Source organism: Diceros bicornis, chromosome 26 (assembly GCF_020826845.1).
Source record: "Diceros bicornis minor isolate mBicDic1 chromosome 26, mDicBic1.mat.cur, whole genome shotgun sequence".
Lineage (NCBI taxonomy): Eukaryota > Metazoa > Chordata > Mammalia > Perissodactyla > Rhinocerotidae > Diceros > Diceros bicornis.
In genome coordinates this window covers 2,094,378-2,209,420 of record NC_080765.1, presented here as the reverse complement: position 1 = coordinate 2,209,420, position 115,043 = coordinate 2,094,378, and the positions used below count along the sequence as shown (strand labels likewise).

At 46.5% G+C, this 115,043-nt stretch overlaps 3 protein-coding genes across 6 annotated transcripts; 2 read left to right on the top strand and 1 right to left on the bottom strand.

Moving 5' to 3' along the window:
* Nucleotides 1-46,504: 46,504 nt before the first annotated feature.
* Nucleotides 46,505-72,297, top strand: EIF4H (eukaryotic translation initiation factor 4H). 2 transcript variants are annotated; one of them, XM_058568961.1, is made up of 7 exons: nt 46,505-46,604; nt 62,474-62,661; nt 64,676-64,740; nt 64,828-64,924; nt 65,254-65,313; nt 69,885-70,022; nt 70,308-72,297. In XM_058568961.1, the coding sequence occupies exons 1-7, from the start codon at nt 46,546-46,548 to the stop codon at nt 70,445-70,447; spliced, it is 747 nt and encodes a 248-aa protein (XP_058424944.1). In that variant the 5' UTR covers nt 46,505-46,545; the 3' UTR covers nt 70,448-72,297. The 2 variants fall into 2 exon arrangements, with proteins under 2 accessions (XP_058424944.1, XP_058424945.1); XM_058568962.1 differs by lacking the exon at nt 65,254-65,313 and having other exon boundaries at nt 46,506-46,604.
* Nucleotides 72,298-79,963: 7,666 nt separating this feature from the next.
* LAT2 (linker for activation of T cells family member 2) lies at nt 79,964-93,675 on the top strand. Of its 3 annotated transcripts, none has more exons than XM_058568958.1 (13): nt 79,964-80,052; nt 84,242-84,364; nt 84,795-84,834; nt 87,374-87,417; nt 87,605-87,665; nt 87,915-87,952; nt 88,273-88,308; nt 88,391-88,421; nt 88,942-88,997; nt 90,106-90,165; nt 90,520-90,591; nt 91,010-91,131; nt 92,928-93,675. In XM_058568958.1, the coding sequence occupies exons 2-12, from the start codon at nt 84,271-84,273 to the stop codon at nt 91,111-91,113; spliced, it is 636 nt and encodes a 211-aa protein (XP_058424941.1). In that variant the 5' UTR covers nt 79,964-80,052; nt 84,242-84,270; the 3' UTR covers nt 91,114-91,131; nt 92,928-93,675. The 3 variants fall into 3 exon arrangements, with proteins under 3 accessions (XP_058424941.1, XP_058424942.1, XP_058424943.1); XM_058568959.1 differs by having other exon boundaries at nt 92,908-93,675; XM_058568960.1 differs by lacking the exon at nt 88,273-88,308.
* A 1,042-nt stretch (nt 93,676-94,717) lies between these two features.
* Nucleotides 94,718-114,219, bottom strand: RFC2 (replication factor C subunit 2). Its single transcript, XM_058568957.1, is given in 12 exon segments — nt 94,718-95,527; nt 97,069-97,182; nt 98,437-98,517; nt 100,182-100,247; nt 100,487-100,644; nt 104,195-104,295; nt 105,906-106,007; nt 109,147-109,253; nt 109,541-109,582; nt 111,500-111,569; nt 114,064-114,182; nt 114,184-114,219. Coding segments are annotated over 12 exon segments (1,107 nt in total). The 3' UTR covers nt 94,718-95,416.
* Nucleotides 114,220-115,043: the final 824 nt, after the last annotated feature.

The window sequence follows — 115,043 nt, the reverse complement described above, 5'->3', positions numbered from 1 at the left end:
GAGGCGGCTGCTACCCCTGGCTGGGCGTTGAGGGAGAGAGGAGTGACTGGAGTTATCTGGTGTCGTGTATCAAATCACCTCGTGAACTTGGGGCTTGAAATAACAGTGACGCTCATGGCACTATGGTCAGAAGACCACTCGTTCTTCTCTGTCAAGAATTTGGGAGCAGCGTGCCTAGGTGGTTTTGGTCTGGGGTCTTGTCTGAGGTTGCAGTCAGATATTGCCCGGGGCTGCAGTCCTTTGAGTGGTGCCAGAGACCAGAGGGTCCATTTCCAAGGACCCTTGTGCGTGGCTCACTCACGTGGCTGCAAGTTGATGCTGGCTGTTGATGAGGGGCCTCTCCACGGGGCTCCTTGAGTGTCCTCGCAGCGTCCTCTAGGGCGCGCGTCCCACGAGAGCAAAGCAGAAGCTCCACTGCCTTTTATGACCTAGTTTCGGAAGTCACACATCATCACTTCCACCATGTTCCACTGGTCACACGGGCCAACCCTGATTCCGTGTGGGAGGGGACTACACAAGGCCACAATTCCCAGGGCCGAGAGGGGTCACTGGGGCTCATCTTGGAAGCTGACGAGGAATTGGAGGGAGGAGCCCCGTGCTTGGGTTATTGACATGTGTTGGGGGAAGGACTGGATTCTAAGCAGTTGGTGCTGGAACTTCTAAGGTAGGTGCAAACGTGGCCAGTGCTGGAGCTAAATGCTACTGCTGACTACTAGGGAGTCCCCTCCCTCCCTTCATTGTCCGTCTCCCTCAGCTGGCCCCTGTTAACCTTAACAGGCAAAGAAGTCTGGGAAATGTAGTTTTCAGCAGTCCAGCAACAGCATCACAGAACAAAAGATGGAGTGGGCTTGGGGCTGAGATGCAATAAGCAACAGCACAGTCCTCCCTTTGGCTACTCGTCACCCCTGCACACCTTTCTACCATGCAACTAACAACTTCGTGCTTCCACCTAACAAAGGGCAAGTATCCTTTGTACACAGGTGCGTCATTCTCTCCCTAAAAGGGGGGACGGCAAAGTTCCAGGAGTCATATCCTTCACTCTGTTAACTCAGTCGGGATTCCACTTGAATATTCTGTAACTTAAAGTCTCAAATAGTAAAGGTCATCATCATCGTCAACACTTTTACATAAAATAAGGCAAGTAGAGGGAAAGAAAAATTAGTGGATAGGCATGTAAGCAAAGAAGAAAATATGCAGAGTCGTTACAGTTCTCTTCCCTACAACTGATTATGATGTCTTAATTGATTTTTAACACTTTATAATGAGATATAATTCACATGCAAGTCACCTATTTAAAAGGTAAAATACAATAGTTTCAAATGTATTCACAGTTGTGCAACCATCTCTGCAATTTAGTTGTAGAATATTGTCCTGACCCTGATAAGGCATCCCCATGCCCATTAGCAGTCACTCCCTATTTCTCCCCTCCCCCAGCCAGAGGCAACCACTAACCTACGTCGTCTCTATAGATCTAGATGTGTTTGGGCCATCCGATATGCAGTCTTCTGAGATTGGCATCTTTCAATTAACATATTTTTGAGGTTCGTCCATGTCATAGTGTGTATCAGTACTTCATTACTTTTTGTGTAGAATAATATTACACTATATGGATATACCCCTGTTATCCGTTCATCAGTTGAGACGTGATCAGTTTCCACTTTTTAGCTACTATGAATAATGCTACTGTGAATGTTGGGGTACAAGGTTTTGTGTAAATGTATGTTTTCATTTCACTTGGTTATATACCTGTGAGCAACAACTCGGTGCTTAACATTTTGAGGAACTTCCAAATACTTTTCCACATCAGCAGCACCATTTACATTCCTACTGGTGATGTATGAGGATTTCAGTTCACATCCTCACTAACACTTATTATTGTCTGTGATTTTTATTATAGCCATCCTTGTGGGTGTGGAGTGGTATCTCATGGTGGTTTTGATTTGTGTTTCCCTAATGACTAATGATGTTGAGCACCTTCTCACGTGTTTATTGGCCATTTGTGTATCTTCTTTGGAGAAATGTCCAAGTCTTTTGTCCATGTTTTAACTGGGTTATTTATCTTTTTGTTATTGAGTTGTAAGAGTTCTTTAAATATTCTGGATACAAGTCCCTTACCATATATATGATTTGCAAATATTTTCTTCCATTCTGTGGGTCGTCTTCTCACTTTCTTGATAGTGGTCTTTGATGCACAAAAGTTCTAAAGTTTGATGACATGGACTGATTACTTAAAAGACAAACAACCAAAAGTCACCAAAGAATAGAAAATGTGACTAATCATTTATTTACTCAATGAATGGAATTTGTAGCTTAAAACCCTCAGAAAAAGAAAACTTGTGGCCCAGACGGTGTCACTGGCAAAATTAAAGAAGGAAAAACACCAGTTCTACACAACCTTTTCCAGAAAATAGAAAAGAACACTTCTGAACTCATTTTATGAAGTCAGAATTACCCTCTTACCAAAATCAGAATCAATACAAGAAGAGAAAAATTACACTCTAATATCATTCAAGAATAAGAGCAAAAATCTTGATCTAAGTATTAACAAATAGAATCTAGCAATATCTAAAGAGGATAATGTACTGTGACCAAGTAGGGTTTATCCCAGGAATGCAATAGTGCTTCAATATTTTAAAAATCAGTCCATGGAAAACCATAGTAAGATACCACTTCACACTCACAAGGATGGCCATAATTTTAAAAAAGAAAGAAAGTGTTAGCAAAAATGTGGAGAAATTGGAGACCTTGTTCTCTGCTAACTAGAATATAAAATGGTGCAGCCACTGTGCAGAACAGTTTTGTATTTCCTCAAAATGTTAAACATTGAGTTACCATATGATCCAGCAAATCTACTCTCAGATATATACATAGAAGAAATGAAAACATATGTACACACAGAAACTGGTACATGAATGCTCATAGCAGCACTATTCATAATAGCCAAAAAGTTGGAAACAACCTAAATATCCATCAACTGCTGAATGAATAAACAAAATCTGGTATGTATCCATACAATGGAATATGATTCAGCCATAAAAAGGAATGAAGTACTGATACACGCTACAACATGGATGAACCTTGAAAACATTATGCCAAGTGAAAGAAGCCAGACATAAAAGGTCACAGTTGATGGTTCTATGTGTATGAAATGTCCAGAATAGGCAAATCTATAGAGACAGAAAGTGGATTAGTGAGGGGAAGGGAGGATGGGAGTGACTGCTAATGGGTATGGAGTTTATTTTTGGGGCAAAGAAAATGTCCTGGAATTAGATAGTGGTGATGGTTGCACAACTCTGCGAACACACTAAAAACCACTGAATTGCACACTTTAAAATAGTGAATTTTAGGGTATAAAGTTCTTAAAATCAGTCAATGTAATCCATCATATTACCAGATCATATCAAATGATGCTGAAAGCATCTGACAAAAATTCAACATCCATTCCTGGTTTTAATAAAAACAGCGGGAAGGGGCCGGCCCCATGGCTTGGCGGTTGAGTGCGTGTGCTCCACTGCTGGCGGCCCGGGTTTGGATCCCAGGTGCTCACTGGCGCGCTGCTTGTTGGGCCATGCTGAGGCCGCGTCCCACATACAGCAACTAGAAAAATGTGCAGCTATGACATACAACTATCTACTGGGGCTTTGGGGGGAAAAAATAAATAAATAAAATCTTTAAAAAAAAAAAAAAAACAGCAGGGCCGGCCCGGTGGCATAGTGGTTAAGTGCGCACGTTCCGCCTCGGCGGCCTCGGGTTTGCAGGTTCGGATCCCAGACGCGCACCGACACACCGCTTATCAAGCCATGCTGTGGCCGTGTCCCGTATAAAGTAGAGGAAGATGGGCACGGATGTTAGCTCAGGGCCAGTCTTCCTCAGCAAAAAGAGGAGTATTGGTGTCGGATGTTAGCTCAGGACTAATCTTCCTCACACACGCACAAAAAAAAACCTCAGCAAACTAAAAACAGAAGGTAACTTCCTTAAACTGATTAAAGGCAGCTACGAAAATCCCACTGCTAACATTATACTTAATGGTGAAATAATGCGTGCTTATTTCTAAGATAAGGAAAGAGGCAACGAGGCCCAGACTCACCACTTGCATTCACCACTGTACTGCAAGTCCTGGTCATTGCAGGAAGACAAGGAAACAGACAAGAAGCAAAATATGTACAGTTGGAAAGGAAGAAATAAAACTGTTCCTATTTCAGAAGACAATTGTCTATGTAGACAATCCTGATTAATCTACAAAAAAAAAAAAACCTAATAACTAAGTTTAGCAAACTTAGAAGATACAAAGTACCAAGTCAGCCTAAAAAATCAGTTGTGTTTCAGCATACTACCACTGAGCAATTGGAAACCAAAATATTTTTAAGTACCATTTACAATAGTTCCCCCCAAAAGAAAATAAACCTAACAAAATCTAAAAGTTATAAATCTAACAAAATATGTGTGAAATCTGTATGCTGAAAACTGTAAAATGCTGAGGAAAGAAAGAAGACCTAAATACATGAAGAGACGTATTCATGAATTGAATGACTCAACACAGTTAAGATGTTAATTCTCCCCAAAGTGATCTATTGACTTCACATAATTCCAATGAAAATCCCAAGAGTATTTTTTTGTAGAAATAAACAAGCTGATTTTAAAATTTATATGGAAAGGCAAAGGGACTAGAAAAGCTAAAATAATTTTGAAAAAAGAAAAAGTTGGAAGACATACTACTCAATTTTGAGACCTATAGACTATAGTAATGACAGTGAGGTATTGGTGAAGGGATAGACGCATATACCAATGGGACAGACTAGAACCCAGAAGTAGACCCATATTTATATGGCCAGTCGTTTTTTGAGGAAGATGCAAAGACAATTCAATAAAGAAAGGATGGTCTTTACAACAAATGGTGGTGTAACAATTGGACTTCCATATATCCTAAATAAACAAAATCTCAACCTTATAGAAAAATTAACTCAAAATGGATCATAGATCTAAATGTAAAATGTAAAAGTATAAAATGTTTATAAGAAAACACTGCATGTTTTCTGCATGACTTGAGTTAAGCAAAGAGTTCTTAGATATAACACCAAAAGCACTCCAAAAAGGAAAAAGAAAAATGTTGATAAATTAGACTTTGTCAAGATTAAAACTTTTCCTCTGTAAAATACACTATTAAGATAATGAGAAGACAATATACAGACTGCAAGAAAGCATTTTCAAACCCTATATCCAACAAAGGGCTTATATAAAGAACATATTAATAACTGCCAAAACTCAAAAATAAAGCATTCAATTTTTCAAAAGTAGGCAAAAGATTTTAACAATCACTTCATCTAGAAAGACATACAGATGCCAAATAAGCACATGAAAAGATGCTTCACATCACTGGTCATTAAAGACATGCAAATTAAAACCGTAATGAGATGCAACTCACACCTATTAGAATGGCTAACATTTTAAAAACTGACAATACCAAGTGTTGGTGAGTATGTGAAGCAACTGGAACTCACATATGTTGGTAGTGGGAATGTCAAATGATACAGTCACTCTGTGTTCCTACACAGTCAAACACACACTCAATCATACACTCACCAGATAACTTACCATATAACCCTGCAATGCTACTCCTAGTTATTTACCCTAGAGAAATTAAAACTTATGTTCACACACACACGCACACACACAAAACCCTATGAGTACATGGACGCTTCTAAAAGCTCTATTCATAATTGCCAAAATCTAGAAACAACCCAAATGTCCTTCAACAAGTGAATGAATAAACTGCAGGAAGTCCCTACAGTGGAATACTACTTAATAAAAAGGAATGGACCACTGATACAAGCAACAACATGGATAAATCTCAAAAGCACTATGCTGAGTGAAAGAAGTTAGTCTCTAAAGATTACATCCAGTATTATTCCCTTTCTATGACGTTCTAGAAAAGAAAGACCGCAGAGAGGGAGAACAGATCAATGGTGGCCAGGGGTTAGGAGTTGGGGAAAGATTTGACTACAGAGGGGCAGCACAAGGAAGTTTCTTGAGGGTGGTGGAACTGTTTTGTATCTTGGTTGTGGTGGTGGTTATATGAATCTATAAATGTATTAAAACACATAGAACTGTGAGTGAAAAAAGAAGTCAATTTTACTCCACGTAAATTTTTAAAATAATATTTTTAAATCTAACCAAAGCAGATGGCAAGTCAGGAGAAAATATTTGCAACGTATAGAAAATATTTGCAAGTCAAAGAATTCTATATTATATGAAGTGTTCCTACCAAAAAGAGAGATTATCAGGTTGTAAATGTAAATTATAAATGAAAAAACAATTTATATTCTGTTTACAAAAAACTAGCTTGAAATATAACGATATAAATAGGTTAAAAGTAAAAGGATGGAAAAGGATATACCACACAAACACTAATTTTTTTTAAAAGCTGGACTGGCTATGTTGAGATTCCACTCAATTTGATGCAATTTGATTAACATCAAACTAAGTCAACTTCAGACCTGGGAAAATGATTAGGGATAAAGAGGGAATTACAAAATGATGAAAGAGTCAACTGACCAAGAAGACGTAACTATCTAAAATGTGTGTGCACCTAAAAACATTGTTTTGAAATACACGAAGCCATAATTCCTAGAACTGAAAGGAAAAATAGACGTCGTACAAGCAACAACTTTTCAGCATTGTGAAGGGGCACCACTGGAGTGAATCCTTCAGCCCTAGTCAAGCTTTCAGCTGACTGTGGCCCCAGCCAATACCTTGACTGCAACCTTCTGAGAGACCCTGAGCCAGAACTGTCCAGATAAGCCACTCCTGAATTCCATACCCTCAGAAACTGTGAGATGAATGTTTATTATCATTTTAAGCCACTAAGTTCTAGAGTAATTTGTTACACAGCAATAAATAGCTGATACAGCCACCATAAAACCTCTCTGGTTCTTTGACCATGACTTGAGCTGAGAATTTAAAGCCCCGAGCTAATTCTTTTCTTTCTGTAACTCTGAAGTACAGTCACAATAGCCAGCCCACCTCACCATTCTTATAGTTTTCCTTAGCCATTTTTTTTCACATGGCATTGGGTTCAATAGGCACTTCATCTCAAACAAACTTGAGTGGTCATCAGATTACCCGAGATGCCTCTTAATGCCAGGGGATACCAGAATCCAATTTACATTGGCAAGGTGCTCAGCACTGAGTTCAAGGTCAAAGACAACAAAATCAATTTCACAGTCCCACCTTTGAAGGTCTATTTCTCTTGCCAGCTGGCTTCCTTCTAGCTTCTGGCAATGGGAAGCACTAAAGGGACCTTGGAAGATGGACAAAGGGGAGAAAGGCCTTCCTTCCAGTTTTCCAAGGATTATCTGTATTTCTCAAGTAGCAGCAAACATTTGGCTTCTTCTCCCAACTACTTGTAGCACACATACCCCAGCTGCCCACAGCTGTCTCTTCCGAGGTCTGAGCACCAGTCTCAGGGCACCACCTCCTCAGTAGTCTGGGCATCACCCGAGGGAAGCCTGTCCTCAGGTTTCCTCAGGGTTCTGAACACCAGCTGCATGGAGATACAACTTACAGCTCCTAGGCCCTGGTAAATTATAAATTTTGGTTTCCATTACCTGACTGGTCCCTGATTGATATAGTACTTGGTACCAGGAGTGGGGTTGAAATATTTTCTGGATAAATTAATGAATAAAATAATTCATAACTGAATTTACAAGATCTAGGACTCCCAGCTGCCATCTTACTCTCAAGGTGAGCAGCTAAATTAATTACTCAATAATTAAATCAGTCAACATTTATTCTGTCTATGTTAACCCCTTGACCACTCCATCAAACCAGTCCATCAACCCCTTTCTGTTTCAACCTCTTTCTGTTTCCGCTTAGCTGTATAGATTTAAATGAGACTCAGACTCTATAACCCTCTATTTGGATGAGAAATCCAATAGATTTGGAGTTTCATTTTTGCGGGCAGGGAAAGGAAAAAAGAGCCCATGATTCTTTCCTGGTTTAAGAAAAAGAATCTTAATTACTTATATCTTTCAGAAAACATATACATCAAATTAAACATTATTACAAGGGCAAAAAATTATTAAATAAGATAACCAGAATGCAGACTTTCAGGGACTACTGATTACAGTTCCAGGAATACAGTAAAACCCTGAAGTCTGGGTGTCTTAGAAGATTCATTTGAACAAATACCACTTCTAGACGAGGACTCTGCCTGTGCAAACCAGCATCAGACAGGTGTGCAGAACTGATACTTTTCTACTTTGTCAGAAGTAGCTTTATGATACTCCATGATGTCCACATTTCTGCAGCTTGCAGGACAAGAGTATATATTTTATACTTCTCTTTCTAAGATTTTCTTTGTTAGCATTTTCAAGCTGACTCCCCAGAATTCCATTAGTTAACATGAAAAAAGAAGAGACATAATGAGCCTAAAACATAAAATATGGAAAATGAACTGCCAAGACAATTTTTAGATAAAATTTACACAGAGTGAAATGCACAAATCTTAAATGCACAGTTTGAAGAATTGCAATAAATGTATACACCCATGTAACTACCATGCCAAACAAGATATAGAATATTCTCATATCCCCAGAAAGCTTCCTTGGTGCCCTTCCCATCAATCTCCACCACTACCGTCCCACAGTAGTGGGACAGTAATCTTAACATGTTGTTAAGATTTCTATCACCCTACAACACATTTTCCAGTTCTTAAACTTCAAATAAACGGAATCAAACAGCATATACTCTTTTTATGTCTGGCTTCTTTTGTCCAACCTAATCCTTTCCAGATGTGTCCATATTGTTGAGTATTCTTGTATTTTATTCTTGTTATTGCTCATTTGTATCCCATTGTATGAATATACCACAATTTGTTTATACGTTCTTCTGTTAATGGACATTTTGGCTATTCCTGGTTTGGAGCTATTACACATTCATATACAAATCATTATAAAAAAATATGCTTTCATTGCTATTGAATAAATACCCAGGAATGGAATTGCTAGTTCATATGGTAAGTGTATATTTAACTTTATAAGAAACTGACAAAGAGGCGGTCCCATTGTTCATTTCCACCAGCAATGTCTGAGGGTTCTAGTTTCTCTGCATCCTCAATAGCAGTAGGTATCATCAATCTTTTCAATTTTAGCCATTGGCATCTCATTGTGAATTAATATACATTTCTCTAGTGACCAATTATGTTAGGCATCTTCTCATTTGTTTATTGACCATCCATACATTTCCTTTGGTAAAGTATCTGTTCAAAACTTTTGCCATTTCTTATTGGTTTTGTTCTTCACGTTATTGAGTTGTAAGAGTTCTTTCTATACTCTGGGCTCAAGTCTTTTATCTGATGTGTTTTACAAATATTTTTCCCAGTTTGTCACATGTTTTTCAGTTTCTGAGCTGTATCTTTTGAAAACCAGAAGCTCTTAATTTTGATGAAGTCCAGTTTATCAGTGTTTTTCTTTTACAATTTGTTCTTTTTGTATCCTAAGAAATATTTGCTTATCCTAAGGTCAAAAAAGTTTTTTCTATATTTTCTTCTAGAACTTTTATAGTTTTAGCTCTTACATTTAGGCCTGTGATCCATTTTGGCCTAATTTTTTATTAGGGTGTGAGTCTAGTGATAAGGTTCATTTTTTTGGCATTTGTATAGAAAATTGTTCTAGCACCATTTGTTGAAAAAACTATCCTTGCTGCTTCTTGTATTTCAAAGCTCTATTATTAGGTACCTACATGTTTAGGATTGCTATATCTTCTTGATGAATTGACCCTTTTATCATCATGAAATGTCCTTCTTTATCTCTGATATTAATGTAGCCTTTCCACCTTTCTTATGGTTAGTGGTTGCCTGGTATATTTTTGTGCATCCTTTTTCCAACCTATCTGTGTCTTTTTATTTATTTATTTGTGTGAGTATGAGGAAGACTGGCCCTGGGCTAACATCCATGTCCATCTTCCTCCACTTTATATGGGACACCCCAGCAGCATGGCTTGACAAGCGGTGCGTCAGTGCAAGCCCGGGATCCGAACCTGTGAACCCCAGGCCACAGAAGCGGAGTGCGCACACTTAACTGCTGCGTCACCGGGCCGGCCCCTGTCTTTATATTTAAACTGCATCTCTTGATAGGAGCATATGATTTAGTCTTGTTTTGTTATTCAATCTTTTAAACTCTACCTTTAATAATATTTTGTCCATTTACATTTAATATAATTTTAATGTGGTAATTATTGTTTTTATTTTCTAACTATCCATCTTTGTTCCTGTGTCCTTTCTTTTCTGCCTTCTTTTGGATTAACTGAGTTCCTTGTTTTTTAGAATTCCATTTTATCTCCATCTTTAGCTTTTTATTTATACCTCTTTGTATGTTTTATTGATTCCTCTAGAAATTACAAAACTAACCCTTAACTTGGTTTGCCTTGAATTAGTGTTTACAGCTTCACACATAATATAGAACCTCTCAACAATGTAGTTCCATTTCCTTCTTCCCATGCTTTGTGCTGTTACTGTGATGTGTTTCACTCCTACATATGCTATACACCTCACATTGTGAGGTTTGTGTTGGGGTTTTTGCTTTAAACCACCAATTTTCTTAAATAAATTCATAAAAAATAGTCTTTATTTTTACCTACATAGTTACAATTTGTGGTGCTCTTTATTTCTTCCTTTAGATCTGAGTTTCCATTTGGTATCATTTCCCCTCTGACAAATATCCTATTGCAATTTCATAGTGCGTGTCTGCTAGAGACACATTTTCTCTACTTTTATTTATCAAAAAAGTCTTTATTTTACCTTCATTTTTGAAGGCTGTTTTCACTGGGTATAGCATTCTAGGCTGACAGGGTGTGTTTTCAGCCTTTACACATGTCTGTCTGTTGTCTTGTGGCTTTCAGTGTTTCTGGTTAGGTTTTAGCCATTAATCTTATTGTTCCCTTGTGTTTTGTGTCTTTTTTCTTTGTCTCCTTTTATGATTTTCTCTTTCCCTTTGGTTTTCAGCAGCCTGACTCGGGTTTGCTTAGGTGTGATCTTCTTTGTATCTATTCAGTTTGGGCTTCATGAAGTTTTTCGAATCTATGGGTTAATACTTTTCAGTGAAGTTGGAAAATTTGGTTTCACTTCCAGTATGGTCAAGTAAGCATCTAACAAACCTGACCCTCCCACAGATAACAAGTGTAAATTTTAGATAAATATTTGTAAATGGCATGCAGGCACTGGAAGGTGAACAAAGGCAGATTCTGAAGGGGAGTAGAAAATTAGAAGAAGGGACAGGCAGTGTGAGTCCCACTTTTACAGTTTTTAGCCTGAGGTCAAGACAAAGTCAGTGTCATATAGTAAGTACTCTGTCCAATCTAAAATTAATATTTCTGGCTTGGAGAACCAGAGGACAGTATTTGGGACAAGCATAGCTGATGGAAAGTAAAAGGGAATCGTGGAAAGGAGAGAGCCAGAGGAGTCACAGATTCTAGTACAAGTCTGTCCAAGTCTCTGGCTGCCCCCTACACCATGCATGCAAGGGCAAATTCAAGGCAGCTAAAAGAACTGAACAGAGATTTGAGCCACTGCCCAAAAGACAGAGTTTGCATTTGAATCCACCAAATTAATTGCGTGCTGAAAAAAAAATCAACACTGAGTTATATAAAAGAATCTAGAATCTCTCTAACATAATACGTATGAGGTCCAGGATAAAATTTAAAATCCTCAGCGTACAACAAACAGGAAAATGTGACCAATCTCAAAAGAAAAGAAAAAATCATCCAAAGCCAATCCTAAGATGACCCAAATGTTGACATTAACACTATAGTATTTTATTTTAAAGTGTCTATTATAATTATGCCAATGAGGTAGAGGAAAATATTTTCACAATGAATTAAAAGATAGGTAATCTTAAAACAGAAACTGAAAAAGAAGCAAATGGAAATTCTAGAACTTAAAAATAAAATATCTAGGGGCCAGCCCCATGGCTTAGCAGTTAAGTGCGCGCACTCCGCTACTGGCAGCCCGCGTTCGGATCCTGGGCATGCACCGATGCACCGCTTGTCTGGCCATGCTGAGGCCGCGTCCCACATACAGCAACTAGAAGGATGTGCAACTATGACATGCAACTATCTACTGGGGCTTTGGGGAGAAAAAGGGTAAAAAAAAGGAGGAGAATTGGCAATAGATGTTAGCTCAGGGCTGGTCTTCCTCTGCAATAAAAGAGGAGGATTGGCATGGATGTTAGCTCAGGGCTGATCTTCCTCACCAAAAAATAAAAATAAGTAAAATAAAAAATAAAATAAAATATCTAAAATAAAAATTCACCAGATGGGCTTAACAGCAGAATGGAGATGACAGAAGAAAATCAGTGAACTTGAAGATATATCAATAGAAATTACCCAATTTGAAAAACACTAAGTTAACACTTTTTTAAAAATGAGCAGAGCCTCAGAGACCTGTGGGACAATATCAAAAGAGCTTACATATATGTGAGACTCTTCAATATTGTCCCATGTTTCTGACATTCTGTCAGTGTTTTTTTTTTAATAATTTCCATTGACCTTCTTCAAGCTCAATGATTCTGTCCTTCTGTCCAATGATTCTGTTCAATGCTCTGTCCAATTTGTTTTTAAGCTCATCCAACAAATTTTTATCTCGAGCATTACAATTTTTACTTCTGGAATTTTCAGTTTTTAAAAAGAGATCATTTCTCTCCTGAAATTCTACATTTCCAGCCATTTTACTCATCTTTTCCTATAAAATTAAAAACATATTTATAATAGTTGTGTTTTCTTTTTTATTTATTTATTTATTTATTTATTTATTTTGGTGAGGAAGACTACCCCTGAGCCAACATCCAATGCCAATCCTCCTCTTTTTTTTTTTGCTGAGGAAGATTGGCCCTGGGCCAACATCCGTGCCCGTCCTCCTCTACTTTATATGGAATACCACCACAGCATGGCCTGACAAGCGGTGCTTCGGTGAGCACCCAGGATCCGAACCTGCAAACCCTAGGCTGCTGTAGCAGAGTGCGCGCACCTAACCGCTGCACCACCAGGCTGGCCCTATAATTGTTGTTTTTAATTTCTATTTGCTAATTCATCTGTGAGTCTACTTCTAGTGACTATTTTTTGTTTTGTTTTGTTTTCTCTTGAGTATAAGTAACATTTCCCTGCTTCTTTGTATGTATTTCTCATAATTTTTTATTTGTTCTGGACATTCTAAAGAAAAGCAGAGACTAATGTATAATATTTTTATTTTGTTCATTTGTTCTCAGAGGATGCAATCCCTTTCCTCTGTCAGGAGGTTAGGGTTGGGGTTTGATCATTGTAATTCCCCCAAATGATCTGAGGATGGTCTGCAGCTTTAACTGAGTTCATCTCTGGTTTCAAATGGGATTAAGGAGATGTGCCCTCTGCCCAAATCCTAATTTCCAGTGCCATCACAGAGAGGCTGATCTCTTCGATCTTGTCAGGATTTGAACTCAGAAGGGGTTGCAGTGTAGCCTGGGTTAGTTTTGCTTCACTTTTATATTTAACTCCAGTAGTGTCCTAGAATCTAAGCACTATGAGACTGTGCCAACGCTCTGCTTTGCAGCCTCAATTTCATTGCCACATACTCAGCAAAATTCCCAAAGGAAGTAGGGACTGTGAGATTGTCAGGTTACTCAACCTACTATTTGTTTTTAAGACGTATATAATCATTAGAACATACCACTTTTTTAAGAACTAATTTACCTTACACACATTCTACAAACCACATTTTTTTCAAATATAAATATTTACCCATATTTTGTTTAGTTGAGATGTTGTTTTGGTTGTAAAACCAATCTCCTGTTTCCAAAAAAGAAAAAATCAAATATTTAATGTATTTGAGCTGCTTTTACAAATAGACTAATAAGTCTTAAGCTAAACAATATTTTACACATGTATTTTTTATTATAATTGACATACCATAAAATTCATCCTTTTACAGACAATCCAGTGGTTTTTAATATATTTACAAGGTTATACAACCATCAGCACTATCTAATTACAGAACATTTTCATCACCCCTAAAAGAAACCCCATACGCTCTAGTAGACACTCCCCATTCCTCCTCTGCACAGCCTCTGGAAACCACTGATCTACTTTCTGTCTCTATAGATTTGCCTATCCTGGACACTCCGTACAAATGGAATCATGCAAAGTGTGGCTTTTTGTGTCTGGCTTCTTTCACTTAGTGTAATGTTTTCAAGGTTCATCCATGTTGTACCGTTTATCAGTACTTCATTCCTTTTTATGGCTGAATAATGTTCCATTGTATGTGTATACCGCATTTTGTGTATCCATTCATGAATTGATGGACATTTGGATTGTTTCCACCTTTTGGCTATTATGAATAATACTACTATGAACATTTGTTACCAGTTTTTTTATGAAGATATGTTTTCAATTCTCTTTGGCATATACCTAAGAGTGGAATTGCTGGGTCATATGGTAACTCTATGTTTAACTTTTTGAGGAACTGCCAAACTGTTTTCCGAAGTGGCTGAGCCATTTTACATTCCCACCAGCAATATATAAGGGATTTAACTTCTCCATATCTTCATGAACACTTGTTATTATCTGTCTTTTTTATTACAGACATCCTAGTAGGTGTGACATGGTATCTTATTATGGTTTTAATTTGCATTTCCTTAATGGCTAATGATGTTGAGCACCTTTTCATATGTTTATTGGCCATTTGTATATCTTCTCTGGAGAAACATATATTCAGATCCTTTGCCCATTTTTAATTGGGCTATTTGTCTTTTTATTGTTGAGTTGTAAGTTATTTATATATTCTGTTTATTACATCCTCCTCAGATATATGATTTGTACATATTTTCTTCCATTCTGTGGGTTGTCTTTTTACTGTCTTGATGGTGTCCTTTGAGGCACAATTTTTAATTTGGATGAAGTTCAATTTGTCTTTTTTTTTTTTTCTGCCTATGCTTCAGGTGTCATCTAAGAAGCCATTGCCCCATTTAAGGTCAAAAAGGCTTACACCTATGCACTCTTCTAAGACTTTGATGGTTTCAGATCTTACGTTTAGGTCTATGATTCATTTTGAGTTAATTTTTATATATAATGTGAGGGAGGGGTCCAGCTTCATTCTTTTGCATGTGGATGGTCAGTTGTCCCGGCACCATTTGTTGCAGAGACAATTCTTTCCCCATGGAATGATTTTGGCACGCTTGTCAAAAATCAGTTGACGATAAGTGTAGATGTTTCTTTCTGAACTTTCCATTCTATTCTATTGATTAATATGTTATCTTTATGCCATTACCAACAGTCTTGATTACCGTAGCTTTGTAGTAACCTTTGAAATCGGGAAGTGTGAGCTCTCCAACTTTGTTCTTCTTTTTCAAAATTGTTTTGGCTATTCGGGGTCTCTTGAATTTGCATATGAATTTTAGGAACAGCTTGTCCATTTCTGGAACAAAAAAAAAGCCAACTGGGGTTTTTGATAGCGATTGCTTTGAATCTGTAGGTCAACTGAAGAGTATGAGAGTGTTGATATCTTAATAATATTAACTCTTCCAATCCATGAACGTATCTTTCCATTTATTTAGGTCTTCTTAAATTACTTTCAATGACATTTTGTAGTTTTCAGTGTATAAATCTAGCACTTCTTTTTTTTAAACATCTTCCTAAGTATTTTATTCTTTTAATGAAATTGTTAATCTCTTTTTAGATCGTTCATTGCTAGTGAATACAAATACAATTGATTTTTGTATATTGATCTTGTATCCTTGCTCAACTCTTTTATTAGCTTTACTAATTTTTTGTAGATTTCTCAGGATTTTCTATATACAAGATCATGTCATCCACAAATAGAGATAGTTTTAATGTTTTCCATTCCAGTCTGGATGCCTTTATTTGCTTTTCTTCCCTAATTGCTCTGCCTAGACCTTCCAGTACCATGTTGAATAGAAGTGGTGAGAGCAGACATCTGTCTTGCTCCTGGTCTTAGAAAGCTCTCAGTTTTTCACCATTATGTCTGATGTTAAGCTGTGGGGTTTTCATAGATGCCCTTTAACATGTTGAAGAAGTTTCCTTCTATTCCTAGTTTGTTGAGTGTTTTTATCATGAAAGGCTGTTAAATTTTGTCAAATGCTTTTTCTGCATCTATTGAGATTATCACATGGGTTTTCTAGACAATCTTTTAAATAGAAAAAACACTGATTTTCAAATAGTTTGGTATACTATTTCTGTGGTTTACATGCATACATTAACTTTCTCTTTTACAGGAAGCCTGACAAGTTGGTCACTTACCTTAGCATTATAAAATAAAGGCAAAAGCAAATTGCTTTTTAACAAAATACTCTATATGCAACAATTGCCAGTATCAGAAATACTACATAGTAGTTGTCAACTCCATGCCCTGAAACATGAAACAAGTCATTTACTGTATTGTTTTTCAGATGGTAACTGACCTTCAGTAATCAGAAATAAAGATTTCCCATAAATGAAAACCACCGCAGGGGCCGGCCTGGTGGCACAAGTGGTTAAGTGCATGCGCTCCACTGCGGCAGCCCAGGGTTCCCCGGTTCGGATCCCGGGCATGCACCGACGCACCGCTTGGCAAGCCATGCTGTGGCAGCGTCCCATATAAAGTGGAGGAAGATGGGCACAGATGTTAGCCCAGGGCCAGTCTTCCTCAACACAAAAAGAGGAGGATTGGCAGATGTTAGCACAGGGCTGATCTTCCTCACAAAAAAAAAAAGAAAAGAAAACCACTGCAGTGCATTTAGTGGTTAACTTAGGTCAATTGTTCTTCCCCCACCGTGGCACTATATTAAATGCATTAACTGCCTGGGATTTATGCTGGAGTTGATTTATAAGTCAAATGATGCACAAGTCTCCTTTTAAAAAGAACGTTTTGAGATCACAATTACTTCAAAACATAATTCCATTCAAATAATCTGACATGTCATGCTTTAGCAATTATAGAAGTGTGATTTTTGACAAATGGCAATTTTATAAGTTAGGCAAATATAAAATGTTAAAAGATATGAACAACTGTTCCTCTGTTTAAGTTTGGAGTGCTGCAAAATGTAAGCCATAGTCTCCAGTGAACATAATCAGCCTATAATGCAGCATTCTAAATCATAAAGACGCTTGGAAATACAAATCTAAAGATGGTAATTCCTTTTCCAAATTTCAAATTTTGGCAAATCTATACAGTACTTTATAATATAATAAAGTTATGTTGTATTTGTTGGAATCATGTATCACTTTAATGATAATTTCCACTGCAAAAATACGATTTAAGTAGGAAATCAAATTACTAAGTCTTTTCATCAGAGTTTATAGCAGAGCCAGTTGTTTTATACAAATTAATATGGTTTTTTAAAATTATATCATTTCCTTCTTTTAGAGTGCATTCCTTCTTGTAAGCTGCTGAGTTAACATAGCAGAGCAATTGTGTGCATATAAAATGTGCTGTTTCCTTGTGAGGTTAGCCCCAAACCACTCATGAAAAATTTTTAAATTCTCTTTAAGAAGCTCAAACATACCAATAACAAATTAATTTTTCAAATATTAAGTCTTCCATAAATAGGGGAACCCTCAGTGATAGCTGATCACCTATACAGTTCTCTTTTTTTTTAATCGTGAGCCAACATGACCTATTCCAATTCAAATACTGTTTCTTTTTCTCGTTTTGCTGTACTGGCCAGTACGGCCTATACAATGTTGAACAGAAGTGGTGATAGTGGGCAAGATTTTCTTGTTCCTGATTTTAAAGGGGTGTTTTCAATATTTCTCCTTTGAAAATGATATTTATTACAGGTTTTTGTTAAATTCTCTGTATCAGGTTAAAGAAATTCCCTCCTACTCCTTATTTGCTAAGAGTTTGTAACTTGAATAGATTTTGAAAAGTATAGACGATTTCCTGTTCATCTATTGAAATTTTTCATCTATTGAGGTTTTTCTTTATTAAACTGATAATGTAGTGAATTACATTAATTATTTTAATGTTAAAACCCTTGCATTCTTGGAACAAACCCAATTTTGCTATACTGTATTCATTTTTGTATATACTGTTGGATTCTATTGGTTAAGATTTTTTATGACACTTACACCCGTAATTCAGAGGAAGATGGTCCTCTAACCTTCCTTCCTTCTGTCGTCCTTGCTTTGTTTTGAGCTTATACTAACCTCATAGATTGTGGATACTGTTCCTTCTATTTTTTTCTTTTTCTCTTCTCTGGAAGAGTACATACTACATTTTTGTGCAATTCCTTAAATGTGTGGCAGAAGCCGTCTGTACAGCTGCTGCGAATGTTGGTATTTCAGCAGATGTAAACGCCATTCAGTCTCTTTGCTGGTGTCCTACGTCGTCTTGAGTCAGTTTTGATCATTTGCGTTTTTCTAGGAAACTCACCACTCGGCGTGGGATGTTAAATAATGTTAGAAAATGATGGATAGTTTAAATCTCTCTGTCCTGTTTATCAGTTCTGTAAAGTGCCTATTTGTGCCTCTTTTTTCTTGATAATTTGCCCCAGGTTTCTTTTTGTAGATCTTTATTGTTTGTCTGGTAGTTCGTTAATTTCTGCTCTTATGTTTCTGCTCATGAGCTATTTCCTTCCTTCTATTTTCTTTGCATTCACTCTATTTTTCTTTTACTGAGTTTCTGAGATTCTTAGTTTACTGTTTCTTATTTTAATTATATCTTACTTTCAAATACATGTATTTATGACTGTACATTTTAAAAACACTCCTATAGCCACATCCCACAATTTTTATATTCAGTATTTATATTAGTTGCCTGTGGCTGCTGTAACAAATTACCACAGACTTGGTGGCTTAAAACAACAGGAATTTTTTCTCTCACAATTCCGGATGTCCAAAATCAGCATCAGTGAGCCCGAATCAGGATGTCAGTAGGGCCATGCTTCCTCCAGACTCTCTAGGGGAGAAATTGTTCCTGACCTTCCAGCTTCTGGTGGTCACTAGCATTCTTTGGCCTGTGGCTGCATCACTCTGCTCCCTGTGCCTCCTGGTCACACTGCCTGCTCTTCTGTCTCTCTGCCCTCCTCTCATGAGGATACATGTGACTGAATCAGGGCCCACCTGGATAATCCAGGATAATCTCCCCACGGCAAGATCCTTAACTTAATCACATTTTCAGAGAGCCTGTTTCCATAGGAGATAACATTTACTGGTGCCAAGGATTAGAACCTCATATCTTTGGGGGTCATTTTTCAGCCTAACATAACACCGTTTCTTCTACTTTAGAAGCGAGTTTAAAAAGGTCCAAATGCAGGGGGAGATTTTGGTTATCTGTCATTGATTTCTAATTTTATTACATGTAGACAAAGAATGTGGTATGTATCATATTTTTTTTAATATTCATTGAGATTTTCTTTGTTGTATAGCTTGTGGTAAATTTTTGTAAACGTTTTACACGTGCTTAAAAAGAATACATATTCTCTAATTTAGGGGGATGGCTTATACCCATTTGGAAATATATTCTAAAAGGAAAACTGTTTCTCTACACGCAACATTCCTGCCATCAAATATGTGGGTTTTCCACACCAAGCAATTCTCCAGCTCTCTGCAGACATCAGCTGGGTGTCCTACGATTTAATTCAATTCTGACACTAGTTACTTGGAGTTTGCACAGACCCACAATACTGCCTCCACTTCTAGATGCCAGCTGCAAGTAGCAGGTCCCTAGGTTACCCATATTTCTGTGTGACTTGGCTACAAATACAGGGTTGCCACAACTCCCTCCTCAGTTTTGATAAATTTGCTATAATGGCTTACAGAACTCAGGGAAACACTTTACTTACATTACTGGTTAATTAGAAAGGATATAAATGAACATACAGATGAAGAGGTCCATAGGGCGAGGTCTAGAAGGGTCCTGAGCACGGGAACTTCTCTCTCTCTGAGGTTGGGGTGCACCCGCCAGCACGTGGGCCAGCACGTGGATACATTCATCAGCCCAGAAGCTCTCCGAATCCCACAGTTTAGGGGTTTTATGGAGGCTTCATTAATGGGCACTATTGATTAAATCATTGGCCATTGGTGAGTAACTCAATCTCCAAACCCTCTCCCCTCCCCAGAGGCAGGGGGTGGGGCTGAAAGTTAAGAGGCAAACATCCAATCTTTCACTATGAAGCGTGATGTTAGCTGTGGGCTTTTCCTAGATGCCCTTTATCAGGTGTCCATGCAAATAATCAATAATCAGCCTATAATAGAAGAGAGTTTTTATCTGAGCTGAGGACTAGCCTAGAAGTGCAGTCTTCACCGAGGAAGAAAGCACTCTGGAGAAGCATGGTTTTCAACACAGTTTATACCATTTCAGAACAATGAATATACATCAAGCATGACAGGGGTGAGGTTTTTTCTCAAGGTTTCAGGGAGATATTTTGTTTACAGATTAGCACATACACAGCGGGTCAACACGACCCTGGAGCTGTGGGAAGGGAGACTCATCTGGCATTAATTTTTATCTTCATTCCTTCCTGTAGGGTAGTGGTTGAATGCATCCATTACTTTAATGGTTCAAGCAGACATACAATGGATGTTTGACAGGCCATAAGTCAGGCTTCTTTAGTTCACACACAGTTCAGGCTGAGTCAGGTATAAACCAGAATGTCTTCCCCATACACCTCAATGAGTGAAAATTTCTTATTACAGGTTAAGGCAGTTCTCTTCTGTTCCCAGTTTTTGGTGTGATTTATCATGAAGGAGTGTTGAATTTTGTCAAATGCTTTTTCTGTGTTTTTTGAGATGATCATGTGGTTTTGTCCCTTGCTGTATTGATGCGATATATTCCATTAATTGTTTTTTGAATATTAAACCAACCTTGGATTCCTGGGATAAATCCCCCTTGGTCATGATGTAGAATCCTTTTTATACATTGCTGGGTTTGATTTGCTAGTATTTTGTTGAGGATTTTTCCATCTATAATCCTAAAAGATATTGATCTGTAGTTTTCTTGGGATATCTTTGTCTGGTTTCGTATGCTCTATTTTTTACGATGACCCTTTTTAAAAGAGAAAAACATTTCAATTTTAATTTTTCATGATGAATTTTCTTCATTTTGAGGTAACGTTCAGGTTATTATTATTCTTTTTATCTGCTAACCATTAGTATGGTTTTTTATAATGTAAGTTTTAACTTGATATTTTGTGTTAAAATGTTTATATTTGAAATACAATAAATATTTAGTTTCATGGACTTTAGTTTACACATCCTAAACAATTTTTAGAGATAAATGTTGAAAAATAAATACCAAAACACCAGTATTGTCCACATTGTCATGTTCTACCTCCTGAGGTGTTATCGGGATTAAATGAGATCAGATGTAAATGCCCTTAGCATAATGCCAGATGTGGCAATAAAGTTATAAATATTTTCATGTATAATTTATTATTATTATTACATATATGAAAATATCCCTGTCTCTCCCGGGTGTGACCCCTCCCCCTTTTAGCACCCACACTGTGATCTCACAGTCCGGCAGGATTGTGGCAGCCAATCCTTTATGTTATTTGCCTCCTCCACCAGACAGTTGTCTCCTTCAGAACAGGGAGGATTTTAGCCTTTTGGGGGTTCCCTCTGGCCACCTGAGGTCTGGCTTCCCAAGGCTCTGGGACACAAGAGGGGAATGGGCTGGGGAGAAGAGGGAAGGGATGCTCAGGGCCATAACTGAGAGCCCCTTGGCTCAGAGGACCCTGGCCGTGGGACCTGTGTGGTAGCACAGCCTGGCACTGTGGGGCCTGAAGTCAGAAGGGTGGAGCTATCCATAGGGCAGAATCTAGGCTGCTTCCAGGGTGGCTGATCCAGCCCATCCCCAGAGCTCCTGCTCAAACCTAGACTTGACTTCAGTGGCCTGGGCAAAAGTCACAAACTGGGGGGCCAGAGACCAAATTTGACCCTCCTACAAAAGAGCCCCCTCCCTCAACTTCAGCCTTTCAAAGAGTTGGAACATAATTCACATGAATGTCTTGATTTCTTGTTCACCTTCAAAAGCTAGGACATTCTGGTGACCCTGGGCCTTCATTTCTTCGTGGCACCAGGCACGGGAGCTGAGAATCGACCCCCTCAGCTGGGCCCCGAGCTCTCCTGGCCTCGACAGCCATTACCACTCCCTCTAGACTTACATGCAACCCCTTCCATCTCTGAAGAATGGATACTACTATTGCGTCTGTATTTTATACAATGGTATCAGACTGTACAATTCCTTTTGTACATCTTTCCATTCCAAATTATGTTTCTCAGATTTATTCACAATGATATTTGTGGAACTAGTTCATTCTGTTGTTTTGTGTATGTGTGTGAGGAAGATTGGCCCTGAGCTAACATCTGTTGCCAATGTTCCTCTTTTTGCTTGAGGAAGATTGTCCTTTAGCTAACATCTGTGCCAGTCTTCCTCTATTTTATATGTGGGACACTGCCACAGCATGACTTGATGAGCGATGTGTACGTTCACACCTAGGATCCCAACCCACAAACCCCGGGCCATTGAAGTGGACCATGCCAATGTCACCACTACACCACTGAGCCGGCCCCTAGTTCGTTCTTTTTAACAGCCATGTTCATGATATGAAGAAACCACTATTTACTTATCCATTCCCCCACTAAGACCAGTTGGTGGTTCGGTATTAAACTACTCATTTAAAAAATGGTTCTAGGTTGGGCCGGCCCCGTGGCTTGGCAGTTAAGTGCGTGCGCTCTGCTGCTGGCGGCCCGGGTTCAGATCCCGGGCGCGCACCGACACACCGCTTCTCCGGCCATGCTGAGGCCGCGTCCCACATACAGCAACTAGAAGGATGTGCAGCTATGACATGCAACTATCTACTGGGGCTTTGGAGGGAAAAAATAAATAAATAAAATCTTTAAAAAAATGGTTCTAGGTTTATTTGGGTTTTCTATTTCTTCTTGAATACATTTTGGTAAGTTGTATTTTCAAGACAAATTATCTATTCCATCTAGCATTTCAAATTTAATATCATAAAGTGGTTCACAGTATAACCTCTACTGTATGGAAAATTGGCCTTTTTCCTTCTCAATAGTTTTATTTCTGCTATCTCTTTCTCTCTCTTTTTTTCTTTTGCCAGAGGCATTATCAGGCTTTTCAAAGAACCAATTTTGGGTTTGTGGACCCTCTCGTTTCTTTGTTCTTGGGATTTTTCTGTGGGTGTATGTTTTTTCCCTCCAACTTCGTGAAGCGGGTTCTCAGCTCACTGTTTTGATCTCTATTTCTAACGTACACATTTAAGGCCCATGTGAGGGGCTGCATCCTACCGGTGTTGTTCAAGAGCTTTTATTTCTTCTTTGGCCAGTAAATACTCAGAAGTGTCTCTTAAACTTTCAAATGTCTGGGGACTTGCTGATGTTTTCTCTCAGTGATTTCTCATTTGATTGTATTGTAATCAGAGAACACAGTATGTATGATATTAATGTTTTGGTAATTATTAAGGTTTGTTTCTGACTTAGCACATGGTCAATTTTTGAAAATGTTCCATGTGTATTCTCTAATTGTCGAACATGGAGTTTTATGAAGGTAGTTTAAATCTTCTATGTCCACACTAATTTTCGTCTGCTTGATCAACTAGTGGGAGAGATATATTAAAATCTCCCACTGCGATTGTGGATTTGTCAATTTATTCTTGTAATTCTGTAATTTTTGCATTGTATATTTGGAGACTGTTGTTATATGCATACAAATTTAAATTATTTTATTTTCTTGCTGATCCTTTTAACATTATATAGTCAACCTCTTTATTCCTACTACTGTTTTGTGTTTTTTTTGCCTGAAAGTCTATTTAAATATGTCCATACTAATAAATAGGACACACACATGCACACCAGCTTCCTTTTGCCTAGCATATTTTTTCCTCATCCTTACAGTTAGCCTTTCTGAATCTTTATATTTGTGTCAGCCTCTTGTAAATAGCGTATGGTTAAATATTATTAATAACATATAATTAGATAATGTCTACCCATAATCAGTACGTTGTCCATTTTCATTTATCGTGATTACTGATATATTTGGATTATTTATGTCATCCTATTTTGTGCTTTCCATATACTTTGCTTTTCTTTGATTGCCTTTCTTTGATTCTGTCTCCTATTAAATTGATCAAAAATTTTCAATGCTTCCCTCAACTTTTCTTTTCTTTTTTTTTGTTTTTTTGTGAGGAAGATCAGCCCTGAGCTAACATCCGTTGCCAATCCTCCTCTTTTTGCTGAGGAAGACTGGCCCTGGGCTAACATCCATGCCCATCTTCCTCCACTTTATATGGGACGTCGCCACAGCATGGCTTGACAAGCGGTGCATTGGTGCACACCCGGGATCCGAACCTGTGAACCCCGGGCCACTACAGCGCAGCGCGCGCAGTTAACCACTGCACCATCGGGCTGGCCCCCTCAACTTTCAAATATTTTAGAAGTTGTCATTCAATTTCCAGCACGCATATTTGATTGAACAAAGTGTAAATTAATCCCAAACAAAACGAAGACCCTAGCACTCTTGAATGACTCTCTTGCCATCTGTAGTGGGTTGAATGGTGGCCCCAGAAAAGATAAGTCCAAATCCTAACCACCTGACCCTGTGAATGTGCCCTTATTTGGAAAAGGGGTCTTTGCAGATGGAACTAAGTTCAGGATCTCGAGATGAGATCATCCTGGGTTTAGGGTGGGCCCTAAATCTAATGACAGGGATCCTTAGAAGAGAAAGGCAGGGGGAGATGTGAGACATCGAAACGCAAAGGGGAAGTCGTGTGAAGCTGGAGCAGGGACTGGAGTGATGCGGCTACAGGCCAGGGAGCGCCAGCAGCTACCAGAAGCTCAGAGAGACACACAGAACGGATTCCCCCTCAGAACCTCCAGAAGGAGCCCACCCTGCTGACACCCCGATTTCTGGCCCCCAGAACTGCGAGAGAACACACTTCTGCTGTTCTAGGCCACCCGGTTTGTGGCGGTGTGTTAGGGCAGACTTGAAAAAAAATACATCTTACAAGTTATTGATTTCCAGTATTTCATTTTCAACACCAAAATTAATTTTTTTTAAGTCTACGCTTATTTAGATGTACCCACATACTTACTAATGTCTTTGCTCCCATCACTTCTCACAACCTACCACTGCATTCTGAATTCCAGTTCTTTCTTCCTGGAGTACATCCTTTACAATTTTTTTAGAAAGGATTTAAGAGAGATAAATTTTCTCAGTCTTTTCTGAAAAAAAAAAATTAATTTTACTTTCATTATTGAAGGATGCTTAAGCCGGGTATAGATTCTATGGTTGAGAATTATTTTCCCATAGAATTTGATGATGCTATTCCATTGTCTTTTTTGTCTTCTGTTGTTGCTATTATCCTGTCTACTGTCAGACCTACATCATATAATCAGCATTATTTTTTCTGTTAGCTTTAAATATATTTTCTTTTTGCTTTTGTTCTGCACTTTCACTATGATGGCTTTAAATGTAAACTTACTGTTTGAGTAGGGTTTGTGCTTCTTGAATCTTTAAAATTATGTCTTTTGTCAATTCTGGAAATTTAGTAATCATGATCTCCTTAAATACTGTCTTTCCTCTATTTTTCTTTCTCATTATAGAATCCTATTTGACCTATACAGAATTTTGTTATTCTCTCTTCCATGTCTCCTAACTTCTCTTTTACATTTTCAATCATTTTAGCTTTCTGTGCATTCTGGGCACAGATAACCTGTTCCTCAGATCTGCTTCCCAGTTCCCTAATTTTCTTCTCAGTTACATTTAACCTGTTATGTAATTCATTTCCTTTTTAAAAACTTGTTTCATTGCATGTATTTTTCATTTTTAAAAGTCCTATTTGGGCCAGCCCTGGTGACCTAGTGGTTAAGTTTGGCATGCTCTGCCTCAGCGGCCCAAGTTCAGTTCCTGAGCACAGACCTACACCACTTGTCTGTCAGTGGCCATGCTGTGGCAGCAGCTCACATAAAAAAAGAAAAAAAGAGGGAAATTGACAGCAGATGTTAGCTCAGGGTGAATCTTCCTCAGCAGAAAAAAAAAATTAAAGTTCTATTTGGTTCTTCTACAAACCTGACTCCATAATGTCTTATTCTTTAGAGTTCTGATTTCTAATATTTTTCCTTGAATCATTTATTGAATCATTTTATTTAATTACAACATATATCCAGAAAAGTGTACAAATCATAGGTGTACACCTCACTAAATTTTCAAAAACTGAACAAATCCTTGTAACCAGCACCTGGGTCAGAACAGAGAACACTCCAGTACCCCCAGAACCTCCCGAATGCCCAGTCCTAGTTGCTTCTTCCCTGCAAAGGCAAACACTCTTTATCATCTTTTTTTTTTTTTGCAAGGAAGATTAGCCCTGAGCTAACATCCGATGCCAATCCTCCTCTTTTTGCTGAGGAAGACTGGCCCTCGGCTAACATCTGTGCCCATCTTCCTCCACTTTATACGTGGGACGCCTGCCACAGCATGGCTTGACAGGCAGTGCGTAGGTCTGCGCCCGGGATCCGAACCTGCAAACCGCCAGGCCACCAGAGCAGAGCACATTAACTTAACCACTATGCTACCAGGCCAGCCTCTTGGTCATCATTTTTAAGACTTATTTTGTGTTCTCTTTCAAAGTGTTGTGTATCCTGAAGATCTTGGGCCTCTCATCTTCTGTTTGGTGTGTCTTCTGAGTTTCAATCCTCGTGGGTTGTCCCCCCGGAGTTTGACATTTCTTACTGTGAGCTCCTCCTTAGGGTGGCTGGTTCTTAAGTTATTTTCTCCCTCCTTTAGGATCCATTGCACCTGGATCATGGGAGCAGGGCCTCAAAGCTTTTCCCCTTTTGCTTGTACCCCAGGAGTATCACCAGACTGGGCTCAGTATTTATGTCAGTGTTTCGGCTTGGAAGTTTCTGGACCATCCTTATCCAGTCAATTGACATCTCAAACCATGTGATGCTGGGTTGGGAGTTTTGGATTCTCAGGCTGAAACAGACAAGCTTGCTTGTCACCTTCTTGTAGATGGGCACATTTTCTCAAGTTCGCAGATAGTGTGGCTTTTCAGGAGTCCAGCTTTATGCAGAGATCTTACGTCCAGCTCTGACCTTAGGTGTGTCCCAAGGCTGTCTCCCGTCCCCATATGGGTGTTTAGCACAAGCCCTGCTGCTCACCCCATCCTCACCCCAAGGCAGAAGCAGGGTGAGCTCATTAGCTGTCATCTGTGGGGGTCAGTCCCCTCTTGTTTCTGGCGTCTGGGGATTTCTCTTTCTTACGTGGAAACTCAACTGTGCCTTTGAAATAATTTCTGTTCCGTTTCATTGACCATTTTAAGGAGTTTGGGAGGAGATAAATTTCAGGTTATTTTCGAATGCAAAGTCAGAAACACCTGAGGAGGTATTCACTGAGCTATTGAGCTCTTGAAAGGTACCTAATGCAGCTGTGGAACTGATTTTCACATTTCATTTAATTTTAATTAATTGACATTGAAATTTAAATAGCCACACGTGGACTGTGGCTCCCATATTGGACAGTGCAGCCTTAGACAGAAAGGAGGAGCTCACCACTGCCCCCGGCTTGGCAGTCTCAGGGCAGACTAATCCCAGGGTGTGGACAACCTGCATTCCAGCCTTGGTCCAGGTCTCTGACGACCTTGTTGGAGGTCAAGTGGGAAGCATTATGGGTTGGCCTAGATTCTATTCTGTGGATTTGGACCCATATGTGCTTGAAGAATGGGCCAGTCAGCCTGGAGGACAGGCCCTAGGGGGTGCCTCAGGGGTCTGAATTAGGCCCCAACTCTTTCTCTATTTAGGGTGTGACACAGACTCGAGAAGGATCAGAAACACCTTGAGTGACAGTCAGGACCTCAGATGGCCTCTTTTGCCCCTTAAAGCCTTGGCTTTCCTTCTCCATCCCCTTCCCTGACCCCATTCTGTCCTCAGCCCTTTCCTGACTCTCAGACTCTCCAGAGAGCTCCTCCTCCAGTGGGGACCGGCCCCAGGGGCTCCAGCTCAGACTCTCTCCAGGTCTCCAGCCTGTTGCGGGAACTCCCAAAGGCTCTTCAAATCCGTGTGCCCAGACACGGACTCCCCTCCCACAGCATCCTGCCCTCCTGTGATTCCATCTTCAGAATGTCATCCTTACCAATCAGTCGCCCACACTGGACACCCAGGAGTTGCCCTGGGCTCCACCCTTCCCCTTCTGAATCTGCTTACTCACCAAGTCTCCTGGATGGAGTCTGCCTCTGGGTATCTCTGTGATCAGGCCTCTGCCTGCCACCCTACCCGCTGTGGCCTGAGGTCAGGCACCAACGGCTCTCTGGATTAGCACACCTTCTGACTCACTCCAGCCTCCAGCCCAGAGGTGGTGGCCCCTGAGCCTGGTCAGGGCCTCAGACTTGCTTTGTCTGCCTCCAACAGTCTTGTTTAGCTTTTGTTTTTGGGTGTGTGTGTGAGGAAGATCAGCCCTGAGCTAACATCTGTTGCCAATCCTCCTCTTTTTGCTGAGGAAGACTGGCCCTGGGCTAACATCTGTGCCCATCTTCCTCCACTTTATATGGGATGCCACCACAGCATGGCCTGACAAGCGGTGCGTCGGTGCGCGCCGGGGATCCAAACCCCGGGCCGCCAGCAGCGGAGCTCACACATGGAGCTCATGCACTTAATCACTACACCACTGGACCGGCCCTGCTTTTGTTTTTAAGTGGGCCAACACTCTAAACTAGATTTCACATACAAAGAAAGAATTCTGGCTGCTCTTGGAAATTTGCTGGACCCACACCAGTTTCGTCCCCTTAGAGGGAATATCAGCTGTCTCAGTGGCAGCTGTTCCTTTCTCATGTCTCCCCTGATGATCGCAGACCGCAACCAGGCTGTCTTGCCCCCCAAGACTCCTCTCTCCAGTCCATCATCATCCTCATGGCTCCCAACTAAAATGCCAAAGTTGGGCTGGCCTGGTGGCATAGTGGTTAAGTGCACGAGGTCTGCTTTGGCGGTCTGGGGTTCGCGGGTTCAGATCAGCTCAGGGCTGATCTTCCTCACCCAAAAAAAAAAAAAAAATCCAAAGTTGACCCTGCCACTCAGCAGTGTGCCCAGGTCCCTGCAGAAGAAATCAGCCTCTTGAACATGGCATTCAAGGCCTTTCCCCACTCCACCCAGGCCACCTGTCCAGCCTCATTCCAGTCCTGCAGCCCTGGAGCTCCGCAGGCGACAGCCCGCCAGGCCTTCTGATGGTTCCCAAACATATCCGCTTTCCCAGGCCTTTCTGCATGTGAATCGAGCGTTTGGTCCTCCTGGGTTTACAGATAATTGTACAGGGCTATACACACAAAAGTGAGCACAACTAGAATAAAACAATGTCTTTGAGGAGAGATTTTTCCCAAACATGATAAATTTCAAACACTAAGAAAAGCTGAAATTATAGGTTAATGAGTTCCTTATGCCCACCACTTATAAATTGTCAACATTTGCCTGTGTGTGTATAGGGTTTGTTTGTTTTGCTGAACCATTTGAAATTAATTCAGACATCACAGACGTTGATACGCAGTGGGTGCTGACGGCCCTGCAGCGTGTGGGCTAGTCCCACGAAAAGAACTAGCTCACCCAAGATGCTGCTGAGAACTGGGTGAGAAGTTGGTTAGAAAAGGGGCTTTCACACTTTTTTGTGTGTGTGTATTTTTTAAAAACTTATTTAGTATTTATTTTTTTTCCTTCAATATATTTTTTAAATTGAGATATAATTGTTATACAACATATTAATTTTAGGTGTACACTATAATGATTCAATATTTGCATATTTGTGAAATGATCACCAAGATAAGTCTAGTTAACATCCGTCACCACATATAGTTACAAATTTCTTTTTCTTGTGATGAGAACTTTTGAGATTTACTCTTTTAGCAACTTACAACATACAATGCAGTACGGTTAACTACAGTCGCTACGCTGCACATTCCACCCCAGGGCTTCTTTATAACTGGAAGTTTGTACCTCTTGACCCGCGTCACCCATTTTGCCCACCCCCACCCACTCCCATCCCCGCAGCTCCCACCCTCACCCCGACCCTGCCAAGTTTCTTTTATCAACGAAAACTTTTTTCAAACAATAGTTTCATAAAACTGAGTATACAGAACAGAATCCTGGTGCTGACAGCTGGGGTGGCCCCCCCAGAATCCTAAGGCACCAAAGAACACGTGTGGAAACCACAGAGCTCGGGGCCTGAGATCCAGATGCTTCTGAAACTCGCTGACTCTATCACAGGAGCAGGACAGTCCATTCCAGGCCCACAGCCACCGTCACTCACGCCCTGGGTACCTGCAGGCAAGCACTGGCCCCCTCAGGCTCAGGTGAGGGGACAGCAGTGCCCCCCTGTTCTTACAAGGACTACAGGAACCACAGCCCAGCCAGTGCCGGGCTGATGGCAGGCGCCCGGTAATGCTCATTAGAGTCACATTCGAATTTCTTGTATTCTCTTGAATAGAAAATTCAACAAGTGCCAGTGATCACACTGCAGCTGCCCCAGCAGATGGAGCTGTGTGCTCCCCGGCACACACTTGTCTGTAAGGGACGCACACGCCTCTGTTCCTTGCTTCTTTCCGTCTCGTAATCTTGGAGAACACTGTGTTCCGATACGTGGAAAGGTTTCTCACTCCTTTTTTTGTAACTCTTTAAAAAGTATAATATACAGGGGCCGGCCCGTGACGTGGCAGTTTAAGTTCAGTGTGCTTTGTTTCAGCGGCCGGTTCGCAGGTTCGGATCCTGGCGGGGACCTACACCACTCATCAGCCATGCTGGGGCCCTGACACACATACAAAGTGGAGGAAGACTGGCCACAGGTGTTAGCTCAGGGCGAATCTTCCTCAAGCAAAAAAAGAGGAAGATTGGCAATAGATGTTAGCTCAGGGTGAATCTTCCTCACACACAAAAAAAAACAAATATACATATGTAAAAGTGCACATATCACAAGGCGAAAGCTCAATGAATTTTCACAAAGTGAACACATTCGTGTGACCAGCACCCAGATGAAGATGCAGCAGATTCCAGCCCCCACAGCCAGCACCGGGCTCCCTACAAGTAACCCCGATGCTGACTTCTAACACTAGAGTGTAGTTTGCCTGCTTTTGTACTTTGTATAAATAGACTCAGAGAATTTTCTCTTTGGCGCCTGGCTTCGTTCACCCGTTGTCTGTGAAATTTATCCACGTTGCGTGTGGGTGTGGCTGATTCATTCTCACTTCTGTGACCTACTCCACTGAATGCACACACAACTGTTTGTTTGTTCATTCTGCTGTTGGTGGGATCTGGGCAGGTTCCAAGGCTTAGTTCTAATTAGCAGTGCTGCTGTGAACATTCTGGTCCATGCCTTTTGATGAACACAGCCCCGTTAGGTATTTCTCATCAGTATGCACCTATGAGTGGGTCCCTCACTTGATTTTAAGGCTGCACCTTAAAGTAGACCATTGTGTGATGAACTATAATTTATAGATATTTAAATTGCTTCTAACTTTTTTGCTGAAATAATCTTGTACCTATATCACTTCCCACAAGTATGAGTAAATCTGTATATTAGACATTGAAAGTGGAATTGTGTTTTAGGGTTCGGTATAAGATTTGTTCCACTACTAAAATAAAATTTAAAACTACTCTTCTAATCTAATCCTTTCTCCCAGTGTTTCTCAAAAGAGGGAATCTTAGCATTTTAGGCAAACTGTGCGAGCTGGTCCAAAAAGCTGAATTCATTAAATGTCAATTGCACTCCCCAGTCATTGAGTGAATTAAAAAAAAAAAAGTGCCCATATATCTCCCCTGCTGGGAAGAGCCATACTTGCCCTATTGGGGACTATTGTTATAACCAGGGCAAGAACTGCCTCATCAGTAGTCTTGGTTCATACTACACCTCTGTTGGAATATCTCCAGTGACGGGATCTCACTACCTCACAAGTCAGCCCCTCTATTTTCAGACCACTTTGATCACCATCCAGCCCGTCGTCCTCCTGTATCTTTTGGCTATTATCAAAGTCCAGTTCTCTCAACACATAGATGGTAAATCTAACCCCTCTTCAGCCTCAGGAGCTTTCTCTTCTCCCAGCTAAAAATCCACAGGTCTTCCTAATTTTACATATAGGACATGGTCTCCAGACCTTTCCACATAGTGGGAGTGAGCATCATTTTATTTCCCTAAATGAAACTCTAACATGGTGCTGCTCAGAGCTGACAGGCTTCCCTGACCAGTCAGGGGCATTCGCTCCACTTGACTTAGCCTTTACTAGTTGAACTCTTGTGGTCGCTGGTGACAGAAACCAACTCAAGCTGGCTTAAGAAAAACAAAGTAAAACAAAGATCAAATCCAGTGGCTCACACAGCAGTCCCAGCTTAGCAGCCTCAGCGAGGGGAGTTTACCCCTGCAGACGTGCATCAGTCCCAGAGAAGTCTCCTGCTCGACCTGCTGGGTCACGTGCACACTGCCTGGACCCACCGCTGTCCCCAGGAAGATGAGAACTGTGCCTGTCAAGCCTGGATTCCATGTCCTCACTGTTGGATGGGAGTCAGGCGAATGCACAAGGAACAGCGATGCTGGCAAATAAAAATCAGTAGATGTCGGTGTCGGCTGGTGGCATACCAGTGAAGTTCGAGCACTCCGCTTTGGCGGCCCAGGGTTTCTGGGTTCGGGTCCCGGGTGTGGACCTACACACCGCTTGTCAGGCCATGCTGTGGCGGCGTCTCATGCAAAGTAGAGGAAGATGGGCACAGATGTTAGCCCAGGGCCAATCTTCCTCAGCGAAAAGAGGAGGATTGGCATCGGATGTCAGCTCAGGGCTGATCTTCCTCATAAAATAATTTTTAAAAAGCGGTGGCTGTCTATTACTTTACCTTCCAGGTGAATGGCATTGCTCTTTGGGAGCCTGAGTTCACTGCCTCTCAGAGTGACTTTCCAGATGACTACAGCTTCCACATTGGCACAGTCGAAAGCCAAGTCTCACTTATAATAGCAACTCTATTAGCTTTTTAAAACATTTGCTTATTTGGCAAACACGAGTTGCATGCCTGTTTGCCAGGACTTTAGTACGTGGATGGGACAGAAACGAATCCCACGTGGCCCTCGCACTGGAGGACCCATAGCACAGTGGGGGAGGCAGACACGCACTAGACAGTGTTGTGGAATCACTGCTGTGAGGGGCTCCCTGGAGGAGGTGGCATTTGCAGCGAGCATAGAAAAGGAGTAGGCATTTGTCTGGTGGACATGTGGGAGCAGTGGGGACAGGGAGAGAGAGGGGGATCCTGGGAAGTGGGAACAGCACATGCAAAGGCACAGAGGTGAGCCAGGACTCGGAGTGTTTGGGAACCACTAGGAGTCGAGCCCCATAGAGGATGCAGTGTCAGCGCGGGGCTGGGGCTAGTTGGGTAGGCAGGACCAGATGGAGACTTCCAACCAAGCGTGGTGATTCCTGCAGCGAAGGCGATTCCTTCATCCCAGAGGCGTGAAGCTCCCTGACTTTTACAGTACAAATAGCCACCATTCCAGCAGCTGTTCCACGGGGTGTCAAGAAGCTCAATGTCTCTCCCATCGAATACCCCTAAGGTACTCCAAGTAGCGTTCCATCTCAATGTTGTCCTTGGCTTGCTGCTTCAGATACTCCTCACTCTCTCCATTTTGTTCGAGCCCTCTGATCCTCTTCACCCACAAAATGTGTACCTTCCCTTTCTACCCGTGGCTTGAGCTATCAGAGCAGATCCCAGGGCAGGAAAGAAAAACTTGGAGTGCGTATCCGGCATCAGCCTCCTCCAGTCCAGCAGCTGTGCCACGGAGGGTCTCCTCCCGGCATGGACCCTCAGCCCTCATGCCGTATCCTGCCAGGACCCCACCCTCAACGTCCTTTAACCTCTCCCTTCCCTTTGGTCCCAGCTCTTTGCTAGAGAAAAATTTTTAGAATAAGAACAAAAGTTCAGAGACGCTCCCAGTGGGGCAGTTTTGCACGAGTTTGTCTAACTTTGTGTGTACCGCCTTGGACAGCTGCTCTTCTGCTCGGCACATTTCAGAAATCTTTGAGCCAGTCCAAAGAGGAACAACAGCAAAATTCATCTGCAAATGCCTGGATATGTAAACCATCCCATCTTTCAAGTAATTATCGAGTCCCTGTTGATGAACAGCAGAGGGTGTTCCCTGCAGGGCTCTCCATCCGGCCTCCACTGCATGTGCTGTTGTAAGGACTAAGTGGGAATATAATTGGAGTGTAGTTCCCCCGCCTGGGGACTAGCACACAGTAGGTGCTCAAAGGTTTGCTGGACTTGAACCTAAATCTTACTTCATCAGAGTCACGGTATTCTGTGAAAGGAGAAGTCAGCACTTGATTTCAAAGCTGACATTTGGGTTATGTTCCTACAGAACTGCCTCCTGCTCCCTGTCTCGCACCCACCTCCCCCTACCTTGCCTTCCCATGGATGTAGGTCTCCGTGACGCCTTATGAAGGGAGCCGCATTTCCACTGGTATTCCAGAGCTGGTGGGAAAATCCCAGCCTGAAACACTTGCACTGAGTTACGTCACTATTGTCCAGGAGGACGTCAGGAGCAATGGCTGATGTTTCTGGACAAGCCACTGCCCAGGTGCAAATTCTAGCTCCCGTCCTTGGTGCCCTCGGGAAGCTTGTGGGTGAGTTTCACAGTAGCACTGTCATCCATTCTTCTGGAAGGGGTTCACAAGTTTGAGTTTAGGGTCAGACCCCTCATTACAGCTCCATTATATTCCCTCTGACTGTCCGAGACCCCTGTCCACAGATGGTTGTGGTTTGCCCAGCATCCAAGCCTTCCCTAGCACCCACCAAGAGCCCGCAGAGAATGGACAAGATTATCTCTGCCCTCTAGGCACTCACTGCCTATCTGGTAGATCAAAAGAAATCATATGGCCCTTGAGGAAGGGTGTTCATGGTGTTGAGGGATAGGGGTGCCCTTGGGAAGGGGAATTGGGTGGCTTGGAACCCAGGGTGTGGGGAAGACAGACTTTTTACCATATACCCATGGATGAATTTTGAATGTTGCACATCGTACATACAAAGCTGATTTTTAGAAACAAATTTTAGATGTGTGTATTTGTACACATATATACATTTACATATGTATCAGAATTGATAAGAAATTTTCACATATTGAGGTATATGGGGAAGCTATTCTGGTTTAAACCTGATTTGGCCTGAACCGTGTGTGAACTAAAGAAGCCTGACTTATGGCCTGTCAAACATCCATCGTACGTCTGCTTTAACCAGTCAAGACAAGGATGCAGTAAACACTATCTCAAAGTGAAGAATGCATGCTCAAAAACAGGGATGCGTACCTCCTTTTCTGTGACGCCTTATCAGTACCCTTTTGAAGATAATTTTCTTTCCCAGACATCAGGGTCATGTTGACCTGCTAATGTGTAACATCTCTTTGAAACTTTGAGGAATATGTATCCTGGACATGTTTGATGTATGCTTTTTGTTCTAAAAAGGTAGAAACCTGTGCTGAAAACCGTGCTTCTCTGGAACTCTCTCTCCCTTTGTGGAGGCTGCCCTCCTGGACTAGTCCTCAGCTTGCCTCAAGTAAAACTCAACTTATCTGTCTTATCGGTTATTACTTATTTGCATTGACAGAATAGAATATGTATGTTAAAGTGTTTTGGGAATAAAAAAACTGGGTTTTGTAGGGGAAGTGACATTTGAGATTGGTTTTGAAGGAGAACTAAAATGTGCCCAGCAGCAAAGTGGGTAGGGGGACGTGGAGAGGGGTTGGTGGAAGGGGAACAGCATGGGCAAAGGCCCACAGGCTAGGGGAAGCAGAGTGCGTCTGGGGAATCATGAGAAGACGTGTGAGGCTATAACTGAGGTACACGGGGGAGCTGGAGGCCCTGGGGCCGGCAGCCCCACTGGAGGAGGAGCTCTCTGGAGAGTCTGAGGGTCAGGAAAGGGCTGAGGACAGAATGGGGTCAGGGAAGGGGATGGAGAAGGAAAGCCAAGGCTTTAAGGGGCAAAAGAGGCCATCTGAGGTCCTGTCACTCAAGGTGTTTCTGATCCTTCTCGAGTCTGTGTCACACCCTAAATAGAGAAAGAGGTGGGGCCTAATTCAGACCCCTGAGGCACCCCCTAGGGCCTGTCCTCCAGGCTGACTGGCCCATTCATCAAGCACCTATGGGTCCAAATCCACAGAATAGAATCTAGGCCAATCCATAATGCTTTCCACTTGACCTCCATCAAGGTCGTCAGAGACCTGGACCAAGGCTGGAATGCAGGTTGTCCACACCCTGGGATTAATCTGCCCTGAGCCTGCCAAGCCGGGGGCAGTGGTGAGCTCCTCCTCCTTGTTCTAGGGGAAGGGACACGACCTTAACTGAGCAGTTCCTATGTGCCAGGCTGCCAGGTACTACCTAGTTTGATCGCATATCAGACCGGCACCAGGGGGATTACGCTGACCACAAAGCGTCAGCCAACGCCCATTCCTGCATCTGTTCATTCAGCACACGTCTACCCAGTATCTCTTACGGGCGGTGAAACTGCGGTAAGCACTGGGGAGACAAAAGTCTCAGACACAGGAATCAAATCAGAACGCTATGGAGGTAAGTTGTGTGTTGTTGGTCAAATCGCACAGGAAGGGCCCCACCTCCACCCAGGGTTTGGCATAGTCCCTGGGGGCTGTATCAGAATGTTGGCAGGGGAAGACAGGCTGCGACACATGTTCTGAAACACCTCCCCATACGTTTCTGATTTGACAGGCTAATATAACCAGGAAACTCTCCTAGTAAAAGTCTTTGAAATGTTTGATAAAATCAAAAAATTTTATTTTAAATGTACCATTGAGCTCCCATGAAAGAATGGGAAATCCCAGGAGTCCAGAAACAGAGAGGGGACTGAACATCACAGATGACGGCACTGAGCTGATAGCGTGTCTTCTCTTAGGTGTCAGCAAGGGTCAGTAACCAGGAGTGATGGGAGATGAGGCCCCGCACCAGGCTGTCAGAAGAAAATACAGGTAATACAGGGTGCCCAGACATATACAGTCTGAGACACGCTCTGAGAAGAGTGTCATCAGATGACGTCGTTGTGTGAACATCAGAGTGCACTTACACAAACCTAGACGGTATAGCCTGCTGCACACCTAGGCTATAACGGCATAGCTTGTTGCTCCTAGGTTACTGTACTGAATACTGTAGGCAATGGTAAGTATTTGTGCACCTAAAGATATCTAAACATAGAAAAGGCACAGCAAAAATATGGTATAAAAGATAAAAAATGGTACAGCCGTCTAGGGCACTTAGCGTGACTGGAGCCTGCAGGACTGGAAGCTACTCTGGGAGAGTCAGCGAGTGGGTGACGAGGGAGTGTGAGACCAGGATGTCACTGCACACTGCTGCAGACTTTATAACACTGGACACTGAGGACACACTACATTTATAAAAAAGCATTTTTCTTCAGTAATAAATTAAACTTAGCTTACTGTAATCTTTTTACTTTATAAACATTTAAATTTTTTTGACTTTTTTGTACTAACAGCACTGGAAGCTGTACAAAAATATCTTCTTTCCTTTTATCATTATTCTATAATCTTTTTTTCTATTTTTAAAATTTTTAATTTTTCTTTTACTTTTTAAACTTTTTTATTAAAAACTAAGACAGGGGCCGGCCTGGTGGCGCAGCGGTTAAGTTTGTGTCCTCCGCTTCAGTAGCCCGGGGCTCGCAGGTTCGGATCCCGGGCGTGCACCGATGCACCACTTGTCAAGCCATGCTGTGGTGGCGTCCCATATAAAGTAGAGGAAGATGGGCACGGATGTTAGACCAGGGCCAGTCTTCCTCAGCAAAAAAGAGGAGGATTGGCAGATGTTAGCTCAGGGCTAATCTTCCTCACACACACACAAAAAAAAATTAAAAATGAAGACAGAAACACACACATCAGCCAAGGCCTACACAGAGCCAGGATCATCAATATCGCTGTCTTCCGCCTCCAAGTCTTGTCCCACTGGAAGGTCTTCAGGGGCAATAACACACATAGAGCTGTCATCTCCTATGATAACAGTGCCTTCTTCTGGAACGCCTCCTGAAGGACCTGCCCGAGGCTCTTCTTGAGGAGGGGTCATTCCTTACAGAAATATGTCCATGGTGGTTGGCTTGGTTTCTTTTTTTCATCATAGATTTGCTTGTGAGCAGATATGCACCATGAACATTCCTCTCTATTAATGAAAAGCTTCCCGTGCTGGGGTTCCTGTTTTCAAACTTTTTAAGGAGCTTGTTGTGGTCTACAAAAGCTTCTGCTAAACCCTTCACTGTGAATTTTCTTAGTAGTTCTTCTTCTTTTCCTTCTCCTGCAGTTTCCTTTTCTCTTGCCTCTTCAGCTATGCGTTCCTTCTCCAGTTCCAACAACTCCTCATAAGACAATTCCTCGGGAAGCACCTCTAGGAGCTCCTCAATGTCACCCTCATCCACACCCAGGTTAAAGTTGTTTGCCATCTCAACCACAGCCTTGTTGATTTTTGCAACATGCTCATCCTTGGCAAATCCCTTGAAGTAATCTTCTTCCAGATGCCATTCATATACTCCTGGTCCCCAAGCACAAGCAAGGGTCTTGGTGCAGTCATACATGTTGTAATCCTTCCAGAACTGCATCAGTGTCTTCCAGTGTCTTCCTCAGTTGCAGCAATAGCCTAGGCAGAGGTCCTCCTCAGGCAGTAGGCCTTAAAAGCTGCTATAACTCCTTGATCCATTGGTTGGATCAAAGACATGGTGTTTGGAGGAAGAAACACGGCTTCGATAATAGCATGACCACCAATAAAAAGAGGATGTCCAGGAGCCTTTTCGACAATAAGCAAAATCTTGAAAGGTATATTATTCTCCAAACAGTACTTCTCCATTTCACTGGCATAGCAATTCAAGAGGGCATCTTAGAAGAGGAGCTGAGTCGTCCATGACTTCCTGTAGTAACTGGCAGTGTGTGCTTACTGATATGCTTGAAGGCCCTGGGGTTCTCACTGTGCCAGATCACAGACAGTTTCAACTTGTAGCCTGCAACACTGCCCCCAAGCAAGACTGTTATCCTGTCCTTAAAAGCCTTGAAACCTGGCATTGACTTGGCCTCCTTATGATGAAAGCCCTTTCAGGTATTATTTCCAGAAAAGGGAGTTTTCATCCATATAGAATATTTGCTCTGGCAAGTCCTCCACAATCAGCTTATCTAGAGTTTCCAAAAATTCTTCAGCTGCCTTTGCATCAGCACTCGCAGGCTCACCACTCACTTTTACATTATGTAATGAATAACAACTCTTGAATTGTTTAAACCACCCAGAGCTGGCAGTAAATTCAACACTATATTCGGGGCCAGCCTTTTCTTTCAACATCGCAAACAAATTTTTTGCTTTGGTCATGATTGTCATGGTGTTGAGGGGAATACGCTTCTGTGTCTAGTCTTCAATCCAGGTCATTAAAAGTTTCTCCATGTCTGATGTAGGCCCTTCTTTAATTTGTGTTAGTCTCGTTGCCTTCAATGAAGCAGACCCTTTAATAGCTTCCATCACTTGGTTCTTGTTCTTCAACATCATAGCTATGGTGGAATGGGACATGACCGACTGACAAGCAATAGCCATCACTGATTTTCCAACTCCATAGACCTTAATCACTTTTAATTTCATTTCCAGGTCAATCATTCAATGTGGCCTCTTACTGGCAACATTTGCAGATTTTGTATGCTTATGGGCCATGACGAACAAAACAACATGAGATTAAATCACGCACAGGAGAAAACGGTGCAATCAAGAGACACAGTAAACATGAGATGTATGAGGCTGCTGCCAGTGTAACAGGGCACACTGTTTTATAGTAAATTTGTTCTTTTAAGTAGAAAGAGTACACTCTATGATAACGATAAAGAGTATAGTAAACACATAAACCAGCAACACAGTCGTTTATTATCGAGTATTACGTACCATATATAATTGTGCGTGCTATACTTTACACAGCTGGCAGCACAAGTGGGTTTGTTTACACCAGCATCACCACAAACACATGAGTAACACATTGCGCTACGACGTTACCACAGCTATGATGTCACCAGGCAAACAGGAATTTTTCAGCTCCATTCTAATCTTATGGGACCACCATTGTATATGTGATTTGTTGTTGACCGAAACGTCATTATGTGGCACGTGACTGTATAATTTTTCCCAGGGCAATTAGGGAAGAAAATGAAATAAAAATGAATCTAGATTAGAAAGGAAGAAGTAAAACGATCTCTTTTGCAGATGACATGATCTTGTACACACAAAGCCCTAAGGAATCCACTTAAAAGCTATGAGAACTAATAAATGAGTTCAGCAAGGCTGCAATATACAAGATCAATACACAAAAGTCAATAGTATTTTTATACATTAGCGATGAGCAACCTGAAAAAGAAATTAAGAAAACAATTCCATTTTACAATAGTATCAAAAAAATACTTAGAAATAAATTTAATAAAAGAAGTGCAAAACTTATGCTCTGAAAACTACAAAACATTGTTGAAAGAAATTAAAGAAGACCTAAATAGATGGAGAGACACCCCACGTTCACGGATCAGAAGACTGAAAATTGTGAAGCTGGCAATACTTCCCAAATCAATCTACAGATTCAATGCAATGCCTCTGGAAATCCCAGCTGACTTTTCTCAAGAGATTGACAAGCTGATCCTAAAATTCACACGGAAATTCAAGAGACTCCAAATAGCCAAAATAATCTTGAAAAGAAAGAACAAAATTGGAGGACCAACACTTCCTGATTTCAAATTTTACTGCAAATCACCAGTAATCAAGACAGTGGGGTACTAGCATAAGGCTGGACTCATAGACCAACCGAACAGAACTTAAGAGTCCAGAAATAAACTCGCACGTTCACAGTCACTGCATTTTCAACAAGGGCACCAGTACACGCTGGTGAGGAAAGAGCACTCGTCAACAAATGGCGCCGGAACGACAGGGTACCCACACGCAGATGAACGAAGCTGGCGCCCTACATCACCACACACACAAAAACTAACTCAAAATGGATCACAAGGGCTGGCTTGGTGGCGCAATGCTTAAGTTTGCTTGCTCTGCTTCGGCGTCCTGGGGTTCGCAGGTTCGAATCCCGGGTGCAGACCAATGCGCCGTTCATCAGGCCATGCTGTGGTGGCGTCCTACATATATAAACCAGAGGAAGATGGGCACAGATGTTAGCCCAGGGCCAATCTTCCTCAGCAAAAAGAGGAGGATTGGCAAGAGATGTTAGCTCAGGGCCAGTCTTCCTCATCCCAAAAAAAAAAGGGATAAAAGACCTAAATATAAGAACTGAAACTACAAAACTCTTAGAAGAAAACATAGGCATAAATCTTTGTGACCTTGGATTAGGCAATGGTTTCTTAGATATGACATTTAAAGCAGAAACAACTAAAGAAAAAAATAGATAAATTGGGCGCCATTAAAATTTAAAAAATTTATGCTTCAAATGATACCATAAAGAACGTGAAAAAAACAACAGAATGGAGAAAAATTCTGCAAATCATATATCTGATAAGGGCCTTGTATCTAGAATATATAAAGGACACTTACAACCCAATAATAACAAGACAAATAATGCAACTTAAAAATGGGCAAAGGATCTGAATACACATTTCTCCAAATAAGATATATAAATGGACAATAAGCACATGAAAAGATCTTCATAGTCATCAGGGAAACACAAATCAAAACCACAATGAGATACCACTCCACACCCATGAGATGGCTATAATCAAAAAGACAGATAATAACAAGTGTTGGCGTGGATGTGGAGACACTGGAACCCTCACACACTGCTAGTAGGAATGTAAAATGGTGCAGCCAATTTGGAAAAGTCTGAAAGTTCCTCAAATAGTTAAACAGAGTTATCACATGATCCAGCATTTCACTTCCACGTGTACACCCAAGAGAAGGGAAAACACTGGTCCACACAAAAACGTGTACACAAATGTTCATAGCAGCATTATTCATAACAGCCAACAATGGAAACAACTGAGAAATGGATAAATAAAATGTGGTATACCCACACAATGGAATTTCATTTGGCAATAAAAAGGAATGAAGTATTGATACATGCTACAGAATGATGAACCTTGAAAACATTCTGCTAAGCGAAAGAAGCCAGTCACAAAAGACCACATATTGCATGATCCCATTTATACGGAGTGTCCAGAACAGTCAACTCTACAGAGACAGAAAGAAGATGTGTTGGTCCCCAGCCCTGCGAGGATGTGGGGCTTGGGGAGTTAAGGCTAAAGGGAGCAGGGTTTCTTTCAGGTAATGAAAATGTTCTAAAATTGCGGGGATGGTTGCGCAACCCTGTGAATATATTACAGATCCGTGAATTCTGCACTTTAAATGGGTGAGTAGTGTGGTGTGTGAATTATATCTCAATTAAACTGTTAAAAATACTACTAATGAAGCACATGAATGGTGCCATTATTGAGTCACAGGGTCTTTTCACCCAAAGAGCTCCAGTGGCTGCAGAAGCTCTCTACAAGGCTACCCAAGTTGAGGGAAGGGAAGACACGGGAGGATGAGGAAACGGCTGTCATCTGACTCCAGACAGTTTCATCTGTTTCCAGTTTTCACAGAAGCACCAGTATTTACTGAGCACCCTCTAGGAAGCAGGCCCTGGTCTGGGTGCTGGGCTTCATCAGCAAGCAAAACAAACTACCTGCTCTCAGGGAAGGCAGATATCAAATAAGAAAACAATAAACAGATGAGAAGTCAGGTGAGATAAGCCCTGGGACAAAGAACCAGCAGGGCAGGAAAGAAAAATTGGGGGCTGCTGCTATTTCAAATAGAGCAGTTAGGGAAGGCTTCTTTGAGCAGAGGTCCAAAGGAAGCAAAGGTGGGCGCCATGCGGGTATCAGGGGACAGTAAAAGCAAAGGCTTAAAGTGGGAAGGCAATTGGGATATTAGAGGAACAGCAAAGAAGCCAGTGTGACTGGGCAGACCAGTGATGGGAGAGACAAAGGAGGAGGGGATGGCAGGGTGAGCAGACCGAGTATGGTCTTGGCTCTACGGTGAGGAAGACACGCAGATTTGAGCAGAGCAATGACATGCCCTGATTTAGGCTGGAAGAAACACCATAATAGCTATGTGGAAAAGAGACCAAAGGGCAGAGTTGAAGCATCCTTCTTCAAACATTTCCACCTCTTATTTGGTATATTTGAGATATTTTTGAACAGTTTTTTGAGTTATTTTGCAAAGTCTGCACATTTTTAGCGTTAGTAAGCTATAGTTTTGGTTACAAGGAAGGCCTATTCAAAAAAGGTCTTCTTTTCTTCATCATGTATAGATGGAGATTCCACGTGTCAATTTCAATTTTTCTCATATTCATATTCACTTGTTTGGAAAGCCTTTGACCTAGAGTAACACTCATGCTTGTAACAGAAGCTCAAGACGGATGCTTACTGAGAGTCATGCAGGAACGGACCTGTATGGATTTGTAGAGTATCAGTGTCTTTTCACATAAATTGAATATTTAAGTCATTGATCTTTTTTTTTTTTTAAAGATTTTATTTATTTATTTTTTCCCCCCAAAGCCCCAGTAGATAGTTGCATGTCATAGCTGCACATCCTTCCAGTTGCTGTATGTGGGACGCGGCCCCAGCATGGCCGGAGAAGCGGTGCGCGCCCGGGATCCAAACCCGGGCTGCCAGCAGCAGAGCGCGTGCACTTAACCGCTAAGCCACGGGGCCGGCCCTAAGTCATTGATCTTAATCTCAACATAAAAATGATTCAGGAGCTGGCCCAGTGGCGTAGCAGTTAAGTTTGCGCACTCCAGTTAAGTTTGCACACTCCACTTCAGTGGCCCGGGGTTCACTGGTTCGGATCCTGGGCGCGGAAATACGCACTGCTCATCAAGCCATGCTGAGGCAGCATCCCACATAGAGCAACTAGAAGGATGTACAACCATGACATACAACTATCTACTGGGGCTTTGGGGAGAAAAATGGAAAAAGAAAAAGGAAGAAGATTGGCAACAGATGTTGGCTCAGGGCCAATTTTCCTCAAAAAAAAAAGATTCATATTCAGATTATTCTAGATGTTAACAGTATTACACCAACAAAACATCAACATTTCAGAACCTACGAACTGCAAGAATGCTGAAAACTGGTATCACAATGACTATTATTACTGTTTTATAGACAAAGAACTGACACATTAAACAACTTGCTTGAGGTCACATAGCTAGTAGTAAGTGGCTTGGCCAGAATTTAAACACAGGCAGTCTGAAATTCAACCCACAGGTTCAGCAGTGCACTAAAAGCTTCTCAGAGAAAGTAGTATCTGAGTCGAGCCTTCAAGGGGGTTGCATGTCCCCACTTTCAGGGCTTGTCGGGAACTGGAAGAGGCTAGGATATCCACTCTGGGGGAAAAAGTTAGGGAACAAATTAGGATCAAAGCTCACAAGGACAACCTCAGGAGAGGCTGGACATCTAATCTTGCCGTGGAGGCAGTCACCACGTTTATGGAACTCTCTAGAGTCGGCTTCAAATCCTCTGGATCCTGGGTGGGAGGTGAACTACGTGCTGGAGATAACAGAAGGCAACAGGGCCTACGGATAGTACGGTGTAGGAGTGTGGCCCAAGCAACTGGCCTCAGGTGCTGGCTGAGTAGAAACAGGGATTGAGCCTGGAGGCAGGGGATGACCCAAGGATGGTCCTGGTGCTGGGAGAGCCTCAGCCTTAGGCCTTCCTAGAAGTCTTCCTTCCTTTTACTTCATTAATGATTAAATTACCCCCTTCTCCCTTATGTAGAGTCCTTCAGGAGATGACACAGAGAACTCTCTCAACATGATTCCTGTCCTCCAGAATTTCACCTTCAGGTGACTTTGGACTGGGAGACTTGGAATAAAAAAAAGTAAGGCCATTCAAGAATAAATATTAAGGTCTCAGTATAACTGGAAAAAGAAAGAATAAATCTTAAAGTTTTCATTTAGTAGTCAAATGCATTTAAGTGCACTTTAAGAGTAATGGAGTTATAAGGCAGAGATGTGGAGCAGAGAAGGGTCCAAATTTAAACTGTGCATGGAGAGGAGAAACCACTGGTTCTTCTCCAAGCCCTCTGCTATGAGATCAAAGCTGCGTGACCTTGTACAAGTCACTGCCTTTCTTTTGGTGTTTCCACAGCTGTTAACATGACAAATCTGGAAATTATAGATGTAAAACACCCATAATGCTCCCAGACACACAGTAGGTAAGTGCTCAATACAGATTATTGTGGACCATGAATTTTACAATTATTTCCTCATTTAATCTTTACAACACTGAGGAAGTAGGTGATATCCTCCCCTTACACAGATGATAAAATTGAGAAGTTGAAGAGGGTCAGAAACTTGCTTGAGGTCATACAGCTATTAAGAGGTGGAACCCAGGTTACTCTGGGTCTACCTGATAATCAAGTGGTCTTATTACCTGGAAAGAGAGACAGAAAAACAAAAAATGTGTTAATAGCTGCTCTATCCATCTCAGTACTGGGATAAAGCAGCAGAAAATATAAAAGCATTTTTATACTATTATACCTACTGGGTATACTCTTTTTGCATACTTACTTTTATATTTAGTGGGTATACACTGCAAGAATTCTGAGGTTCTTTTAAATTGTGCCTAGACACATTAGGGTTTGGAGTATCCAATATTACCACAATCTCAATCACAAACCTGAGAAATTACCAGCGTAATTAACTCTCACTGCATATCCATTTTTTGCTATTGTTAGATGGAATTCATGTCCGGATTGGATTCTTTTCCAGTGCAATGACTTCCGCAAAAGCGAGATGCACCGACTTTCTTGTTAGTTCAACGATCACCTACACTCTAATGTCATACCCCTCCCCACCCCAATACCCAGGGAGCGAGTACACCCTTTAAGGCAGGATTCATATTTGCATCCCTATCGCCTCGCGCCCTCGGCTCCTAACCACAATCTCACCCTTTCCAGGTCCTTCGACCCTGCGCCTTCTCATCGAGTTCTCAGCTCTGGGGTCTCCGCCCTGGAGGAGGGGCCCTTACTTTGCTGTTAGCCCGCAACCCCTTGGCCGAGAAGAAGCTGTCGGAGTGGGGCCAAGCGGAGCAGCCCTCTGGGTTCCCTACCGGGTCTGGAGGCCCAGACGCTAAGCGACAGCAGAAAGCACCGGCCGGCGCAGGGTCCCAGGCCAGCCCAGAGGAGGCCGTCAGAGCGCGCGGAGCAAGCGCGCGGAGGAAGCCTCCCCAGGTTCCCGGGGGATGAAGGCCCGCGTCCACCGGCGGGGCGGGGCGCCGGCAGGAGGCGGCTGCGGGCAAGTCGCCGGGCTAGCACACAATGGGCCGGGGCACAGGGCCAGGCGCCGGGCCCACGCGCCGCCGCACCACGTGGGCCGCAGAGCGCGCCGGGCCAGCAGCCGCCCGGGGCCCAGGCCGGGCGCGGCGCGGCGTACGTGCGCGCGCGCGCGTGCGTGCGTGCGATTTGCGATCAGGCGGCGCGGCGGACAGCCCCGGCGGCGGGGCGGGGGGAGTTATATTGCGGGGTCCTTCCTCGCTCACCCTGGTTCCTCTCGGAGCGGAGAAGGCAAATGGCGGACTTCGACACCTACGACGATCGGGCCTACAGCAGCTTCGGCGGCGGCAGAGGGTGAGGCGGGCGCGCGGGCGCGGGGCGGGCGGCGGCGGGGCCCGGGGCGGCGGCCCTTCTGCGCCCGCTCGGGGCGGCGAGAGGCGGGGGCCCGGCGGAGGCCTGGGAGCGGCGCCCGGAGGCCGGGGCCTGGAAATGGCGCGCTCGGGGAGGGCGGCGGCGGTTAGGCTCCCGGGGTCTTGCCTGCCGCCGCCGTGTCGCCCTCCCCGGCCTCCGCCGGAGGGCCAGGCCGCAGGGCGCCAAGTGCCCGGGAGGACGGGCGCCCGCCTCCTGCCCCCTGCCCCCGTCCCCGCCGCGGGCCGTGCTGCGGGCGCCCCGGCCCCTTCGCCGTGAGGCGGCCGGCTGGGGCGGCCGGGAGCGGCGAGTCCCTTCCCCTGCCGTGGGCGCGGGGGTTTGGCGGCTGGAGCCCGGAATGGTCCGATTCGCGTCGGGGGGCGGGGGGGGGACGAAAACACGGAGATCGTAGCGTTTGTCGTCGTATTCTTTCTGGGGTCAGAGCGCCTCGTTGACAAGCGCTACGTGCGTGCTGGCCGGAAATTTAATTTCTCCCTAGTTTCTCGCTCCGACGTGGAGAAGGAATCGCGTTTAGCTTCGTTCTGATTTTGGTCATATACAGACTGTATGATATAGTTGAGGCACCTTGTTGAAAAGAAAAATCCTTGGCCAAGCAATGAAAAGCGTATGCTGTTTAATTCCAGGAACCCGCACTGGATTATTTTTTTTTTAAACACAGGTTGCCTCAGGCAGACTTTAGAAGATAGGCTATAAACATCTTGCTGTTTGTCAAGGACGCACTCGGCCTTTGTGGGCTTTTACAGAAGGGTTACTCTCCCAGGACGACACCACAGTGGTACCTGCTGAGCTGTCCAGTCTGCTGGGTTTCAGTCCCAAAAGTATCTTTTGATACGTTGGTCTGGGAATGGCTCAAAGGCTTGTTTTGCTGCGGGAGTGCACCCAATATTATTCATGACACTGGAACATGGGAGTTGGGGGAGGTGGAGCCACCTGTTATTTCAAAGAATATTTTATTTGCTAATAAAAAGGAAACATGTTGGATGACATGTAAAATTATTGCCTTTGGGGTAGGTTTCTAGACATCAAATTTGTACTTCAGTTATCTTGAAATTTAATAACTAGGATTTTTTTTTTCTAGTTTCAAAAACATTCAGAAGTACCCAGGGAAACTCCTCTTAAACAGACTAGTTCAATTTAAGGCGGATTCAGGGAGTTTTAGTTGCTTTGGGACTACAATAAGTTAGTCATATTATAATGAGCCTGGGGATTTATTTCTTTTTTAATTGTGCCTTTTGACAAATTTGCCAGCTCTTCTGGCGACTTGAGCTGTTCAAGCTAAACTTTTAGTGGATGTCAAATTTTGACAGTTGGAGTGCCTTGAACGATAGAAAGTGATCAAAAGTAAAATTCTCTTAAGGTGTTGTTCATTTCAGATATCAAAAGACAAGTGAATGGGCCTGCCCCGTGGCTTAGCAGTTAAGTGCGGGCGCTCCGCTACTGGCGGCCCGGGTTCGGATCCCGGGCTCGGGTCCCGGGCGCGCACCAACTCACCGCTTCTCCGGCCATGCTGAGGCCGCGTCCCACATACAGCAACTAGAAGGATGTGCAACTATGACACACAACTATCTACTGGGGCTGTGGGGGAGAAAAAAAGAGGAGGATTGGCAATAGATGTTAGCTCAGAGCCTGCCTTCCTTAGCAAAAAGAGGAGGATTAGCATGGATGTTAGCTCAGGGCTCATCTTCCTCAAAAATAAATAAATAAATGAATGAATGAATGAATGAATGAATGACAATTGAAAATGTTAGCCCATATGTACTCCAAAAACTGGTATGAATAATAGTAGCTAGGACTCTATGTCTCCTAAGCGTCCTAATAAAAAGTCTCTTGACTGTTAAGCATCTTCTACATCTGACCTTCTTGGAGTTTTCCATTTGATTTCATATTCATGTAAAAGTACCCAGGAAATATTGCTCAAATTCTTAAAAGTAGTTTTAAAAACCTGTTGGTGAATTTGTGTGTTCATTTAGACAGTGTCTGGAGTGGGTCTGGAAACCTCACAGAGGACCAGACGTGTAGTGGTGTGGTCAGTGCCAAAGTTTTCTTTTTCCAGAGAGTCAATGTTATTTCATTTTTCATATTTCCATGTTTTAATTTCATCAGATCAGGAGTTACCAGTAATTGGGATCTCTGAAATTTAGCGAGATGGCAGGATAGTTGGCCAGATAGTGTTCAGTGATAATTTCGATTGTTATTTGAATTGTGTTCACATCAGCAGATGTCTTGGTGCTGTTTGCTTATGTTCAGATCCAATGCTTAAGCATTATAGAAGACTCCTGCCTATGGAAAGCCAGTCTTGCGTTGGCTTGATTGGCTACTTTTTTCAGGCACCTTTTCTCTAGTCTAAAACACCTAGCTAGATAAGATGTCTCAACTCTAAACCACTGGGTCACAGGTGAAAGGAATAGCAGCTTTGAAATATACAGTCATAATCTAAAAACTTGGTTTTAATAATTATACATTCCCCATAAGTTTATTTTGTAGTTGTGTGTAATAACCAGTGCAGTTGTCAGGAAGCAGTGTTCAACAACTGCTTTATTTTCCCAACCTATAGAGGCATGTCCCCAAACAGCCAAGGAGAGAACCAGGGACTGCATTGTTGCTCAAAAAGCAAGTCAAAACAAAACTCCAAATGATCAAGAGTTGATTATACCAGATCTTGAATGTATTTTGTTTTTGCAGTTTGCTCAGTTATCTTTCTGAGGTTCCAATTTTTCATTTGCCATTGACAGTAAAGTGGAAAGTAATACTGATTTTGCATTTTGAACTGCACCAAGCCTTTTGAGTGTTTACCCTATAAAACCATCAGTCCTGAGAATTAGATTGGAATTTGGAGTTAGCAGGAATGGAGATTGCTGAAATGGTACCTGCTAAAAATTGATTCAACTACAAATTTAAGTGTTCGTTATCAGGTTCCAGTTAGGGGGTTTAGAATTCTGACCTTTGAGTCTTGCAGGACTTAAGCTTGGCATCTCTGTCTAAATTTCTAAGCATATTTTAAGACTTATGATGGGGAGGAAAACAGTGCATAAAGACCAGGTAGCTATTTCCACTGATACCAAGATTTGTAGAGGTATTGAAAAGCTTATTCTAAAATCCTGTTTACCTATCAAATGGCAAGTTGTTTGGGTTTATTGTCGTCCTTCTCTTCACTCCCCATTCTCCCAATGCTTGATTCCAAGTCATTATCCTCTATGAAAAGTGTTATACAAATACTTGGTTTTGCCAAGAGGTCTCTGGGAGACAGTTCAGTCAAAAGCGCTAGATTTGGAATCGGACGGACCAGAGCTTGAGTATTAGCTCAGCCATGTATTATCTGGAACAAGTGGCTTTACCTCTCTGAGTCGCATTTTCCCTGCATGTGAGATGGAACCTCCTCTATAGGGCTGTTGGGAGAATTCGATGAGATATGTCTAAAGTGCACAGAACAGTATCTGGTATGTAAAAAATGCTTTATAATTGGATGCTCTTGATTTATAATTTTTAATGTCTTAAAATATTTCCCTTGGGGTTAGTAGAGGTGGGGAAAGTTCTGTTAACTGAAGTGAGTTTTTACTTCCCTGGCTATACTTCTAAAGCCAAGTAAGAGAAATCTGTTCATTTTATAGGCATAAAGCATTTTATGAGCAGGATACCGTAAGTATTATAAATGAGTATGAAGTAATTCATTCTTGTAAATTATTGGTTTGTTATAGAATTTATGCTTGGAATATTTAAATGCTTCTGATATTTCTAAAAACTTTCTTAAAACTTTATGTTTCTATTTGAAATTAACCTTAGTGTTCTAGGAAGACTTCACACAGATCCAAGAAGCCTTCCCAGAAGCTTAGAAGATACAAACCAGAATGTTGGGGTGGGGTCATCAGTTCTAGATCAGATTCATCTGCCAGTTTCCAGCTGCCCCTAGAAATGGAAGGGAGAGTTGGGCAGGCGAACATGCCATGGCTCTTTTCCTTTGCATAATTTGTACAGCTCGTTAGACCTACACATTCAGGCCACGAAATAAGTGTAATTGCTTGATTTTGATAAAACTTAACAGCTATAATGTCGAAGTCAGCTTTTTAAATTGAATATCCTTAGTTTTTTGAAATTTTCCTCATGTCCCGATTTGTAAAATGTTCCTTCTTGGTGAGGCCCTCTGGGTGTGCTCCAGTATGTTGATACTCCACTGAAAACATGACAACTTCAGTTAAGCAGTGTACTCCAGTATAGGGTAGATGGAGACTAATCTCCCTGTTCTGGACACCATAATTAATCAGTCGCATTTTTGGAGCCCTTTGAATGTCTGGCTTGTGTGTGTGTGTGTGTGTGTGTGTGTGTGTGTGTGTGTGTGTGTGTGTGTGAGGAAGATCAGCCCTGAGCTAACATCCATGCTAATCCTCCTCTTTTTGCTGAGGAAGACCGGCTCTGAGCTAACATCTATTGCCAATCCTCCTCCTTTTTTTTTCCCCCAAAGCCCCAGTAGACAGTTGTGTGTCATAGTTGCACATCCTTCTAGTTGCTGTGTGTGGGACGCGGCCTCAGCATGGCCGGAGAAGCGGTGCTTCAGTGCGTGCCCGGGATCCGAACCCAGGCCGCCAGCAGTGGAGCGCCCGCACTTAACCGCTAAGCCACGGGGCCGGCCCCTGAATGTCTGGCTTAATAGAAGACAGCTGGTTTCTCGTACCTGCTTCTGTATTCACTGTTGAGATAGGCTGGGGTTGACATATATGAAGAAAATCCAGCCTTACACAGATAAGTAGTTTGGAAAAGGGAGGAGTGTTTTAACAGTCTTTTCATATAATTGTGAATATTCATATTTGCACTATACCAAAACTCAACCAGTGGTAGTTTCCATACAGGTTAGTTGCAGTGTGGAATCTGAAACTTTATCAATAAACTTTTCATACTGTTACATTAAAATCCATTGATATGTCTTATGTTCTTGAATGAATCCTTTACCCATAGATGATTCTGTAACATGATGCATTGGTCATTTGGAAAATATAAGTTCACTGAGTTATATAAGTCTTCCAAATGTTGATACATTTCGTTATACAGTATCAAAAGTCATGTTCATTAATATCACCATCAATTTCATTAGAAAAATTTCAAGAATTGGGAGGCTGTCAGGCTTGTGTTGATGGATACAAGTTTTCTAAAATTCTGTTTTTTGCTTGCAACCCTGCATTTTATCATTGGCAACAGATACTGTTAGTTTTCCTTGAAGTGACAGGCTCACTTCATTTTCAAGAAAATGTCTGCCTAATACCTAAGTCGGAATAATAGTTTATCCATTCTTTTCGAGTGAAAATGGTGTTCCATGAAAAGAAGAGCTAGTTCAGCTTGTAGCTCACTTGCATGAGTGATTTTCTGGGAGATAACCATCATACTTTGTAGCAGCAGAAGTGTTTTGTCCCCGTTTCATAACATGGGATATTAAAAAATGGATCAAGATTTAATAAAATTAGGGGCAGGCCCAATGGCACAAGCAGTTAAGTGCGCACGCGCGCTCCGCTACAGCGGCCCGGGGTTTGCCATTCGGATCCCAGGCACGCACTGATGCACTGCTTGGCAAGCCATGCTGTGGCGGCGTCCCGTATAAAGTGGAGGAAGATGGGCACGGATGTTAGCCCAGGGCCAGTCTTCCTTGGCAAAAAAAGAGGAGGATTGGCAGATGTTAGCTCAGGGCTGATCTCCTCACAAAAAAAAAAAAAAGATTTAATAAAAGTAATCATTTTTACTGCTTTCTCAAAGACATTCTTTAATGAAGCTGGCTTTTTTTTTTTTCCCCCTGTGAGGAAGATCAGCCCTGAGCTAACATCTGCCAATCCTCCTCTTTTTGCTGAGGAAGACTGGCCCTGGGCTAACATCTGTGCCCATCTTCCTCCCCTTTATGTGGGACACCGCCACAGCATGGCCTGACAAGCGGTGCGTCAGTACGCACTCAGGATCCGAACCCGGGCTGCCAGCAGCGGAGTGCGTGCACTTAACCGCTACGCCACAGGGCCGGCCCCTAGCTGGCTTTTTTTAATGCTACAAGTGCGTGGTGAAATGAGTAGTAGTGCAGTTTGGTGTCCCTGTCTTGATTTATGCTAAGGCCAATTTCAAGATCAGTGTAGATCCCTGCTCTGATAAAAAGAGGAGACTTGGGACTGGCCCTGTGGCGTAGTGGTTAAGTTAGCACGCTCCGCTTTGGAGGCCTGGGGGTCGCAGGTTTGAAGCCCGGGCGCAGACCCACACACTCATCAAGCCATGCTGTGGTGGCATCCCACATACAAAATAGAGGAAGATTAGCACAGATGTTAGCTCAGGGACAATCTTCCTCACCAAAAAAACAAAAAAGAGGAGACTTGATGAGGATACTACAGCTGGTAGCCCTAAGGGGACTGTTAAATGGAAGAAAGGTGTGGTTCTGGAGGCAAAGCTGGAACCAAAGGGAGTACATTTTAGTGCTCTTTTAGGGACTGTCTGAAAATGTAAAGAATTGTGTCTTGAGCTAATTTTCTGTTAATGGAGGAACCTCAGTGTGATCTAGATTGGGCTAGAATTTACCAGTTGCTAATTTTACCTAACACTTAAAAATTAATCTGAATGTTTTCATACATATACAGAGGTAGAGACTAGTATATCGAAGCCCCATGTAGCCATTACCCAGGGTTTTGTTTGTTTGTTTGTTTTGTGTGGTAAAACATGCATAACATAAAATTTACCATTTTAACCGTTTCTAAGTGTACAATTCGGTAGCACTAATGTTCACAATGATTATAATTCAGTAATCACAATGTTGTGTAACCATTACCATTATCTATTTCCAGAACTTCTTCAAACAGAAACTAGCCGTAAAGCACTCCCCGTTCATTTCCTAGTTTTAACTTGATAAACATTTTTGCTATTCTGATTTCATCTATCTTCCCCATTATGGGGAGGGGCTAGAATATTTTAAAGCCAATCCCAGGCATCCTTCATTCTGTCTTAAAATACTTTTAATACTTGAGTATGTGTTTCTAATTGATAAGGGTTTTGTGTTTTTTTAACCACTAGTTTTCATATTACCCCGTCCATGTTCAGTTTTTACCAGTTGTCTCAAAGATTACTTTGTATAGTTGGCTTGTTTGAATCTGCAAAAATATTTGATTATAGAAAGTTGAAAACACAGAAGTCAAGTCTAGTATGATGACCACCTCATGTACCCATTACCCACTCTTTAAAAAAATGGCCACTCTTTCATCTATACCTCCTCACTGCGCTCTCCTCCCACACTCTGCTGGGTTATTTTAAAGCGAATCTTAGATGTGACTATCATTTCATTTCATCTAGAAGTACTTCGGTATGAGTTTCAAAGGTAAAATCTTTTAAAAATAGTAACCGCAGGGGTCCGGCCCGGTGGCGTAGCCATTGAGTCTGCACGCTCCGCTTCGGCGGCCCAGGGTTCACAGGTTCAGATCCCGGGCGCGCCCCAACTCACCACTTGTCAGGCCATGCTGTGGCGGCGTCCCATATAAAGTGGAGGAAGATGGGCACAGATGTTAGCCCAGGGCCAGTCTTCCTCAGCAAAAAGAGGAGGATTGGCAAAGGATGTTAGCTCAGGGCTAATCTTCCTCACACACAAGAAAAATATATATATATGTGACCACAGTATCATCATCTGAAAACTTAATATAACAATAGCCCAGTAAATATTTTGATTTCTCTAATTAGCTCATAAATTTTGATATATGACTGATTAGTTTGGATTGGGACCAGACAAGGTTTGCACGTTGGATTTGGTCGCATTTGGTCGCTGTGCCTACTAAATCTCTTAATGATAGGTTCCTCCTCTCTCTTTTTTTCTTGAATATTTGTTTTTAAAAAGGGAGTATGTGGCTTTTTTCCAGGTGATTTTAATACATTTAATTCTTGTATGTGAGGTAGCAATAAGTTAAAAATATATTTTATATTAGCAAACATAAATATTAATAAATATTATTTTAATACATATATGTATATTTTCGTATAAGTTACTTAGATTTTTATGGTTTTTCAAATGTTAAATGAAGAGAAGAACTGTTAGCTCTGACTGAATGCCTTTGAATTCTAGATTTTAAATGGTGGTCTGTCTATGGCATTTTGTAGTTACCTAAATAATCAAAATTTTTAAATAAATTACATAGTTGTAAGTTATTTCTGGGTCATATCAAATCCAACATTGCATGAAAATGTGAAGTTTCATTTAAAATGAATTGGAACTAGTAGTATATGGAATGTAAAATCTCAAATAATAAGCATTCTAATTTTAGAAAAAACTCTGGACTTAAAAAGTTCAAAACTAATCTGTAGAAAGTTTACACCATAGCTTTTTTTTTTATATATATAATTTTATTTATTTATTTATTTTCCCCCAAAGCCCCAGTAGATAGTTGTATGTCATAGCTGCACCTCCTTCTAGTTGCTGTATGTGGGACGCGGCGTCAGCATGGCCAGAGAAGCGGTGCGTCGGTGCGCGCCCGGGATCCGAACCCGGGCTGCCAGCAGCGGAGTGCACTCACTTAACCGCTAAGCCATGGGGCTGGCCCATACACCATAGCTTTGACACGTGTTTTTGTGGCAGTGTTCTCTGAGGATCAATAAATAGCTTGAGGTTTAAGATTTTATTTCCTCTGAAATATCTGGAACTTTTGGATTGAGTAACGTTTTTCACCCATATGAAATTATTAAATTAATAACCCATTTATTTGCTTTCATTAATGTCTGAGTGCAAAATTTTAGTACATTATGATAAATGCCTTTTTCCTAGTAAGAAAAAATTCCCTTAAAAGACTGTATAAACCAGAAGTCCCTCTTGTGTTTACCATTCATGTAAAACACGGCTTTCAGAGGCTGGCCCGGTGGCATAGCAGTTAAGTTTTCATGCTCCACTTCGGTGGCCCGGGGTTCGCAGGTTTGGATCCCGGGCACGGACCGATGCACCACATGTCAAGCCATGCTGTGGCAGTGTCCCACATAAAGTAGAGGAAGATGGGCACAAACATTAGCCCAGGGCCATTTGTCCTCAGCAAAAAGAGGAGGATTGGCAACAGATATTAGCTCAGGGCTAATCTTTCTCACAAAAAATAAATAAAACAAGGCTTTCAAATTGCCTATTGCGTCCTGTTGGTAGATGATGAAATCGATCGAGTGGGTCCTGACAAGCATTTTTTAAGATGAAATAAAATAGAGAATAGTATACATTATACTATGAGTTAGTACTGTTGGGCAACCTTTTTTTTTATTATTTGTATAGTTAATATGCAGGTGTGTGTATGCATGTGTTAAGTCATGATGTAAAATGTATTTCTTGCTGTTGTACACAACCAAAAAGTTTTTTGAAAAACACTTAAGTACCTAATTGAAGATGTCATCTAAATACATGTAACCCTCTCTTGTATTTAAAATTTTTTTCCATATACGAATACCCACATTAGTGAAAGAAGTTATTTGCAATACTAAAGTAGTTGCTAGGCCTGTGACTTCATTCCTTCCACCCCTGGTGAGTACCAGATACTATAATAGTTCTAGTTCTGGACATAAAGCAGTGAACAAGACAGAGTTCCTTCCTTAGAACTACTTTACATTTTCCTGCAAGACATTTTATATCTTACAGATGTGATTGAATTATTAAAGTGCCATTTACAGCAGAAAAGAACTTGAAATAGGGCTCATTGAAGAATTCACCCTAGACACTGGCACACCCCCAATCTTGACCAGAAACTTGCAGAGCTTCCATGCAAGTCCTGAGTAATGACGGTTTTCAAGATAAAGGGATTTAATTTTGAGTGCTGATGGAAGGCCTTGGAGAATGCAGACACTTGGCAGAAGGAGATCTACTTGGAAATAAAGTGCCTTTAATCCAAGTTACATTGGACTAGTTTTTAAAAACCTAAGCCACAACTAAAATGTAATGTGGCATCTTGGATGGGATCCTGGAACAGAAAAAAAAGACATTAGGTAAAAACTAAGGAAATCTGAATAAAGGGAACTTTAGTTAATAATGTATCAATATTGGTTCCGTGATTGTAACCAGTGAATCTTACTAATGTAGGATGTTAATAATAAGTAGTATAAAATGATATTTATGAAGTAAGGGCTTGGCTTTTGATTGAGAGCTTAACCTTTTTTTTTTTAAATGAAGGTAGGCAGGGTTTTTTTTATATATATATATTTTTTAATTTTTATTTATTCCCCACCCCAAAGCCCCAATAGATAGTTGTATGTCATAGTTGCACAGCCTTCTAGTTGCTGTATGTGGGACGCCGCCTCAGCATGGCCGGAGAAGCGGTGCGTCGGTGTGCGCCTGGGATCCGAACCCAGGCCGCCAGCAGCGGAGCGCGCACACTTAACCGCTAAGCCATGGGGCCGGCCCTTAACCTTTTTTGATTATTGTCTAGAAATCAAATAGGTTACACGTTTGGGCCATTACTTTTTTTTTTTGTAATTTTTTTTTTTAAAGCATGCTCAGTGGATTTTGTCTTTGTTGCTTACTTGCATTTGACTCTTATGAAGGCAGTCTTATTGTGATTTTGTGTCATATGCCATACTCCAAACAATACGTGCTAATAAGTGTTTCTAGATGGCATATGAAAGACCAGAGTTGTTGATCAGCTGGAATGGAACTCTCTCAGTCAGCACCTAGAGGTAATAGAAGGAGAACCCCTCATGTTCCAGATACCAAAGAGAGAGGTGAATACTCTCTGGTCTTGGTATCTTGGCACTAGTCTTGAAGTTTTAAGAGTGACAGCAGCAGTGCTTAACTTCTGTATAGTTTCTAATGCGCTTAGAAAACTTTATCAAAACCTTTGCCAGAAATAACTTAGCATGTGTCCTTCATTTTTTGTTATCTTATACTTTGAAAGTAAGTCTTGGGCACTTAATTGTGTTTCATCTACTTACTGCATCTGATCCCAGCCCTAATCATCTTAACTCTTTTGTTTTTTCTTAGTCACCGTCCCTCTTGTCTCCTTTCACTCCTGCGTATCTTTGCTTATTCACACAGTATCATCTTGTTAAGAATTCCGTGTTCACCCTGTCTGTTGTCTGGAAGGTGCAGTCCAAGTTTCTGTTGCTCCTCCCTGCAGAGACTGTCTCGTTGCCAGCTCCTGAATTTTCTGCGGGCCTTTGCTTGGGATGTGATTGCTCCTTTCTAGGTGCCTGGACCCCCTCAGTTAAATCATCAGCTCCTTGAGGGCAGGAACTGAGACTGAGGTTCCTGCCCTCTGTAGTGTGCTCTGTACTTCACAGACATGCAGATGTTTAGTTGATTTGAGTGAAGAAAAGTAATTGGTCTGTAAAGGATTTTGGTCATACTTGGAGTTGAAAGTTGGATTTCCTAAATTACTGAAAATGTCATTTATTGCTTTAAAACTTTTATATATTGCTTTAAAAATCAGTACACTCTCCCCAGGGGACAGTAAGAAACGGTAATTATCAGGGAGGGTCGTAGCTCAGTGGTGTAGTATTACGGCTTGGGAGTTCGCAGCACAGACCTTCGGGGGTCTATTCTGAACGGGGAGGGGTCTGCCGGGACCTGCTGCTTTGCTCATCTGTTTTCTTGTTGCACGTCCGTGGCTACTGGTCCACCTGCTTCTGCGTGAGTGGTGGAGCCTGAAGCGTGTTTAGGCTTACTTTAGAGTTGTTATTAAACTTGTATAAATAAAGCAATCAGTCTTTATGAGGTATTTTTATGGTTAATTTTAAACTTCTTTATGAAATAAAGATCTGAAATATTTAGAAAATAACAGAGCAGAAAGCTGAGGTAAAGAGGTGATTGGGAAGAGGTCCTACACCAGCCTAAGGTGTCAAATGAGTCTTCGTGTGTTATTTTTAACCTGGTTTAGAAAGTGCTTTCATGTAATACAGCCTATTTATTTAGATAATAGTCCCCTCTAAATTTAAATTAGTGTCAAAGATATCTCACAGAATTTTAGCTCAAAGAATTTTCTGACATTTGATTTTTTATTTGATTGGTTGATAGCAGAATTATCATTTTACTATGTGCATATGCACTCTATGGGCTTGTTTCCTTCCCCTTGTCTCTCTCAGGTTGCTGGCACATTGTAGGAGCTTCATGAGTGTTAGAGTGGATAAGTTGGAATCTGCCTAGATGGCCCCAGTCCCACTGCCCTGTAGGGTCTTCAGGGAATGCAGTGAAAAGCTAAAAACACTTAAATCCTGTAGAACTGACAACGTCGGGTAGGGTAGCGTTTAGGACTGCTTCAGTAATTCTGGAAAGTTTAGAGTAGTAAGCCACTGGCAGTTCTGTGAGGCTAGGGTGAAATAAGTTGGTGGGCTTGGGTTAGCTGTTTCCACATCTCTAGCTCTTAAAACACTGCTTGCCTGGAACAGGATTCTATCTTCCCGAAGCCAGAGCAGGCTTCTTATCCCACTGCATTCCCATTAGTGCTCCCATCGTCTTATCAGCATTCACCTGGGCAGCAGTCCTTACTTACCAAGGCTCACCTGGCTCCTTATACTCACTCGGAGCTCTCCTGGCCCTCTCTGTTCTTTAGTCCTACGTTCAGGACCCTACTTAAGTTGTCCAACAAACGTGTTTTGTTTTGTTTTTTTATAATTTTATTTATTTTCCCCCAAAGCCCCACTAGATAGTTGTATGTCATAGTTGCACATTCTTCTAGTTGCTGTATGTGGGACGCAGCCTCAGCATAGCCGGAGAAGTGATGCGTTGGTGCGCACCCGGGATCCAAACCCGGGCCGCCAGCAGCGGAGCGTGAGCGCTTAACTGCTAAGCCACGGGGCCGGCCCTCCAGCAAACGTTTAATGTGCCCTTTTAGCTAGCAAGCCTTCCTACCTCCATTTTCCTGATTGATCAATTGTACATCTGCTGAATTTTCATCTCTTTATCTTCACCTTAAATTTTTCAAAAAATATTGAAGCTTTTTGCTTTTTTACATATATATGCAAATATATGCTCATGTGTAAACACATAGTTATCTGTGTTTTATATGTGTTATTCAGTTGTGAGCTGCCTGAGAGCAAGGGACTTTTTTCTACCAGAGGTTTAGTAAATGTTGAATAAATGAATTGAAAGTGTTTTTTGTTATAATTCATCCTCCATTTTGACATTTTTCCAAATGTTTATACTGTATCTTATTTATTCAGTATCCAGTCCCAAAGAGTATCTTAGTGAAAATATTTTAGGTTTATTGTTATCAAGGTAAGAGCAGTAGTGTTGCAAAGAGTGTTGAAATGTAAAATAAGTCACATTTACTAAACTTTGGGAGAGTGGAGAAGTGGGAGCATGTGGAATGCAATTCATTTGTAAACCTATTTTTCTGCTGTTCTTGGAATGCAAGATTTCCTATTGGGAAGTAGCAGAATTCTGAGTTATTAAACTTAAAAATTTTAGCCATCTAAGAATTAAGTCATGGTGTGGTGGTTCTGCTTAAAAAAATGTTGTCTTAAAGAATGATATTTATTATCATATATTTGAAGTATCTGGAATTTATCCCAGGGAAGATGTGGAATTTCTTTCATGATATTTCTAGCAATATATGGACAAGAAAATCAAGTTACTTTCCAAGGCTAGTAGTAACATTTTCCCTGCAAAAAGGATGACAGAGCAGATCTGTGATTGTTGTGAGGAGACTCATTTATTAAATGTCTCTTAAAAAAGAAACACCTTCCACTTTTCAATTTTTTTTCCTCCTGTGTTCTGCAAACATTTTATTTTGAAATTTTTCAAATCTACAGTAAAGTTGAAAGGTGCAGTGGACACTGGTTGATCCACAGGTTTCACATTTGCTTTATCACAGGTATTTATACATACCTGCATGGGTGCACGCATATCCTTAATGCTGAACCCTTTGAAAATAAGTGTTGGCTGTCTTGACACTTCACTCCTAAATACTTTGTCTCTCCTGAGAACAGGGGCATTCTGCTTACTGCAATACCATTATCACTCCTAAGAAATTTATCATTGATACAATAATATCTATACACACCATATTCAGATTTCCCCATCTGTTTTTTCTTTTATAGGTGTTTGTTCCAGGATCCAAAGGGCACGTGTAGCATTGGTTCTCATGTGTCATTTGTCCCCCTGCCTTTTTTGTCTTTCATGACTTTGACATATTTGAAGAATCCATGCCAAAATAGAAGGCACATGATGTTTGTCTGATTATTAGTGATCCTCAGTTTGGTTACCTGGTTAGGGTAGTGGCGCTGGATTCATTTTGTCAGTGATTTTGGCATTCATTGACGAGCCTTGCCTGCATCAGCCACTGTCCTGCTGGTGGTGGCAGAGTAGTGACTTCTGATTACGTGATTCCTTCTACATTTATTAGCTGACATTCTTATTGATGGAAAGAAGAGCTCCCCTTCCGATGCTTTTAATAGGCGATCTTTTAGAGCGATTTTAGGTTCACAGCAAAATTGATCAGAAAGTTAGAGTTCTCGTATAACCCTGCCCTCACACATGCTCAGGGGCACATCTTCCTCTGCTATCAACATCCACACCAGAGTGGTACATTTGTCAATCATGAGCCTACGTTGACGATGGCATTATCACCCAAAGTCTACACTTTACCTTAGGGTTCACTCTTGGTGCTGTACATTCTCTGGATTTTGACAAATGTATAGTGGCCTTATCTATTTTTTAGTTGTCTGCAAAACTTTTTGTTTTTTTTTTTGTGTGTGTGTGTGAGGAAGATTGGCCCTGAGCTAACATCTGCTGCCAGTCTTCCTCTATTTTGTGGAACCCCTCCACAGCAGGGCTTGATGAGCAGCAGTCTATAGATCCACACCTGGGATGCGAACCCCAGGTCGCCGAGGCAGAACGCACAAGCTTAACCACTATGCTACTGGGCTAGCCCCTCTAAAACATTTTTCAACTTCAGGTTGTGGATGGCAGTGATAATGGTAATTGTTAGCCTGCACATGTTTGCTGTGTGTCAGGCGGTGTATGATGCACAGTATATCTGTTATTTCTCAATAACTCAAGATCTATGTTACTACTAACGCAATTTTACAAATAAATAAAGCTTAGAGAAGTTGAGTCACTCCTCAAGGTCATATGGTGGTGTAAGTATATGGCAGAGCTAGGATTTAAACCAGTACCTCTGCAAATAAGCAATGATGTGCCAGAGTCAAGGTCCTGCTTTTGCTGCTTTTTAGCTTTGTAACCACGGACAGGAAAACACCTCTTGTTAAAGCTGAGGAAATGGCATTGAGGTTTAAATGGATCAGTAATATGCACATTATGTTCGAGGACCCAGTGAAGTAGTGCGTGGACAGTAGTATGTACATAGTACTTGCTGCACAAAATCTAAAAATTTTATTAGAGCATTCTGATTACCCATCATCAGACAATAGCAAGAAACAGTTATGTTAAGAATGTGTTAAACTTAACAGCTTCAGTAATGCCTCCTGAATACAATGCAGTTAACTCTGGACAGTCCGTTTCTGTATGTGTTAGTGTTATCGGGTGTGAGGGAGGGCATTTGCTTAGGTTTTAGGATGTAAACACTTTGCAGATGCTAATTCTGAGTGAATAAGAGAGAACCAGTTAGTTGTCTTAGGAAGATATGTTTGGATTTGATTTTCCAGGGAAATATATGTTTACATAGATTGTGTGTTTCTGTAGACATTTCTGTCATCACAAAACAAGGACCTTTTTCATAAATGATATTTTGGAGTACTCTATAATTTCAAGACGATGTTATTGTACATTAAAGTGGAACGCTTCACCTGGGTGGTGTGGCTGAGTGAAAGACGTTCTCCTCATCCCTGCTCTGGGGCAAGACCACATGGGCGGACTTGAATCCTGTCTGTTTCCCTCCTAGGTCCCGTGGCAGTGCTGGTGGCCATGGTTCCCGTAGCCAGAAGGAGCTGCCCACAGAGCCCCCCTACACAGCATATGTAGGAAATCTACCTTTTAATACAGTTCAGGGTGACATAGATGCTATCTTTAAGGATCTCAGCATAAGGAGTGTACGGCTAGTCAGAGACAAAGACACAGACAAATTTAAAGGTGAGTTTGGGAGAATTTTTATTATATATTTTGTTGTAAAGGGGAGGGTCTAAACCAAAATGTGTTAGTGAACCAGAGGGCTCTAATTATGAAAGTGTTTTAAATATTTGCCTGGTCCAAGTAGCTGAAATAAACATAGCCCCTTTAACTCACAGGCCTTTAGTTCTACTTGAGAAAAAAATGTTTTACACATAATCTAGTTTGTAGAAATATGTGGTGGATGCCCAAGTACATCTGCTGTTTGTCTGACCTGTATATCAATCCTGTCTCTGCCAGTAAAGGAGTTACCCAGGGAGAGATGAACAGGTAAAACTGAGGGCTTTTCAGATTCTTTTCACCTTGGCTGACTCATGCGTTTTTCTTTAAATCTAGTTATTTATTATAAAATCCAAAAGATAACCTAGTAAGTGTTGTCACTATACATTTGTGACTTCGGAACATGTGTTTGGGAGAGACTTGGCTCAGCTTTCAGATAAAGTTAGTGTCTATAGATTCGTCTCTTCAGGGTGCTTGAGCAGAGGAGTAAGAATGAAGAATCAAATGAGCATTCTCATCTAGCTTTCAAGGTCTCCTGGAGGAAATGTGCTCAGTATTTAAGTGCATGATGTAAGGTGAAAGAGCATTTGGTTTACATTATTCAGAAGTACATCCATGAAAAGTACAGAGTGACTTATGGTGGGCAGCTGTACAAGAAGCAGACATCTGAGTGGTTCTTTGCATAGGTGGTGGTCTTATCATTTTGAAAGTTTGTTATAGTAAGTGATCAAACAATGAAAATAAATATATCCATTAAGCTTGTGAGAATAAGTCTCGCCCAGTTTGCCTCCTAGCAAGTATGAGGAATTCAAACTGAAGGTAAAAGTGTGTGCGTGAAGCCAGCCTTTGGGCTGCGTCTGTAGCAGCAGGTCCTAGAGTTTGTCTCCTAGAGGATCGTCTTCAGTTTCAGCAGCTGTCTTGTGTGAGATGTGTGACAGGGCTGTTGTTGCCTCTTTGAACTTGGGAATGGTTTTCTCAGTTCCTCTAAACATTGAATCTACTTAGGGAAGACGGTAGGGGGAAGGGGATACAGGCAGGAGTGGGGTGCTCTCCACCCAAGCAATGCATTCTTGTGGAAGTACTTATTGAGCAAATGGTGAACAGAAAAGGTTTGGACCCAGGCCTTCAAAGCACTTGCAGTCTAGTGGTTTTGAAGGTGAAGTGTAATCATGACACAGGATGGGGATATTGGAGTGGGGGTAGTGCCAGGGTGCAGTGGGAGCATGTTGGGGTAGGGGAAGTGCTTAACCCAGATTTAGACTCAGGTGGCAAGGAAGGGACATGGACACGAGTGTTACAGGTAGAGGGAAAAGCTTATTCAGAGGTGAGAGGGAAGGTGTGCTTTCCTCTGCCTGGAATGTTCTCCTCTGCTTACAAGCCTATGTCAGAATCTAGCATCAGGGACCCAGGTTGTCAGTACTTCATTGCTTGAACTTAGGCTGTCTTCTAATTAGCATCCCGAGGAGGATGCCTTGTTGCTGAGGGTATACTTTTTAGCTTTGTAAAGCAAATTTTGTACCGGCTACCTGAATAGTAAGTAATAGGCACCTTCAGCCTCTTCCTTCAAAGCATGTTCAATATCACATTTGAAATTTGTGTCTTAAAGCCTATATACATAACCTATAATCAGGTTATGTTAAAGTCATTCAGAAGTCAGAACTAACAGCTCTTCAGTGACCCAAGAAAGGTTTCAATATTATGGTTAAAACATACAAGGAGAAAGCTTTACAAAACACAGCTGCTACTTCAGTGCTTGTTTGATTAGCACTTTATGATGGAATATAGTTGAGAGGGAGGAGTACCAGTCAAGTGCCAGTTACTGAAAAGTAAAATACGCTCTTCCAGGCTCTCCTAGTCGGCTGTCATTTAGATGCAACAAAAGTGATCATTCTGCTGTGGGAAATGGTGCAGACAGGGATCTCACCATATCTGTAACCCAGAAGTCCTTGAGGAAATGGGGGTTTGTTTTCTCTTACAGGATTCTGTTATGTAGAATTTGACGAGGTGGATTCCCTTAAGGAAGCCTTGACATACGATGGTGCAGTAAGTATCTTCAAGATTTCTCTGTCATGTTAGTAGTGGAGATTTTTTTCTTGCCAATACTTAACATTATCTTTCCTTTATTATTAGCTGTTGGGTGATCGGTCACTTCGTGTGGACATTGCAGAAGGCAGAAAACAAGATAAAGGTGGCTTTGGATTCAGGAAAGGTGGACCAGATGACAGAGGTGATGATTGGTTCTTCTAAAACTGACCGGAAACTTTGTTATGTGCCCACTGATGACACTCTTGCAAGTTTCTAGTATAACTGTCTCGTAGGTCTGATAGGTTTTTGTGAGCTTTTAAAAACGTGTAAAATCTTAGAGTGGATGGTGCTTCTGCAAGCCTGGGCTTTTTGGGGTTTTGTTGTTGTTTTTTTTTCCTGTTGGCAGCAAAAACTCATAATTTCATTGAACTTCCCATCACATGAGATGTACGTCTTACCAGTAAATTTTTCCGTGTTTGTGCAGCAAGGTAATGATACGTCCTCAACTTTATCTTTTTTGTGTATCCTCAGGAATGGGTGGCTCTCGAGAATCTAGAGGTGGATGGGATTCCCGGGATGACTTCAATTCCGGTATCAGTATTTAAAGTATCACCACTTACCTTTTTCAGTGGCCTTGCTGCTGTTGTACGTTTCTTGTGAGTAGCCCGCCTGGCCGGACTACTTCTTTAGTTCCTTTCGCAAATGAGACTTTCCCCCGCGGTACCCAGGCATGCAGTAAGCCTCTGTTAGGACCTGCGTGTGTGAGGCAGGCTGGAACGGTTCCACACTGGGCTAGTTCCACTGATTCCCCTAATTTTGTCACCTTTCCTTAGCCTGCCGTTGTCACCGTGTGCCTCTGTCTCACGCAGTAGTCTTTCTCAGGGGCTAACCCGTTGGTGGCTCTTGTGTGAATGGCACAAATAGAAGTACTATTACATCTGGAAATAGTGTGGAGGTTCTAGAAGCTCACAGAAAGCCTCATAACTGTGCTTCTTAGTGGCTCCCTCAAAGATGGTAAAAGGTAGTCCTGGTGACCTGTTTTTACCTGGAAGGGTGTGGAACTCCTATCCCTAATAGTGGACGTGATCCACTTGACCTTTCCTTTTCTTAACTTACCCAGGCGGACCAGTAGGGGCCTCCTGGTCTCAACTCAAGAGGACAACTCAGTCTGCATCCCAGGCCTCTGCTTTGAAGGGTTGATCTCCTAAACATTTCTTCATCTCTTTACTTTTTTTTATTATTAATTATAAAAGTAATTCATGTAAGTGGTAAAAATGTCAATTGTAGGGGCCAGCCCGGTGGCATAGTGGTTAAGTTCGCATGCTCTGGTTCAGCAGCCCAGGGTTCGCAGGTTTGGATCCTGGGCGCGGACCAACGCACTGCGTGTCAAGCCATGCTGTGGCGGCGTCCCGTATAAAGTAGGGGAAGATGGGCACGGATGTTAGCCCAGGGCCAGTCTTGTTCAGCAAAAGGAGGATTGACAATGGATGTTAGCTCAGGGCTAATCTTCCTCACAGAAAAAAAAGTAAATTGTAACAGAAGAGTAGAAGATGGAAGACAAATCTGTTTTCTTTCCTGTAAACTTGAGATTATTTCTATACTCGGCAAGATGAGATTATCAGTGCTCTACCCTATCACCCTCCTCCATCAAACAAAGCTCAGTATAAAGTAATCGGTAAGTATGGGAAGAACTGGTACAAGGTGTCTTATGAGTCTAAAATTTTTAAAAATTCGTTTTCAGTACTGCTTTAGCTAAACAGGCGACTGCTTATATCTGTTGAATAATTTAATTCCTAAAAGTCCTATAGCCAATCAGAAATGAGCTTATTCATAAAAGTACAGTATAATCCAGTAAACCTGTAATTTTATGTATAAGCTAGTCTCTGATGGAAACATGGAGCAATGTCCTCTCACAACCAATCCAGGCGCGGCAGTTAGTGGCTGCCAGTTTTATATCCCTAGTGCTGTAGAAACAGCATGTGGTCTTGTGGCCCCAGAATTACGGAGGTTACCTACGTAACTAATGCCTTTCTACTGTTGGGTTAGCTTGGCCTTTTACTCTGAAGCAGAGACGTAGTGAACATAGCCGGAGAACCTGCCTTGCCACCCACCAGTTCCAGTGTAAACTGCAGTGTTTGGGTGATGTCTAAAACCAGAAGTGCCCATATGGTGGAGTGATGCCTATGGTACATTATTTGTGAAAATAGTTCTTTTTATGCTTTAAAAGAATGATGCTATTTTTTAAATGACACGTGCTTGTTGTAAAAAAAAAAATCAAACAATACAAAAAAATACAAAGAAGAAAGCAAATAAGAAAGTCCCTCCACCAGAAATAACCAGTATGTTAAACTAAACTTTGTAAAGAAAACAAAGAAAATTCTCATGAATAGTGTGCCTCCTAGAACTCTGTCCTCAAACTTGATTAGACGATATTTGTTAATGTCAAACCTTGCTTTTCCCTCAATCTTCCCATTGCTCATATCAGAAGAGATTTTGTGGGGCCGGCCCCGTGGCTTAGCTGTTAAGTGTGCGCGCTCTGCTGCTGGCGGCCCGGGTTCAGATCCCGGGCGTGCACCGACGCACTGCTTCTCCGGCCATGCTGAGGCCGCGTCCCACATACAGCAACTAGAAGGATGTGCAACTATGACATACAACTATCTACTGGGGCTTTGGGGGAAAAAAAAGGAGGAGGATTGGCAGTAGATGTTAGCTTAGAGCCGGTCTTCCTCAGCATAAAGAGGAGGATTAGCATGGATGTTAGCTCAGGGCTGATCTTTCTCACAAAGAAAAAAAAAGGAAGAGATTTTGAAATGAGGCTGTCACTGGATGTTAATGTACACTGGTTGTTCTCTCTACTGTGCTTTGTTTCGTGCACCTGGACAAAGGAGCAGTTGTGTTTGTCTGCCTTGTCGGTGTGGGTGCAAGCTGATTTGTTTTATGCTGAACACTGGTAGCAAAAATTGTTTAATCTCATGTTAAAGGAGAATAACTTTCCTTTCATACTCACATGGAAAGATACACTTCACAATTTAGTTTGGGGAAAATGTCAAGTTAAATGTTTGAATACTGATTAAGCTTGTTTAATGGACGGTGTAAGCTCTGGTTGTTAAAAAAGAACTTTGGAGGGGCCAGCCGCGGTGGCCTAGTGGTTAAGTTTGGCATGCTCCGTTTTGGGGGTTCGGTTCCCAGGTACAGACCTACACCCCTTGTCAGTGCCCATGCTGTGGTGGTGGCCCACATACAGAGTAGAGGAAGATTGGCAACAGATGTTAGCTCAGGGCCAATCTTCCTCAGCAAAAAAAAAAAGAAAGAACGAACTTTATACTTGACTATATGCATTCAGCTGTGTTTTCCCCCAAAGTAGTGCTCCTGTTGGTCTGAAGCTTCTTAGAATTGTTTTCATTACTTGTTTTGTTGAAATTGATATTGTTCAGCTCAGTCTCTGAACTGGGTTTCAAATAACTTGATTTCCAAATTCCTTGACACCTTTAAAGAACAGAAAAATTCCACTGTTGCAGATAGAGTTGATTCTCCATATTTTCGCTGATTAGGTTCCGTAAAACCACTGGGAACACTGAATTAACGGATACTGAACCATTGCTCCTAGGGCAAATCAGGGCAGGTTCCTCGCGCCTCTGGTCATAACATTTTTGTCAACCAATCAATACATAACCTTGTGTGATGTGTTTCTGTTTTAAAGATGTTTTATTTAATTTATATTGTTTTTTTATTAACAAGGAATTCATGGCCAACAGCTCTATAACTCTGCCTGAAGGAAGCTTATCTTAACACATATTGTCTCCATAAGGCACACGACGGCCTTCTCGCACTTAGGAACGCTAGACAGCTCTTGAGCACTGTGGGTGCCATTTTAAACAAGGAAAAGTACAAAAGAGCAAAAATCCTCGCACTAAACATATCGTGAAAAGGACACTTGTTGAACGCAGTGTGAGTTGAAACAAGAAAGCAGAGTGTTGCCTGGCTTGATCTCAGCTGAGAACATGCCTGTCAGGAGGCTCAGGTCTTTTGCTACTCTCCACATCTAGCAAAAGCACTGCTGGTGCTGATTTTGGGGTTACAAATAGATTTTAGTGAGTAGATGAATTTGTAAATATAAAATCTGAATAATGGGGATCGGCTATATAGAATAATATTCCTGAGGCTCAGGATTCTTCTCAAAGATATGTTCCTACAAAGCTTTGAGCGATGGCACCATCCTTGGAGTAAAGTTGTCGCTTTTGGGACCTTAAAGGAGGCAAGCTCATTTGTTTAATTATAATCTTATTTCTTAAATTTTTACTAAAAGTTAACTCTAACTTCAGTAAGCTATACTGTTAAAAGGTTAGTTAGCTTAAACCCCCCTAAATGAAAGATCTTCAATTAAATACAAGACTAAATAAGGCTTACAGTTCTTAAAGTCTACGGAGAAAATATTCTTTCTCCTACACACCGAAGAGACTTGCACTTACTCCTCACAATTCTAGATGAGATGCAGTTTGCTTCGGGGGTAGTTGTGTTAGCGGATACACAAGTGAATGGGGGGTGGGGGTAAGCCCTCTGCAGCCAGGGGACATGCCAGCTGGGGGCGAGGCGCTCTGCTCTCTCTAGCACGCCCCCTGAACGGGTGGGTCGAACTCGGATAACTGCTTTGTTTACCACACAGGTGCTTTGCTTTTAGAGTGATCCACACCTGAAACGCAGCAGAGACAGAAAAATGGGGAGTGTCACCCAGAGGTGCCGTCGCGTTTTTATTTCTTCATATCTAGCTTTTTCTTGTAATTTTGTGTTCTAAATTGTAACTTCTAAATTTCGGGTCTTTTTAATCACAATGTATAGGTTTATATTAGAAAACAGAGTAAATGTGCTCTGAGGATTCTTGTTTTGTTTTAAGCCATGTTACAATATAGTCTTATATGGTCTTTTTCTACTTTTCCTGCAAGCTAAGAGTTAAAACAGCTCATTTTAGTTTTCTCTCCTGAGATTCTTTTTTATTTAAAAAATCTGTTAGCACTGAAATTACCCAACAAATTCACATTTGGACTCCTTTTCAATGCACTTTATTTTGGAAAAACTTCTGATGCTGGACATACTAAAGAATATAGAACTAAACAGCTTTGAGACAGTAGTTTAAAAAGTAATTCAGTGTTCTCTTCCTTCTTCAGGCTTCAGAGATGACTTCTTAGGAGGCAGAGGAGGGAGTCGCCCAGGTGACCGGCGAACAGGTCCCCCAATGGGGAGTCGTTTCAGAGATGGCCCTCCCCTTCGAGGGTCCAGCATGGATTTCAGAGAACCAACAGAAGGTATGGCGATAACTTATAAATGGAGAGCATCTTTTCATGATACATTGGCTATGCCCCACGTGCATTTGCCTTCTTATGCCCTGAACAGTTGTTAGTGTAGACCACCCCCTTGGTCTTAAGTAGTAAGTTTACCTTTATTAGAGCATCTGGGGATGGAGTAGTTCTTCAAGGCTGTTAATTTTTAGAAAATGGGCTGGGTCGTAGAGATCAGCATCGTTTTTGTCATTTTTCCTGGGTGGGGAATGGGATCCATTCTTTATAAACCATGTTTTTTTCCTCCTCCAGAGGAAAGAGCACAGAGACCACGGCTCCAGCTTAAACCTCGCACAGTTGCAACGCCCCTCAATCAAGTAGCCAATCCCAACTCTGCAATCTTCGGGGGAGCCAGGCCCAGAGAGGAAGTCGTCCACAAGGAGCAAGAATGAGCTGCGGTTGGGAGGGAATGGGGTGCAGGGGGACATAGAGCAAGACCATAGCTGGCTGGGCCCCTGGACCAGCAGCCCTGCAGTCACCACTCCTGCGCCTGATCTCTGTCCTCCTCTCTCACAGCGGAAACACAGAGCTTGTGAGTGCATGTCAGCAGTTAACAAGTGGTTTTTGGTACATTCTCGGCTTTGCTGTATCTCTGTAGTGCCTGTTTTCTGCTTTTTTTTCTGCCGCTCCTTCCCCATTTTCCTTCTGTCCTTTTTCCTTCTTGCTCCTTGTCTCCTTCCAACACATGAGCTTCTCTAGCGTGATGAAGGCGGCCACCATGTGGGAGTTATTTGGATTGAGGTGCTGCTTCACTTTCTCCTTTGCTTTCTCTTTTTACTTTAGACACACTGGCCAGCTCTAGTCATTTCCTTTGGTTTCTCAGTGCTTCTCCCCTGACCTGCATGTTGAGTTCTGTATTGCTGTGTCTTCCAAGAAAGAAACAAAAGAAGTCGCAGACTGGAGAGCGTCTTGTTTGTACTCAGCTGTGATCAACACACATAATTTGAGGCACCTTGTTTTCAAAACAAGGAAAAAATATCTGTTGATCCTCACCAATTCCTCCCTGTCCCTATTTATAGGTAGTCCTGTGTCTGTTACCCAATCCCTACGTGGGTTATTCAAGCAGAATAGGCTCCCATTTTAAACTGTGAAATCTAAGAGAAGAGGAAGGTGAGATGTTGGTGAGGAGTTCACATAGAGGGTAAACGGAATGCACTGCTGTGTCCACATGTTTTATTATTGCTCTTTCAAAACCATGTCCAAAGTGGTTCCCTCCTTTCACCGCTGTGTTAGAGGCTGGATGTAGCAAACTGCCATCTGGTTTCCTTTGCACTCGGCAAAGGTGCTTTTCTAGGGGAGAAGGGTGTGGCAGGAGAGCTGCGCTGGGCCAACTGGATAGTGTGCACACTGCTCTTGGTCACACCCCTGTTGGCTGTGTGTTCTGCATCTCTCCCTTGTGTTTGTCTGTTCCTGGTGTAAGTAACAGAACGAGATACTGGCTTCCCACCATCCCTTCATTTTATAATGAAAATGGGTCTAGAATCTGGCACTTTACTCTGTTTCACTTGATGAATTGAGAATTTTACTATGTAGAGCTGTCAGGAACCTTAAAATAACTGGTAGGTGGCCATACGTCACTAGGTCTCACCTTTGGGATAGAGTTTCTTGTTCCCACGTACAATGTTCAGCACTTCAGGGCCAGGCGCTGGGCAGTAGCTTTTGAGCTGGAACACCTGTCTGAGCAGATTAAATTTTTTAGCACCCGAGTCCCAGTCAGTCCCATTGGGAGCAATTTGGGGTCAGCTGGCAGCTTAGAGTCCCAGAGGAAAGAGACCCTCCCAGCATGACTGAAGGGCTGGGGGTAGCCTGGCCTCTGCAGCACAGTGTACTCCGATAGGAATTCGTCACTAGCTGGCATCCTGGGCTTCTCCTACTTTGTCTATGTTACGAGGTCTCAGCAATTCACAGAACTCTCCCTTCCTTTCCTCCCTTCCACCTGTCATCTCTGCTTCTGAAATAAGAACCATTTGTGTAACACCAGTACTTAACTTAAGAAAGACATGCATTATGTGGTTGTAATCAAACCTGATGCTTTCGGATGACCTACTTACATCTACAGTGTGGAAAAGATTAAGAACAAAACAAATTCATCTAAACTTCTGGGCAATCCAGTTGACTTTTAAATGTAAGAATGGAATTCCAAACACTTAATACATTCAGCTATATGACAGAAAGTAAATCTATGGATATGGTATTTTGTGAATGATCTTTTAAATAAAAGAAAACCTTACATAATATTTAATGGTTGTCTTTATTTTTGAGTTCTTTTTAGCTGCTTGTGAAATTAACAATTTTGAATTTGGGAGGCAGCATCCAAATTTAGTAGGGTATACTGTAATTTAGGGTTAGTAACTATCTACTGGGGCTTTAGGGGAAAAAAGGAGGAGGATTGGCAATAGATGTTAGCTCAGAGCCGGTATTCCTCAGCAAAAAGAGGAGGATTGGCATGGATGTTAGCTCAGGGCTGATCTTCCTCTCAAAAAAAAAAAAAAAGATTACTTATTTGAGATTTTTCTTGTTGAGGTGGGCCTCTATTGCTATGAATTTCCCTCTTAGCACTGCTTTTGCTGCGTCCCATATGAGTTGGTATGTTGTGTTTTCATTTTCATTTGTCTCCAGGTATTTTTTTGATTTCTTCATTGATCCAGTGGTTGTTCAGCAGCATGTTATTTAGTCTCCACGTATTTGTGACTTTCCCAGCCTTTTTCTTGTAGTTGACTTCCAGTTTCGTAGCATTGTAGTCAGAAAAGATGCTTGATAATGATTTCAATCTTCTTAAATTTATTGAGGCTTGCCTTGTTCCCCAACATATGGTTTGTCTTTGAGAGTGTTCCATGTGCACTTGAGAAGAATGTGTAATCTCCTGTTTTTGGATGGAATGTTCTATATATACCTGTTAAATCCATCTGGTCAGTATTTCATTTAAGGCCACTGCTTGTCAACTTTCTGTCTGGATGATCTATTCATTGATGTAAGTGGGGTGTTGAGGTCCCTGACTATTGTGTTGCTGTTAATTTCTCTGTTTAGGTCTGTTAATAGTTGTTTTATATACTTTTGTGCCCCTATGTTAGCTGCATATATATTCATAAGTGTTATGTCCTCTTGGTGGACATTACCTTTTACCATTATTTCCTGCCCCTGTTTGTCTTTCATTGTCTTTTTTATCTTGAAGCCTGCTTTGTCTGTTATAAGTATGGCAACACCTGCTTTCTTTTGTTTGCCCTTAGCTTGGAGTATCATCTTCCATCCCTTCATTCTGAGCTTATGTTTGCCTTTAGAGCTGAGACATGTTTCCTGGAGGCAGCATATTGTTGGATCTTGTTTTTTAATCCATCCAGCCACTCTATGTCTTTTGATAGGAGAATTCAATCTATTTACATTTAGAGTGATTATTGATAGATGAGGGCTTAGTAGTGCCATTTTTTCTCTTGTTTTCCGGTTGTTCTATATTTCCATTGTTTCTTTTCCCTTGTATTTCTGTCTGCCATTTGATTTTGGTGGTTTTCTGTGATAGTTTTCTCTTTGTTTATGATTTGTGGCTCTGCTCTGATTTTTTTGTTTAGTGGTTACCATGAGGTTTGTATAAAAGATCTCATAGTTGAGATAGTCCGTTTTCTGATAGCCTCTTACTTCCATTAGCCTAAGCAGGTTCCATCCTTTTCCTCCTCCTCTTCTTTGGTATTGTTGTCACAAATTGTTCTTTTCTGTGTTGTGAGCTTGTGACTAAATTGAAGTGTTTATGGTTATTTTTGATGGTTTCCTTCCCTTTGTCTTTTATGTTATAATTGTTTACTGACCTATTCTGATATAGAGCTACAATTTTCTGATTCTATTTATCTCCTTGCTCAAGGTTTTGTAAACCTTTGCTTTTTTTTTTTTTTTTTTATGAGGAAGATTAGCCCTGAGCTAACATCTGTTGCCAATCCTCCTCTTTTTGCTGAGGAAGACTGGCCCTGGGCTAACATCCGTGCCCATCTTCCTCCACTTTATGTGGGACCCCTGCCACAGCCTGGCTTGACAAGTGGTGTTTAGGTCCGCGCCCGGGATCCAGACCTGCAAACCTCAGGCCGCCAAAGCGGAGTGCACGAACTTAACCACTACACCACTGGGCCGGACCCTGTGAACCTTTGCTTTTTAGTTTCAGATGGGAGGGCTCCTCTCAACGTTTCTTGTAGGGCAGGCCTAGTGGCGGTGAACTCCCTCAGCTTTCATTTATCTCGGAAAGCTTTTATTTCTCCATCATATCTGAAGGATAGTTTTGTTGGATAGAATATTCTTGGCTGGAAGTTTTTTAAGTCTTTCAGTATTTTGAATATTTCATTCCATTCTCGCCTAGCCTATAAGGTTTCTACTGAGAAATCCACTGAAAGCCTGATAGGGGTTCCTTTGTAGGTTATTTTCTTCTGCCTTGCTGCCCCTAATATTTTGTCTTTGTCATTGACTTCTGCCAGCTTTAATGTTAAATGCCTTGGAGAAGATCTTTTAGCATTGATGTAACTAGGAGTTCTATTGGCTTCATGTACTTGTAATTCCAACTGCATTTCCTTACCCAGGTTTGCGAAGTTCTTAGCTATTTCTTTGAACAAGCTCTCTGCTTCTTTCTCCCTCTATTCTCCCTCTGGAATACCTATATTCCTTATGTCGCTTTTCCTAATTGAGTCGGATATTTCTTGAAGAATTTCTTCATTTTTTAAAAATCTTAGTTCTCTCTCCTCCTCCACCTGAAGTATTTCTATCCTCTAAATCACTGATTCTGCTCTCCATAACATCAACTCTATATTTTATGGATTCTAGATTATTTTTTATCTCGTGTTCTTCATATCCAGAGTTTTTCTTTGGTTTTTTGTAGAGTTTCAATCTCTTTGGTGAAGAATTCCTTCTGTTCATTAATTTTATTCCTGAGCTCATTGAACTGTCTTTCTGAGTTTTCTTTTAACTCATTGAGTTTCTTTATGATAACTGTTTTGAATTCTCTGTCATTTAGATTGTAATTTCTATGAGTTCAGCTTGATTTCTGCAGACTTGTCATTTTCCTTCCGCTCTGAAGTGTTACTGTAGTTCTTCATGGTGTTTTATGAATTGCTCCTTTGCTGGAGCATTTGTGGTAGTATCAGGTGGCAGATTCCACCTACCACGGCTGGGGGACGGGGGCAGGAGCTGTGTTTTCTGATCCTGCCTGTCTCCTGGAAGTTGTGGGGGTAGGGCTACTCTGCGTTTGCAGGGGCTGGCCGCAGCCACTGTGCAGGTTGTGCCCACATGGGCAGGGCCTCTGCTGGACGGGCAGGTCGGCACCATAGGTTAGGCCTCTGTGCTCCTCAGGGGACCTGTTTAGCTGCTGCGCGCTAGGCAGGAGGGGCACCTACGCGGGGGCAGAGCCACCACTCCATGCATCCCTTGGTCTGCTGTGCTCCACACGCTGGGGCGCCTTCTGAGAAGGCAGGGTGCCTTCTTGCCTGCACTGTGCTAAGGGTCAGGGGCACCCACGCAGGGGTTGAGTTGCCACTCGGTGTAGAGCATTTCCACAGGCAGGGCCACCGCAGCACAGTGGGTGCTCCCACAGGCCAGGCTGCAACTCTGCAAGCGTTGGCACAGGCCAGGCTGTCGTGCCGCTTACAGTCGCAAGTGGCTGCTGTGTGGGGATCCACGAACTGGCTCACTGCTGCTGGGGAGGGGGAGGGTGCACTCAGTTAGTTCCACTGCGTCCCAAGTGTCCGGTCCCCCCACCTTCAGATGTTTAGCTGCGTGGATCTCTCGGACGTCCTGTTGTGCTGTGCAGGGAGTCCTCTGTTGGTTAATGGATGTCCATGTAGCTGTAACTTAGAGGGGAGAGACTGAGGGGACAACTCGATGCTGACGTCACTCTGTTATTCCTGAACTGGCTTCAGAGAAACAAAATTTAGTGGATTGCCAAGTGAGGCCCTTTTAATAAGGGGCTCAGGTTTCTAAGAGTGTTCTTACTTCAGAATCCATTTTGTCGGGGGCCAAGTTGTTTCCCTGGGTCCTAGGAGAGGAACAGTTTCCACAGCAGACTTCCAGAAGCTTGGGTTTCTCATCATGACTCAGATGTCCTGTTTCTTCAGGGAGGTCTTAGTGAGTGAGCCGAGACAGGAAGAGGGAAGAGGTCAGGAGGTCGACATCTGCGTGATGGAGGAGGTGCTGGGATTGTTACCTAGTGTCAACTTCCAAGTCGTGCACGAGGAGTAGCCTGGTTTTCTGGATGAAGGAGATTATGTGGTAGAAGTTTAGTCCAGAACAAGAAGGGCTCGTTAACGCCAACTTGTAAAGCCGCTCCGGCTTGAGACTCAGCACAAACAGCCTTTTCTTCCCGCTACTCTGCGGCCTCTGGCGATTCTTGGGCCTGCTTTTTTAAACAGCGTAATAATTGGCTCTTTTCCTGAGTCAAACTTTAAATGTACTTTTGTTGATTCCCCTCAGTCCTCTTCTCAAATTCTAAATGGCTTTTGAGGTCGTGCATGGTCACTACCACAGGGACAGAGTTAACTCTTTGGAACAGCAACCGCAGTGTCATCCAGGGGGCTTCCTGATCTAGTGGAGAATGGAGTAGGCTGCCATTTACTGCTCACCCAGTGGGGCTTCTCACCAGTGCGCTTGGAGGGAAGTCAGGCGGGGTGGTGCGTGTCACAGAGGGCTGTCGCCTGGTCTGCCCTACCCTCCCCAGGCTGGTTTGCCCGGTATGTCGGCTGGTGAACAGCCTACAGCAGCCCCTGAAGGGAGTCTGCGTGGGTGGCAGGTTGCTGGGGCTGGGCTCTGTGCTCAGTAAAGGGGAGGCTGGCCTGGGCCTGGCCACACTTGCCCTTTTCTGGTGAGGAGCTTTGCTCTCTCTTTTGTGTTTTCTTGACCGATCTTTAACAAACATTGAGCTGTGTGAGTTACTTTCTCACTTGTGTGAGGTCAGCAGGCTTATAAACACATCCAGTATCTTAGAATCTTTCTTTTGCAATTTTTTTGTCATGAAAATGAACCAAAATAATGAAGAATATGAGTTTAATTATAACCTACTGCTAATCTCTTCCCCCATCTGTAACCACCCTCTAACAGTAAAATATTAAATATACAAATAAAAGCACATGATTTCACAGTGGCAGGCTTTCTGGTATTGAGTTTGGGCACTGGAGAGAATTTTTTTTTTTTCTTTGTGAGGAAGATCAGCCCTGAGCTAACATCCGATGCCAATCCTCCTCTATTTTGCTGAGGAAGACTGGCCCTGGGCTAACATCTGTGCCCATCTTCCTCTACTTTATACGGGACACCGCCACAGCATGGCCTGACAAGCAGTGCATCAGTGCGTGCTCGGGATCCAAACCCCAGGCCACTGGAGCAGAGCACGCGCACTTACCCACTATGCCACCGGGCCGGCCCCTAAAAGCTTATCTTTCTAAAAGGAATTGGGAGGGCAGGAGATCAGAGAAGTTTTTCAGTAGCTCAGCGATTCTGTAAGTAGTACCAAGGCTCCTTGGAATTGGTAGAAGTCTTTCTCATATGTATTATACTCTTGAAATTAAGAATAGACTGACTAGATTAAAGAAGTACTTTATCAAAACATAAGCAAAATGAAAAAAGTTACAAACTAAAAAAGTGAACAGGGGCCGGCCCAATGGCGTAGTGGCTAAGTGTGCGCACTCTGCTTTGGCGGCCCAGGATTTGCAGGTTCGGATCCCAGGTGTGGACCTACATACCGCTCATCAAGCCACACTGTGGCTGTGTCCCACATACAAAATAGAGGAAGATTGGCCACAGATGTTAGCTCAGGGCCAATCTTCCTCACCAAAAAAAAAAAAGTTAAAATTGTAAATTTTATGTTACATATATTTTGTCACAACTTTAAAAAAATTATGTAATATACCAAAAACCATTGAATTGTAAAAAAAACACTAGAATTTATACAACTGGCTAGTTGTATAAAAACTGGCTAGTATTTTAAAGCTTATTTTCTACATCACAACTGAATGGTTTATAGATAAAATAGACCTTGGAGGAATTTGAGAATCGCCTAGAAAGGGGACAGGATCTTCCTTCCACTCAGGTCCAAAAAGGGTCTTTGGATTGACAGGCACTCCGTTTTTATAGACAGAAAACAGGCTCAGAGAGGGTCCCAGAGGGCTCCTAGGTCCCACTGTGGATGGATCTTGAGACTTGGCCCATGGTCAGAGGTCACTTGTCCAGTGCCTGCCATTGCTGAGGCCGGGAGGGAAGCTGGGAGCATAGAAGTGCTCCGTTGCCGTTGGGCGTGCCGGAGTGTCTGTCCATCCTGTGGGCAGGAAGTCCCGGGCAGACATGTAGTCCAGGGATGGATGGGTGGAAGCCAGCGCAGGCTGGTCCCAGTCGTGTGAGGAGGGGCCGGGCAGGTGGGCCCAGCAAGGAAGGCTGCTGGCACACACCCACTGATGTCCCTGCACTTACGGGTGGTGGAAGGACAACAGGCTTTGGGGTCTGGGTTCAAACCCACTTAGCCTCCATGAGCCTCCAGTCTTCTCACCAGTAAGAGAAAGCTAATGTCCAGCTGGCAAGAGCTACCGTGGAAATTAAATGTAGCATTGCCCGGCCTGGAACAAGGGGTGGCGCTGACTGCACAAGCACTCCCCTGGTTGGGGAGTCAGGTGGGGTTGGCCTTAGACTTGGTGTCACCACGTTCAGGGGGTGGAGACAGGCTCTTGGCACTGAAGGCCCAGGGGGGGTCTCCCCAAACCAGCTCCCGGTCCATGTGCTACCCTTCTCCCCCACGGGGTGGCAGCAGCGGGCGGCCCAGGACCCCGGTTTCTGTTTCAGTTCCGGTTGGGCCTCCTGTCTGCACATCCACCCGCGCCTAGCCCTGGCCAGGCCGGGCCGTAGGGACTGAGGCTGAAAGCGAAACCCAGTCCCAGACCAAGAGGGGCCCCCAGAGCTGGAGAGCCCAGGTTCTGGAGTGCCTGACTGATGGGAGGTTGGGGGAGCCTCATGGGCTTCCCTGGGGTCTCTAGCGGGTGGGGTGTCACCAATAGTTCGATGGCCTCCGGCAAGTTACTTAAGAACCCCTAACATGAGGCCCCCGAGAAGAACGCGTGGTTACCGATGGCCGCCACTCCACGCACAGGCGGCTGTCGAGTCCTCGAGTCCTTACATCCCCGTTCCACGGCTGCCAGTGGGGACTGGGCGGAGCGGCGTTAGGGTGGTCTCAGCCTGCCTGTGCTCTGCTCTGTGGTCTGCCCGAGGCAGGCTCTGCACCTCCCTGAGCCTCATCTGGAAAATGGGGTGACAAGATGTGGCTCCCAGGCCTGGGGGGCCCTGACGTCCTTCCTTCTGTCCCTCACCTTGGCTCCCTGTCCTGCTTCCTCTTCCAGATGTCTGTGGCTGGCCATTACTCTGTCCGTCTGTCTTTGTCTCCCGTCGTTTGTTCTGTCTGCCCTGCCCACCCAAGTCCCAGGTTCTGTGTGTGTGTGTGTACATGCACGTGTCTGGTTCTCTGGGACGTGTGCTCTCTGTGTCTCTGTCTCCTGCTCCCTCCCTCTGTGTGTCTCTCTGTTTCTCTCTGTCCTCCTGCGTCTCCCTCTGTGTGTCTTGGTCCATCTCAGGCCCAGTCCCTGCCTATCTCTCTCTGTCCTTCTGTTTGTGTGTCTGTGTTTGCCCACAGCCGTATGTCTCTGTCTCTGTGTCTCTGTCTCTCTCTGGTTCTCCTCCTCTCTAGGTGTATGTGTGTGTTTTCAGTGTGAGTGTGTATTTCTGTGTTTATGTGTGTGGCCCTTCCTCTCTGTGACTTGTGTTTGCGTGTGTGTCCGTGTCTTGCTGTTCTCTCTGTGCCTGTCTCTGTCTCTGTCTCTCTGTCCCCGTCTGTAAGCAGCAGCGCCTGTCCAGCAGAGCAGCGGATGTGTGAAGGATGATTCAGTGGCTGGCAGGAAGCCCGCCCCGTGCCTGCTGCCCGCCCCGTGTCTGGCGGTTGGCGTCAGCTCAGGCAGGTGTGGGTCAGGATGAGGCGGCCGCAGTGAGGAGCCCCGACTCCCAGGTAAGCCTCTCCAGGAGCGCCTGGAGCCTACTCTGAGGCAGGAGTACTGAGGCTGGCCCCCTGACACCCCATGGGGGTGGCACTGGCCCTGCCGGCCCAGCAGGAGCACTTGGCGGCCCGCTGGGTGGGGTGGGAAGACGCCTGGCGCCCTGGCTCCCTCCCTCGGCCCCAGTCCTGCCCTGGCGCCCTGGCTCCCTCCCTCGGCCCCAGTCCTGCCCTGGCGCCCTGGCTCCCTCCCTCGGCCCCAGTCCTGCCCTGGCGCCCTGGCTCCCTCCCTCGGCCCCAGTCCTGCCCTGGCGCCCCTGGCTCCCTCCCTCGGCCCCAGTCCTGCCCTGGCGCCCTGGCTCCCTCCCTCGGCCCCAGTCCTGCCCTGGCGCCCCTGGCTCCCTCCCTCGGCCCCAGTCCTGCCCTGGCGCCCTGGCTCCCTCCCTCGGCCCCAGTCCTGCCCTGGCACCCTGGCTAGTGAGGCCTCTCCCGGACCCTGCAGCGCTTAGAGGGGCAGCCTGTTTCTGGGGCTCCAGCCACTTTCTTGTCCTTACCTTCCCAGCCTAGACTGCACAGCCCTGGGAAGCCACCAGGGTGGTCCCATCACTTCAGAGACTGGTGAGAGGCAGCCACGGGGCCAGGACAGCGGCTCCCCAGGCCCAGGCCCATGAGCCTCAGTTTCTTCATCTGTAAAATAGGACTGTAACATCCCTGCCACAGGGCTATGGGAGGATGGGTGAGACTCTACAGGCAAGCGTGCCCAGGTCCTGCCGCAGGCCAGATGGAAGCAGCTGTCCCTGTCACCCCCACCCAGTCCCCGGCGGCCAGGCCTGCCGACTCTCTGCTAGGGTCTGAGAGGCTTTAGGCCCTGGGGAGCTCCTTGCACCCAAGTCTGTCAACCAGTGGCCCTGGCCTTCACATCCCCCACCTCTGCCCTGAGACAGGGGCTGCCCAGGCCCCCACACGGGCCACCTGAGCATTAAGAGCAGGCATCTCAGTCAGCCTCATCTAGAGGCCAAGGTTATTTGGGAAAACAGAACAGGCCCCAGAGGAAAGCCCAGCGCATATGGGAACCACACGCTCCACCCCTGCCCCCTAGCTTGCCCTGCGGCCCTGGTGGGCTTCAGTTTCCCCATCTACAGCATGGAGAGGCTGGAGAGTGGGCAGGATGGTCTCCAAGAACCTTTCCGGGCGGAAGGCTCGGATGCTGGGGCTTGCCCAGCCCAGCCCCGAGGGCTTTTCCGCAGCCAGCTTGTTGCAGACTTTGCTCAAACGAAAACTGCCCACTTCCCTTTGTGTTATTTTGGCCTGCAAAGCCCCGGCTGCGCGGCCTCCCCTCCCCCCCGCCCTGCCTGGCCCCTTGGGGCCCCCCTAGGGTTGCTGCTGGGCCCGCCTCCCCGGGGCTCAGCCCCTCTCCCTCCACCCTCATCCCGCCGCCCCACTCTCAGAAGCAAGGAGAGAGGGTAGGTTTGTTCAGTCTGGGGGGCAGCCACAGGACTCGTCCTCAAATTGGTCTTTCTTTTAAAATATATTTCATGAATCTTAAAAATGTAATACAAGAAAGGGATAGGGGTGTGGCCTTCGGGTCCGGCCAGCCCTGGGTTTGGATCGTGGCTTTGTGACGGGCCAGCTCTGTGACATTGGACAGTGCACTCATCTCCCGGGGCCACTCTCCTCCCTGGGAGGGGAGGAGCTGCGTCCCCCTGTGATGCTGGGCGTGTCTGTGACAGCCGCGGGACTGGGGCAAGGGCCTTACTCCCCTTCAGACCCCAGACCTCCAGGGGCCTCAGCCCGACGCCCCGTGGGGGGCAGTGGAGGGAGGCTGAGGCTGCGTGTCTAGGGGACCAGGCGGGGGACGGGAGGGGCTCCAGCCCCGACAGGCTGCGGTTGCTGCTTCCCATTTCCCGGGGAACAAGACGATGGCAAGTCCGGGCGCCCCGCCCTGCACCAGCCCCCAACGTGTGTCACATCCACGCCGCGAGCCTCACATGGCAAACTGAGGGAGGAGTGTTGTTATCTCCCCCACCTGACAGAGGGGCGACACCGGGATCAACGGCCGGGGCAGAGTCTGCATGCTCGCGCCCCTCCCTTCCCTTACCCAGGGCCGGAAGGGTGCAGATCACCAGGGCCGGGGCACCCCAGGGTGCTCCTCGTCCCAGGACAGCAGGATCCGGGAAGCAAGAGGGTCTCTGGGGTGGGTCCTCTGGGCTGGAGGGCTGCCCTTCCCCAGAGGCAGCAGAGGTCAGCAGGCCAGGTCCTGGGGCCTTGAAGGCCAGGCCTAGCATGTGCACTTGCTCCTGGCATCCTAGGGAGACCCCGGGGGTGGCCGGTGCTGGACTCATGTCTGGCTCTCACAGCGAGCCTGTGTGCAACCCACCTGTGTCTCTGTGCCCAAATCGCCTTTGGAGACAGAAAGAGTCTGTCCTAACCAAAGGACAAATATGTGCAGGGCTGGGAGCATGAGGCCGCTGTCCATCCCAGACAGCCGGAAATAAGATCCTTGGCAGGTTTCTCTCTGGAAGCCCAGACCGTGGGCCAGGCTGGACAGGCTCACACGCTTTCAGGAAGGCTCTGGATTGATCCCCATTTTATAGATAAGAAAACTGAGGCCAAGGGACTGAGGCATAGGCAGGACGTGACCCCAGGAGTCCGCCCTCCAAGGTCAGGTGCTCCCAGCCTCACACAGCCTGGTGGCCTGGGGTCAAGGCTCGAGGCTGGGACAGAGCTTGCCCTGGGCGGCCGGCACAAGGCCAGGTAGCAGGAGGGAAGGCAGTGCCCAGGTTCCGAGAGGAGGGGGAGCTGAGCGCCCCTCGGACAACATCCTGGTGACAGGTCTTGTCCTCTCTCCTGGGCCCGGTCACGCGTTTTGGGAATGCGCGTGTTCCCACTGACGCACTTGGTGTTTGAGGAAGGAGAGGCGGCTTCTCCGTGACTCGTGCTGCACGGGGATTCCTCGTCATCTGTTCCGCAGGCATGCTGGAAGCTCAGAGAGGCTCCCAGCCTCGCCCGAGGCCACACAGCTAATGCACGGGACAGCAGGGCCACGCAGGGCTCAGGGAGCCCCGCGGCCTGTGACCTCCCAGCCCCTCCTTCCCTGCTGTACCGCCGAGCAGCCCTCCTGCCGGCGGCTAGGGCGGGAGGCACACAGCTGTGCAGAGTGGACTGTCGTGTGGGTGCCACGTGCTGCCATGGGCGTGGCCCCCTCAGAGCCCCTGTTCACAGAGCTGGGGCCCCGGCCATCGCAAGTGGGCTGTCTCTTACAGCTGCAGTGATTCTCCTTGGAAGCCCCCTCGAGAGGGCTGTCCTTGCTTTCACCACAGCCCGCTGTGTGGCTTTGCCGAGGCCTGGCAATCCGTGTGGCCACAAGGCTGGGACTGGCCACTGACCGAGGAGGGGCTCCACGCCAGCAGGGGACTCAGGCCTTTGCACCCTGACGCGTCTTCTTTCCAGCCCCGCCCTCCCAGCACATCCCCCACCAGCCGCCACGGGCACCCCACCACGGCCCTCTGCCCAGAGGCCCTCTCCTCTCATGCTCTCAGGCCACCTCCTCCAAGAGGCCTTCCCTGGAGGCTCCCTCCTCCCAGCCCCCGGGACAGGGGGTTCTGGTGTGCAGGTGTTTAAGGAGAGGAAACCCCACCCCCTCCCCCGCTGAGGGAGGCCAGGGAGAGGGCAGAGCTGGGTGGGTGGGGCTGCTGGGGCCCCCTGTTCAGAAGGGGCCACAATGCCAGGCTTGGAGAGCAAAGCTGGGTTTATGGCAGGCAAGGGACCCAGTGGGCAGAGCCAGAGTTGGGGTCCGGAGGCCAGAGCTTGAATTCTGTCTTCTCACTTAGCAGCTATGGGACCTCTGGCCTCAGTTTCTGTATCTGTGAAATGGAGCGAGCCTCTCCCTCAAGGGGCGGCTGTGTGAATTAAGTGAGGATATGTATAGGAGTGTGCACATACATGTGGTGCTGTCTGGTGGGGCCCCAAAACCTTCCAGCACTTACCAAGTGTTGACGACGGCCCCGGGGGATAGGGGTGCGGGTCTGGGGTCAGGTGGAGGAATGGGGCTGGTTCTGTCCTGGCCCGGTCGTGGGGCCTGGGGGGAAGGTGGCGCTCCCATGGCCTGGGATCGGCTTTGGGGCTGTCAGGGGAGGGGGACAGTCAGAAACCTGAGAGTGTGGGGCTGGGCGGGTTCCTGGCTCACAGGGTGCCCACCTTGCAGCACTGCAGGAAGAGTGGCCAGGAGTGGACATGAGCGTGGAGACCGAGCTGCTGTGGCCAGGGGCGGCCCTGCTGCTGCTGCTGGGGGCAGCGGCCGGCCTGTGTGTGCGCTGCTCCCGCCCAGGTAAAGGCTGGGGGCCTGGACACGACGGAGGAGAAGACGGCATAGGCAGGGTCCCTCTCAGGCCTAGACCCAGCTGAGGTCGGAAAGGGCAGGTGGATAAGCCTCACAAGGCAGGGGTGACACCCCCAGGGCCGGCCCCTAAACTGCCCCTGAAGACACTGTGGGGCTTTGGTTTTGCTGGGTCAAGGGTGAATGTCTGAGGCGGGGGGATTGCTCTGGACAAGGGAGGGGAGGCTGGGCTGCTTTGCTCTGTCTCCTAAATCAATGGTGAGCAAACGCCCTGTCGCTGTCAGGGGTCCACAGTGATTGGCGGCTCGGCCTCCACAACCTGTGCAAGGCCTGCACAGGGCACAGGGGAGACAAGATGAGGAAGCCTCGGAGCTCAGCTCCTCGCTCCGGGATGCTTGCTAGTCTGGTCCTGTTCTTGCAGGTACGAAGAGGCCCGAGAAAATCTATGAGCAGAGGAGCCTGTAAGTGCCTCGGTGTCCCCAGCCTGGTGACTGTGTGTGCCCTGGGCCTGGACGCCCACGTGGGAGTCCCCTTGGGCATTCCTGCACCCTGCCCCTCACCCTCCACTCATACCTCCTCCGTGCCGGCCTCTAGTGGGTCCTGAGCAGTCAGAGGAGGGAGAGAGGGACGTCCAGGGGCTCCAGGCCCTGCCCCAGCCTGGCCAGGGGGTGCTGTGAGAGGAGGAGATACCACCATCCTGCCTGCCTGCACCTCCGCAGACCCTCCCTCTGACCCCAGCCCAGGGGGGCCCGCTGTGCTGGTGCTGAGGGTCAACGGAAGAATCCCGCCCTCTGGGCAACGGGGGCGCAGAGACTGGGCACAAAGCAGAGTGTGAACTGTGTGCGAGTCTCCCCTGGAAAATGCGGAAGGAGCTAAGGGGAGGATGTGGGCATGTCCCTTGGGGGATCAGGGAAGGCGCGATGAAGGAGGTGGGAAGGGTTTTAAGAGAGAAAGGCGAGGGGGGACATTCCAGAGAGAGAGACCAGTGTGGGCAGTTGCCGGCGTAGGACCGGGGTGGACACTGTCTTCCGGGGGTGGGGTGGCCGGTGCAGGCGTGTCTTGAGAGGGATGAGCTGGATGGGGAGGAGGGAGGGCCTTGACTGTTGGGGGAGACTGCGGCCTTTGTCCTAAGGGTCAAGGGGAGTCAGGGAGGAAGCAGGGGCTGAAGTGCAGCAGGAAGCAGGGAGGCGGGGGTCAAGATGAAGAGGGGTCACTGACCCAGACAGGTTGGGGGAACCGGGGCGGGATGGAGTTCCAGGCACTTCGGGGGTGGGCCCTGGAGGGTCAGCTGTGCAAGACGCTGCGGATCAAGGAGGTGGCCCAGGAACACCCCCGCAGGAGGGCAGCGCCACTGGTGTCCTTACATCGAGAAGGAGAGGGGCTGACGGAGGCCGGGGCTCTGAGACTGTGCATGCACACGCCCACCACACCCCCAGGTCCCCGCACACTCGCTCATGCGTGCACTTCTCCCACACTCAGCGCCTGTGTGCACGCCCGGGCAGGCGCTCACGGACAAGTGCACACACACCCTTTCTCATTTCCTTTTGCAACTGAAAAACCACAGTGAAATTTGAAAATAGAATTTTCCCATCCATGCCTACCCCTGGGGCTAGGGCTGGACCTTTCCAGACCTTTTTGGCCACTTAGTCCCCTGGGTCGCCAGCCCACAACCTCCGCCAGGGGTGGGCTGGGCTCCCCCGCTGCCCACCCCTCACGCCTGCCGCCAGCCAGGCCTCCTCAGTCTCTCCCTCCTCCTCCTCCTTCAGTCCCTGTCCACTCCAGGCCCCTGATTGATCTGAGAACTGTGGACGGTCAGAGCCAGAAGCTAAACCTCCTCACGTGGGAGGTGGGAAAACTGGGTCTGCGTGGAGGAAGGTGGGAGGGGAGACTTGGGTTCAGTCCTGCCAGCCTACGTGAAGTGACTGCCGTGTGTGCCAGGCCCAGCTCCTGCATCACTTCCTCCGGGAAGCCATGCCTGACTCTTTCCTGTGGATTTAGAGCATCCTTCCTAAATAAGGTCACCCTGACCCCCAGCCCCCCAGGAGCTCCTGGAAGGCTGAGCCAGGTGCCCATTCTGATCCAGGGAAGGAGCCCAAAATGCTTTAATGATTGGCTAATCTGCTCCACCATCCTTAGTGGTGGCTTATATTCCCAAGGGCACTCCATGGTCCAAAATGCCAGCTAGAGCTCCAGCCCTCATCTCTGCATTCCAGGCAAGAGAAAGACAAAAAGGGTGCACTTCAGTTGGCAATGCCTCCTTTAAGGAGCTTTCCTGGAAGTCCCAACAACCTTGGCTTGCACTTCATTGACCATTGACCAGAGCTTAATCACATGACCACACTTAGGTGCAAGGGAGGCTGGGAAATATAGTCTTTCAGATGGGCATGTGGCTGCGTAAATAAAAGATAGGGTTTTGTTTCAAAGGAAGAAGGGGACACTGGGTGATAGCTAGATACCTAGCTGTGTCTGCTAAGCCTTGAAGCTGTCTCACCAGTCATTTGGGAGTATGGTGTGTTTGAACGTCTCAAGAAGGGTGTGCTCTCTTAGGAATGTTAAACACTTCTGGGGTGGGAAGTGGGGGCAGCCTCTTTGTGCCTCCTGGTTGAAGTCACCACTGCGGCTCTGAGCAGCTGCCCCAACCCTCACACCCCAGAATCTCAGGGCCGCCTCCCCAGCCCTGCCCACAGACCCTCCTGACCATCTCCAGGAGTTCCTGGGGAGGCCGTGTTGGGGATGCGTCTGGCTGGCAGCTGGCTCCAGCCCAGGGCCATGTGAGCAGGGTGGGCACCTGGTGGGCAGGGCGGGGGAGCGTCCAGAGAATGGGGGCATCAGGGAGCCCTGGATCTGAGGCCCAGAGGGATGGCAGCTCCTCCTTACTCTCGCCCTGCTCTGTCCCTCCCCTCTCCGTTCCTCGTCCCTGTCTGTCCGTCTGTCCTGTGTCACTGTCCTTTGGGCTGTGGGAGGCCAGGCCAGGCTCAGCACAGCCCCATGTGTTTCCAGGCATGAGAACCAACAGAGCTTTGCAGTGGCCCGGACCTATTCCTGTGAGTCCTGGAAAGAAGGGTCCAGGGGCTGGGCTTGGACTCGGGGTGGGGGGTCCATTTCAAAGTCCCTTCCGTCCCCATTGTTCTGAGGCTGTGGCCATGCCTGATCTGGTGGGGTGAGGGGGTGAGAGGGCTGCACTGGTGGGCTGGCCTGGGGGCCCAGCCAACACCCCTTTGTCCTTTGCAGTGGTCAGGCAGGCCTGGCCAGGGCCCCTGGCAGACACAGCCTCTGATGTGGAGTCAACAAGGTAGGAATGAGCCCCTGTCTCAGACGCAGAGGGGTCACAGCCCCACAGGAGGCGACGAGAAGGAGGGCCCTGGGGTCCCCACCTGCTGAGCCCAGGCTGAGACCTTGATCCCTCCTTGGACCCCAGAGCCCCAGTGCTGGATTCTCAGGGCGCCACTAGAGGGCTGTGGGGCTGTGGCCTTCAGACCCCCAGAAGCCCAAGGGCCTCTCCCCTTGCCCATCCTCAGCCCTACCTTCCCGTCCCCCGCAGGAAGGGCCAGCTGCTGCGGTTCTCCCCCAGCCTCGACGGTGAGTGACCGTCAGACACAGGGGCGGGGCAGGGGCTGGGGGACTGGGACGGTGAATACCTGGTGGGACAGGTACTGTGCAGGGGAGGCCTGGGGCCAGGGGAGTGGGCCTGACAGGGAGGCCTTTGCAGAGGAGAGACCCCCGAGCTGGGCTGGGAGACCTGATGGGATTGGCCAAGTGGTGGAGGGGACAAAGAGCCAGTGCCAAGGAGTGAAAGTGGGAAACACCTGGGCCTCCGGACGCAGTCCCTTCCTCCGGCTGCCAGAGCCAGGGGGCGGGCAGGGTGAGGGAGGGAGTCATGAGCCTGGCCTTTCTTCCAGATTCTGCATCCGCCAGGTACCAGAACCTCAGCAGAGGTGGGTGGGCTCCAGGGAGGTGGGGGCTGCGGTGGGGGCCCAGAGCCCAGAGCTCGGGCCTAATCCTCACCTCCTCCTGCAGGAAGCAGACACGGGTCAGATGCAGCCTACGTGTGAGTGGCTTCTCAGGGCCCTGGCACCTCCTCCCCGCCCCCACCTGCCCCTGCCCTCAGCTTCCTCATTTATGAAGGTCTCCTGCCCCAGAACCCGCGGCCCGGCAGGCTCTCGCTAGCATTGTTTCCCCTCCAGTGGCCATGGCTTTGTGGGATGTGAGGGGCTATCTGGGGGGACTCATCCTGCATCCCCAGTCAGAGACAAGTTCCCTGGGACCCCAGAGAGGAAGGGCCCTCAGGGTGTCTCCTTATCTTACATGTGGGCAAACTGAGGCCCAGGGCAGAAGGGGACTTGCCTCGGGTCACATGGCAAGGTGGCTAGAGCCAGGCTGCCACACCCTCGGCCCCAGGGTGGCTCAGGGGCCGAGGGAAGCAGGATGGAGGGATCAGGGGAGAACTTGGCCATGTCCCCACGGGCCCCGGGGAGCAACGGCTGGAGTGGCCCTGGCCTCACTGCCCCCACGGTGCCCCACTCCAACCACACGCCGGCAACTAGGCTGCGTCTGGGTTTTCTTTCCAGCGACCCCATCACCATGAACTGTTACAACTGGGAGCGGTTCCAGAAGCCCCCGGAAGGTGAGGCAGAGGATGAGGAGGGGAGAGGGAGGAGGCCGAGGCGGTTGTGAGGATGCGGAGGGGGAGACTGGGCCGAGGCTTGGATGGAGGGCGCAACGGGGGAGAGATGAGGGAGGCTGACACCGACACAGGAGCCCAGCTGCAGAGGAGGGAAGGCGTGTGTGTGGGGGGGCAGGGGGTAGGAGAGGGGGCAGTGTGCCACGGGGCTGAAGGAAGCAGAGGAGGAGCTGGGGCGGGGGCAGCGGGGAGGCTGGGCCGCTGGTCATCCAGGCCCCCTCAGGGCTGGGCAGCGCCGGGTGAGCGCCTACGGGACCTCGGAGGAAGGCCCTGGACAGGGCCTCCTTGCTGACGGACTCCGAGCCCCGCAGGCTCAAGGACGCTGGAACTGTAGGCCCTTAACACCTTTGCTTTCCAGAAAGAGAAAGAGGGCCGAGGGCAGGCAGTGCTTGCTGCAAGGTGCACAGGCCAGGGCTCAAGTCCAGCCCCTCGACTGGGCTCCTGCAGGGGCCATGCTGGGGTCGGGGGTGAGAGAGAGGGCTCCTCTTTTTCCCCCGCCGCTTCTGAATTGGGGCTGGGCCTCATTTCTCGGAGCCCCTTTGACCCACATGGACGCTGGGTGGGGCAGTGGTTAGAGCTCAGTTTCTCTGTGGCAGGGGTGGTGTGGAGGTGCCACGCTCTGACATGCCACACCCAGCCTAGGCCACTGGGCAAGGGCCCCTCAGCCCACCCGGCCTGCCTGGTTCCTGGCTCTTCCCAGCCCCCCGTGGCTCTCCTTGCCCCTCATTGCCCAATAGAGATGGGCCTCCCTCCCTCCACCTATCCATCGTGGGCCTGATTGCAGCCCTCTCCCCTAATCTCCTCTCCCCAGTGCATTCAAGGGTGACCTCGGAAGACGATGGAGGAGCCCAGGGCAGGGCTGCTGGAGCCAGGCCAGCGCCCATTAAGAAGCTTGTCCGGGAGAATGTTTGAGGCCCTGGGGGACCCAGAGGGCTGGGGCTTGGCAGGACAGGTCACCCACTGAGGGAGGGCAGGAGAGAGAGAGGGAGGAAGAGCGGGCATGTCGGGCCAGGCCCACCAGCATCCCGAGTGCTCTCCCCTCTCCCTGCAGACGACGATGATGCCAATTCCTATGAGAACGTGCTCATCTGCAAGCAGAGCACCGAGTCAGGTGAGGCCGCCAGCCTGGGCGCTGGGCCGGGAGGCAGGGCTCCCCAGCCAGGCCGGCCTACACTGAGACGCTCGAAGGCATCGCCTGCCTTGAAGCCTGAAGGGTCACTGGTGTCTTGGTGCACTGGCTAGAGCATAGCCTCGTGTCCCAGGAGGAGTCCCCATTGGTCCCGGGCCTCAGTGGGAACGCACTGAGGGGGTCCCTTCCCCCCCCGAGAGGCTGCCTGGCATGAGGGTGCACGATGCCTCTCTGGAGGGGCCCGTGGTGCCTTGCTGGCTTGGGCACGTGGTGCCTTGGGGACTGGCCGTGGTGGCTGCCCCTCTGCCAGCCTTTCTCCCGGCGCTTTCCCCGCAGGCGACGAGGGGTCTGAGGACTATCAGAACTCGGCGTCCATCCAGCAGTGGCAGGAGTCCAGGAAGGTCGTGGGTATGTGGCCACAGAGGAGGGTCCTCCACGTGGTCACCTTTAGCAGGCTCGGAGGGGCCTGGCCTGGGAAGACCAGGCGGGGGAGGGGAGATAGGGGAGGCTGCTAGGTGAAGGGCCAGGCTGGGGTGGGCTGGGAAGCCTCCAGCGCATCAGTGGCTGCAGAGGCCTTGAACCAGCCAGGCCTCCCCTCCGCGGCCTTGCAGCCTCCTGAGGGCAGGTCCTCCCGGGCAGGCGGCAATCCAGCTGCAGGGATGGAGTCACACTCACCCGGGTGCTGGCAGGACGAGCCTCTGGCAAATCCCAGAGACAGGACAAACACACCAGCCAGTGAAGCCTTTCCTACAGCCTGGTCTGTGGCATCTGGGGGAGCAGGGGTAGGTGTGTCCTGTGAACCAGCTGCCCCCTGGTCTGTCCACAGAGCAAGTCCTGAGAGAAGCACCCCCCTCATGGGCAGGGAGCCCAGACGAGGACAGCGGGGAGCCTGACTACGTGAATGGGGATGTGGCGGCCACACAAGCCTAGAGGAGACCTGGAAGGAAGGTATGGATGCCTTGGTCCACGGTGGTCGGGGAAAAGCAGGGATCTCAGCTGGAGGAGCCATGGTGGGAGTGGTGGGGCAGCACCCATGGGTGCTGAGACGGGGTGGCTCTGCAGGGCGCTGGGACTCTGCACTCCAGCGCTGGGCTCCCGAGCAGTCCCTGCCCACCCTACCCCCGACCCCTGTGGCCGACTGGGGAGGTGACAGATGCACGGCAGGCACAGTCTCAGGCCGAGGGGTGTCAGGCAGGGAAGGTGGTGAGCCGTGGGGTGAAGGGTGGGCCCTGGGGGGTGTCTGCAACATCGGGGGAGTGACTGCACCCCCTGGGGCCTCTTTCCTCACTTGCACAATGGAGCTAATGGGACCTAGGTCTTCTGAGACGAGACACTGGGCGTGAAGAACTCACAGGGGCAGACTCGGGCAGGGCAGGACTGGGAGAGGCGGTGTCAATGACAACACTGATGTTTGTTGAGCAGCCACTGCACCAGCCAACACGGTGTCAAGCGCTCACACACACCCTCAAAGGCACACACACAGAGCCGAGCAGGGACAGACACCCCAGCTCAGACGTGACAGCCCAGGCTCTGCCACTGCGTGGGAGGCAGGATGGACCCAGGTCCCTTGAAGGCTGTGCTAAGTCCTGACCTGGGGGCACAGGAGTCCTCTCAGCAGGCGGTGGGCCAGGCCAGTCAAGAGCCAGCAGCAGGATCAGCCGCAGAAGTTTGAGCCAGGCGTGCAGGGCCCACTGCTCATCCATTCACGCACTATTCACCGGGCACCTGCCATGGGCAGGTCCTGCCTTAGGTGCGGATGACCCAGGAATAGACAAAATACACAAAAATCCCTGCCTACCTAGAACTTCCGTTCTGGGGGTGGAGAGAACAGAGGAGCATGAGACGTGAGAACAGAAGAAATGGAGCCTGTGGGGTGGGGTCCATATGGCAGGGAGGGGTGTGACTGCAGGAGGGAGGCCCTCCTCATCCAGGCAGGAGCGTGCCCAGGGGTCTGACCCCAGTGGGGAAAGGAGGCAGGAATTGGGGGGACTGCAGAGATGGAGGAGGAGGAGCACCTGGGGGGCTTCTGAGACAGGCCTGCCGCATGGGAGGGTGGGACAGAAGGGGGACCGATGTTCCTCAAGGATCACTGGCTGCTGAGCAGAGGACTGCATACAGGGCGGGCAGCAGCAGTGGAGGCAGGGAGACCAGGACGTCAGGGCTGGAGTCCGGATGGCCCCCTGGCCCGGGGAGGTAGCAGCAGAAGGACCTGCGGAGCCAGTGGCACTCACCAACGCACTGGGCATGGGTGTGAGGTGGAAAGGAGTTGAAAAGGGCTGCAGGGTCTGCCTGAGCGGCAGGAGCACGTCCCCGTGGGCACTGAGATCTGGGAGGCAGCAGGCAGCAGGCTTTGTGGGCGAGGCCGTTTTATTTCTGGACCTGTTAAGTTGGAGATGTCCGTGCAGGAGGAAATATAAAGTGGGCAGTCAGAGATCTGTGCATGGACTTGGGGAGAGGTCCAGCTGGAGACAGAGACGGAGGGCAAGTTGGAATAACCAGGCCTTGGCCAGGACCAGAGCACAGTCAGGATTTCAGACGAACAGGGGAAGCTCCCGGAATCACAAGCACAGCTGAGGCTGCTCCCCAGGCAGCTCCTCTGTTCAGCTGGGCCGCAGGAGGGCAGCTGGATACTGACCATCACCCCACGCCCCTCCCGGCCCCGGACCAGCTGCTCAGCACTGAGGGAACAAAGTGCCAGTGGGGGCAAAGCTTTCCTTTTAACAGCCTTTTCATCTTCACTGAAGGAGCCAAGGGCCACCTCTCGCCTCCTGAGGATCACTTCTCCAGAGCTGCTCGCCTTCTAGACCCCGGGCACGCTTACACCAGCACCTCCCACGGAGCATCTGCGGGCCCTGGGGACCCAGCCTGGAAAGGACAGTCACCCGCAGAAAGGCCCTGTGACCAGCTCCCACGGGACAGGGCAGGAGCCTGACCAGACGCCCAGGGCTCGGGGCAGCGGCACCCCACGCCCACATCTAAAACCCATTCAACACGGTGTTCCTGTCCTGTTTTGCTTTGGATTTGGATCCCAAATTGCTTACTCACGTTGGTTGCTGGGATTTTCTTGTGACTGATCGGTTTGTACAGTTAATTTATATGGGTGGAGCCAGGTTTAATGTTCTACATTTCAGAGTAGAGTCTGGTCTCCTATAAGCATTATGTGTACTTAACCTCAGCAGTTAGGGGAGCCCTGGCGCCCCTTTCTCAGGCCTGTTTGCTCAGGAGGAGATGAGGCTACAGCCGTCTTCCCGACCCTTCGGTGGACAAACGTCCCAGAGCCCTGGAGAAGGGGCAGGCAGTGGAGGAGTGCCCAGGTGAGGCCCCCCGGGGACCCCTCTGCTCCAGGGCTGGCCTTGGCTGAGCTGACTGGGAAACACGACCCTCTCACAGGAAGGGCAGGGGCCCCAGGGACCTTGAGTCAGGAAGGCCAGAGTCAGCGATAAAAATGCCTCCTCCAACCGAGATGCCTCAATAAACCGTTGTGGTCTAAGAGCAGAAGCTGTGTGTGTCTGCTTTCCCTGCTGCGTGTGACACCTTCTGGACGAAGGGCAAGTCTCTTGTTTAGAAAGGGACCCTGAGGCCCGGAGCGTGGAGGCCTGGGGCCAGGCACTTGGTCCCCAGGGCCAGCCCTCTCTCCAAGATGCCACACCAATTTTTTCCATGAGAAGTTAATGCCACAAATTGGGCAAAAACATCTAGAACACAACTGTTGGCCACTTGTCACTTCACGCCCCGAGGTCCTAATCCACAAGCTCAGAGACAAGAGCTTAGGCCTGAGCAAGGGGCAGGGGGCTCCGCGGGATGTCCTGCCTCTGCAGTCAGCAGGTGTGCGAGCCCAGCCGCCCTCTGGGCCCAGGGGCCGCACCTGGAAAACGGCACAGTCATTCCCCCACCTCACAGGGATCCTGAGGCTCCAGACAAAACTTAAGATTGAGAAGGAACAAGAAAGTATTTTGTAAAACTTCATCCTGCAGTTTTTGGAGACCTTCATATTTTCCCCCTCTTCATCAAAACTTTAACCCAAAGGGCCAGTAATCTTGGAGGCTTGCCTATGCCCGCTTAGTGTCCCCATTCAACGTGGTCCGGACAAGTGACTAACCTGCCCGGGAGGGCGGGCGCCAAGCAGAGGTGCCCACAGGCCCCTCCCTCCCTGCTCCCTCCTGCTCCCCGGCTCAGGCCAGAGCAGAAGAGCCGTGGAGACCCACGCTCGGGCCAGGAGAGAGTGTGAGGGAGAGAGGCCCACGGGCCTCGCAGCTGTCCCCACACTACCTGCACCCGCCGCTGTGGTGGCCTGTCCTCCGGAAGCCCCAGGGCAGGAGAAGCCAGCATGTCACAAGCATATTTTCAGTCAAAGCTCCTCCTGAGGCTACCAAGCACGGAAGCCGAGCCAGCCCACCAAAACGCCACTCGAAAACGCCGCCTGGGATTTGCTCCGGAGCAATCCTGGAGCTGGGCAGCACGGTGGGAACACAGAGCAAACAAGACTGGCCCTGTGCTGGTGAAACTATTAGGATGGATAAGGAATACATGAAGGTTCACTTTATCATTCTCTCTACTTTTATGTACAAGTGATATTGTTCACAATTAAAAAAAAAAAACGGTACCTTGCAGAGAAAAAAAAGGCAATACTACAAATTAATATAAAATTTCCTGGGGAACTCGAGAGCAAGGCGCACACAGGGCTCCACGGAAAAGGCGACCTGGCAGGCGTCCCGGCTGCCTCCTGGGGATCCCTGTAAGGCCTTCTGGAGGGCTCGGCCGGCTGTCCTGAGTCTATCCAGACAGTAACTACAGCAAGCCCCACCCTCGCCCCATGGAACTGTCCTCCAGGCTTCTAGAAAAATGAGATTAGCTTGTCCAGCCTGATCTAAGTCACCTTTTCTACTTGTGGGGCCCCAAGGACACGCAGAGACAGGAAGCTGGCTTTCCTTGCTGCCTTGTGTTGTCCCCTCATTGCCAACAAAATTGTACGGTTTTATTAGCTAAAATGCCAACACATGCCCAGCTCGGGTGCCAGGCCCTGGAGGCTCTCTGAGACCCTGTCACCACACCTGTGAGTCTGAGGCTGAATGCGAACCCTTGTGGAGACGTGCTGGGAGCAAGGTGAAGGCCACGACCGTATTGATGGAAGGCGTATTCTGACGCCAGGCAGTGTTTTTTCCAAACCAGGAGGCTGTGACTCCCGTCCCTCAGGGACGACGACTCCCGTAGCCCAGTCAGTGAGTTCTCCGCTCTAACTGGCCACCGGGGCCATGGTCTTCTGACACAGCCGGGCCAGCAGCCCCGCCAGCTGCAGCAGGGAGTTCACGCCTTCTGCTATGCTCATATGAGTGTAGCCGATCTCCTGAAAGACCAATCAGATCTCAGGCTGGTTAATAAGTGAGGGAGGAGTTTATCTTTTTAATCTGAATGGTTTAATCAAAACTGATGCAATGAACTCAAATTCAAAATTGGAAAATGAACTCTTAAGTGGTAATGAATTATGTTTAACTAAAGTTCCATTTATTTCCTAAAGGATATTGATATTTCTATGTAAGATACTGTTAACACACACAAAAAGGCCAGGCTTGGAGAAAATATTAAAGCATTTATAAAATACGTATCTGATAAAGGACTTGCATCCAGAATACATAAAGAACTCTCAAAGCTCAATAATAAGAAAACAACCCAGGGGCCGTCCTGGCGGCATGGTGGTTAAGTTCGCAGGCTCCTGGGGTTCACAGGTTTGGATCCCGGGTGTGGACCTAGGCACCACTTATCGAGCCATGCTGTGGCGGTGTCCCACATATAAAGTAGAGGAAGATGTTAGCACAGATGTTAGCTCAGGGCAAATCCTCCTCAGCAAAAAGAGGAGGATTGGCATCGGATGTTAGCTCAGGGTTAATCTTCGTCACAAAAAAAAAAAAAAGAAAGAAAAAGAAAACAACACAATTAAAAAATGGGTAGAGGCTGGCCAGTGGCGTAGTGGTTAAGTTTGTGCACTCTGCTTTGAGAGCCCAGGGTTCACAGGTTCAAATCCCAGGTGTGCACCTATACACTGCTCATCAAGCCATGCTGTGGTGGCGTTCCACATACACAACAGAGGAAGATGGTCACGGATGTTAGCTCAGGGACAATCTTCCTCAGCAAAAAGAGGATTGGCAATGGATGTTAGCTTAGGGCCACTCTTCCTCACCAAAAAAAAAAAAAAAGGGTAGATTTGAACAGACACTTCATCAAAGAAGATTATGGAACAAATAAGCTCATGAAAAAGTGCCTGACGTCATTAGTTATTGGGAAATGCAAATGAAAGCCATAATGAGACACCACTACACACTGTAAGAATGGCTAAAAAACCCACTGAGCATTCCAAGCACCAGTGAGGATGTGGGTTGTCTGGAACGCTCACACAGTGCTGGCAGAAATGCAAATACTACAGCCACTTTGGAAAACAGATTGGCAGCTTCTTCTAAAGTTAAACATTACACTTACCATTTGACCCAGTAATCTCCCTCCTGGGAATTTACCCAAGAGAAATGAAAACTTGTGTTCACGTTCACACTAATTCATGTACACAAATGTTTATAATGACTTTATTCAAAGTCACCAAAACCTGGAAACCCAAACGTCCTTCAACTGGTGAACAGACTGTGGTACGTCCAGACACTAGAACACTACTCAGCAGTAAAAAGGAATGACCCACTGACAGAGGAAACAACAGCACGAACAAATCTGAAATGCTTGAAGCTAAGTGAAAGAAGCCAGACCCAAAAGGCCATGTCCTGCTTGATTCCATTTATATCACATTCTGCAAAATTCTGTCCCCCAAACAGAAAATAGATGAGTGGTTTCCAGGTGCTAGGGGAGGAGCTGACTATAAAGGGGCACACAAATACTCTCACTGACCTTAATAAACTCCAGCTTCAAGTATTCTGCCATTTGGAAGGTTTTACACACTCGGAAAATGTTCCCAATGATGTCTTCTGGTGAGTAGCCCAGATGCCACAGGTGAGCGAGGATCTAGACATGAGCAGAGAGCTCTGTGAATGACAAGGACACTGGGGAAAATGAGGCTCAAGCCACACCAGTCTCGGCCTGCCACACTGCTGGGAGTGGACAGATCGTCCCAGACAACCAAGTGATTCTGAGAATCAGCTGAGCACCCAGGAGCTGTGGGGGCCACACCCTTAGATCAGCAGGGGCACTGAACTGATTTCCCAGCAGAGACAGTATTGCAAGTGTTCTGCAATGTGTTGCGCGACTGTCTGCTACCACGGCCATGTAACGCCTTTATCCAAGGCTCTTAGCAAACTTCACTGCTCATCCCAGGAAGCAGCCCAGAGAGGAAGCAGCAGAGCCACACATCTGCTGTGCCTTCCCCAGCTGTCAGTCTAATGTGCACCCCCTGCAGGACGGCCTGGAACAGTCCTGAGCAGGGCAGAGCCGGGAGCAGTCGTCTCAGCCTCTGGACTTCTCTACCCAGACCCCGCTCCAATGCCCCCACTCCATCCAGACCGCAGGGTCTCAGTCAATTGTTCCTGCCTTTCCTTCGGCACCTTGGGGCAACTTCAGGGGGTGGGGAAGCTCTGTGCTCCTGACTCTGCAGGCTTCCTACAGGCCGTGCCAGGTCTTTGCCTCAGTCTCCCTGCCTTGCACTCCAGGCTCATGTCAGGTCTGGCCCTGCCCTAAACCCCGTGAACTTCTGGCCTAGTTTGGTGGGAGCAGGGGAAGGGAAACCTGCTGTCATCAGACCTTAAATCATTCCATTGCCACCACGTGGACCTGAGGGTCACCTGAACCCCAGTGACGCCCACTGGAATCTTCTCACAGGACCAGGCTCTATAATCAGGCTAGAAACCTGCTGGTCCCTCCTCTCTTGGCTGAAGGGACTGCAGCTCCCAGAACGCCCACTCCCACGCTCATCAGGAGGATGGGGGGACGTCTCCCCTCAACGGAGAAAGATGTTCCATGGCAACATAAGGAGCGGCTGGCCTTTCCTCGTGTGTAGGTGGACCAATTCCTCTTGCAGAGAATATAATTATAGTAGAAAGGCATGATTTAGAACTGCAGGTCTAGTATTCTGCAACAGTGTGATTTAGAACAAGGACTTGAGCCTCCCTGAACCCATTTCCCCATCTGCAGTGTCCCCAACTCCTAGCATTGCTTTAGGAGCTACGTGGAGCGATGCACGTGAGGTTCCAGCACAGGGAGTGCCCCTCTGCTCTGCTCAAGATGCGAAGGTCCCTCGGGGTCAGGGAAGGGGATGGGGCGCACCTTGTAGGCTTCGTCGATATTGGCATTCACGCAATGCTGGATCATCTCCTTCACCAGCAAGGGGTGGGGCTCATCGCAGACCTGACCAAACCGAAAAGAAAGCCCCGTCAGGGCCGAGGAGACCATCTGAGGAGGAGCCCTGACACCCAACTTCTGGTGTCCTATGCAACCGACTTCTCAATTGGCTTTTTGCATCAAATTCTCCAGCAAACAGAACCGGGTTTGGGAACGTCCCTCTCACCACCAAACAGGTCACCAAATAGAGAGCAGTGTCAACCTACTGCAGTGAGGAAAAGCTTCTGACACAGGATCATAGATTTCTCAAACAGAAGACAATTGATGAGGGCAATAAGGACTCTGTGCTCGCAGCAGCTTTGAAGCCGTCAGCCACTTGCCTTAGATCACCTGGAAGAGCCCGTGCCCAGAACCATCCAGAATCCACGTAAGAACGGGGAGGTCTCTGCGGCCAGTCTCCCACCCGGAGCAGGAACTAGCTTTCCCCACAGGGTCCCCCAGGCCCAGCAGGATGACCTGGGGAGGAGCCTGCTGGGTGGGGTGGGGTGCTCCCTGACCCCAAGGCTGCCTCCCGGCAGCTCCCTCCCCGGGCCTCGATTCTGCCCTCTAGAGCGGTATCCACGCTGAAATCTAACAGACACCTTCTGACGGCGCCAGACAGCACCGTCACCCGCTCCGGGTCTGCTCTTCCCAGCCCCGCTGCCTTCCCTCAGCAGTCACGGCTCCCCGGGTCCTCAGTGCTCTGCTCCAGGATGAAACACAACCTCAGCACCACTACAGGTGACTAGGCAAGCTCCCCTTCCCACAGCGCCCTTGAAAACATCACTGCCAAGGTCTAACCCAAGGCTCTCCACACGGCTCTCTTTACCCAGGAACTCAGTAAGAAGAGCTACAGACTGAACGCACAGACAGCCCCACCCCACCCTTACCCCCAAATAAGGGGGAAATTGGTCTCCAAAACAGCACTTAGACACCAAGCTGTTAGGATGTGGTAGCTGGTTTTCAAAAGAATTCCCAGGGGGCCGGCCCTGAGGCCTAGTGGTTAAATTCCACACACTCCACTTTGGCAGCCCAGGTCATGGGTTTGGTTCCCGGGCACGGACCTACACCACTCATTGGCAGCCACAATGTGGCAGCATCCCACACACAAAGTGGAGGAAGATTGGCACAAATGTTAGCTCAGGGTGAATCTTGTTCAAGCAAAAAGAGGAAGATTGGTAACAGATGTCAGCTCCGGGCAAATCTTCCTCAGCAAAAAAAGAAAAGAATTCCCAGAAGAAAAATCCTTCGCCAATACGGAAGAGTAAGAGTCTTTTTCCTCGCGTGGCTTTGAAGAGCTTTGCTACCTGCCCTCCTGGCGTGGGAAGTGGTGACAGGCCCTCAGGATGGGGCGGCCTGAGGGGAAAGGCTGTGCTCCCTCCAGCCCTTGAGCAGCCGGGTGACCTCGGGCAAGCTCTGGGCCGTTTCCTCAGTCACAAAACACTGACAGGAGGTCTGTGTGCCGGGGTGTCATGAGCACCCAACAGGACCCAGGGGAAGGCACCCAGGTCCGGGCCTGCGGCAGCGGCATTGCTGGCACTTCCGTCTGTCCACACACTGGTGGCATCCAGAGCGCCCCCTGCTGGAGTGGGAGCCCCAACCCAGCGGCGGCAGCAGGGTCTTTCCCTCCTCCCGGCCCCGCCCCACCTCCGGCGGCTTGAGCAGACTGAGACCCAGGCCAGCTTCTGTACCTTGAACACATTCTCACTGTTAATGAAGCCGAATCCCGAGAAGGTCGACTGCAAGTTGTTCAATGCCTGTTGAGGAACAAAAACACGTCCAGGGTGACTTTCCACCTGGCCTGTCCCCACCGTCCTCACGGGGCCTGAGCTGTGCGCCCTCCTGCAGGCCTGCCCTTGGGAGCCCAGCCCCAGCAGTGTGCTGGGTCCACGTTCCCCACTCTGGCTGTGCTCGTCTCTGTGCTGCGGTCACTCCCCCTTCCCCACAACACGGGCTGGCAAGCCCAGGAGGTGGCGCCCGCCGGCACCGCACGCACCTGCCTCATGTCTCCCTGGGCGGTGAAGATGATGGCCTCCAGGCCGTCGTCAGCGTAGTGCACATTCTCCTTCTCGATAACGGTCATTAGCCGCGCAAGAACCTGGGCGTCGGTCAGCTTCGTGTAGCGGAGGACTGCGCAGCGGGACTGGATGGGCTCTGAGCGAGACAGGGCGAGAGTGAGGCTCCCCGGCAGAGGACGGCGTCCCCCCACTGGTCCCTGAGTTCCTAGCACGCAGCTGCACGACCCGCCTGGCCCAGCCAGGCTGGGACCGCTGTCTCTGCCCGGCAGGCGCTCGACAGAAGCTTGGTCATTGGGGCTAAATTTCAAAATATCAGCCAGTAAGCAACAGAGGCCAGCACTGCCTGGACAACCCTGGCTAGCAACGGCTTCCAGAAGGGGAAAAGGTCCTCCACGACAGAGACGCCCGCGTGCCACAGCCCACAGGCCAGTCAGCGCTGGCCCGGGTGGGCTCCAGGTTGCTGTGAGCGCTGGCCCTTTGGGCAGGTCACGACCCAGCCAGTCCAGGTGAGCACGGGACACCGTGTGGTTTATTTAAAGCTCCGCAGGGGTCTGACCACAGCCAGGGCTGAGAACCACTAGAAAGACGAATGCAGAACCTGCAAGCTCTCCCGGACCTTTGGTTTCGACTGGGACAAGAGCTTCTCCAGGATCTCCGAGCCCCATTGGTCTCTCTCTCTTCCAGCCTCTGTTCTGTCGCCACGCCGGCCTTCCTCAAAATGCTCTGATCTGTCACCTCCTGAAGAGCAAACCTTCAACAGCTCCTGACGTCGCAGTACAGTCAGGCCCTGACCCCAGCACATCTTCCACACACCTCACCCGTCTCTACTCTGCTAACCCACGTCTGGTACCTTGTCTGCCCTGGAACAAACTGACCTCACGCTCCTGGCGGGCTCTCCCCACGCAGGTGTCCTTCTCACCAGCTTCTTCCATTGACATCACAACTACCACTGGAGGTTCCCCTCAGAGCTACCTCCTCACAGAGCCGCCCAGATCTCCCCAGACTGAAGCAACCTCCCCTTCTTTGTCCTCACACACACTTCCAAGGAACATATTCCTGTTAGTTTATCGGCATTAAAGCAACCAGTTACCTCCCCAGGTGCTGGAAATGCAGTGGACAGATATCATAAGGTCCTGGCTCCTTAGAGCTTAGGTTTACGGGGACAGGAGGCATGAACAGGAGAGTTACAACACAACGGGATGGGGCCGTGGAAGAGGCTTCTAGGAACAGCTCTGGAGCCCAGGCCACGGAGTGACCAACTCCGCCTGGTGCAGGTGAGCTTCTCAGTGAGGAGTATTTAGGGTTGAGGTTTCCCTGCTAGAAAGGCAGAAGCAACAGCGCATTCGAAAGCAAGCGTGATGAAAGGGCACAGGGGATTCGGGGACGGTGAGATGCTATGAGGCTGCAGTGCATGGAGTGAAAGGAGACGGGGCTGCAGCCCTGGGGTCCTGTGTGCCAGCCTGGGGGAGACCACTGGAGGGTTCAGCGGGGGAGTGGCAGGTCGGACTGTGCTGAGGTGACCCTGGCAGCCAGCTAGTGACTCAGGAGCGAGAGGAACCAGGGCAACACTGCACCAGTGAAGGGGAGAAACAGAGGCAGGCCAGACCTGGAGTGGGGCGGGGCATGCGGCCTGAGACACTGGGGAGGCCGGAAGACCTTGGATCTGACTTTGCTGAGGGGCTGGCTGTGGCGGTAGGCGGAAACGAGCGGACTTAAGATGGCTCAGAGGTGCTGTTTGGGGCTCCCCCTCTCCCATCCGTGCGTGGGCTCCTGGGGGGCAGGGACAGAGCCTCCCACAGATCTGTAGCCTCCACTGAGCCCTGTGCACAGAGGATGCTGTGTACACAGAACGTGCTCGATATCTGTCCAGCGGACGAGACTCCAAAGAGCAGCTTTCCTAAGAGTTTGTCCACGTCAGTGTATCTGAACTCAGGAAGCTGCATGCCAGACCCTATTTACACATGTGGTTCATCAGCACAGACAAGAACAAGATCGATGATTTAAAACCAATTAACGTTCCAAGTACACTAGAAGTTTCCTTTAGTAGAGTTTTCTCTTTTGAGAAGTACCAAAAGCTGAACTCACAGAATTTAAATACACGTTAGAATAAGGCAGCCATGGCCTTCCTCAAAGAAAGCATGCCTCCCTCCTGACCGTGCAACCCCAGAAGCCAAAGTCAGGTTCAGTTACTGAGTTTATCTTTTTTTTTTTTAATTTTATTTATTTATTTTTCCCCCAAAGCCCCAGTAGATAGTTGTATGTCATAGCTGCACATCCTTCTAGACGCTGTATATGGGACGCAGCCTCAGCGTGGTTGGAGAAGCGGTGCGTCGGTGCGCGCCCGGGATCCAAACCCGGGCCGCCAGCGGCGGAGCGTGCACTTAACCGCTAAGCCACGGGGCCGGCCCTCAGTTACTGAGTTTAAAAATCACCTCTGCAGCAATTTGATCATGAACCATTTCCACTAAAGCTAAGAAATTAATTTCTTTAGAGATTTCATTTACAGGTTTGTTATATCTCTTTAGAAATTAAAAAAAATCAGAATGCGGTATATCTCTGAAACATTAACGACAAAGGAGGGTCAGAGCCTTCTCCATTGACAACTGTGGTTTCAAATCACTAAACAAACTCATTAATGCAGAGCCCTATGCAAAATGCATTTGGGGAGGGGTCTCAAGTCTAAGACCTCCTGCCCTCACAGATCTGTCTACCCTGGTCAAGGAGACAAGCTACCCACACGGCCATAAACCGAGAACTCTAAACAGTTTTCTCCACCATATCGCTGGTGTCTGGAAGGTAGAGAGGGTTCTCATTGAAGTCTGTATGTCCCGCACTGGCACGGGGCTGACAGCTCCTGAGAGCAGAGTATGTGTGTGACGACCTGGGGGAGGTAAAGGACACAAGGACTCCCAGCGACACCGAGATCCCGCCGAGACCAGAAACCACAAGGCTGCGGGGCGTCACGGCGGGCGACACGCTTTTCTGCAGCAGCGCACGCGGCCCAGGTGGAGGAGCGGGCTGGGCTCGCACAGGCTGGGGTTTAGCGCGGCAGACGGGAGGCAAGGACAGTGAGACAGAGAGCTGTGAGAGACGGTGAGAGGCAGAGAGGAAAGCTGGACTGTGCCCACAATCTGCATCAGAAAGGGAAGGAGGGGAGACCAGCAGGAAGTGGAGACACTGAGACCGGAGGGCTCAAACCAGCGAGGAAGCAGACGGACTGCTGGCAGTGGCGGGGCTGCAAGGACAAACGCCAGGTCAGAGAGAAGACTAACGTGCAAGGTTTCACGGGTGAGACAATTCCTGGTGACAGCAGAGCACCGCGTGCAGACACAGCATGTGGAGGAGCAGGTCTGCAGAGGCGCAGGGACCACGACACCGTGCACGGGGTGTCACAACACCACGTGTGTCTGCGACGGCGCAAGGCTCAGGCAGACCTGGGGTTCCAATCTCAGCTCTTCTACTTGCTGTGTGACTTTGGGCAAACCACTCAACCTCTCTGAGCTCCAGTTTTCTCATCTCTAATGTGCAGCTAATAATACCTCTGCGTAGAATTATATAAGATTAAATGAAAAAGTTGATTATACAGTGCTTAGCCCATGGCAGGCAATCAAAAAGTCCCTACTCTTCTGCTAAAGAGCCAGCACGAGCACCACATGGGCCCCAAGCCACCCAGAGCTGACCCTCACCTATGATTTTGTCTGAAGCATTACAAGCAAGAGCAAAGCGAGTCGTTTTGGAGTAGATTTCCATGGTTCTCCTCAAGGCTTGCTGGGCTCCATCAGTCATGCTGAGAAGAAAAACACAAGGGAGCAGTTTGCAACTGGGACCCAGGGCCCCCCAGACACAAATCCCCCCCACAGACCTGGGACCCTGAACTCCTGACTGAGCACGCTCAGCCTCTCTCCAGGACCCCGCCTTGGTCTCACATGGGCAGCTGCACACGGGGAGAAAGCAGAGGCCCTGCGGGCGGCTCCTAGGCTCACCTCACAGCTCCTTCCTCTGCTAGCTGTGGGTAGATCCCTCAGGCAAAGCATCTGAGCCCGTGTCATCCTCTGTAAGAAGATGATGATACTCCCTACTCAGAGGGTTGTCAGGACAATTAAATGAGATAATAACATGTGAAATGGTCAGCAGAGTGCCTGGCATAATGTAAATGCTTCCATATAAGAGCTCAATAAACATTAGCTGCCATCATTGCTATAAATAACGTTACAGTAAAATGGTTAAGGTGCACCACACCCTGGAATATCACAGAGCAATTAAAACCACGTTCATGGGGCTGGCCCCATGGCGCAGCGGTTAAGTGCGTGCGCTCCGCTGCTGGCGGCCCGGGTTCGGATCCCGGGCATGCACTGACGCACCGCTTGTCAGGCCATGCTGTGGCAGCATCCCATATAAAGTGGAGGAAGATGGGCACAGATGTTAGCCCACGGCCAGTCTTCCTCAGCAAAAAGAGGAGGATTGGCATGGATGTTAGCTCAGGGCTGATCTTCCTCACACACACTCACACACACACACACACACACACACACACACACACACACACAATAAATAAATAAATATTAAAAAAAAAAAAAAAACACGCTCACAAGAAGATTATAATAATACGGAACACTGCTTTTTACATTGAACAGAAAAACCAGCATACAAAAATTATGTATATTATGATCTCAACTATGTAAAAATGCATAGTATAGAAAAACAGGAGATGAAATAATATTTTCAAAATTTTCTTCAAAGAACATGAATTACTGTTGTCTTTTTTAATGTCATTAAAATTTTTTCATTTATACCGGTAATGGTTGCACAACATTGTGAATGTACTAAACGCCACTCAACTGTACACCTTAAAATGGTGAAAATGGTAGGGGCTGGACTTGTGTACCAGTTAAGTTCGGCACACTCTGCTTTGGTGGCCTGGGTTTGCGGGTTCGGTTCCCAGGTGCCGACCCGCACCACTCATCAGCCATGCCATGGCAGTGACCCACACACAAAATGGAGGAGGATGGGTACAGATGTTAGCTCAGGACTAATCTTCGTCAGCAAAAAGAGGAAGATTGGCAATAGATGTTAGCTCAGGGGGACAACTCCTCAGCAAACAAAAAAAAAAGGTGAAAATGGTGAACATTATGTGTATTTCACAACAATTAAAAAAATATTTAAATTATTCATGGAAGTGATGTTGGCACAAACACATTACCCAGCTCTCTTAGACAAACGTTGGCAAGTTACCTCATAATGATAAGGTTTAAGGCTCAGGCCCCTATTAAATGGCTTTTTGAGGATGTGATGCGCAAGCTACCACAGAAGTACGAAGTGAGACCTTCTCTCCTGATTTAGTACAGCCCAATAAGAGAAGAAAGACCAAGGTATAAACGTGTGTGGCAAGCACTGCACCTGTCCGCTTCGTCCAGGATGATGATCTTGTGCCGGCCTTTTGGGAGGGTGACTTTCTGCTGGGCAAACATTTTGATTTTGTTCCTCACAACGTCAATGCCCCTGAAACGATAAGGCAGAATTTACTGTCACCTTCTGAGACAACTCAGTCACCTTCACGGGGACATTACCCTCAGGACACCATCATGGACCCAATTTTAGTCTTTAAGTTTCTTTTTTTAGCAATTCTAACTCTTTATAAGGACTGATATTTCATTACTTTTATTCTTTCTTGGAGGTCTTCTGAAGAGCAAAGAAAAAATTTACTTACTTTTTTTGATAGAATGAAACTCATTTTATCTTGCAATTACCATATGGGTCCACTGGTCCCTTTTATAATCTAAGATATATTTTGGGGTATTAGTGATCTTATTTTTCCTATGTCTTGAAACTAAACAGCAATTTCATCATCCTCATAATTATTTCACCATTACTCATCGACTATTCCCAACTATGCTCAAAAAGACTAAAATAATAAGATGAAAGAAGAATGGGATTTTCTAGAAGAATGATGCAATAGCGGGGAGAAACCTGTTACTACTGCCTCATTCTTCAGCTTTTTATTGTGTTGCTCGAGGTACTGCATTTCTCTCTAGAAATATAAAAGAAGTTCAGAGAGGCCGGCCCGGTGGCGTAGCGGTTAAGTGCAGGTGCTCCGCTTTGGTGGCCCGGGTTCACAGGTTTGGACGCCAGACGTGGACCTATGCACCACTCATCAAGCCATGCTGTGGTGGCGTCCCACGTACAAAATAGAGGAAGATGGGCATGGATGTTAGCTCAGAGCCAATCTTCCTCACACACAAAAAGAAAAATAGAAAATAATAAAAGAAGTTCAGAGACACCATCTTTGTTGTCTTTCTTAAAGCTTTCATCAACCACACCTGAAAATTCAAAACTTTTCATTTTCTTTTCCACCCAAAATATCAAAAAGAAAAAAACTGATAAAGAGGTTTCGTAATTATTAGACAAATCAGAAAATTATTGCAGAGACAAACAGCAGTACTTTAGGCTTTAATGATGACAGAGAAATTGAGCATCACAGCAAAATCTTAGACTATGAGTTCTCAGATGCCAAAATCCTAGATGAATTTTCTCCGACTTAAAAATCAAGGAGTGAACAATATATTTCTAAGGACAAAAACTAAATATATTGTCATCCAGCTAGTCACTCAACAGGAACGACTTTGTTCCCCAATATCTTATGACAAGAACTTGGACCATTCTGTTCTGCTGAGAGAACGTGTGACAGGATTCTTCCACCTTTTATAATGTCTGTGACCAACATTTACAGGTAGTTTGTAAGTGATCAAAAGCTGAAGGCACGTGTGTATATAATGGTGATTGGAAGGAAACAGATGAACAGAAATGGAAAAAAAATCATTGTGTTGATCATTCTAATAGGTGTTTATAAATCTAAAATTGAAAATACTTTGCCAATTATAGGCCACCAGTTTTCAAAAACATTGAGTGTGATGATGCCAGTGTGAGAAGAACGAGGGGTCAGGATGAGCCAGAGCCTGTTTGCACTTGCTACCTGGGTCAGTGTTTACAAGTGGATCAACGACCAGCTCATTTATGGCCGCTGATGAGCAGGCAACTGCACTCAAAGGACACGCCCATTAACAGGTATATGTAGATCTTCAAAACCAGGAAAATGTTAAAGAGCTGAGAACCATGTTCTCAAGGAATAATCTAAGGCAGACTTTGCAGACATTTTATTCAACAGATTCTCATTTCATAATTCTCTACTATTTAATACGTAAAAAGTGAACCAGCACCTCACAGCCATAGTAGGATGGCTCCTAACGGGGCTGGCCCCGTGGCATAGTGGTTAAGAGCACAGACTCCGCTGCTGGCGGCACGGGTTCAGATCGCGGGCGCGCACCGATACACCACTTGTCAGGCCATGCTGTGGCAGTGTCCCACATAAAGTGGAGGAAGATGGGCACGGATGTTAGCTCAAGGCCAGTCTTCCTCAGCAAAAAGAGGAGGATCAGCATTGGATGTCAGCTCAGGGTTAATCTTCCTCACAAAGGAAAAAAAAAAAAGGATGGCTACTAACCACAACAAACTAGAAAACAACAAGTGTTGGTGGGGATGCAGAGAAGCTAGAACCCTTGTGCACTGTCAGTGGGATATAACGTCGTGCCAGCCACTACGGAAACCAGTATGGTGACTCCTCAAAGAACTAAACACAGAATTATCAAATAATTCAGCAATTCCACTTCTGAGTACACATCCAAATAATTGAGGGCCGGCCCCATGGCTTAGCGGTTAAGTGTGTGCGCTCCGCTGCTGGCGGCCCAGGTTTGGATCCCGGGCGTGCACGCGACGCACAGCTTCTCTGGCCATGCTGAGGCTGCGTCCCACATACAGCAACTAGAAGGATGTGCAGCTATGACATGCAACTATCTACTGGGGCTTTGGGGGAAATAAATAAATAAATAAATAATTTAAAAAAAAACACACAAAATAATTGAAAGCAGGGTCTCAGAGATATTTGTACACCCATGTTCATAGCAGCACTAGTCACAATTGACAAAAGCCAAAAGATGGAAGCAAGACAAGTGTCCATCGACAGATGAATGGATAAGCAAGATGTGGTCTAGACATACAATGGAGTACCATCCAGCCTTAAAAAGGAAGGACATCCTGACACATGCTACATGGATGAAGCTTGAGGACATTATGCTGAGTAAAATAAGCCAGTCACGAAAAGGACACTGTATGATTCCACTTACACGAGGATCTAGAGTGGTGAAATTCATGGAAACGGAAAGTAGGGGGTGGTTGCCAGGGGTTGGGGGCGCAGGGGGAATGGAGAGTTGTTTAACAGGGACAGAGTTTCAGTTTTGCAAGATGAAGTTTTGGAGACTGGTTGCACAACAATGTGAATGTATTTTACACTACTGAACTGTGCATTTAAAAATGGTTAAGAGGGTAAGTTTTATGTGATGTGTATTTTACCACAATTAAAAATAATTTTTAAAATTTCCATTAAAAAAAGGTAAACCAGCAAGTCAACTGCTCATGATGCCATGTCTACAAGCAAGCAATTCCCATCCTCTCACTGGGAGGATTAAAGGAAACACAAAGCTGGCCAGGCAAGCTCCTCGGACCCCACAGAACTGAGAAAAGGCTGTTTCCGTAACAATCCAAAATGTAAACGCTCACCGCCTCCCGTCCTAACACCCAGGCGTACCTGTCGTTTGAGGCATTGAGCTCCAAAACGGCATCCTTGAGTGCCGGGCCCAGCAGGGCTCGCGCCAGACACAGGATGCTTGTAGTTTTGCCGGTTCCTGGGGGGCCCTAGGAACGAGATCTCCAGTAAGTGCTTCAAGCCGACAGAAGGAACCGACCGTAGCTCCCGATTTACTGCTCCCCATTGTCTGCACTTGCCTCTCCCTCGAGCCCCCCAAGCCCAGCCCACAGCACAACCAAATCAACACAGCAACCCACCCACAGGCCCCTGGACAGCTTGAGTGCGAGGGGAACACAGGGCCCTGGGGGTAGCGGGTCTCTCTAAGGATCAAGCGCTGGGCACTTCAGAGCGCAGCGAAAATCAGTCCGTGACGCCCAGCAGGAGGACTACTTACAGCAATGATGATATTGGGCACGTTCCCTTCTCTGGCAAAGACCTGAAGGTAGAAATGTTCATTGAAACTGGCTAACCTGTAAACCTGAAGAGCCAGGCCTCCCCAGCCACACGGGCCCACGAAGCGAACATGGCTCCGAATTGCTCCATATGGATGCCCGATAGAACTCTCGCCTCAGCCTATTCACGACTGAATTCATCATTCTGCCCTACAAACCTGAGGCCCACCCACACTCCCCTTCCCTGGACTGTCAATCAACCCTACTGCCCACCAGGAAACTGGGGGTCACGATGGGGCCTTCTCCCTCACCCCACACAGCACCTCCATCACAAAGGCTTAGCCATTCTTTATCCTTCATCTCCAGAGTCCATTTACCTCTCTTCAGCCCCACTGCCCCTTCCTTAGCCCATTATCTCTTGCCTGGACCACTTTCAATGGGCTATTAACTGTCTTGCCTCTAATCTTGCCCCACTCCAATCCATTTCCCATGCTGTCACCACAACCAATTTTCTAAAATACACATCTATTACAACATTTTTACCTGACTGAAACCCTTGGATGACTCCTTACCGCCCTCATCAAGCAGCCCAAACTCTCACACGTGGCTCACAAGACCCTGCCCAATCTGGATCCCGCCCAGCTCACTGGCTCATTTCTCTCACACCCAATACACGCACCCCTACAGCCGTGTTCCTCAGTGGGCGCCAAGGACCAGCAGTGTCACATGCCCTGGGAGGCTGTCAGAAATGCAGAACCTCTGGCCCGACACGAGAACTACTGGATCAGAATCTGCATTTCAACAATGTCCCAGGCCATTCATATGTCCATTAATGTCTGGAAAGCACTACTGGGTGTGCCAATCAGATAGCATTTTTCCCTAGAACAAGCCAAGCTCTCTCACCTCCAGGCCTTTGCACATGCTATTCTTGCTCTCTCCCCTCTCTCTAGCCCCTAACCCACAAGTCTGGCTAACTCCCACTCGCTTAGCTTTGGTGTCACTTCTTCCACTTGGGAATCAAGATGGTGTGAGCGGGTTCACTCGTCCTCCCTAAGCTCCTCCCATGGGCCCCCCAGCACCCTACACCTCCCCTAGCAGAGCGCTCATCACACTGCCTGCAGACTCTACGCTGCCCGTCAGATGGAGAATCCCACCTGGGGAAGGGGGTGTGTCTATCCCTCACACCTCACCATATCTGGCCCCAAGAAGATACTCAAATATTTGTAAAATTAATAAATTTGTAAACGAATAAATACCTTGGTAGCTATTAAAGTCTAGGCCCCAATTACTGCAGAGTAATTACTGCAATTCATGTCTCAAAGAGCTGGCCCTCTAGATTCTGCCTCAAGACCTCTGGGGCTAGGAATTCAAAGCTTGCTCTACTGCTCAACAGTCCTGCTTGCTCCTGTTCTTATCATCCTGAAAGCTACTCCCTTGTCACTTAGTCCCTCTAGGCAGGGGTTGGCAAACCAAGGTGGGGGGGCGGGGGGAGGGGGTAATGCAGCTGGAGGCCTGTTTTTATGAGCTCCCCAGCTAAGGATGGTTTCACATTTTTAAAGTATTGTTTAAAAAATAAACAAAGGCTATTTGACAAAGACCTCACATGGCTTGCAAAGCCTAAGACATCTGTTAATTGGCCTTCACAGAAAAAGCTTGCCACCCCTTCTCTGTCAGAGACCGGAGGAAGATGGGCACGGATGTTCGCCCAATTCAGACCAACTGTTTTGAAGAATACAAAACAAGTCTGATAATCCCTCTCCGATAAGCCAGCACTTCCAACTTCTGAATTTTTCCACCATGGCTTCTAGTTGCCTCCAAACTGAACGTCTCCCAGGCCTTCAATTCCTCTGGACTCGCGGCTCACCTCCCCCCCATCTTCGCTGTCTTCCTCCAATCGCCTGGAGCTTATCAAAGCCAAATGACATGCGATGTTTAAGATCCTCTTTTAAAAAGTCACTCACCTCCAGCCTGCTCACGGTGTCTTCATTCCCGACAATTTCACTCAACTTTACTGGTCTGTATTTTTCAACCCTATTTTTAAGAAGATGCATAAAGATGTTGACATGGCTATTTTCACATTCCCCAAAAGAAAGCCCTAAAGGGCAAGCCTGAGAGCTTTGTCAGAAGATGATATACATCAATAAAAATATACCAAATGCAGGTTTTAAATTTAAGGAGGTGCCCAAGTGCCATTTGAGAAGTTAAGTGCATGAGAATTATATACCAAAGGCTCCAAACCCGCCAGAGCAAGAAACACCTTTGTTGCTGGAGAAGGGCCAGAGCAGGCCACCTGGAGCAATGCGACACTGCGGCAACACAGTCTGCCCGTCACAACAGAGGTCCCGCACACGCGGCACGGACATCATTTGATCTGACAGACATAGGTGCGACCAAGACCCCTTCTCACCCCTTACCTGCCAGATTCTGTAGACATGTGCCAGGTGCACAGCAGGGCTGGCTACAAAGAAACCACAGGCCTATCCTACCAGGCTATGTGGAGTGGACAGGCTAGTGGCCTATTCAGACCAAAACTTCTCTCTTTTAAATTAATAAGCGAGGCGCCAGCCCAGTGGTGCAAGCGGTTAAGTGCGCGTGCTCCGCTGCAGCAGCCTGGGGTTCGCAGGTTCGGCTCCCAGGCGCACACCGATGCACTGCTTGGCAAGCCATGCTGTGGCGGCGTCCCATATAAAGTGGAGGAAGATGGACACGGATGTTAGCCCAGGGCCAGTCTTCCTCAGGAAAAAAAAAAAAAAGAGGAGGATTGGCAGATGTTAGTTCAGGGCTGATCACCTCACAAAAAAAAAAATCAATAAGCTATGGTATGAGAAAAAATTACTTTCTTCAGCTCTGAGAATGGAAGAGGAAGTAGATTTGCAATGATCTGACCATCAGGACCTCCTCTGCCCTTGTTATATGCCCTGATTTACCATCAGCTTGCACCCCCTCCAGGTACTGGTTCTGCTCCAGAAGCAAGTGCCCGCAAAGAAGCTTGTTTGCCGTCTCAATAAAGAGACAGGTCTCCTCCAAGACCAGCAGATGGAGCATGCTTGTTCCCACCCATTTATTCTCCATACTCAGCCCCTTCCAGATGCCAAGCACTGCCTAAGGAGTTACAGATCTCAAGGAGAGGAAAGTCGAAAGTACAGAGATGAGCAAGACATGGTTCTTGCTCTAAAGGGCTTTGCCATTAGCAAGGAGATAGAGCTTAGCAAATCCTACTACAGCACTGAACTGATTAAACAAACCAAGGGCTGAGGAAGACCAGAGAGGGAGAGAATCACCTCCTGGGAATGTTAGGAAGCTGAACTCTGAGCTGGACTTTGAACAAGGTAAGATGTACCTCCTTCAAGGCCTTCATAGCTGCTCCCCCTGCCTGAAAGCTTTCTCCACCTAGCATATGGCTTACTCCCTGCATTCAGATCTTTGCTCAATATCATCTCACCACAGGCCTCCCCTGACCACCACAGCTATTTACTCCACAGCACCTGTCGCCATCACATAGACTATACATCTACCTGTTTATTTTTTACTTTGTCTTTCTCTATCAATGTAAGCTCTATGACAGCAGAGTCTGTTTTAATACTGAAGCATCCTAAGCATCAAGAGTAGTGTTGTGCAGGAAAAACACAACGTAAGTCACATATGGAACTTTAAACTTTCTGGTAGCCACGTGTAAAAAGGGAAAAAGAAAACGGGTGAAGGTAATTTTACTAATATAATGTATTGAACCTAATATATTCAAAACATTATCATTGCCAACGTGTAATCAATATAAGAATTACCAACGAGATTTTTTTATACTAAGTCCTCGAAATCCGGTGTATATTGTACACTTACACCCATCTCAGTTTGGACTAGCCTCATTTCCAGCGCTCAGCAGACTCATGTGGCTAGTGACTGGGGACTCGATAGCACAGCTATACCGCCTTCCATTCAGGTATCTGCTCTCCTCAAGAAGAGGGTGGGCTGGAGGGATGGGAATACACAGAGGACAGCGAGTAAACCACTACCACGCGCCGCGGAGAGCTCTGAGCGGTGCGCACAGGCGGAGCGCACGAGTGGAGCGCCTGCACCACACCTGTGCCAGAGGCAGGTGACTTCACACATCACCGTTTCCTCCCAACTACCCAGGATGCTGCTATTTCAACGAGCACGCAACAGTAAGAAGGCGGGCGCCTTATGCGCGCAACCCCGCGTTCCGAACCCGGACCCGACGCTTCTCGCAGAGTGACCATCAGAATGGCCCATGGCACAGCGCCCAGCACCACAGTGGGTGGTCTCAGGGGGCGGCTATCATCACGATTAGCATTGTTCTGACCGGGCTCCGCTTCCAGAGTTCAGACAGGTGGGCTCAACGACCCAAGTCCCTCGCCTTCTGCAAAGAATCATCTCCCCGACGCCACCCCGGGGCCTCCTGCCCCACTTAGGTGCCTCTGGAACGAGCTCGAGTGTCCCCCGGGACTCGGCCCGCCACTCGCCCACCCACAGGTCCAGAGCACCCATCGTTTACGGCCTGGGCCCTCACCACGGCAGCTCGTAGTGGCCGGCGCTGCCGAGGGCTCTGCTGGGGGCCGGGGCAGGGTCCTGGGCCCTGCGCTCGTCGGCTCCACCGCCGCTCTCCCGCGCCTCCATTCTCCCGCCGCCTCTTCCCGCCGCCCGAAGCCCCGCCCCATGACGCCATCACGCAAGCCCCGCCGCTGCGTCCGTGGCGGCTGGGCGCGGGCGGACGCCGTGGGCTCCCCTTTCCGCGCCTGCGCAGAGCGCGCCGCCGTGGCCGGGCCTGTCGCTGGAAGCCGCGGTTGCCCTGGGAGGCCTGGGGCAGGGTCTGCGGTGGCGGGGCGGGGCCTGGCGCCCGGCGGCCTTCGGCGGCGGAAGGCCGGGGCTCGGTGTTCCGATTGCTCAGCGTGCCCAGCTCCCGCTGGCTAGGCTCCTGCGTCCGGGCACCTGCCGTTCAGTGTCAGGGACGCACAGTGCTGCAAGATGGGATTCCTCCCACTTTGCGGAGGAGGCAACTGCCCCTCTGTGAGATGTGATTCGATTTTACTGAAGAGAAATAGGTACTTGATATTCACAAGTGCTTTGAGCATTCTCTTGGGCTGGTTTCCTACCTGTGGAACTAATCTTTCCTCCCTAGCCCAAATGTCATAATAATAATGAATAATAATAAAAATAATAATGACTGACATTTACTGTGCTGTAACTATGCACCAGACCGAGGTGCATACTCATATTATCCTCGTTTACAGATGAAGAAACAGGCTTGACAATGATTCAATAATTTGTCCAATGTCATGTAGGTTGTAAGAGGTGGATCAGGATTCGTTCCCCACCATGTAGCCGAAGTAATTCGTATAAAATTATATTTTATTGCACTTACTATGTTGCGTTATAATTTGGGGGTAAAAACTGGCTTTAATGTCTGAATTGAAGGCAAAGATTGGGACCTATTTATCTCTATTCCCATTGCTTAGCATAAGGCCTGATGTAAATATTCAATTCCAGTGC

What these genes read in the sequence shown, in the direction of transcription:
- EIF4H (XM_058568961.1), top strand. Translation starts at nt 46,546, where the DNA reads ATGGCGGACTTCGACACCTACGACGATCGGGCCTACAGCAGCTTCGGC. An exon ending in AGCTTCGGCGGCGGCAGAGG is followed by an intron (nt 46,605 to 62,473) that starts GTGAGGCGGGCG and finishes TTTCCCTCCTAG; the next exon opens with GTCCCGTGGCAGTGCTGGTG. An exon ending in AGGTGGACCAGATGACAGAG is followed by an intron (nt 64,925 to 65,253) that starts GTGATGATTGGT and finishes GTGTATCCTCAG; the next exon opens with GAATGGGTGGCTCTCGAGAA.
- LAT2 (XM_058568958.1), top strand. Translation starts at nt 84,271, where the DNA reads ATGAGCGTGGAGACCGAGCTGCTGTGGCCAGGGGCGGCCCTGCTGCTG. An exon ending in GTACCAGAACCTCAGCAGAG is followed by an intron (nt 88,309 to 88,390) that starts GTGGGTGGGCTC and finishes CTCCTCCTGCAG; the next exon opens with GAAGCAGACACGGGTCAGAT. An exon ending in GGGTCAGATGCAGCCTACGT is followed by an intron (nt 88,422 to 88,941) that starts GTGAGTGGCTTC and finishes TTTTCTTTCCAG; the next exon opens with CGACCCCATCACCATGAACT.